General features: G+C 34.6%; 2 long non-coding RNA genes across 2 annotated transcripts in view; both read right to left on the bottom strand.

Moving 5' to 3' along the window:
* The window catches only part of LOC105466624 (uncharacterized), a 49,700-nt gene extending 73 nt beyond the window's left edge, over nt 1-49,627 (bottom strand). The window contains exons 1-3 of the long non-coding RNA XR_978330.2: nt 49,505-49,627; nt 46,019-46,178; nt 1-107 (exon numbers count right to left, since the gene is read on the bottom strand). The exon at nt 1-107 is cut by the window's left edge and continues 73 nt beyond it. This is a non-coding gene — a long non-coding RNA (uncharacterized lncRNA). The remainder of the gene's footprint in view (nt 108-46,018; nt 46,179-49,504) is intronic.
* Nucleotides 49,628-64,387: 14,760 nt separating this feature from the next.
* LOC105466623 (uncharacterized) lies at nt 64,388-136,033 on the bottom strand. Its single transcript, XR_011620480.1, has 3 exons — nt 135,904-136,033; nt 120,698-120,864; nt 64,388-64,503 (listed from the first exon to the last, which is right to left on the bottom strand). It is a non-coding gene; the product is annotated as an uncharacterized lncRNA (long non-coding RNA).
* Between the last annotated feature and the right edge of the window lie 8,146 nt (nt 136,034-144,179).

The following is a 144,179-nucleotide window of genomic DNA, read 5'->3' as shown; positions in this document are numbered from 1 at the left end:
CATTTAATAGAATACTTTACCTGAATCTTCACTTTATGATACTGTCCTTTTACCAAGTTATTAGCACTTTGGAAGAATGGTGTTGTTAATTTTGCTTTCTGAATCTCCTACAATTAGAGAACATAGAAGAACTCTTTTTACAGGTTAATCTACCAAAATGTTATCTAGGTAAGATCAGTTATGAAATGAGGACTATACATTCATGAATTCAAATCCAATGAATATCCCACCATATTTCTACCATGATTCTTAGCAATAATAACATAAGGACTTCATTAAAACACATAAAAAGACAAATGAAAAAACAAACCAAAAAACCCCAACACCATCAAAAGGAGGTTGGTTAATTTTGATAGGTTCAAACAGCCTTTGCACACAATTTTCCCATATAAAAAAGTCCAAAGTCTGTAAGACTTGCAAAGTCCGTGATTGCTTCTCTGGTTTCATTGTCATTAACGCCTTCCCTTCCACCATCTGCACTAACATTTTACTCTGTAGTTATTAGTTGTTTTTAGGTTTCAAAAGTTTAATGTTTGTTCTCTCTTTCTATTGGTTTTCCCAATATTACTCTTCTCTTACCCATAAAGTAGCAATAAACTCACTGTATTTTGTGTTTTTCATTTTCTTCATAACTCCTACAAACTACATACTGAGTGAAGGAGAAACCATGTCGCTTTTGCTTGTCATTGTAGCTCCAATGTTCGGAACAGTAATGAGTACATGTTTGTTGAATAAATAGCATAAACATACTGCTAGTGAGTCAGATATTTCCAATCTAGAGCATTAATATAGCTATGTAAATAAGTTTCCCTGATTAATTTCAGTGCCTTTATATTAGAAACTACAACGATTCTGCTAGAGAGAAAAAAATATTACTTGTACTAAAACACATATTTTCATAGAAATTCTCTAGGATCCTCTCTCAGAAAAACATCTACTGAACATTGGATGCTATTTTCCATTAATGCTATTTTAGGAATGATAGACTAAAAAATTTCTAGAGTAAGAGAACATATTATTATATGTAGTAGCCTCTACATTATTTAAGTGTTTGATACAACCAATAGAACTATTTGAATATCATGTTTAAGAGGGTTTAAATGTCTATTAATATAACGTTCTAATGCTAAAGGCTAAGAAGATCTGGTTGCTAAACCAACTGAGAGCAGTATTATCTTGAAATATATATCAGTTTTATAGCAACATAAGGTTAGACTGTAGCTATGATAACTTTATCTCTAGTGATCCACTGAGGGCAGTGTAGGGGTTTTATGATGATATCTTCATTCTGTCAATCACGCCATTTTAATCTTAGATCTTGGGATATTTGTTAACAAGATTTCTTTACAATTGGAATCATACTTTAAGATTCTGTTGTGACAAATATCTTAACTATAAATATTCGTAGAACAGTAGTCTTGTAATCTAATGTGGTTTGGTACCCGAAGTCTTCTAAATAACTTAATTTTTTATGTAACCATAGTATTCATATAACAACTCTGTACTACAGTAATAGCCTTTTTAAAATATTCAAAATATTTCATGCCTGTAGAGGCAACAAATAAAATATATTCAAATTAATATCCTGTTGTGATCATTGTAATGAACAAACAAATTTTGCTTCATGACTCAGGTTCATCATTCTGCTTAGTGATTTTACTTTTCTCTAGAGTATGGGTAAGTGCTGTGAACTCAGCATAATCTCAGGTTTATTCATTCCTAAATAAATTCTACCTACCGCCATGATTTAATTAATAAGCCACCATTTTTATTGTGTGTGTGTGTGGGGGGGTGTGTGGGTGTGGGTGTATGTCTGGGGGAACTGCCTTTTCTAAAGACATTCTTTCACTCTAACAAAACTGTGGTCTCCATATATAAATACACCATCAGTGGTATTCTGAAGAAAGACTAGAGCAGTATAGTCAAAATACAATGCAGAATACATTGAAGTGTCCAAAGAATAAGGCAGGTGGGGCATCTTTATGAAACTATTACCAATCAGAAGATGAGCAGAGTGGAGTCTGTGTCAGAGAGGTAGTCCTGAAACAGGGCTTTGAATGTTGTGGTTAAGAAAATAACACGTACCTCAACATTTCAAAATCAGGTTTACATAAGCTACTAAATATTCACCAGGGACAGTTTATTCTTAAACCATAAAGCTAGGCCAAGTATAGTTCATAAAACTGCTATGGGGAAATTCTCATTTGTGTCTACAATGTGTTCTGAGAAACCTTACTGTAGAGCAGATTGTTATAAACATTTTATATTTTCTCATAGGAACAATGTTATAATTTGATGTTATATGGTAGACCAAGCATTTAATAAATCATAGACATGATTGAAAATGTGTCCGAAAGTAACATACAACTACAAATTTGTGCAATAATTTTAAATGATAAAATTATGCTCGGTGTTCTATTCAATGAGCATAAATGTACCATATACTCTGATAATTCACAGTCCCCCAGTGAATCATAAAATGAAAGCAGAATATATAAAAATACAATTCTGCTGCATTATCACTTGACCTATCATAAGATTAATTTAATTTTCCTCTATTATTTTGTATATTCCTTTCTCTAGGGACCTCCTCATTCTATTACTACACCCCCATACACAATTGAAATAGTTCCTATATTCAACGTAAATTTCAATACTCAAATCCATCCCACTAACAGTATAATTAAATGTTGAAACTGAGATGCATCTCAGACCAAAGTGTGGAAAAGATCAGATGGCTATTTGGAAACCCTATTTCTAAATGGTAGAGGGTATGCCTGAGTTACTATTGACATACATCTGTATGCAGGTTTTGTTTGTTTTTGTTTTGTTGTATTTTTGGAAGTCAATTGTATAAAGGAAAAAAAATACTCTTTGAATACTTAAAAAACACATGAAAGAATCTCCTTAATTCTTTCTATCTGTTATGTTCAAAGAGGTGTCATTGCAGATACTGTGCAAATGTATTTATTCCAGGCCTTAAGTGTATTTCTTTAAAATTTTGGTCAATATGCTCTTATTGTTTTTTAGCTGTTCTTATCTATAGTATCTTCAGTATTTTCTGACATCAGCTATTCCCAGTCTCTTATATCTTTTTTAATCTCACTGAGGCAATTTGGCTAATAAGCATGTTCAAATTTCACCTGTGTCCCAATGTAAACACACACACACACCAAAAAACTAAAAAAAAAAAAAAAAAAAATTTAAGAACTGTTACCTTTTCCCAGACATCAGTTTGTGTGTTTAAAACAAACCCTCAAAGGATGACTGTACATGCTGCCTCTACCTCTGCTTCCCGTTCTCATGAGAGTGAAGCTTCATCCCCTCTGCTTTCTGGCTTTCTCAAATGTTTTTTTAAAGTAAATAGTTGACAAAGTCAATCAGCCTTTGCCATTCCTCCACTTTTTCTCCTCTGGAACTTGTAACACTGTCAACACTTCTTGGAAATTCTGTAATCTCTCACAACCCGCTCTTGTACTCCTCCTGCTTTTACTGCTGTCTTCTCAGCTTTATCTTACTCCCTAACACAGTTATTGCTCTAATATTCTGAGCTTGTTTATCTTTTTCAGCACAGTTACCCTTACCAATCTAATCTATGCACCGTGTTTTTCATTTCTTCACAGAGAAAGTTTCCCAATTGTCCATCCATGTGCTGACTTCTCCAGGACTCATGTTCTGTAACACCCGCTGGGAATTCCGAGCTGGTTATTTCCCCAGAAGTTTCTGTCCTAGATAAGCTACTTGCTTCCTTCCCGTTTTATCAGTCTCAAACCTAACTGCTCTCTAAAACTCAGGTGCGATATCAACCGGGCTATGAAACACTCCAGTCTCAATAAATGCTCCTTCACTTGTGCTATTTTGTACCTACATTTCGAATATATCACATCTATTTTTACATTTGTTTACCAAATGTGTTTGTATCACTACAACAGTATTTTCAAATTTACCAAAGGAAAATAAACAATTCCAAAACAGCAAAGTTATTAAATAGTCAGTTAGAAACTAATTCGGGAATATTCATATATATGTGTGTTAAAAGTTAGACTTATTTCCAGGATTTTTTTTTTATCAGTATTTGTGAAAATGCTAATAGCATTAAAATACAGTGACCTTAAAAGCTAACAAAGTGACAAACTTGGCTTCCTTTTTAGAAGTAGGTATACTGTCTCCAAAGGGTTTACTACAGATACTTGGTCTATATATTTAGTGCTGAATTATATGATTCTAAACATTAAAATGTAAGCAGCACATTTAACATAAAAAGAAAACTAGTTCTAGATGAGATACATATGTTTCACAGAGATTCTCAGTTATTAATGTTGCTACAAAATTTCCATTTCAATAGCACCACAAGAATCCAGGTATGTGTAAGATAGTCTCCATTAAGAATCAGTAGCAAGGCCGGGCGTGGTGGCTCAAGCCTGTAATCCCAGCACTTTGGGAGGCCGAGGCGGGCGGATCACGAGGTCAGGAGATCGAGACCATCCTGGCTAACACAATGAAACCCCGTCTCCACTAAAAATACAAAAAAAACTAGCCGGGCGTGGTGGCGGCGCCTGTAGTCCCAGCTACTCGGGAGGCTGAGGCAGGAGAATGGCGGGAACCCGGGAGGCGGAGCTTGCAGTGAGCCGAGATCGCGCCACTCACTCCAGCCTGGGCGACAGAGCGAGACTCCGCCTCAAAAAAAAAAAAAAAAAAAAAAAGAATCAGTAGCAATCTTATGTTGCAAAATATGGGGTGTCTTCAGTTCTTAATATGTTAATTTTTATCTTAATTCTGTGATACCACTTCAGTATGGAGAAAACTGAAAAAATACACATCATGTTCACTGCTGATTAAAAGCTTTTATTTACATTTTTACCTGATTTTTCATTCCAACCTAATATGCTAATTCATTAAGTAAACTTGATATATTGCAAATTATTATGAGTAGCCCAGACGGAATCTTCATGTGAATTCAAAATAAAGGCATCCTATCTCAATATGCTTTGCTTCCAATTGTAATACTGATTTTGTTGGAACATACATGTCATTGGTATCTATCAAATTATTGTTGCAACCAACATATAAATACATTATATTTGTGAATGAATAGCACCTCCTTAAACTGTGGCCTGCTTGTATAATACATGACCCCCACAGCAATGTGCGCTGTGTGTACAGGCCCTGGACTGTGCTACATTTTGTAGATTAAATGCCCCTGAGCTTCAGTTTCTGAATTTCTTAAAAGAGAATGGCACCTGTCTCATGGAGTTTCTGTAAGCATATGGAGAAGTATTACAACATTAAGTATAAAATCATTATTCAATAAATCTGCTTCTGTGTCTGTGTGTTATTTTTTAACCTATACTTAGGAACTCTCTGAAGATTCACTTAAGAATGTTGTCCTAATGCTCTAGGCCTGGGGTTAGTACATTTCTTTGCAGAAAGTACCACATAGTAAATACATTAGGCTTTGCAGGCCGTATGTTCTCTGTTACGATACTCAACCATTGTATTATAAAAGAAGCTGTGGATAAGACAACATGCAAATGAATGATCATGAGTGTGTTCTAATAAAATTTAATTGACACACACAAAAATAGTGTGTCTGATTTGGTCCACAGGTTATAGTTACTGACTTGTCATCCCAGCCCGTACTGTCTCATTTCTTCCTTAATACCTAGAGGCGTTATATTAGTCTAATTTCAATTTTTAGGCCTTGATTCAGAAAAAAGTTTCAAAGTAAGGAACATTAATTTTCTCTTAAAGCTCAGTTTGTGTCTAGTTTGGCTGAAGTTAGAGAAAGTTTATTTGCTGAAGGCCTCCTTTTCTTAACTGTATGTATCTCTAAAGTTTTTTATTTTCCTTTTCTCTTGTCTAAACTGATGTTTTTCTTCCCTTCTTTTGGGAAGAAAATACTTTTTTTTTTTTTCTATTGACATTCATTATTTAGGCATTCCATTTTTTCACTTTTTTCTCATTTTTATAAATATATTTGTATAAATCTAAGCAACTTTATTTTCTACAGTTATATACTTTTTTTAATTAAATAAACTCCTCAAGGCAGCCTTTCTCATATTCTGGGGTGCCCAGCATCTCTGTCGTAGCTTTTGTGGCCTTTCAAAATTCCTATATTCTGATAGTCTGTCTCCTTATAAATTTTTGCTCAGATGAAATTATCAACCCTATTAATGGTCAGAGCTATTGTTCTACAAGCCACCATTAACTCTAGTTCGAGGCCTGAAGCAATCTGTGAAAGAAGGTGTTGGAACAATGCAGGTGTTCTACCATATATCACAGAAAAGCTAATTTAGCTTTCATAATGAAAACAAGTATCAGTGTCTTGAAGTTTCCCAGCCCTGGGCAGGGATGGGTATTGAACTCCATCAATGTGAAAATAAAAGTTATTTTGCTATTTTTAATAGTGTCTATTACTCAAAGAGTATTTACTGCTTCTTATTCTTCCTTCAATACTGGTTTATTTCTTTATTTCAGTCTTATTCTTAGTATAGAGAATCTAATGTATTTTTTAAAAAAGAAAAGTCAAACCAATAATCTTCAAAGATATATGAAACTACTATATGCCAAGCAGTGTGGCATCAAGTACAATCTATTTTAAAAGTTAAGAGGAAACATAATGAAAGATTTGAATGTACCCACCTACACTGTATTATTGATTACACTAACCCAAAGTACACACTATGTTGTTAGTTAACTATTACAACTTTGTTTTAAAAGAAAAATAGGCAATATATGAAATAAGAATTTAAGTAAAATTCAAAGCAGGGTATTCTTTTATTAGAATTTCCACCAATACACTCAAAGGAATTCAAAGACTCACGGCCACAAAACAAGTTTGCATTAATTATCACGGTGTGATATCAGCATTTTTTGTATATACATGCCCACTTATGATAGGATTATGATCTAGTAAACCCAAGCTAAGTTGAAAATAACAAGAGTTGAAAATTCATTTAATACACCTAGTATACCAAACACCACATTTTAGCCTAGACTCCTTAAACAGGAGATTTTCCTTGTCCTCTTTGCAGCCCTTCCAACAGGGCAGTCTCACTTACTCAGCCTGCAGCTCTCAAGCCCTCAGAGGAGGGTGAGTGCACAGGTGAGTGTGTGCAGGAACCAGGGCAGCTGCTTTTGGGAGCTGGCAGTAGCAAAACTCTGTGGGGGGCCCAACAGCAGCTTCTGAGGGGGAGTTTCCTGCGACCCCCGAAGTCAGAGAGGGTGTGTGTTATAGTGCTCTTTTAACTTTGCCATCCACAGATGGCTTAAGTGTTAAACAGCTCAGTGGGCCCTCTGCCTTTTCACAAGGGCAGAGGGTCAGTTTGGCAGTTTTTAGTGTCTGCACCTGTGTCATCTGAGCTCTTGTTCCGCATTCAGGAAAAATCAGTTCATATGAATGAATTGAAGGGTGGTGAATACGGAGGACTTTATTGCTGATGAAAGTGGCTCTCAGCGGGAAGGGGAGCTAGAAGGGAGGTGGAGCGGGAAGGTGATCTTCCCCTGGAGTCTGGCCATCCAGGCCATACTCCTCTCCGAAGCAATGCCGTTAAGCTGTCCCTCTGAAGTAAAGTTGCTTCTCTCCAACATCAATCCATGGTCTCTGATGTCCAGCTGCTTCTCCTCTTCTCCCCTCCTCTGCTCTCTGACAGTTGGGTCAGGTTTCTTTTTTCTTTCTTTTTTTTTTTTTTTTTTGAGATGGAATGTTGCTCTGTCGTCCAGGCTGGGGTGCAGTGGTGTGGTCTCGGCTCACTGCAACCTCTGGCTCCTGGGTTCAAGCAATTCTCCTGCCTTAGCCTCCTGAGTGACTGGGATTACAGGCCTGCACCACTACACCTGGCTATTATTTTTGTATTTTTAGTAGAGATGGGGTTTCACCATGTTGGCCAAGCTGTCTTTAACTCCTGACCTCAAGTGATCCGCCCGCCTCAGCCTCCCAAAGTGCTGGGATTACAGGTGTGAGCCACTGCACCTGGCTCCTGGGTCAGGGTTTTTATGGGTATAGGTTGAGGGGAAGGGCAGTCCATGGGGTAGTTTTGGAAAAGCCAACATTTTAGCAGGAAAATGTATGTTCTCGCTCTGAGCCACAGGTTGAAGCTTGAGGATAGGGCTCTGCCAGGGACCCCGTGCTTTTCTGCCTAGAATTTCTCTGCCTCCTTTCCCCATCATGACCATAAACATGCTGAGAACACTTACTTTAGTCTACACCTGGGAAACGTCATCTAACACAAAACTATTTTATAACAAAATGTTGAATATCTATCTCGTGTAATTTATTGAAAACTATACTGAAAATGAAAAACAGAATGGTTGTATGAGTACTCAAAATACAGTTTCTACTGAATATGGATCATTTTTGTACCATCTTAAAGTCAAAAACTATTAACCTGAGGACCATCTGTATGGATTAAGATATACATAACCTTGGTTTAGAATCATTTTCATGCTATACTACTCCACTCTTACTTTTTGTTTTCTCTGAGTGGGTATCATTCCAGACCATGCCACAGTCCTGCTCAGCTCAGTGTTTCCTCCTTTCATGGATTTCACTCAATTATAGCAAACATTTGTTCCCATATTTGTAAAAAGTACAGCTATTTGATTAATTCCCAGGTAAATAAAAAATACAAAATACATGAAAAAGAAAAACAGGAATTGAAAAGAGTACCTGGAAAAATTCTAAGTTACCTGCAATTGCTATCTAAATAGAGATAAAATAGAGATAAAAATATAATCAATTTTATTTTATTTTTATATGAACTTTTCTGAAATGAATATTAATCTTAGAAAACATCACAATCTTTTATCATAAAAATTTCTTTCAGCTCTGAGTCTATAAATATCAACTAAATGCATGGAAGTACAGCAGTTTCTAGAAGGAGCTCACAAATGGTGATCCTATTCAGGAAGTTTCGGGTCTTCCCAGGTTCTAGCAGGAAATATTTAGCTGTTGTTACTGTGCCTAGAACTAGTTGAGGACAGTCTGAAACTCAGGCACTTGACTGCAAGAAACTTCTGGCAGCTCTTTCCACAAAGACATTTTATCTTTGGCTTTGGAATTAATTGTTAGAGGGTGATGACAATAGGGATGCAAAAGTAAAGTCACTTTCACTTTCAGGGACTAACTAAAGTTCTGTCACCAAAGAATAAAAAGTTACCCATTTTGCTTATAACCGAAATAATATAACCACATTCAATGTATGTATTCATTGTAGAGGTAAATTATTAGGCACCCAATATGTCTCGGGCATTGTTTAGGCAGTTGAGATACGTCAGTTAAAAAGAAAAAAAAAATGCATAAGAAACCCTTTATTGAAGGCTACACAATCCAAACAAGTTGAGGATTAAATGTTACTTTGCACAATCTTTCCTCATACTGTCCACCTGCTCTATTTCACTAAAGAACAATCAGAATCTCTTGCTTAACTTATCTACTTTCATGTTTTGGGAATAACTCAATTTTTCAGCAATGCAGAGGTCATTGACAAAAACATTTTGACTATGTAATTTATTATCTGTGATGAAATCAAATGCATACATTCACAAAATTGTTGTTCTCATCTCATGAATTTTCAGATTAACTTTTGGGTTTCTTTACTGTTACTGCATATATATTTTCTCTTAGATTTCTATCTATACTAACAAGAAGATTAACTTTTAATTTTCAGAGAAAAACTCTCTATATATTCTCTATAAATATTTTCAAGAGCTCCATTTACCATTAATATGTTGTACTTAATAGCCTAGCCTGGTTATTGAATATATGTGTAATTTTACTGATTAGAATTGCTTTAGGTCAGCAGTTCTTCTTTTCTGAAAGTGCATCAGAGGATTTCTAATTGATGGATTCCAAAATTTGTTTTATATTCCTGCAGAATTTTGCCAACACAGTGAATGGAGCAAAGGGCTGAAACAGCCATAGCTCCATGAAGCTCAGATGACACTTCTGCAAAATGAGCTTCAATTCAGTTACATTTACGAGTAAGAATTAGTTTTCTGGCCTTTGGCTCTAGATGATGGACTCTTATAATTAGACTTTAAAGTTCTGCATGTGATTAAATCTGCAATCCTTTGATTCCCCTCATCAAAGCACATTGTACAAGTTTTTGAACCTCTCTCTATTTGCCTTCAAGCTTTTGTGCTTTTCTCCTTATGTAATCTCAAAACAGTTTAATAGGACATCTATTCTGAGTCCTATAAATATAAATACCTTTGGGAGTTTTTTAAGAAATAAATTAGATAAAAATTAGTATGATGACTACTCTTCTCTCCTTTTTTTAAAATGGGTTAACATACTTTGAAAAACTTTTAAGGTTTATAGAATAGGTATAGAAGAGGAAAAGTTTAGAGAAATCTTACACTGTAAGAGGGAGCTCATTTGGCATCAAAAGATAAAAGCACATAGTCCTGCCAAAATTAGAAAGGGACAGAGCCAATAAAGTAAAATATCTTTTCGTTATGTATAGCCCCTGGCATATTATACTTGCTCAGGAGATGTTCATTTAGTTATAATTATAGTTATATTATAATTATAGATAATTATATAATGATTATATAATTTATTATGATAATGAAAATGCCTCAGAGCTGGTGAACAAGTAATCACTGGGATTCAGATCTTCTTGGAGGTGCCTCCATTTCTATCAAGTCCCTTTATTTTTATGTAATATAAATTATGCAAGAATATGTGCTTAATAAAAGTAAAGGCAAGTCAAATGAAAGGAAAATTTCACATTATATTCTTTGACTATATATATATATATATGTCTTTAAAATTTTATTTTGGTAAGAGAAAACATACCATTTCAACCATTTTTAAGTGTTCTTCTTTGTCTATTGTAACAATTTTTGACTTGAAATCTATTTATGTTTTTGAAATAAATGTAGGCGCCCCTGCTGTCTTTTGGGTATTTGCATGAAATGTCTTTTACCATCCTTTCGCTTTCAACATAGGGTTTTTCTTAGACCTAATGTGAACCTCTCCTATAAGCATGTAGTTGGAGCCTGCTTTTTTATCCATAATAATTCTGTGTGTGTGGTTTATTTATCAATCAGTGGACACTTGGTTTTATTCTACCTTTGGCTACTGTGAATAATGCGACTATGAACATGAGTGTACAAATATCTGTTTGAGTCACTGCCTTCAATCCTTTTAAATTTATACCCAAAAGTGGAATTTCTAGCTAATATGGTAATTTTATTTTCAATGTTTTGAGAAACCACCATACTATTTTCTACAGTGGCTGCATCATTTTACATTCCTACCTGTGGTAGTACACAGAGGTTCTGATTTCTTTACATTAATGCCAACACTTGCTATTTTCCTTTTTTAATAGCTATCCTAATGGGTGTGAAGCTGTATCTCAGTGTTGTTTTGATTACACATTGCTGATGATTAGTAATGTTATTTGTTGGATGTACTGTGGTTCATAGTACTCTCTTATAATCCTTTTTATTTCTGTAAAATCGATATTTTCATTTGTAATTATAGTTGTCTTCTCTTTTTTATTGTTAGTAAACCTAACAATTTTTCAAATGTATTTTTTTTTCCAGAAAACCAACTCTTAGTTTCATAGATTTTCTGTATTGTTTTTCTGCTATTTTCCTATCTCTGGAAATTACCATAAAAGGAATCTTTATTTCCTTCATTATGCTACCTTTACAGTTAATTTCTCTTCTTTTTCTAGTTCCTTCAGGTATAAAGTTAGGTTTTAAATTTAGATCTTTCTCCTTTTATTTTTATTTATTTATTTAAAATTATTTAAGTTTTGGGATACATGTGCAGAATGTGCAGGTTACATAGGTATACACATGCCATGGTGGTTTGCTGCACCCATCATCCTGCCATCTACATTAGGTATTTCTCCCCCACCCCACTGACAGGCCCTGGTGTGTGATGTTCCCCTCCCTGTGTCCATGTGTTCTTATGTTCAACTCCCACTTATGAGTGAAAACATGCAGTGTTTGGTTTTCTGTTCCTGTGTTAGTTTGCTGAGAATTATGGTTTCAAGCTTCATCCATATCCCTGAAAAGCACATGAACTCATCCTTTTTTATGGATGCATAGTATTCCATGGTATATATGTGCCACATTTTCTTTATCCAGTCTATCATTGATGGACATTTGGGTTGGTTCCAAGTCTTTGCTATTGTGAAGAGTGCTGCAATAAACATGTGCGTGCATGTATCTTTATAAATCATTTGTAGTAGAATGATTTATAATCCTTTGGGTATATACGCAGTAATGGTATTGCTGGGTCAAATGGTATTTCTGGTTCTAGATCCTTGAGGAATCACCACACTGTCTTCCACAATAGTTGAACTAATTTACACTCCTACCAACAGTGTAAAAGCATTCCTGTTTCTTCACATCCTCTCAAGCATCTGTTGTTTCCTGACTTCTTAATAATCGCCATTTTAAGTGGCATGAGATGGTATCTCATAGTGGTTTTGATTTGCATTTCTCTAATGATCAGTGATGATGAGGTGTTTTTTATATGTTTGTTGGCCACGTAAATGTCTTCTTTTGAGAAGTGTATGTTCACATCCTTTGCCCACTTTTTGATTGGGGTGTTTGTTTTTTCTTTTAGATTTGTTTAAGTTCCTTGTAGATTCTGGATATTAGCCTTTTGTCAGATGGATAGATTTCTAAAATTTTCTCCCATTCTGTAGGTTGCCTGTTTACTCTGATGATAGTTTCTTTTGCTGTACAGAAGTTCTTTAGTTTAATTAGATCCCATTTGTCAATTTTGGCTTTTGTTACCATTGCTTTTGGTGTTTTAATTATGAAGTCTTTGCCTATGCCTGTGTCCTGAATGGTATTGCCTAGGTTTTCTTCTGGGGTTTTTATGGTTTAGGTCTTATGTTTAAGTCTTCAATCTATATTGAGTTAATTTTTGTATAAGGTGTAAGAAAGGGGTCCGGTTTTAGTTTTCTGCATATGGCTAGTCAGTTTTCCCATCACCATTTATTAAATAGGGGATGCCTTCCCCATTGCTTGTTTTTGTCAGGTTTGTCAAAGATCACATAGTTGTAGATGAGTGGTGTTATTTCTGAGGCCTCTGGTCTGTTCCATTGGTCTATTTATCTGTTTTGGTTCCAGTACCATTCTGTTTTGGTTACTGTAGTCTTGTAGTATAGTTTGAAGTCAGGTAGCATGATGCCTCCAGCTTTGTTCTTTTTTGCTTAGGATTTTCTTGGCTAGACAAGCTCCTTTTTGCTTCCATGTGAAATTTAAAGTAGTTTCTTCTAATTCTGTGAAGTAATAGACACAACAAAAATGATAAAGGGGATATCACCACTGATCCCAAAGAAATACAAACTACCATCAGAGAATAATATAAACACCTCTATGCAAATAACCCAGAAAATCTAGAAGAAATGGATAAATTTCTGGACACACACACCCTCTCAAGACTAAATCAGGAAGAAGCCTAATCCCTGAATATACCAATAACAAGTTCTGAAATTGAGACAGTAATTAATAGCCTACCAACCAAAAAAATCCCAGGACCAGATGGATTCACAGACAAATTCTACCAGAGGTATGAAGAAGAGCTCGTACCATTACTTCTGTAACTGTTCCAAACACTAGAAACAGAGGGACTCCTCCCTAACTCATTTTATGAGGCCAGCATCATCCTGATACCAAAACCTGGCAGAGACAACAAAAAAAGAAAATTTCAGGCCAATTTCTCTGATGAACATCGATGTGAAAATCCTCAATAAAATACTGCCAAACTGAATCTAGCAGCACATCAAAAAGTTTATACAGCATGATCAAGTTGGCTTCATTCCTGTGATGCAAGGCTGGTTTGACATACGCAAATCAATAAATGTAATTCATCACATAAACAGAACCAATGACAAAAACTACATGATTATCTCGATAGATGCAGAAGGCCTTCAATAAAATTCAACACCCCTTCATGCTAAAAACTCTCAATAAAATTGATATTGATAGAACGTATCTCAAAATAATAAGAGCTATTTATGACAAACTCACAGCCAGTATCATACTGAATGGGCAAAGCAGGAAGTATTCCCTTTGAAAATCGGCACAAGACAAGGATACCCTCTCTCACCACTCCTATTCAACATAGTATTGGAAGTTCTGGCCAGGGTAATCAGGCAAGAGAAAGAAATAAAGGGTATTCAAATAGGAAGAGAGGAAGTCAAATTGTTTCTGTTTTCAGATGACATGATTGCATACTTAGAAAACCCCATCGGCTCAGCCCTGAATCTCCTTAAGCTGATAAGCAACTTCAGTAAAATCTCAGGATACAAAGCCAACGTGCAAAAGTCATAAACATTCCTATAAACCAATATTAGACAAGCAGAGAGCCAAATCGTGAGTGAACTCCCATTCACAATTGCTACACAGAGAATAAAATACCTAGGAATACAACTTACAAGGGATGTGAAGGACCTTTTCAAGGAGAACTACAAACCACTGCTCAAGGAAATAAGAGAGGACACAAACAAATGGAAAAACATTCCATGCTCATGCATAGGAAGAATCAATATAGTGAAGATGGCCATACTGCCAAAAGTAATTTATGGATTCAATGCTATCTCCACCTTTCTTCTTTTTAAACACAAGGATTTTACAATTATAAAATCCTGTTATCACTGCTTTCACTAAAATCCCATAAATTTTGATATGTTTTAATTTTCATTTATTTCAAGATACTTTTATACATTCTAGTTTTTCCCATAATTTTTTCTTTGACCCATTAAGACGGGCATGTTTGATTTTAATATATTTGTGGATTTTCCCATTTTCATTCTGCTTTGATTTCTATGTCATTACATTGATTAGAAAAGATACTTTGTATAATTTCAATCTTTTAAAATTTATTGAAAGATTTTTGTGGCCTAATATATGATGTATCCCGGAAAATGTTTCATGTGTGCTTAAGGAAAATGTGTGTGTTTCTGTTGCTGGGTGCAGTGTTCTGTATATGTCTATTAGGTCCAAATGATCTATAGTGTTCACGTTCACTGTTTTCTTACTGATCTTCTGTTAAGTTTTTCATCCATTATTGAATATGGCGATTGAAGTATCCCACTATTATTACAGATATTTATTTCTCCTTTGAATTCTGTCAAAATTTGTTTTTAATATTTAGGGAGCTCTGATGTTTGGTTCATATATGTTGGTGATTATTGTACCTTTTATGAATTCACATTTTTATCATTATTAATTGTCCTTCTTTGGCTAGTATAACAATTTTTGACTTAAAATCTTTTTTTTTTTTTACTTTTTTGGAAATTAAGTGTAGGTGCCCCTGTTCTCTTTTGGGTATTTGCATGAAATATATTTTACCATCCTTTCACTTTCAACATAGGTTTGTTCTTAGACCTAATGTGAACCTGTTGTATAGGTATGTAGTTGGATCCTGCTTTTTTATCCATTCTGCCAATATATGTCTTCTGAGTTTAGATTTTAATCCATTTACATTTACATAATTGCTGATAGGAAAAAAGTTACTATTGCAATTTTATTTGTTTTTGTTATGTCTTACAGCTTCTTCGTACCTTCATTTTCATTCTTATTGTCTTCCTTTTTGCTTATTTTTTTAATGACAGGTTTTTATTCCCTTCTAATATCCTATTGGGTACATTCTATAGATGTTATATGTGGGGTTACCATGGGGGTTACATATTGCATCACAAAGTTATAGCAAGCTATTTTAAAGTGATACCAGCTTAACTTCAATTACATAGAAAACACTACTTCTTTACCACTCTGCACCCCCCAATTTATGTTACTGATGTCACAAATTGCATCTATATAAAATGCATGCTCCTTAACATAGATTTATACTTACTTTTGTGTTTCTTTCTCTTAAAACTGCAGTATTATTATGTGTGTGGTTGAAAAGAATGTATTCTGATGCTATTGGACGGAATGTTTTATGTAGTCTATTTGGTCTAAAGTATATTTAAAATCCAATGTTTTCCTACTGACTTTCATTTGGACGATCTATCCATTGTTGAATGTGAGGTATTAACATTACCTATAATTATTATATTGCTATTTTTTCTCCCTTTAGATATGTTAATGTGTGTGTGTGTGTGTGTGTGTATATATATATATATATATGCTTTGATGTTGGCTGAATATATATTTATAATAGTTATATCTTGTGATAAATTGACCATTTATCATTATATAATGACCTACTTTGTCTGTTGTGATAGTTTTTAATTTTAAGTATTTTGTCCAATGTAAGTGTAGCTACTCCTGCTTTCTTTTGGTTATCATGTTTTTCATCCCTTTACTCGCAGCTTATTTGTATCCTTAAAATGGAGGTGACTCTCTTATAGGCAGCATATGGTTGGATTTTATTTTTTGTTGTTTTGCCCCCCTCCCCCATTTAGTCACTCTGTCATTTCATTGAAGAATTTAGTCCATTTAAAACTAATTATTGATAGGTAATCAGTAAAGACTTACTATTGCTATTTTGTTAATTGTGATTTAATGATTCTCTATAATAGTATGCTTTGAATCTTTTTTCCTTATTTTTTATATATTCACCATAGGTTTTTGCTTTGTGGTTACCATGAAGCTTACAAAAAATATCTTAGAGTTATAACAGTTTATTTTGAGCTGACGGCAACTTAACTTAGATCATATATGTGAACTCTACAATTTTACTACTCTCCATTTTATGTTTTTTGATGTCACAATTTTCATTTTGCAGTTTGTATTAACAAATTATTGTAACTATAGTTATTTTAATACTTTTGTATTTTAACTTTTATACCAGTTGTTATAAATCATTCACATGTTACCATTATAATATTATTCTGAATTTGATTATGTACCTTTACCAATGAGCTTTATGCTTTCATATGTCTTTAAGTTACTAATTAGTATTAATTGACCTCATCTCAAAGAACTCCTTTTAGAATTTCCTGAAAGTTACATCTAATGGTGAAGAACTCCTTCTGCTTTTGTTTGTGTGTAAAAGTTTTTATTTCTCCCTCATTGCTGTATGACCACTTAGCTTGGTAAAGTATTCTTGGTTGGGAGGTGCTTTTTTTCCCCCCTCTCTTTCAACATTTTGTATATATTATCTCACTCTGCCCTAGCCTGTGAGGTTTGTGCAGAGAAACCCACTGATAGCCACATGAGAATTACCTTATATGTGATTAGCTTCTTTCCCCTTGCTGCTTTCAAAATTCACTCTTTTTCTTTTCTTTTCTTTTTGACAGTTTGATTATAACATGTTATGATGAAGTCTTCTTTGGGTTGAAACTTATTGGAGATATGTGATCTTCATGCACTTAGGGGTCCATATCCCTCTTCAGATTTGGAATGTTTTCAGTCACTATTTTAAAAGTTTTTAAAAACTTGTTTATTTCCCTCTACTATAATGCTATGGTTAGCTTCTTGACGTCTTATAAATCTCATAGGCTTTTAAAATTTCTTTTCTTTAAATTATTTTTTCCCTTCTGGGTAATTTCAAACAATATTTCTATGAGTTTTCTTATTCTGTTTGATCAAATCTGCTACTTACGCTGTCTATTGTATTTTTTAATTCAGTCATTGCATTCTTCAGTTCCAAAATTTCTGTTGAGTTCTTTTTTAAAAATGTTTTATTAATGTTAAGTTTCTCATTGTGTTCTTGTATTATTTTTCTGATTTCATTAAGTTGTTTATGTCCTGTTGTAGCTCACTGAGTTTCTTTAGAACAATTACTTTGAATTCTTTGTCATCCAATTTATGTATTTCAATTTATTTTGAAATAATAATTCAAAAGACTGAGGATGTCAGTCTTTTTTCTCTTAAGACATCCAAATGATTGGATAAAGTCCACTCACACTATGGAGGGTAGCGTGTTTTACTCAAAATCTAAGGATTTAAATGTTAATTTCATCTAAAAACTACTTTTACAACAATATCAAGACTAATGTTTGAAGAAATATCTGGGTATCATGGCCTGGCCTAGTTGATGCATAAAATTCACCCTCACAAATCTACCCTTTGTCAACTTGACACCCATACATATTTCCCTAAACCATAGTTAATTTCTAAATACGGATAAGAGATAGGACATGCTTATATTTAACATGAAACAATAAAAAATGCACTAACTCTTTATCCAAAAGGTAATGCAAAATTTATGGGTGTTGTTCACTCTCTTCCTTGGTATCCTATAACTGAAATATTATGATGTAATCTTAAAACACTTAAATACTATGATATACTCAATATAACTTATATAATAAGGAGGTAATAGAGAAAGAAAAAATATATCATATGAACACACACAAACGTATCCATAACAAAATAAGAAAAATATCCTTATGACAATTACAGTCCTTGCTTCTGGAACTGGTCACGTTGTTGTAGTTGGTATTCATAACCATTTTCTTCCATTATCCATTCTATATTCCCTTTGCCTTCAGCAAGTACCTCAGCTGATTGTGGTTCTTTATCTAATGAAGTAAAGGGTTATTCCTGAAGGTTCCAAGTCATTAGTAGTCCTGTCTTCATTGGGTTGTTTTGGTTTGCTCTTGGCTTTAATCACAGGACACAGCAATACTAAGAAATATCTCCCATATTCCAGATATATTCTTTCTTATTGCCAATGTGAAATAGTAGTCCAATTTCCCCTTGGTAAGCAGGATCAAAACATTGTAACTCTTTTCTTTTCCTATTGGTTCAGAGACATGAAGATCCAAAGTGGGTGAGTAACAGTCCTAACTTTCAGTTCAATAGTGTAATTGTTGTGTCTTGTTGTGGAAGCTTTTCTCCCTTTGAAGCTAAGACTCTTAGGCCAGCAGAGCAGAAAGTCATGGGAACAGAACGCAAAATTTTTCTAGCGGGTCACTAGGAGTAATAGTGATGCCACAGCCATTTGCACCCCATGATTCCTGGACCTGTGAATCCTGGATATGGGGATGTAAGCTACCACATTTGGCAGCTGATTGAGCTGAGAGAGTTACAAGTATAGAGAATACTCCAAGACATCCTGTTTTAATTCCCAGTGTCAGCATTACTTTGTATCCCCACTGTCAGTACCCTAATTTAGATCTTTATTGCAGTAGGAATAATTTATTACAGTAGTCCCTAAATTATTTACTTCTTCCATCTCACCTTATAATTTCTTAAACATTTATTCTACATGCTGCTATTTTACATATCATTCCTTCTTAAAATTATGCAATCTTCCTGTATTCACAATACAAAGTTTACATATTTTTTTCAAACTTTCAATTACATGAAAAATAACCTCTATTTGCCTTACAGTTCAAAATATGACATTATACAATGCAAATGACAATTACACAAAATAATTTTGGCTAGATAAACACATTAGCTTAAAAAATATAAAGATGAGTTTAAATCTCAAGTTACAAGAAGCACAAGGACACAGTTTGACCTTAACCATCTTTTGTCTTGGCTGTCTCATACAGATCTCTGCTTCTTTCTGAATGTGAACTCTTTCTCACTGATGATAGCTTTCTCCCCATGGGGGTAATATAATTACCAACCACTCCAGAGCCATACACTTCATAGTTTCTGTCACTAGGCAAGAAAAGACTCTTTTTTCAGCTAATAAAATCCTGGAATGCAATCTCACTGTTATGATCTAGAGTCATGTGCCAACAAAAGATTCAGCTCTTGCAAAGACTTCATATTTGAAACAAACAGAAACAGAGAGAAAGCAGGAGATAGGGAAGGTAATATCAAATGAGACTTAAAACACAAACACAATCTTTCAAACGTCTTTTTACTTTTTCTAAACAAAACCTGATTTCTCGAGATTTTCTGAGACATACAAAATGCATTTTAATCTTTGTTAGTGCCGTGTTTCTCAACTTCAATGGCTAGTACATGTTCCCATTCACACATCCAAGCTTTGAATTTCCTATAATATGGGATTCAAGTCTACTACTTCTACAAAATGTTTTAAAAGCAATCCAGACTTCAGGACTTTTAAGTTATTCTGATGATATTTTTTACTATTTAAAAAGTGGTATATACTAATTTGTGTTCCTATTTAAATTTATTCTAATATTCATTTCTCTGATTATATGAAAATATAGCCTCATCAATGTAGTAATCAAAATTTACAATACCTGGTAACTCTAGTGAAGAATGAATTTCCCAACACTAATTTCTTTTGCTGTTACTGAAGTCATAAAAACCAGGCATTCAAATTTTGAGAACTCTTGAACGTCAAATTTATAACTCTAATATGAAGGTGTTAAAGATTTGTATAATTTTTTCCATGAAAAATCAACAATAATTAAAATTGAAGTGATGCCTTTGGAGGATTAATGTGTCAGTGCTTTTTTGATTAGCTAAAAATCAAAGAAACAAGGCAACAAAAGGCAAAAGATGATTTTATTGCAATTCTATTTTCCTATTTTGATTTTATTCAGTGTGATTCTTCTTATTCAAAAAAAGTTTACCTAACCACAGAATTCAAGACATGATTTAGACTTAAATTAACCATTTTATTTTTATTTTAAAAAATTAAAAATATGAGGGGAATAGAGAGATGTAAGTCAAAGGGTACAAAGTTTCAGTTTTTGTCAGATGAATAAATCTAGAGATCTAAGTACAGCATGAGGAGTATAGTTAATAATATACTGTATACTGGAAATTTTCTAAGAGAATAGATTTTAGATGTCCTTCACACAAAAAAGGTAACCATGTGGATATATTAATTGGCTTGACTGTAGTTATCATTTCACTATGTGAATATATATAAAAAATCATGTTTTGTGCATTAAATATATGCAATAAAAAGAAAAAAATTAAATTATTTACCACTTTTATGAAGGCCAAAAAGCTTCTTTTCCCACTATGGTTGCTCTGTATAGTGACAGTTTTTAGTTCATCAGTTATATGTATATGTATAGTTTCAGTTTTGGTTCTTTATAGTGAAGCAAAAATTCAAGTAAATACTTTTGAAGCAAACCGTGTATCTTCTAAATTTTACAATTTTATAACCTATTATTTTTGAATGATTTACTGCTTATAAGAAGCTGCAAACATAATGCAGAGGGTTTTCATGCACATTTCACCCAACTTCCTCCAATGATAATACCTTATGTAACAATAGCACATTGTTAAAAAATGGAAACTTACATGGATGTAATACTGTTAACTGAGGTACAGATTTTATTTGAATTTAACCAGTTTAGATATGCATTTTTATTTTTAGTGCATAGTTCTATGAAATTTTATCACATATGTAGATTTGTGTAACATCACCACAATCAGGATAAAGAACTGTTCCATCACCAGAGTCTTCTTACTGTGTATAATGGCACTTACAGTTTGTGGCATTGTGTGCATCATACTTTATTTGCATCAAACTTGAAGTTTTCATTTCATTATAGAGAAGCAAAGGCTCAAGTAAACAGTTAAGTAACCAACCTTTATATTTTCAGAATAAAAAATACTTATTATGGTCTTACATCTGCATAGGCTTTCTTTTCATTTTAATTTTTTTTTTGTAGAGATAGGGTCTTGCTATGTTTCCTAGGTTGGTCTTGAAATACTAGTCTCACCTTGGCCTCCCAAAGTGTTGGGATTACAGGTGTGAGCCACCAGGTCTGGCTTGCTTAGACTTTCAAAAACATCCAATTTAGTTTTCACAGGAACACACATTGTATTGATTAAGAGATATTTTGGTAACTTATGTAATACCAAAAACAATTTTGCCTGTTATAAGGTTGGGTGGGAAAAGCACAAGTGGGTCTACACAAGCATTCAACTAACTGGTAGGAGCAGAAGACAGAGGCCTAATCCAGAGAGCAGATTGCTGGCTGCAAGCTTTCAATGAGCTGCGAACATCAGCCATCATGTTTTTTTTTTTTTTTTTTTTTTTTTTTTTTTTTTTTTTTTTTTTTGAGACGGAGTATCGCTCTGTCGCCCAGGCTGGAGTGCAGTGGCCAGATCTCAGCTCGCTGCAAGCTCCGCCTCCCGGGTTCACGCCATTCTCCTGCCTCAGCCTCCCGAGTAGCTGGGACCACAGGCGCCGCCACCTCGCCCGGCTAATTTTTTGTGTTTTTAGTAGAGACGGGGTTTCGCCGTGTTAGCCAGGATGGTCTCGATCTCCTGACCTTGTGATCCGCCCGTCTCGGCCTCCCAAAGTGCTGGGATTACAGGCTTGAGCCACCGCGCCCGGCCAGCCATCATGTTTTACAGACAGACCCTGACTACTTGATTGCCTGACGGTCAAGATTAATTCAAAACATGATTGCTCACAACTGAATTAAAGAATTAGAATTGAAGCCAAGAGAAAATTACAAAGGCTCTCAAAGCAAAACTAGAAACCTCAAAATACACAGGATTAGGGCTACAGGGCAAGAACAAGGAACCTAGAGAACACGTGCTCCAGGCATTAATTGCCATTTGAAAAATGGAGGCCTAGAGTTGCAGATCATTTAGTAAATTATGGAATTAAGTTTGCTTTTTAACAGAAAATCTCAGTTTCTTTTTTATGGTGAAATTTGTTATTATTTTTAAAAATATTGCCTAGGGTTTCTGGAAGAAGGTGATTATGTTGATACTTGAAAACAGGATCAGAGTATGTTCAACCTCCAGTTAAACTTCCTGAACAAGGCCCTGGAATATGGCATATGGAGGCAGCTGGCGTCTTCTTACCCACCCTGCTCAGCACCATGTCCTGAATGTCTAGAAAAGACTGTCTTTTGAAATTTGTTTTTTTGATAGGTCTAATGTAGAGTACGTATAATTTTTTTTCTTTTTTTTTTTAGACAGAGTCTTGCTCTGTCACCTGGACTGGATTGCAGTTGCCCTATCTCGGCTCACTGCAACCTCCGTCTCCCAGGTTCAAGCAATTCTCCTGCCTCAGCCTCCCAAGAAGCTGGGACTACAGGTGCCTGCCACCATGCCTGGCTAATTTTTGTATTTTAGTAGAGATGGGGTTTCATCATATTGGCCAGGCTGGAGAATTTTTTAAACATTATTTTCACCAAACTTTTTTCATGCTTTGATCCTGAAGACATTACCTTTTCAGATGGCTTTATACATAGATTTTGCTTTATTTGGAACTTTTAGATCATGGGCTTGGACTATGCTGTTTCAGATTATTGTGCTAACAATGGGTTTATCTTGACCATGCATATAATTTAAAGGAAAAAAAAGGAAGGAACATGTAGATAAGTTGACTATATGTGGCTTTATATTCTAAAAACTTTAGAATATAATTTTGAAAGGAGTTAGAGCTTGAAAGAGCTTGACTAGTGTATAAAATGCTAATGCATGATGCTTTTTTTATGTACAAATTCAACTGAACTTTATTTTAATTTCAAATTTTAAACTTTAGATTCAATGAGTGCACGTGTACGTTGGTATATGGGTATGTTGTGTGATGCTGAGGGGTGGGGTACAATTGATCCTGTCACCCAGGTAGTGAGCATAGTATCCAATATCAACTGAAGAGTAATACAAAACTTGCCAAGTTGTCTAAAGATTTAAAAGATGATAAAACATGGGAAATGGAACCAGATAAGTCTGTTAGAACACAATCATATACAATTCAAAATCAAGCTCTTAGTTGGATACTTCCACAGAAAAGCCAGTGAAGAAATTCCACCATTTTTGAAATGGTAAAGTAGTTCATACCATAAACAATAACACATTATTTTTCCTGAAACAGGTCTGCCAGGAATTATTCTTGAAAGTGGTCTTACTGATTGGGCACAACTATTACACAGATATTGAAACTATGCTACCAACTCCTGTCATAGCAAATATCTTCCTCTAGAAATTAAAACTAATAAACTGAGGAAATAATAGAATGTTGATGAACCTATGAAACTTATAGCAGTGAAAACGAATAAACTAATTACAAACACTACATTGATCAAATGCAATATGCCTTTGAGTATATATGGCAACCAGACAGATTTATCCTCTGAAAGAGTGATAGACTGATTTTTGTGTGACAAGAGCAAGAGAGAAAGGGTGAGGAGGGAGAGAGAAAAGGATAGTCTCGGGGTGATATTGATTTGGGGATAAGAAAATTATTGCTCAGACACATGGACCTGAAAGTAAAAAATGATGTCCAAGTAAAAATATAAATAGAACGAAAGTTACAAAAATAAGAATGAGCTGTTTGAAATCAAGGACAAAGGATGTTTTAATAGCAAGTGTTAGAAATAATTGATTATCTACACTATGTTTATTTATTTATTTACTTTTTGAGACAGAGTCTCCCTCTGTGGCCCAGGCTGGAGTGCAGTGGTGTGATCTCAGCTCACTGCAACCTTCGCCTCCCGGGTTCAAGCGATTCTCCTGCCTCAGCCTCCACAGTTGCTGGGATTACAGGTGTGTGCCACCATGCTGGGCTAAGTTTTGTATTTTTAGTAGAGATGGGGTTTCACCATGTTGGCCAGGCTGGTCTCAAACACCTGACCTCATGATCTGCCCTCTTCCACCTCCCAAAGTGCTGGGATTAAGGGAGTGAGTCACCACACCCAGCCTATCTACACTAATTTTACCAGGCAACTCTTTCAAATGATATTAAGTATAAATAGACAAACTGAGCTTTATGGTTTAAGAAATTAATATGTTGCGAACTTTAAACATTATGAATTCATACATTCTTTTTTAAAATAAGTCTTCTAATACCTAATAATGTTACTTATCTTTGGCTTAATAATAAAATAAATTGACTAAGATGGATTGAGCATTTATTCCATTTTAAAAACTGAACACTACTTAGTAGATACAGATTTTATTCTTACTTTACTCAGGAGAATAATCTACCTAAGATAGAAAGTTGATAAGTAGTAAAGATAGGACTCAACTTTGGTCACTAGTAAGAGAGTCACATATTTACCAAGGTATAACTATCGCAAAATCCTCAGAGGATGTTGATACATTCATTTGTGCTTAATGTTTTTGAGAACAGTAATTTGTTTGACTATATAAACAAGAATGCGGCCATGAAAAACAAAAGACCTTCTGGCATTAAAAAACAATACAAAAGAAAACAAAAAACGAAAAAAAAAAAAAATGCTACTTAGGAAAAAATAGCCAAGCGTTTTCTACCTCTGTTTTCAGTATAAGAATTTTCAAGTGTGCACTTCTGCTCATATGGTCCTTTTATTCTCTCATGTCTCCAACATTTTGGCAGAAATCACTGTAAAAATATTGGGCTGTGCAGAATTCTATGAGGCTGGAATAGATTTTGAAGTACAAGTTCCAGGTAACGTGCCTGCAGTATGCAAAGTTCAAACAACCTACCTGGTTAGAACAAAACAAGGGTTTATGGCACTGTTAGAAAACATTTCCCTGACAGCGTCATGGTGGGAGAATAAAAGCCTCTTAAAACCTTCAAGAAAGAAATATTTTACAATAGTTTTGCTTTTTCTGTTTGGGTTTCATGATGCGGAATCATGCTGTAAGGATCAGAGTAAGCTTTTACTGATATGATTGTTTCTGCAATATTTTTGATAATTTCCTTAAAGATATAATACACACACCTTTTACCATAAACTCATATAAAAATAGCTGTTATCATGGGTTATAATAATAATAAAAACGTGCTGAAGCATTTTCATTTTTGTTTCTTTATTTAAAGTTATATGTATGTATATATATTTAGGTAAACCATAATTTTTTGTAAAGACAAATAACTACCCAAGACTAACACTTTAAAAATTGTGAAGAAATTAAGGGCAAACAATTTGCCTTTGATATCAGAAGTGAGTACTCCAAAGGACAAACATCGAAGAAAACTATTCGCCTGTAGTCCCAGCTACTCGGGCGGCTGAGGCAGGAGAATGGCGTGAACCCGGGAGGCGGAGCTTGCAATGAGCCCAGATCGCGCCACTGCACTCCAGCCTGGGCGAGAGGGAGACTCTGTCTTTGCTACTTTTAGAGAGTTAAAATTAAGTAGTCTTTGCATATTTTTCCTTCAGTATCACAGGTAGAGAGTTTAACCACAATCTCTACACGATTTAAAGTTATCTGAGCCTCCTTTTACACTAGGTGTAAAAAGTTCTTAACAAACTGAATTTGATAAATATGAAATGAAAACCATTAATTCAATGCTGTCACATCGATGTATTTAAATGGGGCAGTGGAGAGAAAGACCAATAATTAGGCAGAGAACTCAAAGATGTAAAGCAAGGTGGACCACAGGTCATGGTACTGGAGCAAGAAAGGCGCTGTGCCTGCAGAAACAAACCCAGGGTCAACAGGAAAGCAGGCAACGTACCTGGTGTCCCGGTTGCTATTGGTAATTAACAAGCCACCCCCAAATGTGGTGGGAAAATAGCCATTAAGCTCACAGACTGCGTGGTTCTGAAATTCAAGCAGGGTACAGGGCAAGAAACTCGTTTGGAGTCCACAGTCAGGCTTCAAGAATGTGTGACTTTCAGTCTCAAAACCATGTAAACCCCACATAAACAAGAACCAGTTGCATTGTAGAAGATCATGTGCATTAGAAGAGTTTGCTATCACCAGCATTATAAAAGAAAAGCTATCACGATTGGAGACATGGACAAAGAGACTGCTTGATTACCTGGCTAGTGGAGTACCATTGCCCTGGCTGACAGCAACATATTTTAATAGACTTTACTACGTCTTTATTACTTTGTAATCAAGGTGTATCATACAATACCTTACATATGTTTGGTTAATATTTATGACATATTCAATTACGGGTTAAATTTTTTTAAATGATGATAAAAACAAGCCCAACACTAAAGCTGGACCAACTTTTTAAAAATTGGGATATAACTCATACCATAAAATTCACCTGTGTAAAGTGTACAAAGGTTTTTAATATATCTACAAATGTGTGCAAACATCTCTATCTAATTGCAGAATATTTTTATCACCCTCCAAAGTAACCTCATACCCAATAGCATCTACTACTCAATTCACTCCCTCCAGTCCCTGAAAACCACTAATCCACTTTCTGTCTTTATGGATTTGCCTAGTTGAGACTTTTAAATGAAATCACAAAGCATGTGGCCTCTACGTCTGGCCTCTTTCATGTAACAGAATGTTTACAACGTTCATCCATGTTGCAGTATGTAATAGTATCTCATTAGTTTTTATGGCTGAATAGTACAGATATACCATTCTTTTTGCCATTTAATGGTTAAAAATTTATTTTTTCTCAACTTTTTAAGTCTTTTATGCATATTGTTGCTGTAAACAGTCTTCCATAATTTTGTATGGACATGTTTTCAGTTATTTCAATACTTAAGAGTGGAATCCTGGGTTCTGTGATAAGTATGTTTAACATTTTGAGGAAATGCCAAATTGTTTATCAAAGTGGCTGAAACATAACACATCGCCACCAGCCCTGCATAAGGGTTCCAATTTTTCCATACACTCACTCAAACTTGTTAGTGTCCGTCTTTTGGATTATAATCATCCTAGTAGTTGCTTAATGGTTATAATTTTGATTTGAATATCTCTAATTACTAATGATGTTGAATACCTTTTTGTCACAAGTTACTGGCCATTCGAGCATCTTTTTAAGGAAAAGTCTATTCATGATTTTTTTGCCCATTTTTAAATAGGGTTCTGTTAATTGGGTTTTCACTCAGTTCCCATTCTGTGAGTTATTTCACTTTCTTGACAAAGCCTTTGAAGGAAAAATATTTAATTTAAATGAAGTCCAATTTATCCATTTTTTTCCTTCTGGTTTTGGTGTCACAGTTAAGAAATCATTGTCAAATCTAAAGTCACAGAGATTTATGTGTATATTTCCTAAAAGTCTTAGAGGTTTTAGCTCTTACAGTGACGTCTTTGATCTATTTTGAGTTAGTTTGTAAGTCGTGTGCTACATAGAGGTCCAGTTTTCCTCTTTTGCATGTGGTTATCCAATTGTTGCCACAATAGGATATCTTTCCGCATTTCATTATCTTGGCAACCTTGTCAAAATCCAACCGATAGTAATGTAAGAATTTATATCTTCTTAATTCTACTCCTTTGATATTTGTCTCTCTTTATGCCAGTACTATACTGTCTCAATTACTCTAGCTGTATACTAAGTTATGAATTGGAAAGTTTGAGTCTTTCAATTTAGTTCTTTCTTTTAGTTTCTGGCTATTTTTTTATTCCATTTCCATGTAAATTTTAAGATCTGCTTTATTTTCTACAAGAAAATAAAATAGCCAGTCGAGATCTTGTTAGAGATAACGTTGAGTCTGTTGATTTAAGTTGTATTGCCACCTTTACAATATCACATCTTCTAATCCATTAACATGGGCTGTCTTTCCATTTAGTTCTTTGTTTTTGAAAAGAGTTTTATAGTATAACTGTATAAGATGTGCACTTCTTTTGATAAATATATTCCTAAGTATTTATTCTTTTTGATGTCATGCATAAATTTGTTTACTCAATTTTTTGATCATCCATTGTTAATATAAACACTCTACACTAATATGAATAAACAAACATTTTTATTCTTGTATTCTGTAATCTTGATAAACTGATATATTCTAAGAGTTTTCTCTCTATTTTGGTATATTCCTTTGGATTTCGTATTCAAGATTATATCATCTATTAAAAGCGATAGTTTCTCTTTCTTCCTTTCTATGTGACTAAATGCTCTGGCTAGAACCACCCACGTTACGATGAATAGCAGTGACAAGCGTGTACATGCTCACCTTGTTTATATTCTTAAGGGGAGACTATCAGTATTTTACCATTTTTTTTTTGTATTATTTGTAATGCCACCTGCAGTTTTTGTTTTGTTTTTAAAATAGATGCCCTTTATTGGGTGAGAAATTTCTCTTTTATTTCTACTTTAAGTGTTTTTTTTTAAAAAAAAAAACATGAAAGGGTATTGAATTTTATTAGAAGGTTTTTTTTTTTTTTTTTTTAAATCATGAAACTGTATTGAACTTTGTTTGCAGCTAGGTGACAATTAGGTTTTTTTCCTTATTCTATAAATATTGTGTATTATATTGAATGATTTTCATAGGTTGAATGAACCTTGAAGTGCTGGGATGACTTGCAGGTAGTTGTGGTGCACAATCGTTTAAAATGCTACTCAATTTGGCTTGCTAGTGTTTTGTTGAAGGCTTTTGAGTCTATATTCGTAAGAGATATTGATGTGTAGTTCTTGCTCATTTGTCTTTTTCCTTATAATGTCTTTGAGTGGTTTTGAATTTTGTTTGCCATTATTTTGTTGAAGGCTTTTCAGTTTATATACAGAAAAGATACTGGTCGCAGTTTTTGTTATAAGGATAATATTGAACTCTTAAAATGAATTGGGAAAATGTTTCCTTCTATTCTATTTTCGAAATAGTTTGTGAAGGATTGGTGTTAATTTTTGTTTAGCTGTTTGCTAGATTTCACCAGAGAAGACATTTAATTCTTGGCCTTTTATGGAAAGGTTCTTGATAACTAGTACAATACATCTTCTGGTATGAATCTAATCAGAATTTATTTCTTCTTGAGTCAGTTCCAGCCACTTCTTGTAGGCAATCTAATTTATTAGCACACAATTGTTCACATTTTTCTCTGATAATCCTTTTTCTCTCTTTGATTCCTGACTTTAGTAATTTGAGCCTTCTCTTTTTTTAAGCTCAGTCTAGCTAAATATTTCTAAATGTTATTGATCTATTCAAAGGAATAACATTTAGTTTATTTTTCTTTATTTCTGTTATTTTCACTCTAATCTTTATTATTTCCTTCTTCTTGCTTTTTGTTTAGGTTGTTGTTATTTTGTAATTTCATAAGTTAGAAAACTAGCTTATTTATTTGAAATCTTTTCTATTTTTTTTTTTTTTTTTTTTTTGAGATGGAGTCTTGCTCATCGCCCAGGCTGGAGTGCAGTGGCGCGATCTCGGCTCACTGCAAGCTCTGCCTCCCGGGTTCACGCCATTCTCCTGTCTTAGCCTCCCGAGCAGCTGGGACTACAGGCACCCGCTACCATGCCTGGCTGATTTTTTGGATTTTTAGCAGAGACGGATTTTCACTGTGTTAGCCACCTATTTTTTAATGTAGACATTTACAGCTATAAATTTGTTCTGAGTCTTGCTTTAGCTGTATTCCATAAGTTTTGGTATGTTGTTTTCATTTTCTTTGACTTGTAAATGTTTCTGTTTTTTCTTATGAATTGTATCTTGACCCATTAGAACTGTTTTCTATAATTTCCACATATTTCTAAATTTCCCAGTGTCTTTCCATTATTAATTTTTACTTCATTCCATTATGTTAGAAAATATATATTGTATGATTTCAATCCTTGTGAGTTTATTAGATTTGTTTTATGGCTTAGCATATGGTCGATCCTGGAGAATGTGCCATGTCCACTTGAGAATAGTGTGTATTCTTCTGTTGGCAGAGTGCTCCATAGCTGTGTGTTAGGTGAAGTTGGTTTATAGCATGGGTCAGGCTTCCTATATCCTTGCTGATCTTCTAGTTGTTTTTTTTCTTTATTGAAATTGGGTAATTGAAGGCTTCAAATGTTCTTACTGAATCTTTCCTTCCTTTCTCTTTTCTTTCCTTCTTTCCATAAGCAATATAAACTGTATTTTGCAGGCTGGACGAGGTGGCTCACACCTGTAATCCCAGCACTTTGGGAGGCCAAGGCGGGTGGATCACCTGAGGTTGGGAGTTCGAGACCAGCCTGACCAACATGGAGAAATCCTGTCTCTACTAATAATACAAAATTAGTTGGACGTGGTGGTGCATGCCTGTAATCCCAGCTACGTGGGAGGCTGAGTCAGGAGAATCGCTTGAACCCCGGGAGTCAGAGGTTGCCGTGAGCCGAGATCACGCCACTGAACTCCAGCCTGGGCAACAAGAGTGAAACTCCATCTCAAAAAAAAAAAAAAAGTGTTTTGCCTCTAGTAACAATTTTGGCTTCAAAGTCTATTTTGTCAAATATTAGTTTGTATGTTATACCTTTATTATTTTCAACTTTTTTTTTTTTTTTTTGGTCTCAAGTCTAAAGTGTATCTGCTGTAGACACCACAGAGTTTAATTTAACAAAAAACAACATTCTGTTAATCTGTGCTTTTAATTGAAGTGTAGATACCTTTGCATTTAGTATGTTTACTGATAGGGCAGGACTTACCTCTTCTACCTTGTTATTTGTACTGTGTATGTCTCATTTCTTTGTATGTTTATTCCTCTGTTTCTCAATTATCATCTTTTTGTATGTGTGCTAAGCAGATATTTTCTTGTGTAAAAGTTTAATTTCCTTGTCAGTTCTTTTATTATATATTTTTGAGTTATTTTCTTACTGGTTGCCCTATGCATTACAATTAACAGCTTAATATATAATCATCTAGTTCAGATTAACAACAATTTAATAATCTATGGATCTTCACTGCTATATACTTTTATTTCCTCTTCGTTTTCATTTTATTTCCTCCTCCATGTTTTCATTGTAAAATTGCATCTTTATGTGTTACTTGTACATCAATACAGTTCAATAATTTTTTCTTTATGTAACTATCTCTTAAATTACATAGGTATAAACAAATTACACACACACACATATATATTTGAGTTTATCCTATTTGGAGTTGAATTTTTTGAATGTGTTGGTTAATGAATGTTTTTCTTGAAATTTAGAGAGCTTTTGTACATCATTTATCCAAGTATTCATTGTGCCTCTTTTTTGTTTTCCTTATATCTGGGGCTCCAATTAACTGTATGTTAGTCTACTTGATCGTTTTCCACAGGTATCTGAATCTCTGTCTATTCTTCGTTCTTTTATTGTTTGTTTCTCAGACATTTGCTGTTGACTGTTTTTGGCAGATGCCCCAAGGAAAAATCTGGTTGTTGTGAGAAAAGCTTTGAGTTAGGTCAAATAAAGACAAGCCCTGTTTGTGGATGATTTGAGGAACTGTCAGACAGTTCAGATGATCATAATGCACTGCAAATGGGGTGTCTGGATAGTTTCCAATGAGTGTTTGCTCCCCCTCTGGTAGCTACTAGGCTGTTGGTTTTATTAGTACAGTAATTGCAGGGCTGTTGATTTTCATGGCTACCACGTAGCTGGGGATAGGAAGATGGAAATAGAGCGTGTTAAAACACCACAATCTTCGTTGTTTAGCCATTTTTCTTGAATAAACACTTCTAAGTTTATTGAAAGCCTTGGTTAACCTTCAGAGTTGTGATAAAATAGATTTTGACAATTTTTTCAGTGTTCTCATTGCTTTCATGGAGAAATAGATTTTTGGAAGTCCTTCCTCTGCTGCCCCTGCTAATGTCATGGCACTAATCAATTTTAGCTGTTTTTTTTTTTCTTTTAATGATTTAGTTGGTGCACACATCTTGTGAAGCCTTAGGATCTTCATTAACAAGAGAAACTCAGTTTCTGATTCAATTTTAGAATGCTAAATAATGCAATTCTGGTTGTTGTTAAGTTATATAAAATAACATTTCAAACAAAATCTCCTTTTAATTTGAAATTTTAAAAAAGGACAGTTTTAGTAATAGTAACAAACACAAAATTAATTCCTTTTATGGACATTGTAAGGACTCACCACTCCTTAAATAAAACGTTATTGTAATTGTTATTTTCATCATTGAAACCAGTAATAACAATGCACATTAACATTTACATAAACAAAAAATATTCAATTTGTGGTATTTTTTAGCAAACAGAAGCAATGTAAACTTTCATTACTGGATAAGGATTTTTAACATTGGTAATAACAAGCATATTATGATCATTGTTGCACTTGAAGTGTTTTTCATAAAGATAGTCTGGGGACTAAAAATGGAAACATTAAGCAGTTTAGGTAATTTGATTTAAATGTATTTATAATGGTATTATATCAAACAGATTCTTTACTCAGCACAGTGCTAAAGTTGTTTCTTCTTTCAGATACAAAGAATTTACTCATAGTTAAGAACTATACTCCCTAATTTAGACAAAAAAAAAAAATAATAGGGACAAGAACACTCAGAAACGATCTTAATAGCCTGGATGTAATCAGGGACCAAAATTTAATTTGACTGGCCACAATGCCTAATTTTCTGATAAGTTTCTGCTTTCTGATACATGTTGTTTCATCCCAGAGTGAAAATTCAAGAATAAGCTTAAGAAACCCTCAAAATTTGTAACTATCTTATGCTAGAAAAAGAAAGGGGTGAGAGGTTGTGGAATGGAGGTAAGAAAAGGCCATATAAAACTTAACCACTGCCCTTAACACAAAAGATCAGAATTTGGCTCACAGCTCTTCCATAATTATCTATGAAATCATGAAATCAGAGGTTTCAACTCTCAAAATTGGATAACAGTAATAAAATGGCTATTACGTAAATGAGATGAGAGTATATGAGAAGGTTGAAATACGCCTTTATACAAGTTGTCAGACGTTCTTATGACTCCCCAAATAATGTTTTCTCAAGGAAGCTTATAACAACTGTGTGTTTGATTTTGCTTTTCCACTTTTCTCACCCCTCTGATGATGATTATATATGACAGTCTGCACACACAGGAAACTCCCACCATAATGACAATTTAGCACATTAAAATACATGTCTTCGTATGTCTTTTTGCTTTGTATTTATACTGCCACAGGAAGCTCCGTTCAGAAAGTCTCTTCTGTGCTGGATGGTGCCTGTGTAGAATATTGTGGATGCTCATAGGGTAATTGGACTCTTTTTGAGAGAACTCAGGTAAATGGTTTTTCACTATAAAGAAAATACTCTCTTTCAGTGTCATCAGCTGCCTGTGTGTGGCTTGGTGGGAAGAAAGAGGGTGTTAGGAAAGATCGCAATAAGTTAACTTGCAACCTGCTGTTATGCACCTGACGGCTGAATAGATGCTTTTTCTCTGTGGGAGCCTGTTAACCTGTTACCAGCAAGTCTGATTCTTGCTGAACTTGGTACAATATTAATGAAAAGCCGCAGGAAGCAGAGGAGAGGTGTGTTCCAGGCCAGGCTAGGCGGCCGCAACTGCAGTTAATCACCTCCCAGTTCTTCTTAGAGGTTTCCTTTTCCTGCCTCTTTGAATTAAACAATATTGGGTTTATTCAGGATGTAACTACAGAGAAACATTTTGAGCTTAGAATCAGAAGGTTGGACCAAAAAAGAAGCAATCTGTTCAACTTCAAAAGATTAATGGGTAGAAAATTTGAACAATAATCTTTTTTTTTTTTTTTTTAAGTTTATTTATAATTATTATACTTTAAGTTGTAGGGTACATGTGCATAACGTGCAGGTTTGTTACATATGTATACTTGTGCCATATTGGTGTGCTGCACCCATCAACTCGTCATTTACATCAGGTATAACTCCCAATGCAATCCCTCCCCCCTCCCCCCTCCCCATGATAGGCCCCTGTGTGTGATGTTCCCCTTCCTGAGTCCAAGTGATCTCATTGTTCAGTTCCCACCTATGAGTGAGAACATGCGGTGTTTGGTTTTCTGTTCTTGTGATAGTTTGCTAAGAATGATGGTTTCCAGCTGCATCCATGTCCCTACAAAGGACACAAACTCATCCTTTTTGATGGCTGCATAGTATTCCATGGTGTATATGTGCCACATTTTCTTAATCCAATCTGTCACTGATGGACATTTGGGTTGATTCCAAGTCTTTGCTATTGTGAATAGTGCTGCAATAAACATACGTGTGCATGTGTCTTTATAGCAGCATAATTTATAATCCTTTGGGTATATACCCAGTAATGGGATGGCTGGGTCATATGGTACATCTAGTTCTAGATCCTTGAGGAATCGCCATACTGTTTTCCATAATGGTTGAACTAGTTTACAATCCCACCAACAGTGTAAAAGTGTTCCTATTTCTCCACATCCTCTCCAGCACCTGTTGTTTCCTGACTTTTTAATGATCGCCATTCTAACTGGTGTGAGATGGTATCTCATTGTGGTTTTGATCTGCATTTCTCTGATGGCCAGTGATGATGAGCATTTTTTCATGTGTCTGTTGGCTGTATGAATGTCTTCTTTTGAGAAATGTCTGTTCATATCCTTTGCCCACTTTTTGATGGGGTTGTTTGCTTTTTTCTTGTAAATTTGTTTGAGTTCTTTGTAGGTTCTGGATATTAGCCCTTTGTCAGATGAGTAGATTGCAAAAATTTTCTCCCATTCTGTAGGTTGCCTGTTCACTCTGATGGTAGTTTCTTTTGCTGTGCAGAAGCTCTTTAGTTTAATGAGATCCCATTTGTCAAGTTTGGCTTTTGCTGCCGTTGCTTTTGGTGTTTTAGACATGAAGTCTTTGCCCATGCCTATGTCCTGAATGGTACTACCTAGGTTTTCCTCTAGGATTTTTATGGTATTAGGTCTAACATTTAAGTCTCTAATCCATCTTGAATTAATTTTCGTATAAGGAGTAAGGAAAGGATCCAGTTTCAGCTTTCTACTTATGGCTAGCCAATTTTCCCAGCACCATTTATTAAATAGGGAATCCTTTCCCCATTTCTTGTTTCTCTCAGGTTTGTCAAAGATCAGATGGCTGTAGATGTGTGGTATTATTTCTGAGGACTCTGTTCTGTTCCATTGGTCTATATCTCTGTTTTGGTACCAGTACCATGCTGTTTTGGTTACTGTAGCCTTGTAGTATAGTTTGAAGTCAGGTAGCGTGATGCCTCCAGCTTTGTTCTTTTGACTTAGGATTGTCTTGGAGATGCGGGCTCTTTTTTGGTTCCATATGAACAATAATCTTAAATGATTGAGAGGAAGTTCTGAAGGCAGGGTATTTGATAAAAATATATTTATTTCATTTAAAGCATTTTCTGAGGAAAATTAAGTTTTAAGTTAAAATTATCATAAGATTTAAATGTATTTAAAATTGTACTAGAGAACTAAGAAATATAAGACATTAAGCTTACTGTTTCTCTTTAGTGAAGGTCTCATAAAACTCATATAAATCTTTGCTTGTAAAAATTTTCACTGTTAAAATTTATAAACTATTACCATTAAAGTTGATTTTTTTCCCCTCTTTTTCAGGCTTGTTTTTCTGATTTCTTCATCTCTCTTGTCTCTCTGCTGCTACTCCTCCCTCTCATGTGGGTCCCTAGAGATGTGATAGTGAACAACAAAATGTGGACCCCCCTTTCTGCTCTCGGGGAACTTATTCTATAGCTATATATTATATATTATTCTATCGTAGAGAACACAAGCATGAATCAATTGTAAGAGAAAAATGTAAAACTGGAACATTGGCTATCCTTGGACCCATGGATAAACATGAAGTAAATTTTTCTCTTGATGGTGATATTTTATATATATATATATGTGTGTGTGTGTGTGTGTGTATGTATATATGTATATATGTATATGTGTGTGTATATATATAGTGTGGTACAGAGTGATAGATATATACTGTGATATGTATATATAGTGATATATATATCTATATATAGTGATATATATATATAGTGTGGTACAGATAGTGATATATATATATAGTGTGAGATATATATATACACACACATACAAACACACTCACACACATATATATATATATGTAGTGTGGTATGGATAGTGTGGTACAGAAAGCATCCAATGATGCATCTTTTGTCATCTCATAGCTTGTGACCTGTGACTGAGAGTACTGTTGTTGGAGACGAAGTTCTGGCTATGATCCCAGTTTTATTATTAATTGACAGGGTTGAGTCAGAACAGTCAGCAGATCATGCCAATTGCTTTGTGTCAACAGCCTGTTGAGGAAGCTGTAGCTGTCTTTGGTAGCAGTGGTCAGTGTTCTAGTTTTACATTTTCTCATACAATTGATTCATGCTTGTGCCCTCTACTGTAGAATAAGCTTCCTGAGAGCAGGAAGCCGGGTTCACATATATGGTGATGATATATATATATATATATATCGATTGAAGCACATATTATAGATATATGCTTAAATATATATGTGCATTTATGTATGTGCTTAAATCAACATGTCCCTTTCATGTCAGCAAAATGATAGCTTATGAAAATGTATTCACTGTTACGGTGTAAAACTGTCCCTAATGCCACTTCCCCTTTATTTTATTTGGGTTTGTGTATTTTGAAGTAGTGGTAGAAGAAAAGAATTGTACAATTTTCTTAAAGTTTATATTATGGGAATAATAATGGAAGTTCCAACTTTTCTTATTGTTAGAAGACAGCCATGGTTTTTACTTTTCAACACCAATTCCTCAGGTAGGGGACTGTACATAATTTATATAAAAGTCTTCAATAAATGATTTTTTATAAACAGCTATTGGAACACTCACTGGAACATGGTGATCCACTTCCCGTTCCAAGAATACAAGAGAATCAAATGTTAGATTTTTTTTCTTTCATGATTTACCTGAATTCCATGCTGTCAGTTCGGTAAACTTCTTTTTTTTATTATACAGATCTACTTAGCTACTGTGGTCATTGATAAGAGTGTTTTCTACAGAAGCAGAGATAAAAAAATCAATGTAAAAATGCTCATATTGGGAAATGGGCTGCAGTAGGAAATGACAGCAGGCTTTATTTAAGCTGTGGATCAAAACAAACGTATATTCTCTTTGCCTGGAAGACTGATGAAAGTTGGCAGCAATTTTTCTCTATATTCACAACTATATAATTGATGTTCAACTTCTGCAGATTCTGTCTGTTCTCTCATTGATTATTCAAGTACTTTTAAAAAAATTCCTGCCATCTTACTCATAATGCATCTTCATAACAGGGCACGGTGTTCAATTTTCTTTGTGTGATATAGTAAGCAACAGTGCAGTAGTATAAGGTGAGTATTCAACCTTGAAAAGTAACTTTTTTTGTTTGTTTGTTTGAGACAGAGTCTCTCTCTGTAGCCCAGGCTGGACTGCAGTGGCGTGATCTCACTCACTGCTACCTCTGGTTCAAGCAGTTCTCCTGCCTCAGCCTCCTGAGTAGCTGGGATTACAGGCACGTGCTACCACACCCAGCTAATTTTTGTATTTTTAGTAGAGACAGGGGATTCACCATGTTGGCCAGGCTGGTCTTGAACTCCTGACCTCATGATCCACCTGCCTCGCCTCCCAAATTGTTGAGATTACAGGCGTGAGCCACCGCCCCTGGCCCGCAACTTGTTTTATTAAAGGCTGTCATATATAAAAGCATATATTTCAAAAAACTTTCTTGATATTGAGAACTATATATGACACCTAAAGACGGTACATTTACATGATTAAACTGTTTATGTGGATAAAACAAAACATATCATCTAAAAGACAATTTTTGAATTTTTTGGTGGGATTGTTATTTGGTGGTGCTTTATAAAATTTTACTTAAAAATTTTGCTTTTCAACTTATTTTAATATACTCTTGTCTGTATGTAAGAAGTGAATAAATATTTTCAGATATTTTTATATTTTAGTCATGCTCATTGCAAGTTGCACAGAGAACGTCATCAACTTCCATGTGACATATTCGGTGGGAAAGTTATTTCAGATTAATCCATACAATTTAGTTCTGCATTTATATGAATAGTTTTTAGTCATTTTGAGTTCACAGAACCTTTGAAATTTTCCACCTTTTTGCTATGACTATTATCTGGTGATGGGTCATCCAATTTTACTTAAAAGTAAGTTATTTTGCTTCTCTATTGTAGTGTTTCCTCTTCTCTTCTGTATTATATGAGAAGAAATTGAAATATTATGTTTTTTTCTATTTTATTTTTATATTTTGCATTGTAGGTCATGGGAAGAATGTCTTGAATCTTTAAATGATATGTGTAAAAGTCATTGTACATTAATTCAGACAACTTAGCTATGCTCCTTTTATATACATATTTTAAACTTCCTGGGGTCACAGACATGTTTTGAAAAGTAATGAAACTATCAAATGCACATACAATTTTGCATTTACTATTAGAGGGATCATTGACATCCTTAAGACATTCTGAAGACTTGTGGATATGCATACTCACACATGTAGAGACTGCTGGGCCATTTAAGAATATATTCAAGATATACAACTACATTAGAAACAAAAAAAGAGGCTATCTAGCAGGAATATTTTTTTCCAAGGAAAAATGTTTTCCAAGGAAAAATAGGGTGTTTTGGAGAGGATGGTATGGAGGATGGTAGTTTGGGGATAGATTATTGAAGAGTTTGGGAAGAAGATTATAGGTGGTTAAGAGACGTAAAGAACACACAAAACAGTATTTCATCTTACACCAAGCTTATGTTTTACAGAGAAGTATCTACTATGGCAAGACTAACATTACTCATTTTTGAATTATCATGAGGCAGATTTCTGGATTCCATTTAGGATGAAGTTCAAAAGTTCTAAGATTTGATAGCTGAAATACCATACCTGTTTTTATAAATATTTGAATTTTATATTGAAAGTATGTTTGTTAAAAATGAAAACAATGAAAGAATTTACGAGTTTACATAAAAGCCATTTCCTAAAAACTTATCTGGGTTTCCTTACCTATTGGCAATGGGAATTGGTGATTGTACTTTTGTCATTTCCAAGGCACATGTCTTAGAACGCAGAGCAGTTTATTAAATGGCAGTCTCTGCAGTAATATAAACCAGGTGTTAATTTTAAATCCCCAAACTGGGAAGATAAGTATTATTTAAATGTTTAATGGTTCTGTTACTAGAAAAAGTCCTTCCAGATTTGAAAACTAATTGTAATCTCTATTTCAAGATTCTAGAAAACGGTGCGACTCGGGTGGGGACTCATTTAGTTATTCCATGTGCTTTTGGACTTTTTCGTTTGGCAAATCTATAGTTAGATATCATTATCTCCCTTTAAAACTCCTTTACCAATTTAGCTGCTTAGATCCACTACTAGGAGAGACAGAAGACAGCCCTTAAGTCTAATAAATATTATTAAAATCTATAAAATATATAAAAATAGGCAGAGAGAAAATAATATATTTTTACCTGTTTTATACTCTAAATGCATTTTAAACTTTTTAGCTGACATTTTCAAACAGAAATGATCACAGAGCTTTAACAATTTTTAATACTTTGCCATATTTAGCATATTTATTGTTGAAACATTTTTAATGTTTTTGAGTGTTACAAGCATTCTTAATTGCTTGAACACATACAGATGATTGAATAAAAAAAAAACATATTGTTCAGTGGGTTAGCGCACGCAAAGACCTGTGTAATGTCTTTCGAGGTTGGGATCTAGAACATTGTCAAAACTCAAAGATCTCATGCTGCTTCCTCATCACTACACGCTACCTCCCAAACTTAAACAGTATCCTAAGTTCCACGGGAATTACTTTGGTTTGGCTTGCACTTTTACTTAGGAGAACACGCATTTTTAAATACGACAGTTTATTTCATAAATTTTAGTGGAATCATAAACTAGGTATTCGTTTGTACCTGACATATTTCAAATTTTGAATATTCTTTTCAAATATTCATACATATTATTGTGTGTAACACTTTTTCATTAACTTTCAGGGTCATATAGTATGGATGTACCATACTTTATTTCACTGATGATCAACATTTGGAATGAGTTCTCTCTTTGCAATATTATAGATAATGCTGTATAAAATTCTTGTGTATACCCTGTTACACACATATGCATCCATTTCTCATGTCGACAGAGACAAATTATAGGGTCATTAGATATACAGATACATGTTTACTAGGCAATGACTATTAGGTCGACTTAAGTCAAATTTTTAAATCATGTTATTTACAGGTCTGTATTCTTATGATTTTTTTCTTTTTGTTACTGAGAGAAATGAGAAAATTCTCCCGCCATGACTTCAGACCTATTTCTCATTTAATTTTTCCCAATTTCTGGCTGTTCCGATCTCTTGCCCTGCTCCTAATTTTTCTTATGAGTTCTGATTGAAGATCTCTGAAGAAGAACATGTGTGTGGATGTAAACTTCCCATGGGTTTACAGTCTCAGGCGTTCCTGGCCTTTAACAACGTAATCAAAAATTTAACGATTTTTACCTGTTTACCAGACAGCTGTGGTTTCCTCCCAAGCTCTACAACAGTTGAACCAATAATTATCTCCTGGCTTTCTTTGGAGGTATTCTTTCCTAAACTCATGTCTACTTTTCCTTTTCTTTTTTTTTTTTCTTTTATTTTTAGAGATGGGATCTCCGTGTGTCACTTAGGCTGGAGCATAGTGGTGTAATCAATCATAGTTCACTGCAGCCTTGAACTCCTGGTCTCAAGGGATCCTCCCACCTCAGCTTCCTGAGTAGCTGGAACTAAAGGTATGCACACCCATGTTCCATGTTCTGCCTTTTTTATCTTTTTTTTTTTGAGAGCCAGGGTCTCACTTTATAGCCCTGGCTGGTCTCAAACTCCTGCCTTCAAGAAATTCTCCCACCTCGGCCTCCCAGAGTGTTAGTATTACAGACGTGAGCCACCTTATTTTTTATTGAAAAAAATATGATGTACACATGTTTTGATATATGTATACATTGTGGAATGGATAAATCAAGTTAAATAACATTGCTGGCCCTCATTCTTTTTCTTTAAATTCCCAAAAGTTTCTCTCTCCCATACACATGCATTTGGTGTTTTTGTTTCTGTTTTCAATGTTTTCTGAATTAATTTATATAATCCTTTTCCTGTCTTTTATTTTGTTGTCTATTGAGATTTTTATTAGTATTTACCTCTTATTTTAGTATGCATTTTCCCATTCTTAATGTGATTCTAAATTCTTCTTTATAATTTTTCCTTCTATAATAAAAATATTCAAAAGTAAATGCTTCTTTTAAGGTAAAGATTTCACTGATGCGTTGGTTTTTATCTAAAGGCTACTTTAGATGTGAAAATTTAAGTTCCATTAGATTAAATATGTAGGACATCATTTATTCATATGTATTTAAATTATAATATCAGAGATTGTATATAAATACATAATTAGCTTTTGTTTCATGGACATGTAAATATATTCTAAATTTGAAGAATTAATCTATTAAAAGAATTCACTGGTTGTAGTCCTTAAATTCTTCATTATCTTACTTATTTAATTCTTAATCATATAATTAAAAAAAAATCTATTGAGATTTCCCAGTATAATTTTGTCAATGTAGATTTACACTTTGAATAGTTTTTTTATAGTTGTTATTTGACACATAAAGGGTTTTGACTCAATTTCTTTCCTAAATTGTGAATTTTAACACTATATAATACCCTTCTTAGCACTCTAAATAATGAAAACATGTAAGGTTAAAAAATTTCCCTTGGCTATAACTTCCATAGTGACCCATTTGCATCGATCCAGAGGTTAGTTTTAGAGTGTTCTTTTGCTTAATGGCTTTAATATTAAATCCCACTGTGACTGATGATATTTCCAATCTTGATTTGTTTTCTTATTGAATTGAACTGAGGAACATAACTTAGAATTTTCATGCTTTATTTAGTGTTCTTTCTTTCTTGTAATAGTGTTTCTTTCTGGTAACAGAATAACTGTTTTCATGTAGCATAACAATATTAGATATTTTCATCATATTTTTGTTTACTGTTTATTGTTTATTGTAGTTTTTTTCTTTCAATTTTCCATGATTTCCTTGTTTTTCAGGTATAGAGTTGTCCTTTTTTAATTTGAAATTTCTCAATAATTCTTTCATTATACTAGAGGTAACTTCTTTTTCATAGTACTTACAAATGAACATATATTTCTCTATTATCATATAAAATTCCCTAACCCCCACTTTTTCTCTTTCTATCCCTCTTAATAAGATAGGACATGCCAGATGCTTCTATTCCCCTACTCTCTGTCTTCTCCAGTGAGACTTTTAAGACATCTTTGCTATGACTTCTATAATCTGAAAGCCACTTAAGATTCTACGTCTTAGATGGCTTTTACTTTTACTTCTATGCAATTATTACATTTTTAACAGATTATATTTCTTCATAAATCTCTATGTAATATTGAAGCTATACATTGTCATTTATTCTATATATCCATAAACAACTCAAGGTTTAATAATCTACCACTCTTCACTATCTTCTCATTCTCCTGTATAGGTTGGGATTTACTGGTTTGTTTATAATTATTCCTGGAATATTTTTCTTACATTTGGCATATGAGTTGATATATTTCAAATCCTTGTATTTCCAAAAGCATCTTTTTTTCACCCTGATAACAATGATATTTGACTTGAAGCTCTACTTGTAACCTAGAGTCCTTACCTCTTCTTAGTGTGTAGACATTATATCGTTCTAACATTTTCGTTTTACTCGGTATGAATAGGCCATGGTTATTTTGATTTGTAGGCCTTTTTGTAGCTTAGGTTTTTTTTTCTTTTTTTAAAAAATCTTTCTGATACTTTGTAAAATTAAGTTCATAAATACTATTAAGAATTAGAAAAAAAATAGAGGGATAGAGAAAATATGTGTGTGTGTGTGTGTGTATGTGTGTGTGTGTGCCGTGTGTATTGAGCTTGAAATTCCTTCTGAGGCCTCTTTGTGTTGTTATTGCAGTGGTGTTAAAATAATGCCTGTCTATTCTAATTATTTTTCATTAGATTCTGTCTGCTCTGTGTGTTTCACTTGCTTCTCCTGTCCAGGTTATGTTCATTTAGGTCTGTCAGTCTTCTTGAACTCCTCACTTTTCTCTAGTTCTGCTACTGGGATTTATTGAGTGGCTGAAATCCTGTGAGAGGCAGCGGGCACAGTACTTTCTGTTCTTTTTGATCAGTGATCCTCTAGCCATCAGGTTACCATTCTCCATTTAGGCACTGGGTTGAAGTTCCCTGCTCTTTATCTGCATGCTTTGGCGCTTCTCTCACCTAGAGGAACCAGGGAGTCCTCCAGGGAACACCTGCCTGATCAGATGTTGTCTTTCTTTAAGAAAGAAAAAGGGAGGTTAGGGGCACAGCAGAGTTCTCTGCACATTCTCCCATTTTATTTATATTATGGTTCAATTTGAAAAAGATGTGATTTATATACAACTTTTTAGGCATCTATTGAGTAAAATGAAATATATCTGTAATCTTCTTAGTACATTATATTTATCAATATATCATACTTTTATTACTTGGTGGAAACACTATTAAGTAAGAAGTTCATTCTCATTTCATGTTCTTAAATATTTACAAGATGCACTGCTTCCTATGCCAATCTATGATTAAATGTAAAAGGGAGTTCCTAGCACAAGTAATTTAATAAAATTTAGACCTATGGACAAAGGAAGTTGAAAAATATCAAATCAGATTACTAAAAGTCTCATTTCTTAGGGCTAGAATTGGAGAATTAAAATAAGACCTAAGCTGTAGTCTATGTTGTAAAGACTTGTATTATGTAAAGTATTCTTGCTTTTTACTATACAGTGAAAAATGTATTTACTACATAATGCCACCCAATACACGGCTGGACAAGCAGTTGAAAAGATCTAATTATTAACAATATTTTTTGTAGATTGCATTTAATGATATTATTTTATGTCTGTGTTTTGATTGGAATAATTCTTAGGTTCCCTTTCTGAGTTTTTTTAAGCATAAGGTCCTATTTGCAAATAAAAGACATTATATAAATGTCAGATTAACATTCATTCAAAATATAACATTTTGAAAAACATTGTTAGTGGAGTTATGGAAGCTACTGTTGGTAATCTTTGATGGAAAATCACATTTTGAATAAGAATTACTTGAAATAACAATCTATTAAATAGAATCATTCTCATGAGGGATTTTATAGGTACTTTTGCAGTTTCTTAAGTAAATTCCAAAGTACTATCTCTTGGTTTAAAAACAACAACAACAACAAATAGGCTTTCTTTGTTAGGTATCTTTATAGTTGATGGCCTGTCAGGTTCAAGCATTAAAATCATTTTTTAAAAAATTATTTTCATGAGTTATGTTGACCGTTTCTCAACTGAGCTCCATTTTACCAAAGATTTACCAATTTTGTACATTGCATAATTTTCCAAATTGCTTCCTATACATATTTCATGGATGACACATCTAACAGAAACAAACCACTCTAGGAAGCTAGTAATGGGATAGTGTTGTTAGATACAACGGAAAATCTCGTTTTGAAAAGTTAGACCTTTTATTTATTTACCAAACGCTCTGTATTGTAGTGTCTTAGCAATATTAACACATTTAATACCCATAACCAAACTTTGAGGTTATTACCTCAATTTACTGAAGAGGAAATTGAGACACATGTAGGTTAACACATTTATCAGAAAAGTCATACAGGTGGCAGATGGCACAAAAGATCCCATCCTGAGCTTCTTCCTCTAAGGCCCTACTTTGAGCCTCCGCAAAGCTGACTTCCTTGTGATGACTGCCCCCAATTTACTGGTTGTGGGAACTAATGCAAACTGCTTAACCTTTCCATGCTACAGTTACTCTCCCCAGAAAGTAGAGATGATAATACTTACTCTGTGTTTGTTTGTTTGTTTTTGGTAAGATTAAAGGAAATGATAGATGTAAATCATTTAGTAGGGTACCTGACTTCTATTATTATCTAATAGTTTATTTTGTTAAATTACAAGTTAAAAAGAAGTAAAATTTTTGAAAACATTGCGTTAGGTTTAATCACAGTAGATGTTTTACTGATGTGAGGAAGTGTTTTGGAAAAATAGACACAGAGTACATCCTATGACATTTCATTTTCCACTCCATCATTAATATTAGCTTTCCCCCAAAAGGCAAGAATAAGTCCTGGAAATTATACTAGACCACTGTACATCTTAATGTTCTTCATGAAATCCATTGTTGGATTTTTCTTTTTTAAATCGAGAGATAGATATTGATTTCAATATTTATACGAGAAATACATTTAAAAGCTTTTCAGCTATTTGTAACAAACATGCTCTCCTACTTGTGTCACTGTACAATATTGGATGGGAGGCTATTTAATTGTATATAATCCATTAGCCCCTTTGATTCTTTTTGTAGTAACTAAAGCTAGTAGTAAAAAAAAAAAAAAGTAAAATCTGCTTTGATCTGCAGTTATTAACTAGAGGATACTCCAAATTTGGATTTAAAGCCATATATTGTATAAAGCTACTACTCAATGAAAAATCCTCAATTATCTTAAGAGCTTGTCTTACCATGCTTTTACATTTACAGTGCTTTCCCCTTCTCCCTTTACAAAATTTCTGCTTCCATAGTGCCGAGATGATTTAAGCAATTATTTATGATGGCATTACCTCATACTCGTTTTCTTCTCAGCAAAGTTGCATCTATGTCAAGACTAAGTAGTGAGAGCCAATTGAACTTACTCCCCCTTCTTTGCTATAATCAATAAAATGCATTCCCTTGAGATCACACTTATTTTTCTCCTTGGATTAGCTGCAGTATCCTTTTACCCTGCAAATAGGAAAAAAAAAAAAAAAAAATCAAAAGCCCAAACAACATTCCAGGATTCTGTTCTTGTCTTACTAAATTTCCTATTGGATTATGGTAAGATTATAGACTAAGTACAATTAAAGACACATGCATGTTTAGAAAAAGGCTTGGTCAGTTGATTTTGACAATGGGATATTCGAAACTCAGTATGAATCTAGCCTGTATGAAAACACAATATGTGAATGATCTGAAAAGCATTTCTGTTTTGACATTAAGACATTTATTGTTTAGTTTTCAGCTACATTTGTGAGAAGTTACCAATCACTTCATTCTGTCATGTATTTAGTCAGAGGCCACCAGATTAATTTTCTTGGTGACATGAGTAGGATGGAAGCAAAAGCTAAAACCCAAACCAATCCTTCTATATGTTTTAAAATTCTATGGCTTTTGGATAATAAAAGTCTACTAATACAGCCAAAAGATCTTTTTCCATTGTAAAGTTTGTAGGAATTAAAAATGATGCAAACAATTTAATAACATACTTTAGAAATGTTTTTTAATATTCCACTTACACTATTTTAATAGAATCTTGCAGTTGACAATTAAGCTTCATGTATTAACATTTATGACAGGGAATGATAGACATGTTAATTCTGTCCATTATGGCATTTAGTACAATTGTTACTATGTGACAAATTCTGGTTTTCTAAAAAGAAAGCTAACTTTAAAAAATTTCTGGTACAAGTTGTCTAGCTCTTATTCTTTTTTCCTAATATAAAATTATAGGCTTGGAAGAGGGGTCAGAAAACACTGAAGGAGAAATAAAACCAAGAATCTAAAAGTTTTATGGGAGTTCTCTGGGTATACAATATTATTAAGGCAAGGGTAACTACCAGTTGACCTGAATACCTCTAATATGTCCATCCCCCCAGACTGCAGAGTCACGTTCTCAAAAGGAAAACTGATTAGATGTCAAAACTCTCTGAAGCTGCTGAAGAAACCTTGAAAAGACTATAAATTAAGTTTAGGGAGGCCATAAAAATAGTGGAAATGTATAGCTAAAAGTTACAGTTGGATTAGAGGCTGTAAAGTTGAATAGCTACCTGATGTACTCCACTTTATAATATGTGATGCTTAGAAATCTTTGATATTAAAATGATAACTTGGCAACTCAGAAGGGCAAATGTTTACTCAGAGCATTTCTATATGGAGGGCAAAGTGAAAATAATCAGAGTTTGAGATCTGAACACATTCTCAATACTTACTTTTCTCCCTGTCTACAAGGTGGTAACTTCTAAAGACCACCTTAGTATAATCTAAGATACAGACGTAGAGATACTATTGAGTCTCTCCAATAAAGACTGTTGGACATTTATGAATAAAATTCATTAAAAATGAAATGTAGAATTTTGTAGATTGCTCTTTTTTTTAATTCATCAAATGTACTGAATAACTGTTTAACTCTGTACTTCATTATGCCTGTCTGGGTACAAAGAAGTACATCTTTATGTATACTCCAAAACTCTAAAAAAGTGTAGAATTTTTTTCGATTGCTTTTTTTAGTCCATCAAATTTACTGGATAACTGTTTAACTCTGCACTTCATTATGCCTGTCTGGGTAGAGAGGTACAGCTTTATGGATACTCCAAAACTGAAATTGGGTACTTGTCTACATATAATATCTGATAGTTATACCTGGGTCACCTTGTTTTTCCGTGACACGTTAATAAACATTTGGACATTGAATACCCCCACTTTTCCAGATTGTTGACCAAGGAGATTAATGATTGCTTGATTTTTATTAGCAATATAAATGAGTAAATGAATCAAGTAAACAATGGCTCTATTTTGCCTTCCACATGATTAATTTATAAGATTATTTTTACTTTCGAAAATTTCTTTTTGTTTTACTTGCTCTCATAATTTCTAGAAGAAAGCAAATTATGAGGGTTTACCTTTTCCAAAAGTCTACCAAAAGGGCTTTGGTAACAAGATGATGTTTATTCCTGGTAGACATCAAGCATGTAATCATTATTTTAAGAACAGCATTGATAATCCTTTGCTAAAAGACCTTTGGTGTCTATATTTATTTCCTTCTTTTCTCTCTCCCTTTCTCTCTTCATCCCTCCTCCTTTCCTTCCCTCTCCCTTCCCTTCACTACTACTTGCCTTTTTTTCCCTTCCCTTCTTTTCCCTTCCTTTATTTTTTTTTTTTTTTAACATTGCATTCCTTTCCCCGCTTTTCAGATGGTTATACTAATACTCCCTTTAAAGTCTGGCCTCACAGGTAGAAAATCAAATGGATTTGAAGAAACAAATGGATCTGAATCCATGTTCCTGAGGCACTACGCTCTATCAAAAACAAACAAATAATAGGATCAGGTATTCAAACTGGTGTTCCCATCACACTTTGTATATTTATATTACAAGTCTAATCCTTTTCATTCTAATAATATACTATCAATATTTGCCTATCTTTCCTATTAGAAAGTAATATCTGGAGTTTTTTCATTCACATTGGTATTTTTATTACTTAGCACGATACCTACTTGACTAAGCAGATTAATCACTGCTTAATTTTATTAGCAATATAAATAAAAGAATCAATCAATAAATAATCATTTTGCCTTCAGACAGAGAAGGAGTCAATGAGTACATTCAGAAAGAGCCCACCATAGAATTTGTAATTGCTCTTTCTAGGACTCATGGTTAGCTAGATGTAAACATAGGGCCCTGCAAGCTTGATGAAATATAAAAGTATATTGAGAAGATTTGCTCCAGGAAACCACTTTGTCTAATTGATACATTGGTTTCCTTAGGGTCAGCATAAAATTAGTCCTTTAATTTGTTATAGACTGTGATGACCAGAAATGTTCACTCTTTGTAGGTCTGTCTTCTGATGTAATTACTAGAGTCTTGAGTTCCTTAAACAAACAAACAAACAAAATCAATGATCCTCAAACAAATCTTGAGCAATGTTCAGGTGATTATTTCTGCTCCCATCATCTGTCTTGCCTTTCCTAATACCTTTTCCCTAAATACAGCCTTTCCCTAACACAACTTTTATCGAACTGGTTTTTAAGCAATTGAATTTTAGCTCTACTGTCAGGTCATATTCAGTTGCAACTTTGATGCAGTAGTCTTCTCAAGGACTAGTAATGAAACTGAATGTAGCATCAATGAATACTGAATGAAAACATTATCAGTTTTCTCCCAGTTTACATTGATGGGGGAGCAAAGATAAAATGGTGATGAGTCACTAATGTGAGAATTGCGATGTGTTAAAATTAATTCACAAAAATGTTATGTTTGTTTTCAAATGATATAAATATATTCAGTCTTCCTTACCTATTTCTCTTGTCTTCTTTTCCACCTGATAATTTTCTGGTAAATATGTATTGCTTTTCAATTAAAAGTGCTGTAAATCTTCAAGATAAAAGTGTTACACACATGTTCCTTCTGTTCTTACCTGAGAATTTATTGAAAACAATGAGCATGAATTGGTGTGGCTGATTAATCTTTTATATCCCTGCTTATTACAGTTATGTAATTTTACAATAATAAAAACAACCTTGATATATATATATATATATATATATATATATATATATATATATATATATATTTGCCTTCATGAGGAGTTATTCACCAATTGCCCTGGCTTACATGTGCACCCCCAACCACACCACCACCCGCCACTCACACACACGGATTTACTCTGTAGATCTATGGACTGCATTCTGCTATCCTTGGATCTTCTAAATCTTTATAAATTCTGGCTAGAGATTGTCTCAACATAGGAATTCACATGTTTTTTGCTCATATCATTTTTCTTTTCACTTTTGCATACATTGTTAGAAATATATTGGTTAAAAATTTTAAGTGCCCTTAATTTAAAAAAAAAACAGCAATTTTTCCAATGAAGAATAAATTTGTATTCTTCCTTGAAATATGGCATACAAAATTAAAAAAGAAATGCTATAAAATAATTAACATGGGCCTAGCTGAGGACCAAACCATGAAGTAAAAGTGAAAGAATTAGCTCACAGTCCTACAAAATTCAGAATTGAATTAGTTATAATATAAATCTAGTAAATCTATTCTATAGATTTTAAGGCATTCTAGATATTTGTATTTAATGTATTATATATTATTAAGGAAATTGTGTTTACTAGCATTACATGTGTACCATTGCACATGCTATATTTCACAAGAAATATTGTTCAGCACCCGCACTCACTTTGTGTGTTAATATTCTCTAAAGAGCCCAATTACACTATCCAACTGAAAACTCACTTTCTTCTGTCTGTTTCATAGTGAGGATGAGGATAATTTCACTCTAGAGGATTCTTTTCACTTGACTAATAGACGGAGCCTCAGATCTCAACCCGCGCTTTGAAAAAGCATTTTTAGGAACCCACGCCAACTGGACCACTGATGGGATACTTCACTATTTTGTTGGAGGAGAATAAGAGGATGAACGTCCCCCAACCATAATGTGTCTACTAAATGAAAATACATGTTTTATTAGAATGAAAATCCACAGAGAAAGATTATATGAGGGCAGCAGTTTTCCCTTTCTGTTGTGCACACAAAGTAAACTGGAGCATGCTTAAGCGTGGAGTCTAAAACGAGATACTCTAGACTTGCTTTCTTCAAAGTAAAGTATTTTTCCCTCATCTACATTATCATTACGTAAAATTAAGGTCAATTATAAAGATTAAAAGAGAGTGGAGATAGTACACAAATGCAAATATTTATACTTTAAGGATTCATGATATAAATAAAATTTTAGCCTATGTTTTCAAAGATCAATGCCAGCCCACTCAATACTTCTACTGAGTTTAACTTTTTGATGTAGTACTTACTGCTATGCAATTTTAATATATTTACCCATTCTCTTGTTTATTGTCTGCCTTTCCCCACTGGAATGTTGGCCCTCATGGACAGGAAGTTGGTCTGTTTTGTTCATTGCTCTATGCACAGTAACTAAAAGAGCACCTGTACCTTATGGGAACTCAATAAACATTTGCTGAATTCAGCCAGGGAGTCAGCCTCAGAATGGTCATTGGAACAAGACGAGTTTGAGTATGGGAGCTCAGGAAGACGGTTTACAAAGATCTCCATTCTCCTCCTCACAGAGCTTCATCATCTGTCATAAATATTCTAAGTGCCCAGATCTTTAGAAGTTATCTCTAATGAAAGATGTTTACAGTAAGATAGATATTTTTCAAAGACAAAAATCTAATATTATTAGAAATTTCATGCCCGGGGCCCACATGTTGTGCAGTTTGTCATCAACTCTTTAACTCTGCTCGTCTTCGCTCCTCATAGTGTACACATGTACGTTCATTGTGCTTGTTTTATGGAGAATTTCATGCTTGGAAACATTTCCATGAATTTTGGAGACACTGCAAGAAATCATGTTCTTTATGCTGCAGGCTCTCCTTTTACACCAAACAAGTTATAAGGTAATGTTAACTTAGTATATTTAGGAAGAAAGAATAGTGCTGAAATTTGCTATTGTATTTCTAAGATGTACAATTTCAGGATAGAGTAGCACGAATTTATTGAATATCAATGATATAAGGCAATTTAAGAGCATTATCTTAATGCTCAATCTTATTCAACTAGAATGTTTTAATATTATATGCTGAGGACAAATGATACTGAAGTATTATAAGCTTCATTTGTATTTAGCATAAAAATTTTAAACTAATTAACCTTAAGGTGTCCAATGGGTTTTATTTCTGTCTTTGAACGTGTAGGTTAACATATACTGATGTTAAAACATAATTATATTTACTTTTGCCTAGAAAAGTCACACCGCTAGGGGAAAATATTCTGAAAGATAAGAAATGCCCTTTTATAATATTTTCATATGCTCACCAAATCATTCTAATAGTTTGGCAAAATCAACAGACCTTTATTTCCCACTGGCACTGACTATACTGAATGTTTACCAAATTCATTTCATTTTTAATGCGATTCTTTTGGCCTTGCTGTTTAAGTGCCAGAGGGTAAAGCTATGCAATAGGTTGAATAGTGTCTGACTCTGTCCAAAGAGCCAGTTAGGAGAGTTTAGTCAGGGAAAATTTTTGTCCTAGATTAGGTGTTAATGTCCATCTAAAATCATAGAGTAATTGCGCATTTTAAAATTTACTTTGCTATGAGGCTCTTGGTTTAAAATGTTATTGGGAGTCTGTCTTTATATGTCTAATAATGAAATAACAAAAATCGAGATATCATCTGGCCTAAACCTACATTTAGGTTGAATGTGAAATAATCTAAGACAGATGGTGATCTGTGTTATTTTGGTAGAGTTTACTTCTTTGGCTTTAATTTTCACTGGCAGGTGGATTCAAAATTCAATCACAATTTATTAATGTTAGATGTATTTTAAATAGAATGAATGCCACTATTATCTCCTAGCATAATTTATGTTTTATATTCATTATCATGGTTTATACATTTGGGCAAATCTCAATTTTCTGAATCTTGGTTTCATCTTTTATAAAAAGATGGAGATTTGTTGGGGAAGCTTAAGGGTCAAAGTTGTGGATATAATAATAAACCAGATATAGGTGTAATTATGATTATTTTTGTTTATGGAAATTGAAACAATTTTGGACCAACACTCCAAAATCATGAGATTTTAGGTCAAAAATCTGAATTTCCACGTTCATCTGGAAAATTGGAAAAGCTACGATTAGATGGCAACATTCTCACACAGTAAGAATCATCTAGAGCCGATCATTGGCTGCTTCCTGGTTGGTCAGTTTCTATGACTTCCTCTAGCCTCCTCTCTGATACTGAAACTAAAAATTTCTTTTGTCATTGTGCTTGAATTTTTTTTCAAGTAGATAATATTTTTCTGTGTGTGTCTAATAACAGTAAGCTTATAAAAGTTAAACCAAGAAGGATAAGTGTTCATGGAAAATTAAAAGACCATATTATTTAGTAGAACTTAATAATATTCTTATGTTTAATATGCAAACATAGTGTATCTATGTAAAAAGGCTGCAATTTAAAGCACCAATTCAAAATGAACCATAGTAATGAAGATGAACTAAATCAAAAAAGGATCTATCATGAAAAACTTAATGAACTCGGGGGGCGGAGCAAGATGGCCGAATAGGAACAGCTCCAGTCTCCAACTCCCAGCGCGAGCGACACAGAAGACCGGTGATTTCTGCATTTTCAACTGAGGTACTGGGTTCATCTCATTGGGGAGTGCCGGACGATCGGTGCTGGTCAGCTGCTGCAGCCCGACCAGCAAGAGCTGAAGCAGGGCGAGGCATCGCCTCACCTGGGAAGCACAAGGGGGAAGGGAATCCCTTTTCCTAGCCAGGGGAACTGAGACACACAACACCTGGAAAATCGGGTAACTCCCACCCCAATACTGCGCTTTAAGCAATCAGGCACACCAGGAGATCATATCCCACACCTGGCCGGGAGGGTCCCACACCCACGGAGCCTCCCTCATTGCTAGCACAGCAGTCTGTGATCTACCTGCAAGGCAGCAACGAGGCTGGGGGAGGGGCGCCCGCCATTGCTGAGGCTTAAGTAGGTAAACAAAGCTGCTGGGAAGCTCGAACTGGGTGGAGCTCACAGCAGCTCAAGGAAACCTGCCTGTCTCTGTAGACTCCACCTCTGGGGACAGGGCAATAAGAAACACAGCCGAAACCTCTGCAGAGGCAAAGGACTCTGTCTGACAGCTTTGAAGAGAGCAGTGGATCTCCCAACACGGAGGTTGAGATCTGAGAAGGGACAGACTCCCTGCTCAAGTGGGTCCCTGACCCCTGAGTAGCCTAACTGGGAGACATCCCCCACTAGGGGCAATCTGACACCCCACACCTCACAGGGTGGAGTACACCCCTGAGAGGAAGCTTCCAAAGCAAGAATCAGACAGGTACACTCGCTGTTCAGAAATATTCTATCTTCTGCAGCCTCTGCTTCTGATACCCAGGCAAACAGGGTCTGGAGTGGACCTCAAGCAATCTCCAACAGACCTATAGCTGAGGGTCCTGACTGTTAGAAGGAAAACTATCAAACAGGAAGGACACCTACACCAAAACCCCATCAGTACATCACCATCATCAAAGACCAGAGGCAGATAAAACCACAAAGATGGGGAAAAAGCAGGGCAGAAAAGCTGGAAATTCAAAAAATAAGAGTGCATCTCCCCCGGCAAAGGAGCGCAGCTCATCGCCAGCAACGGATCAAAGCTGGATGGAGAATGACTTTGACGAGATGAGAGAAGAAGGCTTCAGTCCATCAAACTTCTCAGAGCTAAAGGAGGAATTACGTACCCAGCGCAAAGAAACTAAAAATCTTGAAAAAAAAGTGGAAGAATTGATGGCTAGAGTAATTAATGCAGAGAAGGTCCTAAACGAAATGAAAGAGATGAAAACCATGACACGAGAAATACGTGACAAATGCACAAGCTTCAGTAACCGACTCGATCAACTGGAAGAAAGAGTATCTGCGATTGAGGATCAAATGAATGAAATGAAGCGAGAAGAGAAACCAAAAGGAAAAAGAAGAAAAAGAAATGAACAAAGCCTGCAAGAAGTATGGGATTATGTAAAAAGACCAAATCTACGTCTGATTGGGGTGCCTGAAAGTGAGGGGGAAGATGGAACCAAGTTGGAAAACACTCTTCAGGATATCATCCAGGAGAACTTCCCCAACCTAGTAGGGCAGGCCAACATTCAAATAAAGGAAATACAGAGAACGCCACAAAGATGCTCCTCGAGAAGAGCAACTCCAAGACACATAATTGCCAGATTCACCAAAGTTGAAATGAAGGAAAAAATCTTAAGGGCAGCCAGAGAGAAAGGTCGGGTTACCCACAAAGGGAAGCCCATCAGACTAACAGCAGATCTCTCGGCAGAAACTCTCCAAGCCAGAAGAGAGTGGGGGCCAATATTCAACATTCTTAAAGAAAAGAATTTTCAACCCAGAATTTCATATCCAGCCAAACTAAGTTTCATAAGTGAAGGAGAAATAAAATCCTTTACAGATAAGCAAATGCTTAGAGATTTTGTCACCACTAGGCCTGCCTTACAAGAGACCCTGAAGGAAGCACTAAACATGGAAAGGAACAACCGGTACCAGCCATTGCAAAAACATGCCAAAATGTAAAGACCATCGAGGCTAGGAAGAAACTGCATCAACTAACAAGCAAAATAACCAGTAAATATCATAATGGCAGGATCAAGTTCACACATAACAATCTTAACCTTAAATGTAAATGGACTAAATGCTCCAATTAAAAGACATAGACTGGCAAACTGGATAAAGAGTCAAGACCCATCAGTCTGCTGTATTCAGGAGACCCATCTCACACGCAGAGACATACATAGGCTCAAAATAAAGGGATGGAGGAAGATTTACCCAGCAAATGGAGAACAAACAAAAGCGGGGGTTGCAATAATAGTCTCTGATAAAACAGACTTTAAACCATCAAAGATCAAAAGAGACAAAGAAGGCCATTATATAATGGTAAAGGGATCAATTCAACAGGAAGAGCTAACTATCCTAAATATATATGCACCCAATACAGGAGCACCCAGATTCATCAAGCAAGTCCTTAGAGACTTACAAAGAGACTTAGACTCCCATACAATAATAATGGGAGACTTCAACACTCCACTGTCAACATTAGACAGATCAACGAGACAGAAAGTTAACAAGGATATCCAGGAATTGAACTCATCACTGCAGCAAGCAGACCTAATAGACATCTAGAGAACTCTCCACCCCAAATCAACAGAATATACATTCTTCTCAGCACCACATCGTACTTACTCCAAAATCGACCACGTAATTGGAAGTAAAGCACTCCTCAGCAAATGTACAAGAACAGAAATTATAACAAACTGTCTCTCAGACCACAGTGCAATCAAACTAGAACTCAGGACTAAGAAACTCAATCAAAACCGCTCAACTACATGGAAACTGAACAACCTGCTCCTGAATGACTACTGGGTACATAACGAAATGAAGGCAGAAATAAAGATGTTCTTTGAAACCAATGAGAACAAAGATACAACATACCAGAATCTCTGGGACACATTTAAAGCAGTGTGTAGAGGGAAATTTATAGCACTAAATGCCCACAAGAGAAAGCAGGAAAGATCTAAAATTGACACTCTAACATTGCAATTAAAAGAACTAGAGAAGCAAGAGCAAACACATTCGAAAGCTAGCAGAAGGCAAGAAACAACTAAGATCAGAGCAGAACTGAAGGAGATAGAGACACAAAAAACCCTCCAAAAAATCAATGAATCCAGGAGTTGGTTTTTTGAAAAGATCAACAAAATTGACAGACCACTAGCAAGACTAATAAAGAAAAGAGAGAAGAATCAAATAGACGCAATAAAAAATGATAAAGGGGATATCACCACCGACCCCACAGAAATACAAAGTACCATCAGAGAATACTATAAACACCTCTACGCAAATAAACTGGAAAATCTAGAAGAAATGGATAATTTCCTGGACACTTACACTCTTCCAAGACTAAACCAGGAAGAAGTTGAATCCCTGAATAGACCAATAGTAGGCTCTGAAATTGAGGCAATAATTAATAGCCTACCAACCAAAAAAAGTCCAGGACCAGATGGATTCACAGCTGAATTCTACCAGAGGTACAAGGAGGAGTTGGTACCATTCCTTCTGAAACTATTCCAATCAATAGAAAAAGAGGGAATCCTCCCTAACTCATTTTATGAGGCCAACATCATCCTGATACCAAAGCCTGGCAGAGACACAACAAAAAAAGAGAATTTTAGACCAATATCCCTGATGAACATCGATGCAAAAATCCTCAATAAAATACTGGCAAACCGGATTCAGCAACACATCAAAAAGCTTATCCACCATGATCAAGTGGGCTTCATCCCTGGGATGCAAGGCTGGTTCAACATTCGCAAATCAATAAACATAATCCAGCATATAAACAGAACCAAAGACAAGAACCACATGATTATCTCAATAGATGCAGAAAAGGCTTTTGACAAAATTCAACAGCCCTTCATGCTAAAAACGCTCAATAAATTCGGTATTGATGGAACGTACCTCAAAATAATAAGAGCTATTTATGACAAACCCACAGCCAATATCATACTGAATGGGCAAAAACTGGAAAAATTCCCTTTGAAAACTGGCGCAAGACAGGGATGCCCTCTCTCACCACTCCTATTCAACATAGTGTTGGAAGTTCTGGCTAGGGCAATTAGGCAAGAGAAAGAAATCAAGGGTATTCAGTTAGGAAAAGAAGAAGTCCAACTGTCCCTGTTTGCAGATGACATGATTGTATATTTAGAAAACCCCATTGTCTCAGCCCAAAATCTCCTTAAGCTGATAAGCAACTTCAGCAAAGTCTCAGGATACAAAATTAATGTGCAAAAATCACAAGCATTCTTATACACCAGTAACAGACAAACAGAGAGCCAAATGAGGAATTAACTTCCATTCACAATTGCTTCAAAGAGAATAAAATACCTAGGAATCCAACTGACAAGGGATGTAAAGGACCTCTTCAAGGAGAACTACAAACCACTGCTCAGTGAAATCAAAGAGGACACAAACAAATGGAAGAACATACCATGCTCATGGATAGGAAGAATCAATATCGTGAAAATGGCCATACTGCCCAAGGTAATTTATAGATTCAATGCCATCCCCATCAAGCTACCAATGAGTTTCTTCACAGAATTGGAAAAAACTGCTTTAAAGTTCATATGGAACCAAAAAAGAGCCCGCATCTCCAAGACAATCCTAAGTCAAAAGAACAAAGCTGGAGGCATCACACTACCTGACTTCAAACTATACTACAAGGCTACAGTAACCAAAACAGCATGGTACTGGTACCAAAACAGAGATATAGACCAATGGAACAGAACAGAGTCCTCAGAAATAATACCACACATCTACAGCCATCTGATCTTTGACAAACCTGAGAGAAACAAGAAATGGGGAAAGGATTCCCTATTTAATAAATGGTGCTGGGAAAATTGGCTAGCCATAAGTAGAAAGCTGAAACTGGATCCTTTCCTTACTCCTTATACGAAAATTAATTCAAGATGGATTAGAGACTTAAATGTTAGACCTAATACCATAAAAATCCTAGAGGAAAACCTAGGTAGTACCATTCAGGACATAGGCATGGGCAAAGACTTCATGTCTAAAACACCAAAAGCAACGGCAGCAAAAGCCAAACTTGACAAATGGGATCTCATTAAACTAAAGAGCTTCTGCACAGCAAAAGAAACTACCATCAGAGTGAACAGGCAACCTACAGAATGGGAGAAAATTTTTGCAATCTACTCATCTGACAAAGGGCTAATATCCAGAACCTACAAAGAACTCAAACAAATTTACAAGAAAAAAACAAACAACCCCATCAAAAAGTGGGCAAAGGATATGAACAGACATTTCTCAAAAGAAGACATTCATACAGCCAACAGACACATGAAAAAATGCTCATCATCACTGGCCATCAGAGAAATGCAAATCAAAACCACAATGAGATACCATCTCACACCAGTTAGAATGGCGATCATTAAAAAGTCAGGAAACAACAGGTGCTGGAGAGGATGTGGAGAAATAGGAACACTTTTACACTGTTGGTGGGATTGTAAACTAGTTCAACCATTATGGAAAACAGTATGGCGATTCCTCAAGGATCTAGAACTAGATGTACCATATGACCCAGCCATCCCATTACTGGGTATATACCCAAAGGATTATAAATTATGCTGCTACAAAGACACATGCACACGTATGTTTATTGCGGCACTATTCACAATAGCAAAGACTTGGAATCAACCCAAATGTCCATCAGTGACAGATTGGATTAAGAAAATGTGGCACATATACACCATGGAATACTATGCAGCCATCAAAAAGGATGAGTTTGTGTCCTTTGTAGGGACATGGATGCAGCTGGAAACCATCATTCTTAGCAAACTATCACAAGAACAGAAAACCAAACACCGCATGTTCTCACTCATAGGTGGGAACTGAACAATGAGATCACTTGGACTCGGGAAGGGGAACATCACACACCGGGGCCTATCATGGGGAGGGGGGAGGGGGGAGGGATTGCATTAGGAGTTATACCTGATGTAAATGACGGGTTGATGGGTGCTGACGAGTTGATGGGTGCAGCACACCAACATGGCACAAGTATACATATGTAACAAACCTGCACGTTATGCACATGTACCATAGAACTTAAAGTATAATAATAATAAATTTAAAAAAAAAACTTAATGAACTCAAAGGAAAAGACTAACATTTCAGGAGGGTTTATTTTTAAATGCAAATAAGCACAAGCACGGCTGCTCTGAAAAGCAATTATATCAGAAATGAATAATTGTCATACATCAATACTTTTTTAAATGGTAATTTTTAGAGCTATTCTTATTAAATGAAGATAAATTGCATATAGAAGAGTAACACATGGTAAATACAAGGGTAACCGAAATAACTGTTGCCCAGAAATTTGGAAACATGGATGAATATACCAAGTTCATATTAAGTAAAAAAAAAAAGTAACTGATTTTTACTGGTTTCTCTGCTGATGTCTTACATATTTATGATACATCATCAATGGAATTATGGTGTCTCAAGATACTTGTGAACATGAGGTGTATGACTAAGACAAATTCATAAAATGATTTTATTGTGTGCATGCATGTGTTATATAATTGCCAGAATGTTTGACATAAAATTGTCAAGATTAATGACTAAAGGCAATGTTTTGAAGATGTTCAGTTAATTTTGGACTTAATATTATTCTTAAATCCTATTTGGAAATGTTTAGCAATGACAGAATAGCTACTCTCCTTCAGCTCATCATTCGCCATGAATTACTTTACTTAAGAAGTTAAGTTGGAAACCATGCTGGTGTCAGTGATTAAGCCAGCCATTTGTGCACTTTCCCACAGCATCAACGATCATCTTCTGAACTCTCTGGAAGAAGGATGATTTGTCACTTGATATTGAACAGATTCTTTGAAATGTAAAATGCAATTAAGTTTATTTCATCTAAGATAAAAAATTAATCTTAGCTCACAAGCAAAGACGGAATCGATAGTCTTTTCATCATCTAAATGCCTTCTAGAATGCTATGTAGAATAAAAGTAGTAACTGGAAAGTATGACTTGGTTACTTGATTTCTTATGAAATTATGCCTTTGGGAAGCTCCTTTGTCAAGGATTTACCTGGCAAATACTTCTTGGCAGAAATCACCCTGTGGAACTTAACAGGATTGCATGAATGACATGTCTAATATTGTGGAGTTAAGAAATAAAATGTTAAGAAAAGTCTCAGGATTAAAACTTTCTGGCAGTGACCTCACACTGTTAAATCACATAATATGACTAGGTAAGTCAAGAACCAGAAACAAAAGATACTTTATGCTGGCACAGTCCAATTCCAAAACTTAAATGTAACTTTTAATTAACTTAAATGTAAATGTAGCTTTGTGACTATTTTTTCCAGTTATAAACTGAATAAAAGTAAGCAATGCTGCTAGTTAAGAGATTGAAAATAGAATTCTGCATCCTGTGAAAGCACACCATAATGCAATGTATAAAACCTGGCATCTTGGTGTAGAACATGTCAGTTTTATTTTTCCAAATCAAAGATATTAACAATGTTGGAAGATATTTCTATTTTCATATTTTGAGTTTTTAATTTTAACTTTTAAATAGCTTCAATAACACACTTAGTCTTGTTGTAATATATTTATATTTCAGTACTAATAGTTTATATATCTTTCTGATAGTTGAAAATTTTTACAACAAATCAATTTCATTCATTTATGTTACATGCTTTATCCATTAACCCAGTATTTGTCTTTAGCTCTAAAGATGTCTGAGTCAATATCACTTAGGCTAATGACAAGAGAAAAATTTGGAGAAAATCTAACTCATCCTAGACATAAGATGTCTATACTGTATTTTGAAATCACCAGAAATGGGCTTTTATGGTGCTGTCAGAAACTTATTAATTTTGATGTTCAAATGTGTTTATGTGCATTTTGACTATGTACATATATAGGTATATCATATATATCTTAGCTTGTTGAACATCTATATCTTTAATAATTTATGCCGCATCGAAATGATATAGATATGATACTGTATGCTATACTAAAACCATAGTCTAAGAGAAATGTATGTAAAAGACAAGGGCCTTTCCAAGAAAATATCATAGTCAAATAAGACATCAACTTTCCACTAAAATCGCCATTTACTAGGTCAGGATATGTATACTTATTTGGAAGAAGACACAGCCATGTGGATAGAAAGGTTATGAAGTTCTATTTCTTATAATTATTTTAAAGAGTCTGAGATTATAATATTTCTCATATGTAGAAATGATTTAATATTCACTTAAACATTTCTTAATGTATGGAACACATTTGAATATGACATTCATTTAATTAAACTATATATTTAGAGTTTCCTTGAATGACTTTCTCTACAACCTGACTTCAACAGATAATTGCCAATTCTGTGCATCCTTTTATAAAACTGACTCCTAAATACAATTAATTAGTAAGTTTTGAAAAACTCCCACATCTCAAGGATGTTTTATAAAAAGGCAAAGTTAATGATTTCAAATCTTAATTTATATTAAATCAAACTATTCCCATCATGTGCTGAAAGAATTACCTTGCTTTAAAAATTGGAGAAACAGAAAATATAGCCACTCGATAACCACTGCATCACTAACCTTTATAGTATATGACCTATTGTGCCATTTAGGGTCATGATCCCTTTATTCATTCTTATATAATATATCCATTGCTCCCATATCTAGAAGGATCTATTTAGAGGAAAATGCTATTCAAGTACTGTTCTACAGAAATAGAAAAACACAATGTCATGGTGTTTGGAAGTGAACTGATGATGCATTGCACTAGCATATAGAGACATCGTTCCCATAAAACTTGTAACATTATAGTTCAGGGACTATTTAACCTTTAATACAAATCATTTTTATTGTCCCAATAGAACTCGAAACACTTTATTCTTTACATTTCTCTTTGGCACTGTGTACCAACTACATTATTATTTTGTCAGGGTGCAAAGAAAAGTCATGTTAAGTCTAATCCATGTGCAAACACTTCTGAAGAGCTATGTAGGAATGTACACATCTCCATCAAATATAGAACATGAAGACTCAAAATTTGTCACTGATGACAGAATATTTATGAAATAAAATGATCTTCTAGACTCTCCTTTATTTTCAGAATTACATAGTTTTCTGCTTTCTCTTTACATGCTATCAGTGATGTGCTTTCAAATAATTCTAATAATTCCGCAACATTGAATAGGGAAAATGCCAGAATAAAACTTACTGCTGCCAATGTGTTTATTTTTCATACTGTCTATTTGTTAGTATTTACTTCTAGGTTTATCTGGCATAACTCATCAGAAAAAACATAAAGTCAATTTATTTCTAACTTTAAAAAGTATTTTTTGGTAGGGACTTAAGTTCATTTACATTAAAATGTATCTTCTGAGGAAATTGGTTCTTCATCTTGTGCTAGTTTGTTTTGTCTTGCTATCATGTTCCTTATTCTTTTCTTTTTACAGTTTGCCAAAGACAAAATTATCAAGGGACATAGTACAGGGAAAAGGGGAAACAAAAGAAATACAATATAAATTAAGTGCTTTAAATTCCAGCGAGAAAATAAAAATGATTTGTGTTAAAGGTTAAATAGTCCCTAAACCATAATGTTACAAGTGTTATAGGAATGATGTTTCTATACTCCTGTGCAATGCATCATCAATCTACCACCAAATACCACTGACATTGTATTTTTTTTTTTTAATCTCTTAAGAAAAACATTTTGGTACCACTTACCTCAGAGACAGTTCTTTTGGAAATTATAAATATATTTCTTTCTGGGATCAAAAGAATCCACATCAAAATGAAAGATGAAGTGTTGAATCTGAATTCACAGCTGCTTTATGCAATCTAGAAAGAGTACGGGATTTCTCATTTTAGTTCACTTCTCAAAGCTTTGTAGATAGAAGCCTGAAATGATATATTTGAATTTTTAAAAATATTCTTCTTGTCTGGCTGTGTAAATGATTGCAATCAATCAGATTTTCTTTGTTCAAGAAAAAAACATGAAATTACAATATGAATATTTTTCACATGTAATTTTAGTTATACAGTGGGCAATGACTGACAGCTTAACAACGTCCCACTGTGGCAAGAATAATGCGTTATTTTCGGAAAAATATTTTTACTTAAGAAAAGTTAAAAAAGTCTCCTTGGAAAACAGTTTTGAAGGTCACAAACGTATATTTGGAGTATATTATTTTTCAATTTCATAAACTAACTTTTAAAAATGTATTAAGATCTTATCTGTTACAAAAACAAAAATCTGCAGCAAATTCGTGGCTGTTCATAATACGCAAACATTTCAGAGAAGTATCATTGCCTATTTCAAAAGTGTTACATTAATTACAAAACCAATTTTAAATATTGGAAAAATAATTATATTAAAAAAATAAATTCCAATGGCAGAATAGATTATTATAATCAAACGGATCCTTTTTCTGCCATTTTGAAAGAAAAGCTATGTTCACTGGACGTTTTATAATTACACTGTTTCTATAAATCAAAAACTATATTGTGATTTTGCTTGAAGATTCCAAAATGAGTTCAATTTTCAACTGTAAATGTACAATATTTGATAGAATTTCCCCCTTTGAGTTGGAGATTTCACTGTAAAACTTTATCCATAAAAATTTAGTATAAATATTATTGTAATCAAATATTATACAGAGTTTGAGAGTGATGTCCACAAAATGGTAAAACAGAAGGTCTCCTGGCATCACTCCTTTCAAAAGAGTACAACAGGAAACTATTCAAACCAAAAATCAAGGAAGTAGTGGAGAAATCCCTGGGTCCCTGGGGAGTTTAGACTTTATCTTACATCCAATGGGAAGCTATTTACAGGTTTTAAGCAAATGATTATGTCTGTGTTTTAAAGGTATTATAGTCTAGAGGCTTCATGGAATTACATAATTTATAATTTATAAATTTATCATACATAACTGATTAAAAGCAAGCTTAGAAGCATAAACTCAAGTTGGAAAAGATGGGTTTGACATAAAAGCTTAAATGTGTTTCATTTGTTTGCTTGTTTGTTTCTAACACAAGTTTAACCTATATGTGAGTCACCTTTGGATTGGTGAATCTAGAGTTTGATGCAGACAATCTGGGCACAGACATTTAGAGAAGGTCAGTCCACAAATGATGCTTAATGATCTCTGGGTGATGATCACTTTCTCTCCAAGGAGAAACTGCATGGAAAGAAAGGTCCACATACACTCTGCAAAACTTAAAAATGGTCATATAAGAGGAGCAAGACTAAGACTCACATTTTCTCTATCTTGAAAGGGACAGAAATAGCCATATACATAGGAATAAATCATGTTTCTTATACTTATTTAAGGAGTCCAAGGATAGAAATGATTTGCCAGGTAACCATTTAGTGCTTGCTGCATTTATAATGTGTGAATTTGACAGAGAAGCCTGAGATGTAGGGGAAAACCTGGAGAGTGAGAAGAAGGTTCTCAAGAAGTAGTGGTTGACTTGGTCAATGCTGAAAGATCAAGAAAGTGAGAACTCTTGGTCATTTGGATTTGGCTACGTAGTCACTAGTGACTTCTGTAAAGAGCAGTTTCAGTGGAGCGTGGGGACAGGAGACCTATTGAAAATGCATCAGAGCGTGAAGAGGAGGTAGGGGAAGGGAAATAGCCTGTGTGGGAACAAACAAAACAAACAAAAATGTTTTCAACAACCCTCCTTGTTTGATCCTTCACCCTTGCAAACGTCTTACCTCAGATCACTGCGCTCATACAAAATGTAAATCAAAGGCAATTATGAATGACTCAAAGCCAGAAGTTCTAGCAAACACATTATTTAGGTGGCAGGATCGTGATGTAAAATGATCCCCACAGGTTGGAAAGATACAAATATAGGTTAGCTTTTTTTTTCATGTCAGTTTTCCAAATTCACCAATGACACTCCCTGCTATTATTTTTGATATTTCAAGGATTCTACATAAAAATATTCAAAAATCTACCTTCATAATTCTTGGTCTTCTGAACTCTGATAATTTATCTTTATTCCAGTTAACATACTTTCATAGCATCAACAATAGTAATAATGGTTGCCAGTTCTAGATTTCTACCATTTACCAACAATAACCCAATTAGTTTATTAATTTAATCCTCATGGCATAAATTGAGGTTTAGATCATTTGTGCAGATAAGGAAGTTGGCATTCACAAAATTAATTAAATTGCTTAAGCAATTTATTTGTTTTTACATCAAATTAAATTATTTAATTGTTTTTACCTAGAATGTTTCACCTCTAAAACCCACAAATTCTTAAATTTGGATCAATTCTCAATACTGCTTCTTCATATGCCAGGCTGCTGAGTACAACAGAGAAAATCACACAGCTGGCTAGATGAATATCTAATTTATCCTATGTATTCATACTACAAAGCACTATCAGAAATTTCATCTGGGTTCTTTCTTTTTTTTTGGTCACTTTCTCGTTTCTGCTCTGCCATGACTCAAACACTTCTCTGTTCAAACATCTTACCCAATATCCATTATAATCTTCATTGTCAACAACTTCGTATCCTATTTTACAGAGATATTTGAGACCAGCAGATTTAAACTTGCTTTAATATCTATCTTTATCTTTATAAACAAATGTATTATTTTCCCACGTTCATTTTTCTCTCCTTTGTTCCAGGCTGAAAGAGAAAATTGCCCCATTCAGAGTTTAAGGTTATTCTTTCTGTGATTTCCATCTGAAATATACTTCTTTAGATCCATTCTTCACTGAGAAACTACAATTTGTGCTTCAAAGCCCTGCTTACATTTTCCTTTTGTGAAATATTCTCTGACACAGGAATTTTCGGCACGTTCCCCAAACACAGTAATTTTTCTATAATGCTAAGGCTATACCTGTACGCACATTCATCGTACTTACAACTGCATGGTTCATGAGGTGGGAGGCAAACATGGTTGCATATTAGGAAAAAAAGTTTCCCAACCCCTTTTGCCACATACTGTGATTCCATAGGATTGAGACAGGACTTAGAAATTGATGATTCATAAATGTTGCTATGTGATGATAATGATCACCCTGGGTTGGAAACCGCTGAATAGTGGAAGGAACATAGGTCTCAGGTCTGAGGGAAACAGCTTTAATTTCAGCTCCGAAACTTAATAGAAGAATGGTTTTCCACAAACTTCTCAAATATCTGACTCCCGGCAATAAATCTTGTCCTGTTTTCCAACTATGTTGGGATTTCTACCACGTCTGTCTTCCCATTTCTATCAGTAGCCCCAGTCATCATCATCTCTCTCACCTGGCCTATTGCAACCCCCTGATCTGATTCACACTTGCTTCCTCTATTATATTTTCTCCTTCTAGAACTGAGAGACTCTTTTATGGAAGAGTTATATAATGCCACTTCTCTCCTTAAAAATCTTCCAGGAACTTCCTCCGACATGCAGAGTATAATCCAAATTCTTCACAATAGCCTATATGACTGTATAACTTGCTGTTACAAATTTCCCTTATCCTATTCCTGTTATTCCTTTGATTTCTCCTACTTCCTTTTCAATTGTTTATTTCAACGCAGCCATGCTGGACTCCTTAATGTTCCTTGCTACACTAGACAAGCTCAGGCCTCAGAGTCCTTGGATTTAATACTGTTTCTGTGTAGACCGTTTCCCTGCAGATATTCATACAACTCTCTTCTTTCCTTTATTCAGATTTCTTATCAAAATCATCTCCCCTAAGAAGTCTTCCTGGCAAAAGAGTATGCACACGTTCTACTCACGCTTACTCATCACCACAAATCACTGACTAATTTTTTAAAAAATTTGTTTTTGTCAATTTCCCTGACAAGACAGGAAAACATGATGTGAATTGAAGACAGGGAATTCTGGACAAGGAGTGCATGAATGGTTCTCGTTGCTGGATGAGGAAACATTGGGGAAAGATAGCAAGTGATTATATTCCATCCTGACCAACAGGGTCACTCGCGGTGGTGCTGAGACCTTAGCAGCCAAAAGCCCAGAAATAGGATCTGATTTCTTAGTGCCTGTGGAAGGCATCAAACCAGGAAAAGTGATGCAACCTTCTCAGTAAGGAGACTGCAATATTTGTACTTCCCTGATTTGATTTGCAAAATGTTCAATCACAGTTTTCCTTCTGTGAGAACAACTCTTACTGGGACTAATACAAACAAAACTTTTTTCTTTTGTCCTTTATTTCCTTTTTTTTTTTTTTTAGATGGAGTCTCACTCTTTCGCCCATGGTTCTTGGCTCACTGTAACCTCCACCTCCGGGGTTCAAGCAATTCTCGTGCCTCAGCCTCCCGCGTAGCTGGGATTACAAGTGCCTGCCACCACGCCTGGCTAATTTAAAACTTTTTTCTATATTTAATTTTTTTTTCTGTATAGTCTGCTTTCTATATTAACAAGCACTGTAATTAGATGGAGCAAAATTTGTTTAGTGTGATCTGGCCATAGCTAACTGGTGGTATTATGGTGAAAAGCTGTATCATATTTTTCCAATTCCATTTCTAGTCTCTAAAACCATTTCTTTCTCACACAGTGTGTTTTCAAGACAGAAGTTAAGTGTTTTTGAGTCTGGTTCTAGTAAGCCTAAAATAACATACCAATTATTTTGATTAAAGAAAAAGGCCATGGGTCATTTTCCTCATTAGATTATGTCAGTTATGGAATTGCTGAACATCTATTATATTTTCTCCCAAATAAACATGGACTCTCTCTCGTTTTATCTTAGTGTTGAATAGAAAAAGTGCGGTCTAGAAGCTGTTATTAGTTTTCCTTTGTAAAATGTCTCTCAGTTAATTAGAATTGTATCCGTTTATAAATATTTCATTGCAAATTTATTAAATAAGCTTTAAGGCTTGTCACAGAGGTGAATGGTGATTGTCTAATTTAAGCCTGAATTTTTGTCTGTAACACTGCCTTTGTCTGGTGACACAATTTTGTACGAGCTTAATGAAAGTGAGTTTAGCTTGTTCTTTTGTCCTTTTGTTGCATTGCCATGACAATGTTTCATACAGAACTATATTGTCTTTTACTTCACCCTTTACCACTTTATTATCTGTTCTACCTTTAAATGACTTCTCTATTAATTTACACAGTAATCCATTGTGTGTTGGTGTATGCCACCAAAAAACAAAAGCATCTAAAAATATGATTACTGCATATTCATTGGTCATTCATTTACTTTCCATGTGGAATATTTAGGTGAGGTTCATAAGAACTGGAAGACTTATCAGCTGTTTCAAAAAAAGTATATAATAAGTGTGCCAAGAGACATTACCTCATAGAAATAAACCGTGAATGTTTGATGTCCCCTCCAGTTTACTCCTGTACTTTAGTACACATCATAATGCACGTTTTCAAGTTTTTTAAATTAAAGTGACTGAGCATTTTTCTGTCATTTCAAAATACCATATTCAGCATAGTGATTATAGGGAAATCATTTGGAGAAGGCAAATGATTCTGAATTCTTTCTAGTCCTGGCTAAAACGGACTTTAATAACCTTATTAAAGTCAGTTTAACTCAAAGGGTCTCAGTAAATTATTATTTTCTTTTTCTTTCTTTCTCCAGGTTCAAGCTGGAGTGCATGGCACAATCCTGGCTCACTGCAACCTCTGCCTCCTGGGCTCAAGGCATCCTTCCACCTCAGCCTCCCAAGTAATTGAGACTACAGGTATAAGCCACCACGCCTGGCTATTTTTTTGTCTTTTTAGTAGAAAAAGGGTTTTTCCATATTGCCCACGGCATTCTCAAACTCCTGAGCTCAAGCAATCCACCCACCTTGGCTTCCCAAAGTGCCAGGATTACAGGTGTGAGCCGCCACGCCTGGCCAGTATTCATTTTTTGTGGGGGAGTGAGGGGTCAGTTTTCTGACCCATGAAAGCAGATATTGAGAGTTTGAACATTTTTAATTTAAAATAAAGTTTTATATAAGATCACTTTTTGTTAATAACTTAATTGTTCCTTGGATGCTGTAGATTAAAATTTTAAAGACCATCAAGATACAACTTTATATACACCATGTGCCTTATTAGGTGATTTGGTCAACGACAGCCTACCTATACAACAATGATCCCATAAGATTGTAATACTATATGTTTTCTGTACCTTTACTATGTTTAGTTACATAAGTATTTACCACTGTGTTACAATTGCCTACAGGATTCAGTAGAGTTCATGCTGTATAGGCTTGTAGACTAGAAGCAATAAGCTATACCATATAGCCTAGGTGTGTAGTAGTCTATACCATCTAGGTTTGTGTAAGTACATTCTATGATGTTTCCACATTGACAAAATCGCCTAACAATGCATTTTTCAGAATATATCTCCATCATGGAGAGACATGACTGTCCTGCCTTTTGTTTGTACCACTGTGTTCTTATTCAAAGAAAAATATACACATTACACACTTTAAACTCTTCTTCACACTCACGTTAGCAATTAAGAATGCGGGAATGTACAGTACATGCACTAACTGTGCCTTGACCATTTGCTGACCTGATACATGACTTAATATCTTAATATATTTGATCTCACTTGAGGAAATCGAGTCTGGAAAAGAAAATGTGCACTTAATGTAAATAAAATTATATTAAATGTTTCTTCCTAGTTTAAAATAATTTTTCAATAAACCAGGATCCCTTAAAATTTTCTCATTAAACATTGAGCTATTTTTCTTTTATTAGAAATTACCTATAAAAATAGTGGCTGTCTCTCTTGATTAAAAATGGATTGGTATAATGATATACTATTAGATCTATACCCTTTCTATTCTGTTTTTTCCTTCTAATTTATAGAATAATCATGACTATGATATCAGGAACAAAAATGACCTCAAGAACAGGTGCCTAATTGGGAGAAAACTTGACACTTCCCATTTCCACTTTAGGAGTTAAAAAAATCTACACATTCAGTTATTTTTATAGTTAAAAAGTTTAATTTTGTTTAAAATACCACAAAGTATAAAACATGATCTGAATATTGTTAAAATGTCATGCAAATTAGAACCATGCTTATTCAATTTGAATCAAGGTATATTTAAATCATTTTTTCATAAAATTATTGAGATTATTAATATGTAGTAACCTAAATCATTTTTATAAAGTGATAATAAAACAGATTGTCCCAAGAGATTGATTTTGTTATAGCTGCATCTAAAGAAACTAAAATGCATTGTGGCAGGAAGGACTGGTGTCATTTATAGTGACATTCAAGTAATCTGGGGGTGATAGATGCTTGACTCTGCTAAATTTGTGCTAGGATTAGCACCATTTATCTGCTTTTAGTGTGTTAAATACTCAATGAAATATGTGTTTATAAAAGTAATTCTGTGTTTTTCAAATTTCATGACACTTTTAATAAAACTGTTAAATTAACAGCTTTTTGGGGTTATAACTGATATACAAAGAACTACACATATTCAATATGTAAAATTTGATGAGTTTGAACATACACAAACACCCATCATATCATCACCACAATCAAGGTAATCAATGTATCCAGCACATTTTAATAGTACGATAAAGACTACTCCGCCTTTTAAGAGTCCTGGTAGTCTCAGTGAAACAAAATCTCTTGATTTTCAACATTCCTCTAATGTATCAGTTCTTTCCAACTGAGATTTACCAAGCAATGTCATTTTGTGTTGAATTACCATGAGTTTTTAAAAGATGCTAAATGAAGTAAAGTATGTTAGAATTTGATTGCCAATCAAGACTTTGATATGCGATCTGAATTTTTAGACCAGTGGTTCTTAGGTTGGTGAGGGAGAGGGGCAGCTGTACTGTGTGGGAGACGATTGGCAATGTCTGGCAATATTTTAGTTATCACAATTGCAGGCTGGTGCCAGAATCTAGTATATAAAGGCCAGGGATGCTGCTACATGCCCTACAAGGCACAGGGCAGTCTTGTAGTATCTGGCTCACAATGTCAACAGTGCTGAGGTACAGAAACACTAATTTAGATTAATCATTGTGCTCAAAAGTGAAGAGTGAGCAAAATGTGTTGTTTGCCTTGCGAATTTTGGAGGAAAAAAAAACAAAGCTCCATCCAACCATTCTACATTTCTGACATCTGTGTTACATATGATTGGAGATTCTCTTTCTTCTAAATACTCATTGTGTGCTTCAATGACTGCTGGGATAAGAGCCACTTGTTCCTACAGTAATTGTCACAGGATAGCTGCCAGATGGTAATACTGAGAAGGACAACATGAAAAAAAATTCTATGTGTTTTTTTTTTTTCTTTCTCGTTTCATTCTATCTTCATAGGCTATATAAGTTGTTCTAATGTTTGAAATTTGTTCTACCTTGCTTTAACCAGAAGACATAATTCCTTCATGCAAATGGCACCTAAATGGTGAGCAAACATGTCATGTGAAATTCCCTTAATATATCTGCTCATTATTGGTCCCTATGGACCATTTAATATTATTCAAAGAGGAAAGATTTTTCTTTTCCTTTTTCTTTTTTTTTTTTTTTTTGCCACTAAAAGAAAATCTGGGTAGGCCTATGACTCTTCTGTTCACTCTTGGAGAGTGCTGTGTCATAAATACTATTAGAATGCCCTGACTTTATGATATGTAGAGCTATGCATTTGATTTAACTCTTCACTGTGACATGTAAGACTGACTTCAGGCAGGCTGTTGCCTGTGAATAGGCATGACCAGCTTGTTCTCTCTTTTCCATTTGACTTTTTGCAAAGCCTCTCAAATTGAAATACAGAAAGGGGCATAGTCAGAGGGTAGACTTTTACATAGAGGTGCTGCTCTAGAATGAATCTGCGTTCACTACTTCTGGCAGGATTTTAGCATGGACTTTTACTAGTTACTAGCTTATTTTAACGTTTCGTGGTGTCACTGAGGCGCCTCTGCTTGGACTCTCTGCTATGACGTGGGATACAGTCACCCTTCCCCTGAGTACTACTCCCTGTATGCGTCTGATTTTTCAGGGGCCCCATTCATGGAAAACTCTTTGAGTCTCACTGTATACACACATGATACTCTTGAGCAGGACTCACACTGACTACAGGCTGACACTTCCCTGAATGACAAATTATCTGGTCTATAAGAAACATTTACCTATCATTTATCTTGACAGATTCTAGCAGTGAATTTCCTACCAAAGAATTTTGGCAGAATTTCTTTCTTCTTGATGGCTTACCTTCAAACTCCATGAATCACAGATCAAGGTGACCTTTGTGAGTCACCTTTCTCTGGGCTTAAGCAGGTAGCCTCTTTCCGGTCATCCACATTTGGAGAGAATGTCGGAACTCAGCACACACAGCAACAACACTCTCCAAGGTAATCTCTCAGTCTCCATTCTCTCAAACTGATATGCCCAGCTACGCTGAAAACCTGAACCTTTGTAGGCTCAGAACTTACTTGGATAACTGACATTCATTGTCAACTGGGGCCTGAGTCTAAATATCTAAGATACCATTTGTGATTACTAGAAGAATTCACATCACAATTTGCTCATAAATCAAAATTTCATATTTGGAAAGATGATAGAATGAAATCATATTGATACCATTGTTCTCATGCCTCATTCTAATGATTAAAAACTGTAAACAACATATGTGCATAAAATACTCTGGAAATTACAAATGCACATATATAGTCTATATACATATGTTTATACACATATTACATGTATATGTATATGTACACATATTACACGTATATGTGTATATTACACATATACATATGTATATGGATATATATGCATGTGTGCACAAAATACACATATATGTGCATAAAAGATATATGTATATATGTGTATACATATGTGTGTGTGCATATATATATATATTGTTTTTCTGTTAAATCTTTTACAATAGTGCAATTTTCAATTTTGGTGTGAAGTCTTAAGTAACTGATGTTAAGACAGAAATCTAAGAAAGTTATTTTAAACAGTAATATTTTGGCAATGCAAAGCTATCTAGTAATATTGCTCAGACAATACAAAGCTAGTTCTATTCATATTTGTCCTGCTGATCTGGAAGATAAAACTGATCTCTCCCTGCAAGGGCTGCACTAACTGGAATGAGACATTGTGTTTGTTGGACCTATGACCTTCTTTACAGAGAAAAGCAATTCATAAAGTTAGAAAAGGGCACCATGTAAAATCCAACGCACATTTTGTAGAAATAGCATGAGGATTGCCGAGAGGGGTGAGAAAGACTAAATAATAGCAACAATCAAACCAAAAACAACAAGAAAAAAATCCCTATTCTCCATTGTTTATTCTTGAGAATATGACATAGAAAAAATATGCCTAAGAAAATGTATCGTAAGGGAGAATGTTATTTGTGTATTTTTTCCAAAGGGACATGTTCTTAATTTTTTTTTTGCACTGCATTTATGTATTGTTAATATCTTTTTATAACTTGAATATATTTTAATTCTACAGCTCTGGATCAAGGCATGCAAATATGCTATTTTGATCTTGTATTTTAGTTTTGTCTTTTTCTTAATTCCATGTAGCACACATGATTATTATGAGAAAATGTTTTAGATTTACCTGTATGTTAAACAATTTTATTTTTGTTAACTCTTCTTCCATCTCAGCTTCTTTATAAGATTATTTTCCTTTTTCCTGAAGTATGCCTTTGTAGGTTCCTTCACTGAAATTGTTTTGCCATGTTGATGGATCAGTTTTTATTTTTCTGAAAGTGCATTTATTTCTCCTTTAGTCTTGAATACTTGCTTTGCTGGATGAAAAAACTTACTTGATCCTAATTCGCAGGCATAAGGGGCTTAATTTAGAGAGATTTTCTTGTGGAGGAAATGTGTCTCCTGCTTCATCCGAGGACCATGAATTCCTAACAACGCGGTACCACTTTGTCTTCCTTTGAGAGGCCTGGTTAGTGCGAGAACCTCAGAGTCGGCTCTCCACCAAGGATATAAACAACGTTATTAGTGGCGTCTTCCATTTCAGGAAGATAATTACAATCGTTTTTACAAGGAGTATTTCACAAAGGAGTATATTTAAATTTTATTTGATCTGGGATAGAAGGGTATACCTAAAGGTGTTCATGGTATATTGTGAAAAATTTTCTAAATTGTAATTTAAAAATAATAATGTTAACATACTAAAAATAAATCTAATAATCGTAGTAAAGTTTTTAAAGGTTGTCAAAACCTTTTTCCCCTGCCTTCTTTGTACAAGGCTCAGGTGGTAGACTTGTTAAGTAGTGAAATGAGATATTCAAGGGTAATGCCTAAAGCACAGTGGATTAATGACTATTATAACAGATAATACTCTTTAGATTGTTGTTTGATCATACATGGGATGACTAGGTTCATGTTAATAATGCACAATGGTCTTCAGTGGGGGAAGCAAGGGTGAAATTGAGATTTAACACAGAAATTACAGATTTAATAATTAACATCACTTTACTACTCAAAAATTAATTTTCAGATCACAAATTTTTTATCTATTTTGTTCCAATTTTAATTATTGCCTCCAGATTTCTTATGTAAATAAATTCTTATAGATGGTTAGATAATGTACCTCTCATTATTATTGTTTGTCTTAAAATGGAATCAGTTTACAGCTAGAATGACATCATTACCACACTGGATCTTATAGAAGGATCCGCCAGACCTCAGTAGTTGTTCAGAGCTCCAGGGTCTGTCAGTCAGGATGCAGGGTCTAGACAGCCCTCTACCATGTGGATGTAGCAAATTCTGTAACCACTTCTTGCTCAGATTACATGATACTTAAAACTCATCAAGCCAAACTTGAGAGGAAGTGGCTCTTCTGGCAAGATTTCTAGTGATCCCAGAATCTTTGTGAAGAGAAACTCATATTTGTTTACAAAGCTATTATAATATGTATAAAACACTAAGATTTAATTTTATATTAATATTTGTAAGTATATTTTTGTTCTGGCATTTGATTTAAAAATATAATTCCAGAAAGTAAATCTTATAAATAATACATAACAATAGTCATATAAACTTTTATTTTTTTTTTGAGACGGAGTCTCACTCTGTTGCCCAGGCTGGAGTGCAGTGGCCGGATCTCAGTTCACTACAAGTTCTGATTCCTGGGTTCACGCCATTCTCCTGACTCAGCCTCCCGAGTAGCTGGGATTATAGGCGCCCGCCACCATGCCCGGCTAATTTTTTTTATTTTTAGTAGAGACGGGGTTTCACCATGTTAGCCAGCATGGTCTCGATCTCCTGACCTAGTGGTCTACCCGCCTTGGCCTCCCAAAGTGCTGGGATTACAGACGTGAGCCACCGCACCCGGCCTAAACATTTTTTAAAAAATTTAATTCTACTCTTTATGGCTGTTGGTCAGAATTGTTAAAATATAAATGTAATAAAAGCCCTAGTACCATCTTATGTCTTATAAAGAAAAATTACTTTTAGCTTTTATAGTGAAGCCCACCAAAATGATTCAGTTTGCCAGTATTTTTCAAAAACAATGTTAACCTATATGGCCCATAAAAAAAGTAAACTAACAAAATTTCTTTCTTAAAATCTTGGTAACTTCATGGATACATAGTAAGGTAGGTAGGCATTGAGTCTCCAACTTAACCAATTATTTGAAACTTTCCAAAATAGTTTTTTATTTTGCTTTGAGAGATGTGCAAGTTCACCAACATAGAGAAATTCTTCAGTTTTCAATCATTTTAGTCCTTTGTAATAGTACATGGGCATAAATCAGAGCACTTGTATAATAATAGCCTACAGTAAAGAATAGATGTTTCAGCCAGGCATGGTGGCTCACACCTGTAATCCCAGCACTTTGGAGGCTGAGGTGGGCGGATCACCTGAGGTAAGGAGTTCAAGATCGGCCTGGCCAACATGTTGAAACCCTGTCTCTACTAAAAATACAAAAATTACCCAGGCGTGATGGTATGTGCCTGTACTCCCAGCTACTTGGGAGGCTGAGGCAGGAGAATTGCTTGAACTCAGGTGGCGGAGGTTGCAGTGAACCGAGATCGCGCCATTGCACTCCAGCCTGGGCAAAAGAGTGAGACTCCGTCTCAAAAACAAACAAACAAACAAAAAATGTTGCAAAGTGTTTTAAAGAATTATTTACAATGCATAATCTGGCTTCTTACATTAATTTTCTTATTTTTAAATCTAGCCCTTTGAAATTCATCAACTGTCATGTATTATTTTCAGATGAAAATAATCAGTGATTATTGAAAATGGAATTTAAAGTTCTGTGAATTAGATGGGAAACAAAAATTTGCCTTCAGTTTTTACAGATTCCACCAGACTATGAAATCTGTGATGTCATAGATTTTCTCTATTTTGTTTGCTGCTCTCTCTCTAGCACCTACAAGAGTGACCCACACAGTGAACACTCCGTTTCTGCTTACTGAATAAATAAGAATCTCACATGTGGCCACTGCTCACTTATTCAGCTCAAAACCATGACTCTTTGTGTCACATTATTTTATCAGTTCTCTTCTTCTAACACCTAGCTTTTATAATGATTTTCCTAGCATTATAGTTACATTTACACAGATGATTTTATTTTAAAAATGCAAACCATTCTTTACAAATGCCACTCGAAGCCAATAAAGAATTAATTCCTTTAAGATATATACTTGCACATATTGAGATTTTCAAGCAGAGTCAGACTTTAAAGCCACCAAATGAAAGCGCTCTTATGTGTGTCTTATCACGGAGGCTGAGTACCAGGATTTTACTTTTAAAATTTTTATGTTGTCTCTCTCCCCTGCTCTTCTAAATAGAAGGGAAAAAAACAGTATGTTGGCTATACAGTCTTTATGTTACATTTTCTCAGAGAAATGTTTAGCAATTATAAATAGGAAGAATAAGAACCCAAAAGCATGACCTGAGTCATCCCTTGCTTGTATTTTTGTGGGAAAGTTGAGTCTCATCCTTTTCAGTTCTGTTGCTAGCCTGGGAAGCTGAAACCACAGTCCCTTCCAAACGATAACCATAATTTTCTCCCTTCTACTTTATTTTCTTATATTTTTCATCTTATAATTAGCAGTTACAAAAACTTTTGGGTCCAAATGTTTTACCAAGTCAGTTAACTTACTTCCTAACCTTTTTGAATAGCCCATTTGAAGTCCGTTAACACTGTGACTCTAAAAAGACTAAATATAAAGTTTTACTAAGATAAGTCATCATGCTGAATAAGTACACAAATATGACCTTTGGTATGGATGTGCACGTAAGCAGTGGGGTAAATGCCTCCTTGTATTTAAAAGTAAAGAATTCTGTACTACAAGTAGAAATCTACCTGCAAAAACACACACAGTCTGGCCGTAGCTACAGGTAGCATGCATGTTCCTTTTACATGCGAGTCAGAAAACCTGATTTTATTATGCTCTGTGTTAATCATCAAGGTAGTGAGGGCAAACCTATTGGGATATTGTGCATTCCTTGCAGAGAAAGCAAAACAAGCAGTTGAATTTTCTTTTCTTAGGAGAGAAAACAATGCGGTCATCTAGAATGACAGATTGTCATCACTGGGGCACGGGAGAGGGGTTGAGCAAGTCAATGGATGTTTCCTAGAGCCTAGAGAATATGTGTGATACTCTGAAGTATATTTTTTCTAAATCCCAGGTGAGTATGCAATGCTAATGTGAGGTAGAGATAATTATTATTGTCATAAGCATTATTACTTAACATGCTTTTCCTCTTATATGCTACACATTATGATATATGCTTTAAAATATTGGTTTGATTCTCACAACAAGCCTGTGGGTTTGGTATTGCTGCCAATAGTTAACATATTTGAAAAAGCTGGAAGAGATATAACTCGTTTCCATAGAATCAATCAACCATTGATATATAAAAGGAGACTAGTTCTTTTAAACAAAGGGAAAGTGTGACTAAATAAAACTTTAAATGAAAACAAGTGCAAAAACGCTATCGGGATTGGAGATACATTTTTAAAAATTTGCTATGTATTTACAATTAAAAAATATATTAATGAAGTATTTTGAATAGAGTTTCCTAAGTCTAATAAGGTTTGCCAGGGCATGAGTGACTAAAATACAAACAAACAGGCTTCTAAACATATTCTCCCTCACTGTTTCATCAATGCCATACATACTTATTAATGGTTTAGAAAAATACACCCTGCTATGGTTTATTGCCAAATAGCAAAGATATAAATTACATCTCCAACACTGACATGCCACTACATTATTAACAGGGCCACGGAGGCCATTGAAACTACACTGTATGCACATCTACAGTAAAGGGCATATTGAATGGTAAGCTTTAGTATTTTAGTGTATTTAATTTGGCACACTTGGTGCTGTTCTTTGTGAATGTTAATCTTTTCAACCAATACAGCAGCATGTCAGTATCTTCATTTGCAGGGTATAATAGGCTTATATCCTGAAACAATAAACTTATAATAGCTTGTCTGTTGCTTGGTGGAGATATGCACATTCAGCATGAACAAGGTGTTGCATGCCCTATTTTTGCTCAAGGTTCTTTATACATGCCCTTCCTTTCCTGTCAGGAACACAAGCCACATTTATAAGTTTTTGCTATAATACCAACTGCATAGTTTGGAAATTTTCCAGTGTAGTACAATTCACTTTCTTTTTCCATTATTGATAAAATTATAACTAGGTACATCTATATTTGAAATGTGAAGTGAGCATTAGACTGATTTTTAATGTTACATTGAGACTGATTTCTTTTTTTAGGACAGAAGATTTGGAAAAGGTGCATGCTTGTAGTATAAAACAGAAATAAATGTACATAAAGGATCTTAATACAGATTACTTCTTTTTACCAATGGTAATATTCAACTTGGTATTCATCAGTGGGTAGGTTTGAATCCATTCTATTTAACTACTTTCTTTTCTGACTAATTTCATTTCTGCAATACAGTAGATATATTATTAGGAACCAAAAAATGAAACAAAACACTTATAGGTCATTTAATAAAATATTTCTCTTCCAAATATTCTAAAATGGTATTAACACATATTCTATTTAGAACTCTTACTTCCTGTTATTATCTGTTATATTAAAACAATTGAGGTATAAATTTCTAGATAAAAGGGCGTTACTCTAAAATCCCTTTCAAAAGATTGCAGCCTCAGTTGTATACTTCTATTGAATGACCCCAGTGATTGTGCTGCTTCATTGCATTTTACTTCTAACATTTCTGTCCTATGCACAAGATTGAAAAAGATTAAATTTGATTTGTGGCAGTCACTACTTGTTATCTTCAAATAAGTATTTGCAGATTAAACAAAGCATGATTCTAGAAGTAAGCATTATTGAACCTATTTTAGAAAGACTTTTGTAAAATTAACCCATTTTTTACTATCAAACCTATGTTGTAGGAAACAGAATGCCTGTCCCATGTATTTCCAAATGAAGCGTGACTTTAGAATGTGCTCCTCTTTATGCAGGTCCAACTCATCACTTTAAAGCTTTTCAAATCAAGTGCACTGGCACCACATACTTAACTGAATTTCTCGAAGATTTTATGGTTATTATCTAAAATACTGTACTAGCCTATCTATTATTCTTTAAATTATTTTCTCAGATTGTATTTCAGTTTTAGTGATTAAGTTTCTGTTTTGCAAATTAATACAATCTTGGGGATTGCATATATTTTAAACACACATACAGATAACACACACACATTACATTATTAATCTAGAACACATTATTAAATCTAGAACTTACTGACTAGTGTAAGTTTTTCCTCTACCTTTGGGAACCTTGAGCATAATAGCTTTGTTCATTAGATTGTACTATTAACTACAGATAATTAAATGTTGCTTTAGAAATTGCTGTAATAAAGTGATTTAGGCTTACCAATTTCAGTCATACAAGCCTTATTAAAATAGTAGTAAAAGTCCATTTATCTCTTAAACAACTTTAAGGACTTTTCAGAAAAACAATAATGTATTTAGTATACTCCCCTATAAAGGAGTTTCTGATTTTTTTTCTCAGCAGTCTAAAATCAGCATAGAGAATTCTGTATATTAATTTCAAGACAGATTTATGTTTCATATTAAATAGAAGATGACATATTTCAACTATTTTGTAGTGGAGAATAAGGCATGGAAATTTATCAGCCTGGGTATTCTATTGCAATCTTTTTTCTAAGTTGAAATGCTTCCAATGACATGCCCAAAAGAACAATTTTTACATGAATTATTCCACATATATGTATGCATGAATATGTGTGTACATATATATGTAATTTCTTTGGTAATTTTTTGGATTTTTAAAAATTTTATTTTTTACTTTTGTAGAAATAGGGTCTTGCTATGTTGTCCAGACTGACCTCAAATTCCTGGTCTCAAGCAGTCCTCCTACCTTGGCCTCCTAAAGTGCTGGGATTACAGGTGTGAGCCACTGCACCCAGGTAACTTTTGGTGCTTTTGCACACTCCTCAGCTTTCCAAGAGGGATTCATGATGGGCATGACACCTCCAAAAAATAGAGTGACTTGGGACAAAGATGGTAAACAATATTTGCTTGTGTTAAGGAGTTCTGCCTCTCTGAGGTGCAAGCGTTTTTATAAAACATATAAAAAAGGGAATAATTTTACTTTATAGGATTGATGTGTTAGATTTAAAATCTATGAAATGCCATTCACTATTCATGTCACATGGTAGATGCTCAATGAATGATAGCTTTCACTAATATTACTAATAAGAAAGTAGTTGTTAAATACAGGGATTTTATAGCCAAATTATTTCTCTATTACTTCTTAGTTATTTATCCTTTCCAAGTCAACTAACTTCTCAGAGCTGCAGGGTCCTCTTCTATAAAATAGAGATAAAACTTGCCTCTCAGTAATTAACAAATACAGCATAAAGTGCACAATAAAACTATGAAAAATGTTTCTCCTATTTTCTTGTCTCATAGAAGATGCAGTCTTTAGTTATTGAAGGTTAACCAAGTAATTAGTAGTGTTTTATGCAGAACCAGTTGGAAGGGAGTCTGGAAAGACAACTAAGAAACAGGTAAACATTATAAAAGTTACCAGAAATATTACAAATGTTATTACTTCATGCTACTAATAATGCATTTTAGAACTGAAGGAGCTGCACAACTTAGCCAAAATGTAACAGGAGGAGGGAATGTGGAAAGAACTGGATTCTGAGAGTGCTTAGTCAAGATGGGTGGAGATTATGTCAGAAGTCAAGAAAGTTCCTGGTACGGAAGCACCCACCTGTTAGATAGGAGTTCCATCCTACCATGCACCTCGGATGGCTCTTAAAGCTGAGAGAGAGACAACTATGAGTGAGGGAGCAATGTTATTGTATGGCAGGGGGTTGAATAAAGGATCTAGACTGTGGGCTGCAGTGGATGCTATGATATGTTGCCAAACCCCCACTTAAGACTGAAGCACTCGTTCTGCAGCTGCTGGGAGTGTTGCTGGCTGATTATGTAAGCGAGGCCCACCACCTTGGAATTGAAATCATCCTCCGAAGAATAGAGGGGCCTCATCAAGGTGTGTGGAAAGCAGCCTCTACCCAATGTCTGCTTGATGTGAGTGGTATAAAGATTTCTGCTCTTGTCTTCAAGGTGGGTGAGTTCTGAATGGACACTGGGGTCTGGCACTCCCTGTGGAGTCTGCCGAGGTCCTGGTTGTGACCGCATTGCAGTTCAACACCTTCTACCATTTCTACTTTATTCTACTCCCTAGCCGACTTTCTTTTTCCTTTTTTGTAAGGTATACATAACATAAAGTTTACATTGTAACAATTTTTACATGTACAGTTTGGTGGCATTAAGTACACTTATACTATTATTTTTCAACCATCACCACAATCCATCTCCAGGTCTTTTTAATTATCCCAAATTGAAATTTGTAACCTTTAAACAATACCTACCCATTCTCCCTACCCTCAACTCTGGCAACCACCATTTTACTTTGTGTCTTTATATATATAACCCCAAGCCAATTTCCATCTTTTAATATTCATATTTAATATTTAATGATCAACTAAAAGAAATCAAAATCAAATTATTGTATCAAATATATTTCAAAATAAAAAATTTTACCTGGGAATACAAAAATATATATTTTTATGAAGAACCCACAGTTTAGTTAAGAGGTCATAGCATAACAAACATCCAAGAATCTCATTATCTCCCTCCTGTTTTTTTCTTAAACTTTTCTATTGATGCTCACTTGATGTCTCATAATTTTAAGCCAAATAATCTTTTTGCATCTTTCTTTTACAGTCTCTTCATTATTTTGTTGGTGAGTAACACTCTTATAATTCATTTTTCAAAATACTTTCTGATTCTTGCATGCATTTACAGTTACAATTATTTTGCACTCTCATTGATCTGTTTCTTGGCTCCTGTTACAGATTCCCAGGAACCAGTCCTGCTACTTTTATCTGACTGATTCCTGCTTTTCATGACCAGGTATGAAGCACACTCTCTTCCAGTTGTACAGTTGGAAAGACTGAACTCAAAGTCTGAACCACCATGTTCGGAAATACTAACTGTGCAAACTCGAATCAGCTTTTTCCTTCCAACTTTTATTTTAGGTTCAAGGGGTGTATGTGCTGGTTTGTTACATGGGTAAATTGCAGGTCACAGGGGTTTGGTGTACAGATAATTTTGTCACCCATGAAATCAGCATAATACCTGATTGGTAGTTTTTTAGTCCTCACCCTCCTCCCACCCTCCACCCTCATGTAGGCCCCAGTGCCTATTGTTCCCTTCTTTGTATTGTTCCCATGTATACTCAATGTTTAGCTCCCACTTATAAGTGAGAAATGCGGTATCTGGTTTTCTGTTCCTGCGGAACCAATTCTTTAATGTATTTTAGCCTCATTTTCTACATATGTTAACTGGAAATCATCATTACTTCTCACTAAATACTATAGGAGACATAATACAGCCTACTTTTTAAAAAATTATTAAAAAAATATTTTTAAGTTCCAGGGCAGGATGTGCAGATTTGAAAAATTTTTAAAAATATATTTTGTGTAAACAATGTAAGAAGAGTATAGAAGCCAGGATGTTTGCTGATACACATGACAGGTGATTGGAATCTTTTGAATGTTCATATGTGTGGCTGCCCATTGAACAGCCTGGTTGCAAGAAGTTTAAGGCACTAGAGGAAATACACAGAGAGATTAGACAATGCAATTGTTAGTAAAGCTCTGTGGTAGGCCTAGTGACCTCACAGCAAATAAGTAGGAATTAGTGGTCTTTTCTGGGCTCAGAGGCCTATTTAAAATTTTAGATTTTAATTTACTATGAGCTTTACACCTTCTAAGGTCTTTTGCAGTGCAATTTTGCCAATATTAATTATTCTGAACTTATCCTGATAATTTGTATTTTTACATCTGCTATATCCTTTTGATTTATTGCTTTGATCTTATTTTAGGTTCAGCAATACATTTTGGTTGAGGTCCTGATCACTCCCGTTAATTTAGCGAACTACAAGATATAAAATTATTTTAAGTAAAATCTCCTCACATTTTCACAGTGGTCGGGGTCAGGGAGAGTTCTCACATGAAATATTTAAGAAACATCTGACTATAACCCAACCAGCATGTGGGGAAATTACATTATTTCTTAGACTATTTTAACATCAAAGCTCTGAAGTGAAGGATCGTCATTAAAAGCCGAATTACTGAAAGTATATCTGGTTAGTGCACTTAAACACATTTCGGCAGACTAAAATAATTTAAAGTCTGAAGTGTGATCCAGAATCACATATGTCAATTACTATGTTGTCTGTGGTATTAAAAATGCATGCAGCTGGAGGCTTTAATTATATGAGATTTCTGACTTAGAAATGCTTTGGCTTTTACTTTTTGAAAAAGTCACCTTTTCAGAAATCCAAGGGAAAACATTTGTAAAATGCATAGTGCCTTTTTCAATTACCTCTTATTGAAAGACAGAACAACAAGAGAGGGTTATAAAAGTGAACTGAAAATATGGTTTTGTATGAAATTTGATTAGTGTTTGTTGAAACGTTATCTACGAAAAGTAAATTTTTGCGGAGGACTTTTCTTCCTCACGTCCCGACCTCATTGAAACAAATGTGATCCAGTATTTTTTGTATTCTCTAATTATAATAAATTTAGAGTTCTAAATTATATTTTTCAAGTACATTTTGGACTTCTATTTCACAAATATGTAATATTTATCTTCTTCCCATTAAGATAAAGGCACACAAAATTAAAATATGATATATCATATATAAATATTGCAGGCTTTCTATCATGTATTTCCTACATGTCACCAGATACTTTTTAAAAATTATATAAAGCTACATGAGTTGCTTCTAAATATGTGACTAATAGTTACATTATTAGAATGATGTCACTAAAACATAGACTGCTATGGTTTAAATGTGTCCCTTCCTAAATCCAGATGTTGAAACTTAGTGGACTCTGGGTACAGTGGCTTATACCTGTAATCTCAGCACTTTGGGAGGCCAAGGGTGGATCACCTGAGGTCAGGAGTTTGAGACCAGCCTGGCCAACATGGCAAAACCCTGTCTCTACTAAAAATACAAAAATTAGCCAAGTCTGGTGGTGTGCGCCTGTAGTCGCAGCTACTAGGAAGGCGGAGGCATGAGAATTGCTTGAACCCCGGAGGTGGAGGTTGCAGTGAGCCGAGATGGTGCCACTGCACTCCAGCCTGGGCAACAGTAAGATTTCATGTCACAAAAAAAGAAAGAAAAGAAAAAACTTAATGGCCATAGTGATGGCATTAGGAGGTGGGGTCCTCAGGAGGTGATTAAGTCGTGAGGGTAGAGCCTACCTGAGTGGAACTAGATACCTTTATAAAAGGGCACGCTGGAAAGAGTTTATCCCTTTTCCTTTTGCACCTTCTGCCCTATGAGAACACAGCATCCTTCCCGTACTGAGGATGCAATGTTCAAGGCAGCACCTGGAAAGCAGAGACTGGACTCTCACCAGACACCCAACCTGCCGGCACCTTGATCTTAGACTTCTGAACTTCCAGAACTATGAGAAATAAGTTTCTGTTCTTTATATTACCCGATATGTGGCATTGTATTATAGTAGCACAAAACAAACTAAGAAATGGACCTTGAGAAATCATTAAATCATCCCTTAAAACAAACAAACAAAAAAATCCCAGTAACATATATTTTTATTTTTTAGGGAACAGATATTTTTAAAAACCATGTTGTCTTCAGATTTCAAGTCAGTTTAGGTCTCATATATAGATAAGGAACATGACATTTCTGAAGTACATATTTTTTTCTTAAAAAATCTGTTTTATTTGCAAAAGATCTAGTCCCTCTGATTTCTATTTGCTGGAATGTCCTTCCTTTTTTCCATCTCCAAATTCCCAGGCACAATGCAGCTCTTCACACTTCCTGGGGAAGCAAGCTGCACGGTGACCCAAACCACACTCATGTGTATTGGAGTGGTTCACTGATTTGATGGTTTGCTCTCTTATAAATGATATTTTTTATCTCTAAAAATGAGCCTGGGCTGACTTTTGTTCAGAATCAAAGAGAGTGTTGGAATAAATCTCCTCTTCAAGTAGCAGGAGAAAATCAAATGTAGCTCTCATTAAATAAAAAGTCAGTGTGAGTTTTGGAACTCTTCCTATTATCTACAAAACATGTCTTATAGGATCCAGAATGAGGATGTGAAAGAAAAAATGACCTAATTTTCTAAAGGGATTTTCAAATAATAGTTGTTCGGTAAAGTGCCATTGAAAAGGTCTATCAAGTAGAGAAGATATTGATATTCTTTAAGTGATGAGGAAAAGTGACATTCTTTTTACAGCTATAAATTCAGTCTTTGGCCAACATTCTTCTTATTCGTTTCAGGTCTTTTTTTTTTTTTTTCTTATAAAAATGTGAGAACATGGCATAGTTTTTATATTGGATATTTTACCTTACGTGGCATGGATTATCACTTTCCTCACTGAACGGCATGTGCATTGCTGTTTCTTGGATTGCACATATATTTGTGGTTTTCATTTAAGGTGAGGAATTCAAGGCCCCAAGCATGGGATGAGATTCCTCTTAGGCAGCGCTGTGATACCAGCATCTCCCACCCTGTACACTGCCACTGCCTTCTCCCCCAAAATATACTTCATTTTTCCTGAAAGGGTTAAGTAAAATGGCCATTCGCCAGATAATTTTAAACCAATCTGAAAGCAAACAATTTAGTCATTTTCTTTCTTTTCTCCACCTGTGCTATAGAAGTTACCAGTATTTGAAACTGTGGCCTTAAGCCTCAGCGGTTTTAGTGCTCCCTTTTCAGTGGAATCATTATACCAAGGAAAAAGCTGAGGATGTTTAGAATGGAAGTGTGCCTGCTACTGTAAAAGCAGGCCAGGGGATTCTGGTCACTCTGTATGCCTTCACCCAAGAGCATTTTTATCATGTTAATTCTAATCATGGGTGTAGTAATGTAAAGTACAATGTTTGAGTTTTGCAGTGCCCCCAAGAAGACTGAAGACTGGTATCATGAAATCCTTCTAAAGTTAAAAATAATTTTAATGAATTTTGGCATTTACCTTAATGTTTTGGGTTTTTTTTATTTTAGAAGATTTTGACAGGGGAGTAATTCCTATATGTTTTTAATTACACTACTTCATAGTCAAATGGTATCTTGGAGCTTGCCTTTTTCTAAACCTATTTAGCTGAAGCTAAATCAATTGAGGAATGTCCCAAGAATATTTAGCATGTTATTGGTCCAGCTAGAGTTGTCTTCAATTCTATTCTAACATTGTTTTCTGCTGTACTAGGTTGTACATTTTACAAACAAAACTGGGTATACAAAGGATATTAGGAGATTCTCTAAAATGTTAATAATTTGTTACTCTCTTCACAAATCTTAATTCCTATATAGATCAATTAAAGTCATGCTGTTATCTGATCAATGGACAACAGCTGAAGCAGAGAATGCCTGGGACTCCATACTCCCTGTTAGAACAGGGTGCTCTGTGGTGTCATGCTGACAGGGCCTGAGAACAGAAGAAATGTCTATCTGTAAACCACATAGTGGTTGTTGGATCTGAAGTCAAACACTTAACCTCTTTGAGATCAGATTACTCACATATGTAAAATGAAGGAAATATCTACCTGCTTCACAGAATGGTAGTTTGATAATACTTATAAAACATTGTATAAAGGTATGGTTTTGAAATTTAAAAATTGTGTAATGTCAAATTATTGAGGATAATTATCAGCATGATCTGCTCAGCAGAAATATGGCACTTGCCTGTTACTCCACCTTGTACTATATATAAGATCCTAGATTTCTATTCCCTGATTGAAATATCTAAAGCAAGCAGATATATAATCCTTAGGAGAGCCATTTTTTTTTTTTTCAATATCCAGGTTTAGGTAAGTGATATAGCACTGTGCAAGCATTTTCGAGCCAAAGTCAACTAACTAAATCATTAAGAGACTCTCTAAAAACAAATTTACCTCTGTTTTGTAATCAGCTTTTTATGTTATGGTGACAGAAAACTCATGGAACCTGAGCTTCTACCTAAACATTTTCAGTTCCAACATGTCACATCATAGAAGTGTGTTTTTTAAACCTCTGGTGTGATTTTTATCATTTACTGATTTCAATACAGTAGTATCTCCTTAGAACAGATAAAACCTTCATGCATTTTAATATATTCTACTGAAAGTATTAGACCTTTATCACTATGTCTAGAAAGAAATGTGTATTTGGAGGAATATTTCTTCTTTTTAATAAATCTGCCCCTATTCATGTTGCAGTGCCATTCCTCTAAATTTATATAGCATATTTTTCTATCCTGTCCTAATGGCATTTGTTTTGTGATTGGCCTGTAATTTCCCAGGTAGTAATTACTTTACATACTAATTTGCTTCACAGACACACACACACACGCACACACACACGCATTCACATATACACATAATTTGCTTGCTTATATATTTATTCTGTATAAACATCCTGATATAGGCTACTTTTTCCTAACAAGTATTTTTACCACCCGTTTGTTAAAATCATGCAGGCATTCATTTCATTCATGCAGCTGGTGATAAACCAGCACTATTTGCAGGCCTCACGCATGCATTTGGCTATGTCAAGAGACATGGTTCAGTTACAAGTGCATTGAAGCACACATTTACTTCTGAATCCCTGAGTGTTCTTGAGGCAAGCCACAGAGCTGTACTACACTGCTTCATAGATGAAACTCTACATCAATATTTTTCAGAGGTATGAATACATATAATTATTGGGTGATATTATATCCTGTTTCAAAGGCTATAAAAAGTAGATTTCTCAGATCAGAAAATGTGACACATTTACACATTAAGGATACTTTCTAATTCTCTTATTCTCTCTGAAAATCTATGTAAATCATAACTGCTAACAAGAACATTGATATTCACATATAATATAGCCTTACATGAGAATTTCATGTTTATATACAGAAGCAATGGATTCATGTATGTACTCAATGCATTCTGCATATTATGGTTTGAGATAAACACATACAAGCTAAAAGAAGACAAAGACTGTAGTATTGAAACAAATAACTTTTAAAGTTAATAAATAATTTTAGTTATAAAGATAATTACAACTTACTGTTATTTGGAAATAGAGGCTAGTAGCTACCACTTCTTTTACTTTCATTTTTTTCTTTCATTTTTTTTACTTTTGTGGATACCTAGTAGTTGTACATATTTATGGGATACATGTGATATTTTGATACAAGCAATGTGTCACACTCGAATCAGGGTAATTGGGATATTCATGACCTCAAGTATTTATCATTTATCTTTTATTTTATTTTTATTATACTACTTATCACTACTTGACATTTTCTTATTTACTATTTTTCGTATTGTCTATATCCTTCTAGAATATAAGTGCCATGAGGGTATGGACATTTTTTGCCCTGTTCAGTGCTTTATCTAAAATGTTCAGAAAAATTCCTGGCATGCCGTACTAATATTAAATTATGAAGAAAATAGAACGGGGTTCACAATTTTAGTTTCTGGAATTTTCCAATAGTATATGTCATTATTATTATTATGCTGTTTTTTAAAGCTATAATAACTATTTTACTTGGTTTTTGTTATTTTTAAACTTTATATATATGCGTGTATATTTATGTAGCATTATGTTCACATTCTTGTATTTTGAAGGAACAATAGAAAACTTAAAGATGCCTCAAAGAGATATAATATATAATACATTCTATTCCCCAAAGAGGTAAGAATAAAGATGGAGTAGGCAATACCAATACTAAAGAAAAGTCAGCAGGGAGTAGAGCATTTTTACTCCTGGGAAAGAGAACTACAGAAGAAATACTGCCTAGTCACTTAGTCAGTTGTTTTCCTGCATAAATCTGTCAGAAGAAGGAATCAAAGATAATGTGTGAAAAAGTCCCACGTATATTACAGAAACATTTGAAAAGTTACTACTAGAAGTAGTGAGTAGGGTGAATTATAAGCTTATTTCAAGACCCTAATCTGGTAATGCAATCTCCCTGAACTGTAATTTTAAGGCTTTGATGGTTTTACTCCTACAATTTAAAAAAGAGAAGAGTATATCCAAAATATACAAAGAACTCTTAAAATTCAACAGTAAGAAAACAAACTAATTTAAAATGGTCAAAAGATCTGTTTTACCAAGAAAGATATTTGAATGTCAAATAAGCATATGAAAAGATGCACAACATTTATCCGTAGGAATTCGCAAATTATAACAACAATAAGATGCCACTATACAACTATGAGAATGGCTAAAACAAAGCAGAACAAATAAACAAAAAAACCCCTGACAATACCAAAATCTGGCTATGGTGCAGAGCAACAAGAACTCTCATTCATTACTGGTAGGAATGTAAAATGGCATAGTCACTTTGGAAGAATTTGAGTTTCTTACAAAACCAGAAATAGTATTTTCATGTGATTTAGCAATTGCATGCCTGCATATCTTTTGTGCATTTACACAGTGATGAAATATTCCATGTTAAAAAGAAATGAGTAATCAGGTCACCAAAGGATAAGAATAAATCTTAAATGCATATTGGTAAGTGAAAGAAGCCAGTCTGGAAAATGTCACATAGTGGATGATCCAACTAGATGGTATTCTGGAAAAGGCAAACTATAGAAACCATAAAAAGACCAGTTGTTTGCCAAGAGACCAAGGAGACGGGGGAGGTAAAAAGTAGAGCATAGGGGGACTTTAGGGTAGTAAATCTATACTCAATGATGCTTTAATAGCAGATACATGGCATTTTGCATGTGTCAAAACCCTCAGAGCTTTACGGTACAAAGAGTGAACATTAATAAAGAAAACAACCATTTAGACAACCATTTAGAAGGTCAAGGAATCCCAGGAGAGATGCAGCTTGAGACATTAGAATCTAAGTGTATTGCAAATGTATGAAACAGCCTCATTGAAGAGGGTCAGGCTGGGGAGATACTGATGTAAATAACTTCGAAAAGAATGAAATCTATAAAGGCAAAAGGAAATTCACATAAACCTGTATCACCGTTGGCAAAATTACTTTTCATAGGAGTAGAGCTTCATTCTGATACTGCTTTTTGGGGATAATAGAATTGATCAATTAAGTAAATGGATGATACATGGTGGGAGGTGGGATTCTCACTGCTGAAGTAAATTTACAGATAAGCAAGGAAAGGAGGCTAAAATAATCCATGTGGTAATGAAATCAATTTGAAGCCATAAGTACATGTGTTTAACCTAATACAGGTGGTTGCATAGAGAAATACTTTAGATAATCATGCATACACAGGTTAGTATACACATAGGGATTTCTCTGTCCATTTAAATGAGAGGACCTGTAAGAAATGACACACCAGTAGCAACGAGCATGCCTAGTGCTCAGATCTTAGTTTCTCCAAACGTTCTTTAATATAAAATGAGCCATGGGACCTAAGAATGGCTGATTATAGAGCTGTGATAGTCAATATACAAAATGTGTCTGTAGTACTTTGTGCTTCTAAAAAATTCTAAACACACACATACACACACACACACACACACACAACTTTGATTGGGAGTATGTCAAAGGAGCGCAAGAGGAAACTAAAGAGCTCCTTATGTCCAAAGTGCAATGCTAGAATAATTTGAGCAACTAAATAAATAAAATAGTATTAGATTATAAGTCAACATATAAAATGGATATTCCTGAGTGTATATATTTACAGTAAATTATTGAACAAATTGAAAGAGGGAATTCAAAATCTCCCATGCAGAATAATATTTCTAAATAACTTATGTAGGCCCTCCGTCCTCACGGAGGGGAAGCACAACTCCTCACTTGTTAAATGTGTGCTGCACAAAGTAACTTCCTTCCAGAGCTCAGCACAGAAACAGGATAGAAAAGGGGTCATTTTATGGTGCAGAAAAATGACAAACACCTTCTCAGCCAGGTGATAAAGGTCAACATTAACAGTTATAAATCACGTTGTTAGTTTGCACTCTTCACATAATGCGATGAATATGGCACTTTATTTCTCTGACCTTTTCCCCCAAACCCATAACCCCAATCCAATCATGAGAAAAACAAATTCCAATAGAGGACCATCCTACAAAATTCTTGACCACTACTCCTCAAAGCTGTCAAGGTCATCAAAATAAAGTCTGAAAAACTGTCATAGCTAACAGAAGCCTAAGGACAGATGGCAATTAAATTTAATGTGGTGTCCTGGATGGGATCTCTTAACAGCAAAAAAGGACATTAGGGGGAAAACTAATGATATGAGAATAAAGTCTAGACCAAAGTTAATAATAATGTATCAACATTGGCTGACTAATTGTGACAAATATCTCGTACTAATGTAATATGTTACTATTACGAGAAACTGGGTACAGGGTAAATGGGAACTCTCTGTACTACTTCTCCATTTTTCTGTAAACATAAAATTTCTAAAAAATCCAGTGTATTTGTAAATAGTAGGTAGAAGATAAATGTCACTCAGGTTACTAGGATGCTATTTTTGAAGCTGAATAACTTATTTTCTAAAATACTGAGTAACGTTAATCAAAAGATTATGATGCATCATTGTTTACCCTGTGAGCCCCATATAACTCTATTCCTGAGTTGATCACCAACTCAATAATTTTTCTTATGTTGAAACTTGCAGAGCCTAATAACGTACATATTTTCTTTCAGATTCCAGCATTAAGCACTGTGCAGTTTTGAGAGAAGAAGTTATAAAGCAAAACTGACTTGAGTAACCACCAGCCCAACCTTCGGGACTTTGTGGGGATTGCTATGGCTCCCCTGGACTTACAAGCAATAGTGATGCAGAACCTGCCATCAATATGTGTAATGCTTGTCAAAAAATAATCACCCAAGTAATGTTTTAAATTTTACTGGTCAGTGCACTACCAATACTAGTTTTGGCATAGCAGATACTAAATAACAAAGCTTTGTTTCGAATAAATGTTTGTTCAGTTTCTACTTTTTGCTAAATCCCGTGATGATGTGCTCCCACTTGATAGCATGTTATACTGTACTAGTAAATTTTACTTGCTGTTTAACAAAGGAGGATTAAATGAATGGTGTGCCACAGTGGGTATACTGACAGGAAAGGCATGAGAAAAAAACTATCTAAATACAACTGAGGGAAGAAGTAAGTGTTGAAGGGAAGGTGAAAATGTGCACTGAGATTGGATGGGTGAGTAGGACTTCAGAGAGTGGAGAAGGCTCTATGGCTTTTTAATGGAAACAATAGCATGAGATAAATATCAGGGCTATGGAAACGCATACTGCACCGGGGCAATGTTTGTAAGTCTGAGATGGTTGAAGAATACGGTTTAGGAAGAGATACAGTGAAAAATAAAGCTTAGAACTGAGACAAACTGTCTCCAGCCCTGGATTCTCAGTTATTCCATTTGAAACCTAGTAATATAAACAACTTGAATGCATTACAAAGGTTTTGATCTGACTTGGGCTTTGGAAAGAGATTTCTGACTTTCTGTAGCTCAAAACTATAAGCAGCTTATATTTCTTCTTTACTCCTTTTTTTCTAAAATAAGGATAATGATACCCATCTGACAGAAATTTTATGAGCATAATGTAAAATTAAACATGGAATCCATGGCGCTTTACAAAATAATGTGTATTGTCTCTCCACAGAATGAAGGCGTATTTGATACTATTAACATAGAAGTCTTGAAAATAGAAAAAAACACTTCTTGGGTGGTGAAAACTTTCCAGTATGGTAAAAGTTAATTAGAATTTGTGTGAATTATACTGTATAATTACCAAGGCAAGCACAGTAATATGAATTTAAAATAGTAAGAGTAAGATTAAAGGCATATAATTTAGTTCAAATGTGACATCTTGACAACCTGCAAAAATTGCTAGAAATCAATGGTTCTTAATATTAAGAAATATAATAAGGATTGATTATTTAATAATTTAGATAATTTACATAAGAGTTATTGCAATGTGGGAACAGTGTTCTTGTTAACTGGTTATATTGTGTAGTTATGTTACTGACTACAAAAATTTAAACTAAGGGGAAAGAATCACTTTACTCTCTTTTCATGTGAACTGACATCACTGTCACTGTATTGTTATAGTTGTAAAGCCTAATATTTTGTAAAGTAGAAAACATAATCTCTAGGTGTTATGTGGTTCCCTGACTTAATCTAGTCCTGCTGTACTATCCCTTATTATTATGATTTTTAACCCTGTTTATTTTCCTTGTGTCTACAATCTTATATTTAACATTTTTAAAAACTTAAAGTTTTTAATATATATTTTATATAAAATACATATTATATATAGAACTCATCAAATGAGTTTTGTTATATATAAGTTATAAATATATATGTTTTTATATATATAAAATATGTTATATATATAAAATATATATATAAATATATATGTGTGTTATATATATATAAAATATATATATATATTTATATATAAACTCATTTGATGACCTGAAAGCATATACTGTATGTTCTGGACTTGAGTTTATGGAATAAAAATGTACAATTTTTAGGAAAATGTTATTTTTCTGGTCCAGCTGTATTCTGTTCACTCATTCCTCAAGTTAAATAAAATAATTTGTGTTCATTTTGTTTCTGAGTTAGTTTTCATCATATAAAACTGGAATAATCCTAATTTTGACTCCTTAAACAGTGTTAAAGAAATAAACCACGCTATTTTTTAGAAAAAGAAAAGCTACTTCAAATTCCTATGCTTTGCAAGATACAGTGGATCAATATAAATGAGCGAGGAAGTATAGACCAATTTATTTAATGTGTCCAAGGAAACAGTATATTCCACATTTCTGCTATTTTCAAAGTGATCCTGGTTAATTAAAAAACAACCACAACGACAAAAATTCAAAGACTATAAGCCTAACTTGATCCTTCAAAGCTGTAAAAAAAAGTGTGATTAAATATCTAAACAGAGTTTCTATGTTTTGTTACTGTGGCTGTCTCTTTGATAGAGGTGTTACTGAAGTATGTGAAACAATAGAAATTCTTAAATGCATTTAAGGTCGTCTGTGAATTTATAAGGTCTATGAATTTAGGCTAAACACATAACAAATCTGCAGTGGTAAGCAACAATAAAACATACACTTATTCAAGTAAATACAAAGAAACAATGACAGCTCTTAGGAAGACAAAGAAAAGATGATTGGATAAATTTTAAAAATGATACCACCAATTTTATTTTTGCTCATTCTTTTATAGTGTGATACGTTTTTTAGAAATCATATATTGATATTTCTTTAAGATCTCAAATTGGCTCTTTCTTGTGATTTTCTATTTCTGTAAATGTTTAGTTGTGATAGAGTTCCCTACATTCATATATATTTATATACGTGTGTATGTGCATGCATATATATACATGTGTATATCACCAACATCTAGTTTTTTGTTGGTAACCATAACATAAAAATATAGTTTTATATACTTTATATATTTACAATATTAAAGTCTTAAAATACGTTCTATATAATAGGTAATATATGCCAAGTCATATATAATGTGGGATATATTTAATGTATAATATATAGATATGAAATGATAGAAAGTGTATAATAATAATATAGAATATATTAGGAGTCCTATATTGTCTATCCTGAATTACATATACAATCCTGTCTTATTTATTTATAATAAACCAAAATAAATGATAATTAAAGCAGAAAGCCCCCTTTGCTTAGATAAAATTCACACGATTTTTTAGGTAAAATTTTATGTTGTTATAAAGAGATGATTTAAAAGCTATGGAGTGAGTTAAAGGTCTAATGTCACTCTTCTGCATGGGGATATTCAGTTTTCTCAATACCACGTATTGAAGAGATATTCTTTTCCCTATTGTGTGTTCTTGGCATTTTTGTTGAAAATCATTGGATTAAAGACTTAAATGTAAGACCTGAAACTGAAATTACTAGAAGAAAACACAGAAGAAACCGAAACAACATGTGTCTGAGCAGTAATTTTTTTGTTTGACCCCAAAAGCCAGAAAACAAAAGCAAAAATTAACAAATGACATTTTATCAAACTGAAAAGATTTTGTACCGCAAAAGAAACAATCAATAAAGAGGCAACCTACAAAACAGGATAAAATATGTGTACATTGTATATTTGGATAAGGGGTTAATATCCAAAATATATCAGGAACTCAAAAACATGATAGCAAGAAAATAAATAACCCATTTAAAAAAACGAGCAAAGGACCTGAATAAAGATTTTTTTAAAAGAAGACATACAGTGGCCAAAAGATATATTAAAAATGCTCATTATCACTAATCATGAGGGAAATGCAAATGGAAAGCACGATGAGAATCACCTCATATCTATTAGAATAGCTATTTTCTGAAAGATGAAAGAGAAGTGTTGGTGAGGATGTGGAGAAAAGGAAATCCTTAAACACTGTTGGTGAGAATGCAAATTAACTCAGCCATTATGGGAAAAATACGGAAATTCCTAAAAAAATTAAAAACAAAACCAGCATATGATCCAGCAATCCCAATGCTTGATATATATCTAAAAGAAAAGGTGATCAGTATATCCAAGAGACATCTGTACTGCTGTGTTCCCTGCAGCATTATTCACAATAGTTAAGTTATGGAGTCAACCTAAGTATCCGTCAATGGATAAATGGATAAAGAAAATGTGATATACAGGCTGGGTACAGTGACTCATGCCTGTGATCCAAGCACTTTGGGAGAGTGAAGCGCAAGGTTGCTTGAGGCCAGGAGTCCGAGACCAGCCTAGGCAACACAGTGAGAACCCATTTATACAAAATTTGTAAAAAATTAGCTGAGCATGGTGGTATACACGTGTATACTACTCATTTTTTTTCAGCTAAAAAAAATTAGCTGAGCATGGTGGTATGCACCTACAGTTTCAAGAACTACTGTACAAATTCTAAAATTTGTATGTAGAAAATACCAGTTACATGACTCAGGAGGATCCCTTGAGCCTAGGAAGTTGAGGCTGCAGTGAACCATGATGTTACCACTGCACTCCAGCCTGGGTGACAGAGCAAGACCCACCCCCACCTTAAAAAAAAAAAAAAAAGAAAAGAAAGAAAAAAATGTCATATACATACACAATGGAATACTATTCTGCCTTAAATTGTCACTTGTGACTACATGAATGAATTCGAAGGGCATTATATTAAGTGAAATAATCTAGGCACAGAAAGACAAATACAGCACGTTCTCACTCATATGTGGGAACAAAAACAATGAAACGCACAGAAGCAGAGGGTAGAATGGTGAAATACCAGGGGATGGCAGGTGGGGATGTGGGGGAGATGTTAGTTTAAGGGTATAAAATTTCAGGAACACGAGATGAATAAGTTCAAGAAATCTATTGTACCGCATAGTGACTATAGTTAATAACAATGTATTGTATCCTGGAAAATTGTTGAGAGTAGATTTTAAGTATTTTCACTACAAAAAATTATGTAAGGTAATTCATATTAACTAGCCATTTTGTAATGTATACATCTACAAAAAATAATGTTTCTTATCTCTCTCTCTCTTTCTGTCTCTCTTATTTGTTGATTAAAATGTTTACTTAAAATTTGTATGTAGAAAATACCAGTTATATTAAAAACCATGAATTTATAAGGATTGGAAAACATGCACATTTATATTTTACGACGAAATGAAATAAGGCAAGCATGTATATTTTTGTTTGAATTAAAACTAGTTTATCATGAATTTTGAATGTGTTGAATGCAAAGAGGAATTGGAACAAATTGTTTAAACTATTGTCTTCCAGTATGCTGTTTAGGATCTCTTGTCTCAATTTCTTTTTGGAATCTCATGTATAGCTCACAGATTTCCAGCCCCTTTGAGTCAAAAGAAGTCTCACTTCGAGAATTAAAGCAAGTATCAAAGATAAATAACGAAAAATCTTAATATGGAATTTAAAACTTAAGTATCATATAAAATTATGATTTGTCCTCTCCTCTCAGTTCAGGTGCCTGCGGTAGGGACAAGGGTTGTGGTCTTTTCTTCACTTTTTCTTTTATGTCTTCCATGTCATGCTGGTAGAATCTTCAGGAGGGAGGTCAGGTAAATTGGAACAGAGAAAAGGAAACAAAGTGCTTTCTAACTGGGGCTATTATTACTCTGCTTTCAATAACCTTTTCGAGGCAGACATTCAGATGCTCTGTCTCCTTTAGGATTCATTTCTTTCTCTTTAATTTGAACTCTTGCGACTCTCCTGCAAATCCTGCATAGAGAACCTAATTACTAAGATTTTATTGCTTGAAAAGTTTGTCCCCTTGGCTGGTTATTTTCAGGACAGCTCCATCTTGTCTGTCTTCCATAGTGTCCATTTGACCCACTCATCCTTCATGTGTCCACAAAGGGCATTCCGTCTGTCTGACTGCTGCCCTCTGCCTCTTCTGGCTACTGTTCTGCCCTCAGCATTCTACAGGAAAGGATCAGCACTGGTTTCTATGTCCATACATGCCCGTTTCAATGTCCTGGGGGAAAATAAAATGCTCCATTCTTTGAAAACACCTTTCACAGCATTCCCACTGCTGCTCCAGGCTGTACCTAGTTTATGCAACTTGGCGCACATCCACCCAAAAAGCTGGGCTCCAAGTCTTTCCTTTTGTAGAGGTCTCTGAGCATTTCCTTTGAATATCACCTTCTTTTGTCTGAAGAAGCCACCTCATCCCAAATTCTCCCCAGGAGCACTAGGCTAAAACCTCAGTGCTCTGTCCAACGCTTTTCAATTTTATTCAAGAACTTGCACAAACTCTAGATTTCTAGTCTTTAAAATATAGACTGGGAGAATGCGAGTGTCCACCATAGAAATGATTTTTTCTTTTCTTTTCCCCTTTAAGAAGCCTTGGAAGAAGTGTTTAGCAACAACTTATCTGTCTAGTGTAGGGTGCGTATCTCTTTCTAATGTCTAAAGTGTAATCATCTCTTGCTTTCAGTTTGGGGCCTTTTACCAAATTATAATAAAGTGGGGATACAAAAACAATTTGATAAAGAGTCACAGCATTGCAATTAGGAGACCAATAGAAAGAAGTCGGCCATTGATCTTTTTCTGTTGATTCATCTACTTTCTATTCAGAACCAAATAACCAAACAGAAGTTTAGACATACTGCCCATGTGTGCAGGTACTCATGTATAATACAAAAACAAGCCATGTCGTCAGGGTTCCCTAGAGACAGAGATCTAACAGGATGTGTGTGTGTGTGTGTGTTTGTGTGTGTGTGTGTGTACAGACAGATAGACGATGTATAGGATTTATACATATATAAAGGGGAGTTTATTAAGTATTAATTTACGGGATCACAAGGCCATGATGCAAGCTTGAGGAGCAAGAAGAGCCAGTGTGAGTCTCAAAATTGAAGAACTTGGAGTCCAATGTTTGAAGGCAGGAAGCATCCAGCGCTGGAGAAAGATGAAGTCTGTGAGGCTAGGTCAGTCTTGCCTTTTTACGTTTTTCTGTCTGTTTATATTCACTGGCAGCTGATTAGATGGTGATCCCAGGTTAAGGGTGGGTCTGCCTTCCCCAGCCCACTGACTGAAATGTGAATCTCCTTTGGCAACACCCCCTTAGACACACTCAGGATTAATACTTTGCATCCTTCAATCCAATCAAGGCGACACTCACTATGAACCACCCACAGTCACTGACCTACCACAGGCACAGATTGTGTTATTTCTTTTAAGATTATTGTTTCTCATGTGGCTTATTTAGCTTGTCTTTCTCATTTTAGAAATTCATTCTTTTTCTCTTTATTGTAAATATTTACTTTTATTTCTTCTCCCCCTTCTTTAGCAGTCATTCTATTATTATTATTATTATTATTATTATTATAGTTGGTTAAATCTGAATGATTAAAAGGTAGGAAACATTGATATCTTAGTATTTTTTACTGTGCTCAAATTGTATTGAAAGTAATCAGATATGCCTATTCCCTAGGAAGACTTAAGATGCTGTTCATTGTCTGTAATGTAGAAAAAGTAGCATGTTATATTTAAATTTTGATTAATTGGTGACAAGCTGAATGGCTTTGCAGACTCTCAACAACATTCGGGTTTGAATTCAAATGAGCATATTTTCAAATCACTTCAAGCACTATACTTTTCCTCCCATAAGCATTAGAATAAGGTATTCTGAAAATAAAAATGAGAGGTTGTATTGTAATTAAAGATTTCAATGTAATTTAGTAGAGATAGGCAATATTCTAATAGTGAAATATAATGACATTTCAAAGCTCCCAGTGCAGTTTTGTAAAAATTTATATTTCTTCACAAATTACCAAAAAATAGGTTACTGCAGAAAAAACCTTTTGCAAAGCCCTGGTAAAAGAAAACAGTTTTCCACAAGATTATGAAGGACAGGGGTGAAAAAGAATTATAGTAAAATAAAGAGAATCAATTGCCCCACTGATAGGTCTTCACTTCACAAACGAAGTTTGTGAATTGCATATGGATGCATTTTTGATCCACATATAAAATGTTTTGGAATGTTTGTCCATTATTAGATTGACAGAAAGTTACAGTAAAATTGTGTTTTCTGTGTACTGTCATTATTTTGATATAGCCCATAGCACTTTAAAAATAAAGCATAAATAGGTTAAATGGAAATCACTGAAAATATTTATCTGGAAATATTAATTTCACTAAAGCTGGTAGGTACCTATTACCGTCAGACAAAGCTAACTTAAGATAAAGGAATATTTTCAGAGAGAAACAGAACTTTTGAACCATGAAAATATTTGTAAGTCAAGACAAACCTTGTACCACAAATAAGGAAAAAGAAAACCTTAAAATTAAATACCAGAAACAATTTAACTCAACTGGTAATTAATATTTTATATAATTATACATGAATAATTAATTCATAAAACCTTTGAATTCAGTAACCTGAAATGTAGACCTTTAGTGAGTAAAGTCTCCAAGGAAATATGTGTTTGATGCAATGTTTCCTTTAGTTTAGAAATATTTGTAATTCTGAAACATTTTGTATGGATTCAGGATAAGACAAATGAGTAAATATGTTCTCATTGTTGATATCTAAAGTTCTCACTCTGAAAGAAAGCCAGAAAACGTATGGAATGAGAGGAAATAAGAATATGTCCTTGACCTTGTTTTGAAATAGAGATATAAAAGTATGATTCATATTTTTAGTAGAAAACAGAACCTAATTCTGCAGTAGCGATGAGCACACCTATTACTCAAGTTTAGTCTTATAAATAATATTCCCCACTATACCTAACCATTGTTTCTAAGAGAAATGCGGGCCTCTAGACTAGTGTAGGGAAATTATAAGTTGAACCGAGGCAAGAGTGCTAATACATTAGAGAAGTTATGGAAAAGCACAGCAACCAGCTGGAAGGAATTCTCATTGGCCACATTTGGGACACTTGGAGGGTTAAAAAAACATAACAGTGTTGAATTATTACCCATTGAATTAGAAAAATAATTCATGAATCTATAATAGCACTCACAAAAATAGAAAGAGAAAAAGAACGTTCTCTTGAAGGCAGTACCAGCTAAGGAATGTAGAGAGGTAAACAGAATTAACAAATCAACAATGCAATATTCGATTCAGGCAGCATCCTCTGAGAGAAAACACACTGAGAAAAAGGATAGTCACACAATCGCAGAGTATCTTCTACAGATTGCTTAGAGAAAATAGGTTCATTCACTGATTTAGTATCATCAATAATGATAAATAACAGACACTGCTTATTACTTGATGTGATGTGATAGTAATAGCGCTACACACCTATAGAGTATTCTTGCTCAAAATCTTTACCCTGAATCTAATTATGAGAAGAAAAAATCAGAAATATACACATTGTGTGATAAAGTACAACTGTGAACCTTACAACTGATTTGGACTGTAAAAAATATTAATAACATGTCAAGATCATAGACATTTAAAAAAAAAGCCTCAGATTTTGAGATTAAAAGAGATTTATGAGATATTGTAATTAATTGCATGACCTTTCATTGGAACCCAGATTGAGAAATAAAACCTGCAGAGGACATTTTTGGAAACAATGGTAAATTTGGATATGGACTATTTAGTTGATACTTTAAATGAAACAAAGCATGTGGTTTTTACTATTACTGTAGTTCTGAGAGCAATGTATTTGTAATTGGGACGTAAGTGTAATAAAATTTAGGTGTGAAGTATTAGGATATCTGCAGTTACTTTCTTTTAGACAAAAAAAAAAGTATTGTATGGAGAGAAAGATAAACAAATGTGTAAATTATTTTTAAATCACTTGTGAATCCAGGTGAGTTGTTTAGAGTTTTTCATTATTCTATAATTTTACTTCATGTCTCTATTATTTTTCAAAATAAAAAGTGGAGAAATGATTCACTGTGTATAATTTAAGGGATCAATTTTTAAAAGAGCCATGAGATCTCAATGAAAAGAGAAGCCTACCCATTTTTCATCCCAAGAAAAATTATATCAAAATTCATTTTAAAAGACAGGTTCCAGAAAATATCCTCATATTTAAAAAACGCACTATTATACAATGTTAATTCAGATATTTCTCTTTCTACTTATTATTTCATTTATAAGTAAGAAAAGCAAATACCTCGTTTGTTAGAGATAAATGTTTATTTTTTAAAGAGTGTAAATCTGAAGAGAAACATATTCTATTGACTATTCTTTAATATGTCCCACTGGAAATAATAATGTGAGTTACAGAGTGTTGCAACATTTAGTTTACTTTTAAATCAAGAGGAAGCTTGCTACATTTCAAGAAAGTTACCAATAGAATAGTATACTTGGACATAATGTTTGTAATTAACTGTTGTGCACTGTTCAGGTTTATTACTAAAATTTAGTTTCATTTCTTCTGTGTTTTTAAAAAATCTAAGGACTATTTTTTAATGATTTATGCATCTTTGACTGCTGACCATGTTGTTATGTTACATTCTACCAATGGATAAGCTAGCCTATAATTTAAATTCATTTTTGATTAGTTATTACACCTGAATAAAATAGTGTAGACCATACTATGTGATTCTTAAAACTTATATAATCAATTTTGGCCAATTCCTTGCCTATCCAAACTTAAAATACTAACAAGATAGTGTTTCCCTTAGTGGAATTTTATTTAAGTATAGAATACCTACAAAATTGTGCACAAATCATGTGTATGTGTGTGTGTGTGCACAGTTCAGTACATTTTAACCAACTCTGCACACTCAATAAGCTCCCACGTCAGGAAATATTAGCAGAAACAGGACACTTGTCAATTAGCATCCTTTTCTAGTATTGGTCATCACTGATCTCATTTCTAACAAAGATGAGTCACTTCCAAGATGGTGATCAAATTAACAATTATACCACACATTTTGTGTCCATTATAGTGTTAATGGACCTTTGGATTGTGTCCAGGTTTTAAGTGTTACAAATGATGCTTCTATAAAAATTCTAGAACATGTCTTTTGGCTCTCATACAAACATGCTCTTGTTGACACACGCCAATGAGTAGAATTGCTGGATTAGAGGATATTAATATTCTCAGTTTGATAAAGTGCTCTCACAGTTACCACAGTGATTTAAAAAATTTATATTCCTTTTATCAATAGATGAGAGTGTGGACTGCTTCTCTTTCTCACCAACATTATTTTTTACATCTTTCTATTTTAGACATTCTGGTTGGGATATAACGGTATTAGCTTATAATATGAATTTGCATTTTCCAATAAATAGTGTAATGGTATTGGCTTATAATATGAATTTGAATTTCCAATAAGTAATAATTCCAGCAGAATAGTATATTTTGACATAATGTTTGTAATTAACTGTTGTGCACTGTTCTGGTTTATTACTAAAATTTAGTTTCATTTCTTCTGTGTTTTTAAAAAATCTAGGGACTATTTTTTAATGATTTATGCATCTTTGACTGCTGAACATGTTGTGTTACACTCTACCAATGTATTTTGAACTTTGTATTTGAGTGAAGGTTTTTCATGTTACAACTTGAAAGATTTCACTTTTGTTTAACTTATAAAATACTGTGTAAAAACCCCCTTTATCACTGCTTCTTACGTTATCCCTGAATCTTACATTTTCCAAGCCTCCAGTAAGATCTGCTCCTTTCAAATATTTACTGAAAACAAATAGCCTATGTTTCCAGAGTTTTAAAAAATGTGTAAGATGATATAGTTGAGTAGCCTATTTCATGTGTTAGTCATTAGAATATATTCATTAGGGAAGTTACTATCACATCTTTCTCTTATAAACTCTTATTAGATATTTGTACTGTGGTTAGTTGGAATCATAAAATATGCCACAATTTCACATTGGTTTCTTTCACTTTATAATATGCATTTAAGGTTTCTTCATGTCGGTTCATGGATTGACAGCTTAAATTTCTTTTTTGTACTGAATAATATTCCATTGTCTGCTGTTGTATCTAGTTTCTTTATTCATTCACCTACTAAAGAGCATCTTGGTTGCTTTCAAGTTTTGGCAATTATGAACAAAGCAGCTACTTGACCATCTGGACTTCATAGACGTCTACAGGATACTCCACCGAACAACCACAAAATAAACATTCTTCTCACCCACACCCAGAACGTATTCTAAGATTGACTACATGCTTGGCTATAAAGCAACTTTCAATACGTTCAAAAAACTCAAAATCATACCAAGTGTATGTTCAGATTACAGGGCAATAAAAGTAAAATCAAAACCAATGAAAACTGAACAACTTGCTTCTGAATAACTCGTGGGTAAACAATGAAATTAAGGCAAAAATCAAAAACATTATTTGAAACTAATGAAAATAGAGACACAACTTACCAAAATCTTTGGGATGCAGTTAAAGCAATGTTAAGAGAAAAGATTATAGTGTTAAACATATTTATCAAGAAGTTAGAAAGACCTCCAATTAATGATCTAACATCACACCGTATTAGTTCGCTCTCCCATTGCTATAAAGAACTATCTTCAACGTTTTTTAAAGAAAAGAGGTTTAGTTGACTTACAGTTCTGCAGGCTATACAAGAAGCAAGGCTGGGAGGCCTCAGGAAACAATCATGGTGGAAGGTCAAAGGGGAAGCAAGCAAGTCTTCGCATTGTGGCAGGAGAGGGTGAAGAAAGGGGAAGGTGCTACACACTTTTAAACAACCAGATCTCATGAGAACTCACTATCATGAGAACATCAAGGGAGAAATTTGACCCTATGATCCAATCACCTTCCACCTAACTCCAATACTCAGGATCACAATTTAACATGAGATTTGGGTGGGAACACAGAGCCAAACCATATCACACACCAACAGGAAGTAGAACAACAACAACAACAACAACATAAAACCAACCCCTAAGCTAGCAGAAGAAAAGCAATAACTAAAACCAGAAAAGAACTGAATGAACTTGAGATGCAAAAGTCCATACAAGAGATCAGTGAAAACAAGAGTTGTTTCTTCCAAAGAATAAACAAGGTTGATAGAACACTAGTTAGATTAACAAAGAAAAATGAGAAGACCCAAATAAGCTTAAGTGCAATAAGAGGTAACAAAGATGACATTATAACTGATCCCACAGAAATACCAAAAGATTCTCAGAGATTATTAAGAACAACTCTATACATACAAATTAGAAACTCTAGAGGAAATGGATCAATTTCTGGAAACATACAATCTCCCAAAATTGGACCAGGAAGAAAACAAAATCCTGTATAGACAAATGGCAAGCTCTGAAGTTGAATCAGTAATTAAACTACCAACCAAAAAAAGCCCTAGACCGCATGGATGCAGCCAATATCTATGAGTCATACAAAGAAGAGCTGGAAACAATACTATTAAAACTATTCCAATAAAAATTGAGGAGGGGCTCCTCCCTAACTCATTCTAAAATTCAGCCTCATCCTGATACCAAAATCTGGCAGAGACACAACAACAACAACAAAAACTTCAGGCCAATATCCTTGATGAACACAGATGCAAAAATTCTTAGCAAATTACTAGCAAATTGAACCCAGTAGCACACCAAGAAGTTCATTCCCCATGATCAAGTAGGTTTTACTCCTGGAATACAAGGTTGGTTCAACATATACCAGTCAACAAATGTGATTCACCACATAAACAGAGGTAAAGTTAAAAAACAAACAAACAAACAAAAAACATAATCATCTCAATGGATGCAGGAAAACTTTCGATAAAATGAAACATCCCTTCTTGATAAAAACCCTCAATAGAACAGGCATCAAAAGGACATGCCTCAAAATAATAAGAGCCATCTATGACAAACCTACCACCAATATCATACTGAATGGGCAAAAGCTGGAAACATTCTTCCTAAGAGCTGTAATAAGACAAGGATGCCCACTCTCACTTCTCCTATTCAATACAGTATTTTATGTCTAAGCCAGAGCGATCAGGCAAGAAAAATAAATAAAAGGCATTCACATGGGAAAATAAGTCAACCTATCTCTCTTATGATATAATTTTGTACTTTGAAAACCTTAAAGTCTCTGCCCATAGGCTACTGGAACCAATAAATGATTTTAATAATATTTCAGGATACAAAAGAAAATTACAAAAATCAATAGCATTTCTCTCCACCAGTAACTTCCAGGCTGAGAGTCAATTCAAGAATACAATCCCATTTACAATAGCCATAAAGAAAATGATACACAAGGAGAACTACAAGACACTCCTAAAAGAAATCAGAAATGACAAAAATAAATGGAAAAACATTCCATGCTCATCTATTGAAAGAACTAATGTCATTAAAATGGCCATACTGCCTATAGCAATTTACATATTCAATGTTATTTCTAGGAAACTCCAGATGTCATTCTTCACAGAATTTAAGAGAAAAAAAAAAAAACTACTCTAAAATTTATCTGGAGCCAGAAAAGTGCCTGAATATCAAAGCAGTCCTCAGCAAAAAGTGCAAAGTTGGAGACATCATACTATCTAACTTCATATTATATTATAAGGACACTGTAAGCAAAACAGCATGGTACCGGTATAAAAACAGACACCTAGACCAATGAAACAGAAGACAGAACCCAGAATAAAACCACAGTGAGCCAAGATTATGCCATTGCACTCCAGCCTGGAGACAGGGTAAGACTTCATCTCCAAAAAACAAACAAACAAAAAACTAGATTGCTACCTTTTACCATATACAAAAATTGACTCACAATGGATTAAAGATTTAAAAGTAAGACCTCAAAGTGCAAAAATCTCAGAAGTAAACTTTCTTGACATCGGCCTTGGGAAAGAATTTATGATTAAGTCCCCAAAAGCAATTGCAACAAAAATAAAAATTGACAATTGAGAATTAAAGAGCTTCTGTACAGCAAAATAAACTATCAACAAACAGACAACCTACAGAATGAGAGAAAATATTAGCAAACTATACATTAAAGATCTAATATCCAGAATAGGATCATAAACAAATCAACAAATAAAAAACAAACAATCCCATTTAAAAATGAGCAAAGGACATGTATAGACACTTTTCAAAATAATACGTACATGTGGCCAAACATATGAAATCACTAATCATCTGAGAAATGCAAATTAAAACCACAATGAGATACCATCACACACCAGTCACTTTTATTAAAATGTCAAAAGACAACAGATGCTAGCAAGGCTGCAGAGAAAAGGGAAAGTGTACACCATGTTGATGGGAATGTAAGTTAGTCCAGCTACTATGGAAAGCAGTTTGGATTTTCTCAAAGAACTTCAAACAGAGCTATCATTTGACCCAGCAATCCTATTACTGGGTATATACCCAAAGGAAAACAGATTACTATATCAAAAAAAGTATGCACTTGTGTGTTCATTACCATGCTATTCACAATAGCAAAGACATAGAGTCAAACTAGGTGCCCATCAACGGTGGCCCGGACAAAGGAAATGTGGTATATATACAACATGCAACACTATGCAGCCATAAAAAAGAATAAAATGTTCTTTGCAGCAACATGGATAAAGCTGGAGGTCATAATCCTAAGCAAACTAATGCAGGAACAGAAAATGAAATACTGAATAGCTCACATGGACATACACATGTGAATGACAGGTACTGTGGACTAATAGAGGGGGGAGGGAAGAAAGGGGACGTGGGTTAAAAAACTACCTACTGGGTATATTATGCTCACTACTTGGATACAATATACCCTTGTAACAAACCTGCACATGTACCCCCTGTATCTAAAATAAAAGTTGAATTTTTTTAAAAAAATGTGCTATAAGCATCCCTTTTCAGGTTTTTGTGAAGACATAAATTCCAGTTCCTCTGGATAATCACCAAGGAATGTCATTGCTGGATCATTTGGTAAGAGTATGTCTAGTTTTGTAAGAAGCTATCAAACTTCCAAAGTGACTTTACTATTTTGCATGACCACTAGCAGTGAATGAGTTCTGTTGTTTCACATCCTCACTAGCATTTGGTGTTGTCAGTGTTTTGGATTTTCACCATTTTAATAGGTGTGTAGGAGTATCTCATTGTTGTTTTAATTTGCCATTGCCCAAGACCTGATATCAAGCACCTTTTCACAGGCTTATATGCCATTTGTGTATTTTCTTTGATAAAGTGTTTGTTTGGGTCTATTGCCCATTTTTAATTGGGTTGTTCCCTTATTGCTGGGTTTTAATTATTTTTGTATTAGTTAACAGTCCTTTATCAAATATGTCTTTAGCACATATTTTCTTCTAGTCTGTGGCTTGTAGTCTCATTCTCTTGACACTGTTTTTTATAGGACAGAAATTTTTAATTTTCATGAAGTCCAGCTTATCAATTCTTTTATTTATAGATCATACCTTTGGTGCTAAATCTGAAAAGTTATCACCATACCTAAAGTTATCTAGATTTTCTCCTATATTATCTTCTAGAAGATGTATGGTTGTACCTTTTACATTTAGATTATTTTGACTTGGTTTTGGGGAAGGATGTAAGAACTATGTCTAGATTCATTTTGTTTTGCATGTGGATGTTTGGTTGTTCAAGCACTACTTGCTGAAAAGATTATCTTTTCTCCACTGAACTGCTTTTGCTTCTTTGTCAGAAGTCGGTTGACTTCATTTGAGTGGGTCTTTTCATGGATTCTCTATTCTGTTCCGTTAATCTGTTTGTTTGTATTCTTTCACCAATATCACACTATCTTGATTACTGTAGCTTTATAGTAGGTTGGAAGTTGGGTAGGGTCAGTCCTCTAACTTTATTCTTTTCCATCAATATTGTGTTGGCTATTTGGGGATCTTTTAACTCTCTATATGAAGTTTAGAATTATTTTTTAATATCCACACAATAACTTTCATTGAGATTTTGATTGGGATTACACTGATTCTATAGTAAAATTGGGAAGAACTGACATCTTAACAATACTGAATATTCTTATCCATGAACATAGAATCTCTCCATTTATTGAGTTCTTTTCTGATGACTTTCACCAGTGTTTGGTAGTTTTTCCTCACATAGACACATGTACATATTTTGTCAGATTTATACTTAAGTATTTCATCTTTTGGGGTGTTAGTGTAAATGGCATTGTGTTTTTAATTTTAAATTTCAGTTGTTCATTACGGGTATAGTAAGTCAAGAAAGCAATTGAATTTTGTATAATAACTTTGTATCTTGCAACCTTGCTATAAATTCTTACTGACTCCAGTTTTTTTTTTTTTTTTGGAAGTTCATTTAGATCTTCTACATAGACAGTCCTATCATCTGCAAACAAAAGCAGTTTCATTTTTTCCTTCTCAATATCTATAATTTAATTTCCTTTTCATGTCTTACTGCATAGCACTTTCAGTATGATGTTGGAAAGGAATGATGTGAGGGGACATTCTTGTCTTTTACCTGATCTAAGTGGAAATACTTGTTTTTAAAAAACTAAGTCTGATGTTAGCTGTAGGTTTTTTTGTAGATACTCTTTATCAAACTGAAGAGATTCCCCAGTACTCTAATTTGCTGAGAGTTGTGTTTCTTTAAAAAATCAGGAGTAAGTATTGTTTTGTCAAATGACTTTTCTCTGTCTATTGATGTAATCATGTGATTTTTCTTTGTATGTTTATTGATGTGATGGATTATATTAATTTTGAACTTTGAACCAATCTTACCTACATGGGATGAAGTCCACTTAGTTCTGGTGTATAATTCTTTTCATAAATTATTCATTTCAATTTGTTAATTTTTTCTGAGGATTTTTGCATCTATGTTCATGAGAGATATTGTTTTATTTTCTTATAATCTCCTTAATTTTTATATGAAGCTAACTCTGGTCTCATGGAATTAATTAGAAAGCACTCCCTCTGATTTTGTCTTTTAGAGGAGATTACAGAGAATTTGTATACATTTTTTATTAAATGTATGGTAGAATTCACTAGTGAACACCTGTGGGCCTAAGGCTTTCTGTTTTGGAAGGTTATTCATTATTGATTCAATTTTTTTAAGTGGGCATGCCTATTCAGATTGTCTGTCTGCAGGTTGCTTTTTCATTCTCTTAAAGCTGCCTTTTGAAAAATAGAAATTCTTAATTTTAATCTAACGCAATTCATCAATATATTGTTGCAGGATTAATGCCTTTGGATCCTCTTCAAGACACCTTTGCCTACACTAACATCACAAAGATGCTCCTCTAAGTTTTGGCATTTGTTGGATTTCAAATTTAAAAGGCAAGAAAAACTTTAATGCATTTAGAATAGAATTTTGTGCACAATATCAAGTAGGCATTACTTTAGGACATTCCATTGAATTAGCACCCTTAGTTGAAAGTTCATATTTCGGAAGGGGCGGAGCAAGATGGCCGAATAGGAACAGCTCCAGTCTCCAACTCCCAGCGCGAGCGACACAGAAGACCGGTGATTTCTGCATTTTCAACTGAGGTACTGGGTTCATCTCACTGGGGAGTGCCGGACGATCGGTGCTGGTCTGGTGCTGCAGCCCGACCAGCGAGAGCTGAAGCAGGGCGAGGCATCGCCTCACCTGGGAAGCGCAAGGGGGAAGGGAATCCCTTTTCCTAGCCAGGGGAACTGAGACACACAACACCTGGAAAATCGGGTAACTCCCACCCCAATACTGAGTTTTAAGCAAACAGGCACACCAGGAGATCATATCCCACGGCTGGCCGGGAGGGTCCCACACCCACGGAGCCTCCCTCATTGCTAGCACAGCAGTCTGTGATCTACCGGCAAGGCAGCAGTGAGACTGGGGGAGGGGCGCCCGCCATTGCTGAGGCTTAAGTAGGTAAACAAAGCTGCTGGGAAGCTCGAACTGGGTGGAGCTCACAGCAGCTCAAGGAAACCTGCCTGTCTCTGTAGACTCCACCTCTGGGGACAGGGCAATAAGAAACGCAGCCGAAACCTCTGCAGAGGCAAACGACTCTGTCTGACAGCTTTGAAGAGAGCAGTGGATCTCCCAACACGGAGGTTGAGATCTGAGAAGGGACAGACTCCCTGCTCAAGTGGGTCCTTGACCCCTGAGTAGCCTAACTGGGAGACATCCCCCACTAGGGGCAGTCTGACACCCCACACCTCACAGGGTGGAGTACACCCCTGAGAGGAAGCTTCCAAAGCAAGAATCAGACAGGTACACTCGCTGTTCAGTGATATTCTATCTTCTGCAGCCTCTGCTGCTGATACCCAGGCAAACAGGGTCTGGAGTGGACCTCAAGCAATCTCCAACAGACCTATATCTGAGGGTCCTGACTGTTAGAAGGAAAACTATCAAACAGGAAGGACACCTACACCAAAACCCCATCAGTACATCACCATCATCAAAGACCAGAGGCAGATAAAACCACAAAGATGGGGAAAAAGCAGGGCAGAAAAGCTGGAAATTCCAAAAATAAGAGCGCATCTCCCCCGGCAAAGGAGCGCAGCTCATCGCCAGCAACGGATCAAAGCTGGATGGAGAATGACTTTGACGAGATGAGAGAAGAAGGCTTCAGTCCATCAAATTTCTCAGAGCTAAAGGAGGAATTACGTACCCAGCGCAAAGAAACTAAAAATCTTGAAAAAAAAGTGGAAGAATTGATGGCTAGAGTAATTAATGCAGAGAAGGTCATAAACGAAATGAAAGAGATGAAAACCATGACACGAGAAATACGTGAGAAATGCACAAGCTTCAGTAACCGACTCGATCAACTGGAAGAAAGAGTATCTGCGATTGAGGATCAAATGAATGAAATGAAGCGAGAAGAGAAACCAAAAGAAAAAAGAAGAAAAAGAAATGAACAAAGCCTGCAAGAAGTATGGGATTATGTAAAAAGACCAAATCTACGTCTCATTGGGGTGCCTGAAAGTGAGCGGGAAAATGGAACCAAGTTGGAAAACACTCTTCAGGATATCATCCAGGAGAACTTCCCCAACCTAGTAGGGCAGGCCAACATTCAAATCCAGGAAATACAGAGAACGCCACAAAGATACTCCTCGAGAAGAGCAACTCCAAGACACATAATTGCCAGATTCACCAAAGTTGAAATGAAGGAAAAAATCTTAAGGGCAGCCAGAGAGAAAGGTCGGGTTACCCACAAAGGGAAGCCCATCAGACTAACAGCAGATCTCTCAGCAGAAACTCTCCAAGCCAGAAGAGAGTGGGGGCCAATATTCAACATTCTTAAAGAAAAGAATTTTCAACCCAGAATTTCATATCCAGCCAAACTAAGTTTCGTAAGTGAAGGAGAAATAAAATCCTTTACAGATAGGCAAATGCTTAGAGATTTTGTCACCACTAGGCCTGCCTTACAAGAGACCCTGAAGGAAGCACTCAACATGGAAAGGAACAACTGGTACCAGCCATCGCACAAACATGCCAAAATGTAAAGACCATCGAGGCTAGGAAGAAACTGCATCAACTAACGAGCAAAATAACCAGTTAATATCATAATGGCAGGATCAAGTTCACACATAACAATCTTAACCTTAAATGTAAATGGACTAAATGCTCCAATTAAAAGACACAGACTGACAAACTGGATAAAGAGTCAAGACCCATCAGTCTGCTGTATTCAGGAGACCCATCTCACACGCAGAGACATACATAGGCTCAAAATAAAGGGATGGAGGAAGATTTACCAAGCAAATGGAGAACAAACAAAAGCGGGGGTTGCAATACTAGTCTCTGATAAAACAGACTTTAAACCATCAAAGATCAAAAGAGACAAAGAAGGCCATTACATAATGGTAAAGGGATCAATTCAACAGGAAGAGCTAACTATCCTAAATATATATGCACCCAATACAGGAGCACCCAGATTCATCAAGCAAGTCCTTAGAGACTTACAAAGAGACTTAGACTCCCATACAATAATAATGGGAGACTTCAACACTCCACTGTCAACATTAGACAGATCAACGAGACAGAAAGTTAACAAGGATATCCAGGAATTGAACTCATCTCTGCAGCAAGCAGACCTAATAGACATCTAGAGAACTCTCCACCCCAAATCAACAGAATATACATTCTTCTCAGCACCACATTGTACTTACTCCAAAATCGACCACGTAATTGGAAGTAAAGCACTCCTCAGCAAATGTACAAGAACAGAAATTATAACAAACTGTCTCTCAGACCACAGTGCAATCAAACTAGAACTCACGACTAAGAAACTCAATCAAAACCGCTCAACTACATGGAAAGTGAACAACCTGCTCCTGAATGACTACTGGGTACATAACGAAATGAAGGCAGAAATAAAGATGTTCTTTGAAACCAATGAGAACAAAGATACAACATACCAGAATCTCTGGGACACATTTAAAGCAGTGTGTAGAGGGAAATTTATAGCACTAAATGCCCACAAGAGAAAACAGGAAAGATCTAAAATTGACACTCTAACATCGCAATTAAAAGAACTAGAGAAGCAAGAGCAAACACATTCGAAAGCTAGCAGAAGGCAAGAAATAACTAAGATCAGAGCAGAACTGAAGGAGATAGAGACACAAAAAACCCTCCAAAAAATCAATGAATCCAGGAGTTGGTTTTTTGAAAAGATCAACAAAATTGACAGACCACTAGCAAGACTAATAAAGAAGAAAAGAGAGAAGAATCAAATCGACGCAATAAAAAATGATAAAGGGGATATCACCACCGACCCCACAGAAATACAAACTACCATCAGAGAATACTATAAACACCTCTACGCAAATAAACTGGAAAATCTAGAAGAAATGGATAATTTCCTGGACACTTACACTCTTCCAAGACTAAACCAGGAAGAAGTTGAATCCCTGAATAGACCAATAGTAGGCTCTGAAATTGAGGCAATAATTAATAGCCTACCAACCAAAAAAAGTCCAGGACCAGATGGATTCACAGCTGAATTCTACCAGAGGTACAAGGAGGAGTTGGTACCATTCCTTCTGAAACTATTCCAATCAATAGAAAAAGAAGGAATCCTCCTTAACTCATTTTATGAGGCCAACATCATCCTGATACCAAAGCCTGGCAGAGACACAACAAAAAAAGAGAATTTTAGACCAATATCCCTGATGAACATCGATGCAAAAATCCTCAATAAAATACTGGAAAACCGGATTCAGCAACACATCAAAAAGCTTATCCACCATGATCAAGTGGGCTTCATCCCTGGGATGCAAGGCTGGTTCAACATTCGCAAATCAATAAACATAATCCAGCATATAAACAGAACCAAAGACAAGAACCACATGATTATCTCAATTGATGCAGAAAAGGCTTTTGACAAAATTCAACAGCCCTTCATGCTAAAAACGCTCAATAAATTCGGTATTGATGGAACGTACCTCAAAATAATAAGAGCTATTTATGACAAACCCACAGCCAATATCATACTGAATGGGCAAAAACTGGAAAAATGCCCTTTGAAAACTGGCACAAGACAGGGATGCCCTCTCTCACCACTCCTATTCAACATAGTGTTGGAAGTTCTGGCTAGGGCAATTAGGCAAGAGAAAGAAATCAAGGGTATTCAGTTAGGAAAAGAAGAAGTCCAACTGTCCCTGTTTGCAGATGACATGATTGTATATTTAGAAAACCCCATTGTCTCAGCCCAAAATCTCCTTAAGCTGATAAGCAACTTCAGCAAAGTCTCAGGATACAAAATTAATGTGCAAAAATCACAAGCATTCTTATACACCAGTAACAGACAAACAGAGAGCCAAATGAGGAATTAACTTCCATTCACAATTGCTTCAAAGAGAATCAAATACCTAGGAATCCAACTGACAAGGGATGTAAAGGACCTCTTCAAGGAGAACTACAAACCACTGCTCAGTGAAATCAAAGAGGACACAAACAAATGGAAGAACATACCATGCTCATGGATAGGAAGAATCAATATCGTGAAAATGGCCATACTGTCCAAGGTTATTTATAGATTCAATGCCATCCCCATCAAGCTACCAATGAGTTTCTTCACAGAATTGGAAAAAACTGCTTTAAAGTTCATATGGAACCAAAAAAGAGCCCGCATCTCCAAGACAATCCTAAGTCAAAAGAACAAAGCTGGAGGCATCACGCTACCTGACTTCAAACTATACTACAAGGCTACAGTCACCAAAACAGCATGGTACTGGTACCAAAACAGAGATATAGACCAATGGAACAGAACAGAGTCCTCAGAAATAATACCACACATCTACAGCCATCTGATCTTTGACAAACCTGAGAGAAACAAGAAATGGGGAAAGGATTCCCTATTTAATAAATGGTGCTGGGAAAATTGGCTAGCCATAAGTAGAAAGCTGAAACTGGATCCTTTCCTTACTCCTTATACGAAAATTAATTCAAGATGGATTAGAGACTTAAATGTTAGACCTAATACCATAAAAATCCTAGAGGAAAACCTAGGTAGTACCATTCAGGACATAGGCATGGGCAAAGACTTCATGTCTAAAACACCAAAAGCAACGGCAGCAAAAGCCAAAATTGACAAATGGGATCTCATTAAACTAAAGAGCTTCTGCACAGCAAAAGAAACTACCATCAGAGTGAACAGGCAACCTACAGAATGGGAGAATATTTTTGCAATCTACTCATCTGACAAAGGGCTAATATCCAGAACCTACAAAGAACTCAAACAAATTTACAAGAAAAAAACAACCCCATCAAAAAGTGGGCAAAGGATATGAACAGACATTTCTCAAAAGAAGACATTCATACAGCCAACAGACACATGAAAAAATGCTCATCATCACTGGCCATCAGAGAAATGCAAATCAAAACCACAATGAGATACCATCTCACACCCGTTAGAATGGCAATCATTAAAAAGTCAGGAAACAACAGGTGCTGGAGAGGATGTGGAGAAATAGGAACACTTTTACACTGTTGGTGGGATTGTAAACTAGTTCAACCATTATGGAAAACAGTATGGCGATTCCTCAAGGATCTAGAACTAGATGTACCATATGACCCAGCCATCCCATTACTGGGTATATAACCAAAGGATTATAAATCATGCTGCTATAAAGACACATGCACACGTATGTTCATTGCGGCACTATTCACAATAGCAAAGACTTGGAATCAACCCAAATGTCCATCAGTGACAGATTGGATTAAGAAAATGTGGCACATATACACCATGGAATACTATGCAGCCATCAAAAAGGATGAGTTTGTGTCCTTTGTAGGGACATGGATGCAGCTGGAAACTATCATTCTTAGCAAACTATCACAAGAACAGAAAACCAAATACCGCATGTTCTCACTCATAGGTGGGAACTGAACAATGAGATCACTTGGACTCGGGAAGGGGAACATCACACACCGGGGCCTATCATGGGGAGGGGTGAGGGGGGAGGGATTGCCTTGGGAGTTATACCTGATGTAAATGACGAGTTGATGGGTGCAGCACACCAACATGGCACAAGTATACATATGTAACAAACCTGCACGTTATGCACATGTACCCTACAACTTAAAGTATAATAATAATAAATAAATTTAAACAAAAAAAAAATAAAAATAAAATAAAAAATTCAGTGAAAATAAAAAAAAAAAAAAGAAAGTTCATATTTCCCCTTTAAACTGCAGTGCCACTGTTGCCATAAACCAGGTGACTCTATTTGTGTTGAAGTATTTCAGGACTGTTTTTCTGGTCATTTAATATAATTTTCAGACAACAAATTTAATTAAACTAGCATTATAATAGATCCTAAGTCTTCCAGTGTTGTACTTTTTCCACAATAGAATCTTGTTTGTTTTTGGTCATATGTAGTTCCATATGCATTTGAGTTAGCTTGTTGATTTCAACATGACATCTCTCTCTATATATATATATATAAAATTATTATTGTAATAATTATAATTATTTATAATTATTACAATTATAATTTTAATAATTGTAATAATCCATGGAATGAATTTTTATCACCCAGATAAAAAATACATTTAATAATCTTTTCATATGTTCATTGCCCTTTATTTTGTAAATGATTGCAGTTTTTTATGTCATGCTATCTAGATTCTTTTATATTTTCTGTGTTTATGTCAAATAGTGCCTTTTTTCCTTCCTTTTCAAATTGTATCCACATTTAAAATATTTATTCTGCATTTCATTTTGGCTAGAATGACAAGTGCAACGTTGAATAGAAAGGCATGATTTTAAATATCCTTGTCTTTTCCCAAATTTTAGAGGCAAGGCTTTAAAAATTCACCATGGAGTATGGTATTTAGTGGAGATTTTACATATGTTTTTATTAGACACAGATACTATGAATTTTAATATCTAAATGACTGACAAATTTTATCAGATGTCTTTTCTGTATCTATTGAAGACAAGTATTTTTCTCCATCTTTTGAGATAGTCACATTGATTTCTCCTGTTTTGTTATTGTGGCAGAACATATTAAAGCATTCATACATTAATATATCACATGCTAAATGACCCCTGTCTTCCTACAAATAGCTGGGGTAGATTATCTTGTACATAATCCCAGATTGATTTATGTTCTTTTTTTTCCATCTATTTTTACAAGAGAGAGTATTCTGGAAATTTATTTCCAGAAATTATTTTGGAAATTTCATTTTTTAAATTATCTTCAAATTTAATGCCAAGATTATGCTAGCTTTATTAAAAGACTGGGTAAATATTTTCTTTTTTTTTTTTTTACCATGTCTTCAAGACTTTGTATACAACTGATGTTATTCCTTGAGTGTTTTGTGAAATTTGTAGGTGGAGTCATATGAACTAGTGATTTTCCTTTTGTGATGGTTTTTAATAATGCATTCAAATTTCTTCAATAGATAGAACATGCAAATCTTTTATTATTCTGTCAGCTTTAGCATGTTTATCCTAATTTTCAAATATATTGACATACTTTATTATGATAATATTAATGGTGTTGTAATGTCCCCTTTTAAATGTTGCCATATAGTTATTTTTATTTTCTTATTTTTAATCAATAAGTGATATGAGGTGTTTATCAGGTTTATCAATCTTTTCAAAAAATCAACTTTTGGCTTTGTCTAACTTTTCTATTATATATTTTTTATTTTTTAGATTTCTACCCATATCTTTATTACAACATTTTACATACTAAGTTTAATTTGCATTTTCCCGTAATTTGAATTAGAAAACATTTCAAATCTTTTGTTACTCATATTCTTTTGATCTATTCATCTAAGCCGGTACATTTTATTCCAACCATGCTTTAATTATACCCTGCAAGAATTTATATGTTTAGTATTCAGCTAAATATTTTCTAGTTTTCATTGTTTCTCTTTTGAATTCTGGGATTTTCTGAGATATGTGGTTTGATGTTTTCACACTTAGGAATTTTCCAGTTATCATTTGTTAGAGAAATAAAAACATTTAAATATTTTAAACATCTTGAGGATTTCCCTTGACTCAGCTATAAAATTTGGCAAATGTTTCATGGCAACTGAGAATAAAACTTATTTTTTGTTGTTTTTATGATGCCAGGTTCTTCCTATAGGAATAAAAATATTTAAATTATATTTGAATTAAAGAGGCTGAGAAGAGAAGGGAAGGAGGATGAGAAAAAGGTAATCAAGGGTCAAAGATACAGTTAGATAAAAAAAGAATAAGTTCTGTTATTCAATAGTACAGCAGGCAAATTATAGTTAACAATAATTTATTATATCTCTCAAAATATATTTGTAATGTTTCTAACAGAAGGAAAAGATAAATGTTTGAGGTAGTAAATACTCAATTGCCCTGACTTCATTATTTCACATTGCATACACGTATCAAAATATCACATACCTTCAAAATACGTACGACTCTCATATATCAACGAAAAAGAAAAGAAAGTGATTCCTTGCTCACTTTTCCATTCCTTCTATCAGCTACTGGAAGAGGTGTTAAAGTAGTTTTTAATATTGAAGGTTACTTTTTCCCATCAATTTGATTAATTTTTGCTATATCTATGTAATAGCTATGTTACTAAGTACATAGAAGTTTGAGATTACAAAATAATTATAATTCATTATTACAAAATTTTTATCTTTTAGCTAGTAAACTGCTTTAAGTCAATTTATTTAGGATTTCCACGGCATATCATTTTCCAAGATTTTCTTTCAACCCTATTGTATCTTTTATCTTTGCAACAAAACTTTTGATAGATTTAGGTTGAGAATAAAATCCAGCTCTACAATATTAGTGTCTAATTTTGAGAATTTACCACATATTCCATATAACTGAAATTGCTGAGTTTTACCTATAATTTTATTATGTGTTTTCTATTTGACTCACTTGTTTTAAGATCCTACCTTCCCTCCTATGTTGTCTTCTTTTAAATTAATACTTTTAATTGTTCCATAATTCCATTTAATAATGTGATGTTATTCCATTTCTAAAAATTTAATTATGTTACAGATTACATTACATATTCTTACATCTTTCAGTGTAATAAAAATATTTCCATAGTAAATCTACATGGGAACTTCAGAACACATTGCTCCTTCAGATGCTTCTGCCGTCTGCAAAATTTCCTCTCTCAATACATTTAAAACTCCACAAAACACTAATGTTTTAAGTAGTCAATATTTATATATATTTACAAATTTAACTCCCTTTCCAGTATTCATTATTGCCTCTTGCCATCAAATATATAGATAACTATATAGTTTTTTTGTGTGTATATATATACACACACATATATACACACACATATATATACACATATATACATATATATATATATATAACACATAACTATAAATTAAATGAAAACTTTTTTGGCTGCATAGACCAATTTCTGATATCTGAATCAAATTAAGATGTTAAATATTCATAGAAACCAAGTTATAGATACAAAATTAAGTTTTAAAACACTTTAATTAATTCAGTAGTGATTGCTAGCAATTTTAGGGCAAACAATAGAATAATAAATTAGCACATTTTCCAAACTGCTTGGCAATTAGGAAAATTGTTAAAAAGAATGCATTTTTTTAAGAATAGAAATTTTTATGATTTTAAGATAGTGCTATATAAATTATCTGTAAAATACACTACAAAAGGCCAGGCGTGGTGGCTCACACCTGTAATCCTAGCACTTTGGGAGGCCGAGGCGGGCGGATCACGAGGTCAGGAGATCGAGACCATCCTGGCTAACACGGTGAAACCGTGTCTCTACCAAAAATACAAAAATTAGCTGGGTGCGGTGGCCCTGGCCTGTACTCCCAGCTACTCAGGAGGCTGAAGCAGGAGAATGGCATGAACCCAGGAGGCAGAGCTTGCAGTGAGCCGAGATTGCACCACTGCACTCCAGCCTGGGCGACAGAGCAAGACTCCTCAAACAAAACAAAACAAAACAAAACAAAACAAAAAAAACACTTCACTACAAAAACAGTGACTTTAAAAAAAAGACACATCTTTATTCTCTCACCTATTTCTGTTGAACAAACACCTCATCACGGTTTATTTCATTCTTCCACTCAGGGTCTAGGAAGGGTGCCTTCTGGAATCAGCCAGGCCACATTTGTATCTGGAGGCTTACCTGGAGAAGAATCCACTTGCAGACTTGGTCAGGTTGTCGGCAAAATTTATTTCCTTACCTCGGTAGTACGACTCAGAGCTCTAGATTTTTCCTGACTGTCACCTGGAAGCTGCACTCAGCTCCTGGAGGCTATGCACAGTTCCTCCACGTGTGATCCTCTCCATGAGCAGTGTGCAACGTGGCGGCTTGCTTCCTCAAGGCCAGCTGGAGAGCACCATCGTGAATCTGCTAGAAAGACAGTATGTCAGATGAAGTCATATAATGATGGGAGTGACATCTCACCACTTTTACCATATTTAGTGGTTAGAAGCAAATCCTATCTTTCCAACACTCAAGGAAAGGGATTATAAAAAGGCATAAGCACCAATGGGTAGGAAAAATGTTTGCCACAGGATCCTATCCATTAACGTGGCTCTTCTAAATACATAGTTTCAAAAATAAACTTGAGTCTATTAAGAAAAGGAAAAGTAAGTCAAATCAGAGATTTATACATTATATAAATAATACCTCCATCTTCAAAAATATATTTCAAGTTTTGTATATGTGTATAGAAACGTTTCAAAATTTAGAATTCTATTTCTTTACGAAAGTTTAATTGTTAACTTCAACATTTAATCTTTGTGTGTGTCTTTGCTAAAGAGAAAAGAACATCATTCAGTTTAAAACTTGATTACTTACTGATAAATATTTTATAATAGTTTATTTTGAATATTTTTTCTGGAATTTTGGGGAATACATTAGAAAAAAAGTTGAAAGAAATGTTCAAAGAGAAAAGTTGAAAGAAAATGCTTATCTATGTGGTATTAAAATTAAAATTCACTTTCTGAACCCTGCTTCAAAATGTGTAACCAAGTGAGAGCTCCTTTTGAAATCATTCCAGTCTTCACTCAGATCCCAAACTCAGCTATTTCAAGAAAAGCTACTTGCCTAGAGTAATATTTTTTTTTCCTTTTAGTCAACACTGGAGAGTTCTCTCTTACCACTTCTGAAATGCTTTACTTTTTTTTTTATTATAAATGAGACATAGATGAGAGCCTTTGATTTATGTAACATTTCCAGTCACTGTCTTATCACATGCCATGTAATAATTGTAGATATATTATTAACATTGATACAAATGTAAGTAAAAAGCAATCACAGAATACAGAAGTAAAGTACACGGGTTTTTGAGTCAGACTGATTTGGTTTCAAAGGCTGTATCTTAGAAGCGGCATGACCTTGGGTAAGTTACCAGAATAATATTTAACTTACCACATTAATGTGAGGATTAAGTGAAAGAGTGTATGAACAACATTTAGCACAGTGCCTTTCCCAAAGATTATATGATCACTACTTTATGATTACTGATATTACTGCTGTTGCTACTATAATTACTATAATATTTCTAATCCTCCTTCTCTAATTATTACTCTAAAACTACAATCCACATGGTAAACTTTTAGGAATCCTCACATGCCTAACGGTCACTAATGTGAAGAAATGGCTGTATAGTATAACAAGAACAATCAGACAGGACTTTTGCTTTAGGTAATGGTGGATCAAAACACTGCTGGATGGCCCACACACAACTATAAACTCTATAATTATTAATTTAAAAAGCAAATACTTGAAGGCAACGGAGAGTGGACAAAAGGAATAGATTTTGGTAGGACATTCATACTCAGAGGAGGGCATAACAGAGTGATTGCACCCATTTTTGCCATGTTTAGACTAGAGGCAGGAACAGTTAGCACCAAACAGTGAATATCAGTGGGCAACTCAGTATTGTTAGCCTGAGAAACCAAGAAATTGAGCGTCAGGCAACTATGACCACTGAACAGAAAATGCCAAGTCCAGGCAACTAAAGAGCCAGAAAAGGGATGGGTATCGACTTCTTGCATAACTGGCTGACACCTCAACCATTCACTTACAGACCAGAATGAATGCATTCAGCTAAAATTAAAAGATCAAAACAAAAATCACGAGTGGTTACCCAAAAAAAGAGTGCACATTTTGCATCCAAACAACTTGTTTGCTAGAACAAAAGAAATGACACATCAGAAAGTTAATGAGTAAATGCATATTCTCCACAATGTAACATGAATAATGTCTGTGATACACTGCAACAATTATCTAATATGCAAATAATTTATAATGTGGGATCCATTTTCAATAATAAAAAATTAACTAAGACAAAACTCCAGAGATAAACCAGATAACATTAGCAGATGAGGATTTAAAAACTGCTAATAAGAAGATTCTCATGTTAAAAAAAAAAAAATGTTTCCGAAGATCAAAAATATAGGAAACATTAATAGAGGGATAGAAAGAATAAAAATTAACAAATGGAAATTACAGAGATAAAGATAAACAATAACTGAAAATTTAAACATATAACTGTTACCTCAAGGAATGCCCATAAAGGAGGCAGTGAACTAGAAGATACAGCAATTACAACTATTACTTAGAAAACAACTTAGTAAGTGAATAGAGGCTCAGATAACTATCAGATAATATCAAATAGTTTAATACACACATGATTTGATTTCTGGATGGAGAGTTTTATGAGTTGAATTTTGTCCCTTCAAAACCTGTATGCTGAAGTCCTAACGCCTAGTACCTCAGAATGTGACCCTATTTGGAGATAGTATTGTTGCAAATGTAATTAGTTAAGAAGAGGTAGTGTTATAATAGGATGAACTCTTAATTCCATACGGCTGGTGTCCTTATCAGAAGGGGAAAGTTGGACACTCACACCACAAAGGAAGATTGTATGTGAAGATAAAGGCTGAGATACGGTGATGCTTCTACTATTCAACGAATATCAAAGATTAACAGAAATCACCAAAAGCTAAAGTAGTGACATGGAACAGATTATTTGTCAAAGTCTTGAGAAGAAACCAGTTCTGCTCATCTCATAATCACAGATTTCTAGCCTTCAAAACTATGAGAAACTAAATTTCTGTTATTTATGATCCTCATATCCTTTTTGTGATATTTTGCTATGGCGGCCTAGCAAATGCATACAGACAGAAAAGAGAAAATGACAGCAAAAGTATTTGAAAACCTAAAGGCCTATTATTTAAAAAAAAATTAAAGAGAGATGTGAAATTACTGATTTTTACCAGGATATAAAACATGAGGGTGAAGATAAGTTTACCTTTCTGATTTAAAACTTTCTACATTTTATGAAAAGTGGCATAGAATAAACTCAAAATTGGCTATGGAATCACTTGAACAACTGCTAAGTGACAAAATAAAAATAAGCTTACATGAACATCAAAATGTGTCAATAAATAAGAGGAAACATCAGATAGAGTAATATATACTAACATGCTACCATACTAATTGTTACATGAAGCTATAATAGACTCTCATAAAAAGCCACCGATTATCGTAATGGATAAAAAGAAGACATGTCTTAAGTACAATGATAGACATAAGTTGAAAACAAATGTCTCAGAAATATATGCTATACAATCAAAGAAATCTTAAGAAAAGTAGTGTAACTTTTGTTAAATAGATTTTAGTATAAAAATAGTTATTACCTTAAGTGAGACATTTCCTAATGAAAAAATTGTCAATTCACCCTAAAATGGCATCAATTGTAAATGTGTATGTGATCTAATAAGAGAGTTTTAAAATACATGTAAAAAAACGGACACAATTAAAGGATAAATTACACAAGCCCACAAAATAGCTGGAACGTCTTAACCCCCCTGTTTTGGAAATTCATATAACAACCAGATTTAAAATATCAGCAAAAACATGTAACAGCTGAACAGCACTATTAATCACATGACCTATTTAATATTTTGGGGCACTCCACAGGCCCACATTCTTTTCAAGTGGGTGGCATATATTCACCATGATAGACAATACACTGAGACATAAGTATTAACAAAACAAGATGCATTAAAACTCTCCACCATAATTACAATGAAAATTAATAAAGCAAGCATATCAAAACTTTTCCAAATACTTTGAAATTAAACAAAAATGATCCCAATAATTCCTAGGTCAAAAAAAAAAATCAGAGCAAATGAGAATACATTTTGAATTAAATGGAAATGTCAACACAACAAATTAAAAGGTACTGGATAAAACTAAACCTAGTTCTTAAAGACATTTTATGACTTTAAATCATTATGTCAGGAAAGATAAAAATATCATAATTCAGTGATCTAAGTTGGGAGTTATACCTGATGTAAATGACGAGTTGATGGGTGCAGCACACCAACATGGCACAAGTATACATATGTAACAAACCTGCACGTTATGCACATGTACCCTACAACTTAAAGTATAATAATAATAAATAAATTTAAAAAAAAAATAAAAAAGACAATAAACCAACAAAAACAAAAAGCAAATCAAAAAACCCAAACAATGAAATAGCAAGTTATCCAAAAAGTAAAAGACACAAAATCCATAAATGGGTCAAAATGTTTAACAAATACTTTACCGAAGAAGATATATGGATGGCCAATAAGCTCAAAATCACTAGTCATCAGAGAGATACAAAATAACACTACAATATCATAACACTATATACCCACTTTAGCTAAAATTAAAAAGGCATCTGTTCATGAGGATATAGAGTAACTGAAACTCTCATACTTTCCTCAGTGGCGTGCAAAATTGTACAGTCATTTTGGAAAACAGATTAGCAGTCACCTGTAAAATTAAAGCTAAAGTTCCTTATGACCTAACAAGTCCAATTTTAGAGGTTTACTTAAGAGCGATGAAAATACATATCTACAAAAAGCCCTGTATAAAAAAGTTGCTACTACCATTATTCACAGTAGCCAGAAATGGAAAAGAATCCAAATGTCTATCAACAGATGAATGGCTAATAAAATGTTGATATAAGCATAATATGGACTTCACACACAATTAAAAGAAGCAAACAACTGACACAGGTAACAATCTGGACCAACTGCAAAACATCATGCTAAGTGAAAGAACTCAGATAACACATACTACCTGGTTTTATTTAGATGACATTCTGGAAAAAGCAAATGATATCAAAGCAGATCGATTACAGCTAGAGTTCTGGGAAAGAAGCTTGAGGGAAAAGTTCAAGATATTGGTAAAATTCTCTATCTTCATTGTGGTCATTGTTACACGAACATATAACATATGATCATACCTCATATGAAGAATGGGACGTCACCGGTTCAAAACCACTGTGTTAACAGACATCATATTGCTGTCACTTGTGACAACATTTTACATACCTCAACACTTTTCAGATTGTTCATTTAAAGTAAGTGACATTTATTGGACGTAACATATACCTCAATAAAGCTGTTGAAAAACAAAGCAGAAGAAAAAACAAACCCAGCAAGCTGTAGATTTAGGAAGAGACCCAGTTTATATAGTAAATTAGCCACTAATTGTGCCTGGTTTTTAATAAGATGTGTCATGTCAATAAAAAAGAAAAAGAAAACATTTGTCACTTGTTTTTAAATGACCTTTTGAGAGAGATAAAGAGGGCTAAGAATAGGCTTTAATTTTCAAGCATTTTATGCTATAACATAATAAAGAAATCAAGATGGTGGCAGTAGGGGTGTAGTGGTTAGAAGCACAGACTCCGGTTGTACAGCAGGTGCTCATTTTGCTGTCACATCGATGAGAGAAAAACATCACTCTCCAGGAGCTATTGTCTGTCTCGAGTCTGCATGTTCTCCCCACATCTGTGTGGGTTTTCTTTGGGGACTCTGGGTTCCTCCCATGGCCCAAAGCTGTGTCTGTTAGTGAACTAGCAAGTCTCCATGATCCCCATGTGAGTGAGTTAGGATGTGTGTGAGCTGTCCTGCTATGCTTTGGCGTCCTGGTAGTGTGGGTCCTGCCTGGTTCCCTAAGGGCCTGAACTGCAATAAGCAGTTAAATACTTATTTTATGTGTTTTGATTTATCTTTCTTAAATGTATGTATAGCTAACATTTATTTTAATGTTTATTATGACAACTATTTTAGGTCATTATTATTTGGTGATATTTTTGTGACCACAAATACACCTTATGGATTTAACTCTGGTTTATGTCAATTAGCCTAAAGGAAAATTGGTTTCTTATAGTTGTTTCGCTTTTAGTTGCAGTTTCCAATAACCTATTGTATAGAGCACCTTTGAGATAAGTAAATATAATACATCTTCAAAAAAGACTCCGTCTTACATTTCTAAAGGCATCATGTCAACAGCGACAAGATGGTTCACCTAATCAATAAAGACTGCATCCAGCCAGATAAGGATGCAACCAGGTACACTCCTCCACTATCAGTCCTCACCAGAAGACTCTGCAACCTTCAAAAGAGTGGGACGTCACCAGTTCAAAACCACTGGTGTTAACAGACACCATATTGCTGTCACTTGTGATAAGCACCTAGCGTCTGCTGCTGAAGGCTCTGCCTACGTCACAGACTCTTGATGGACTGATGGATGCGCCGGACCCAGGACAGGATACTCTTTTTGTCCATGTCTCTCCTGGAACTGGTTGATTAACTGTTCTTCTGTCCCCTTTTGCTTAATGTTAAATGTTACTTCGTTTGTTGTGATATGTTTAGTCTATGACATCTACATATTGATTAAGTATACTATTTATTTATGGTTTGCAATGTTGACTGACTTGTGGAGTGGCTTGAGCCTGTGTGCCTGTCGCTCTGACTACTGAGTGAACAGGATGGATTAAGGAGAATTGCTTCCTTGGTAACTCCATGGAACTTGTAGCTTTTGTGATTTAAACAGCATTAATAAAATCTGACCATTGTGGAAAGACACAAACATGCATGGGCCTAGTTATCTCTGACCTTCTGTCACTCACAATAATAGTTATAGTCAGTGCTTTTGCTCCACAGACAAATTTTCGAAACTAAACTTAATTGGCATTTATAATCACATAACTATAAAAATCAAATTAAGAAAATTCCTAAGGCCAAAACCTCTACTAAGACTTAAATTAGAAACCAAGCTGTTTTGCAAAACAACTTGCCACTCTCTCTAAAAAGATACATAATCTTGCTTCACCTTGAAAGCCCGGCTCCTTAGTGAAATCTTAGGTGATAGGATTTCTGTACCCATGCCATGTAGATTGAAGGCTGCCAAGGTCTTGGGTGGTGCCAAGCTAAGAGACTGGTGGAGCCAGAAAGGCAGATACTAAGCAGGGTCTCAACAACGAGATGGTGGCTGTCAAAACAAATTTTTCATTTGGCTGAAAGAAAGGAAAGTGAATTATCGCATAACCTCCACTCGTACAGTTGGTTAAGGTGGGAAATTGAAATATTTATTATTAAGAAACTAAACAGAGTAGCCACTAATATTGCATAATGTGTCGGCCCTAGGAAAGAATGGTATGCTAGAGGGCTCACTGTCCAAATACAGTACGTAGTGTTGAGGCACCCAACAGAATTGGAAGTCAAAAAAGGCTTCCTGTATGATGAATGCCATGAGGATATATGGTCATACTTGAGGGACCCCAAAAATATTAAGCCCTTAATTACCAGAGTCCCTAAAGAAGAAATGTCTGTACTCATAATGTAAAGTATCTCATAGATAGACAGGGATCCAAAGAAAGGCAAATAGATAGCTCATAAAATTTTAAGGAAAAGAAAATCCTTTTCAGATGTAACTTTAAGGGAGGACCCTTGGGGCCAAATGGGGACCTGGGTCCCAGTTGAGAGGATCTAGTATATTATGATGACCGTGGAGTGGAGGTATATGTGTCAAGACCTATAGCAACTAGAAACAGTCATAGATTATAACCGTGGAAATGGCAGACCTCAGAACATCAGTGAGGATGCAGAATATGCCAGAGCACAATTACAAAACGTAAGAACAGATTTTTGCTAAAGACAGACTACATATGTAGACTGGCTCCTCCACCTATGGGATTATGGAGCAAACATCATAGAACTATCAGGCACAGAAAGGCATCAGATCCCCACATTAGTAGAAAACACATTACCAGATCATCGACTATTAGAACTAAAAACAAATTACCCAAGAAGCATCCTATCCCTCTGGGATTAAATCAATTAGCCTGGAAATCTGCCCACTAGTATTTAGACCCAACAAAATTAGGAGACAGATTCCAGTGGAATGATCTAACACAGGCACAGAAGAATACAACGACAAAAAAAAAAAAAAAATCAGCTATCCTAGGGATGGTATATGATAGACATGACCAATATGTGACTCCACTTGAAATTCCAGCTACAAATGAAATTAAAAGAGCACTTCTATTAGGAGCACCACAAACCTGAAGGTCTCCTACATGAATGCTCTCTCAAGCACACACAACCCTACAAGATATATTATACCAGAAACTTTTAAACTTTCTGTAGAATTAGGAACCCATAAGGTAATATCTATGACAATCCTGATATAAACACCAAAAGATAAATTCAGGAAGTCACCATTATATTTATATATATATATATATATATATATATATTTCAAGCAAGTCCCAAAGTTCACTCAAAATGGACCTAAGCCATTTTGGCAAAATAAACCAAGGCAGATGAATCAGCAACCCAGATAAAACAATTAGCAATCTAAGCAAAATAATTAGCAACCAAGGACAAAAGGACAAAACTGACAACAAGGCTGTCCCAGGCCACCAACTAGATACTAAAATGTATGGGTGGAGACATTCTTGAGGTCCAGGACCAAACCCACAATTTCAAAAACAGTAACAGCAACAATAAGGAAATTTTACAAGAAAATTTTTGTCAGAAAAACTGGAAACCCCTTGGGTACAAGCTATAGCAATCAAATCTAGGGATAACCAACCATATATGCAATTAGCTATACAAATTGACAAATATGTACACACATTTCTTTTAGAAACCATATCACAAGTAAGCCTTCTTAGATATACTTCCTGACATTCTGGCACAAATGTCCACATAGAAGGACTTGGAGGAAAATTAACTAAAGGCTTCCCAATCTCTGCTTTTATACTTCTCTGTAACTCTAAACCTATACCTAGAAATCAGTGGTGGCCTATTAAAAAACTTAAAGGAACTAAAATTCTCTAATCTCGCACAAATTAAAGTGAAACCCATAACACTGCTTATACCCTACTGAACATTAATTATTAAAGGGAGGGCATAAAGAAACAACAGCAAAAATCTAGAATTTCTCAAGGAAGATATTAAAATTGGAATTTCAAATAACTTTAATAGTTTAGTATGGCCTGTTCTAAAACCAAATGGGGCTATCAATTAATGATTGGCTATAGAAATTTAAAAGTCTCACCTAAAATGCCATGTATTACCAGATGTAGACGTCATTAATAAGATCATGAACTATAATGGCAAATACTATGTATTTATAAACCTGTTGGAAATGTTCTTTGCGTACCAATAGACCAAGTCAAGAATATACCACCTTTACTTGGGAAGGCAAACAATATCAATTGAAAAGTTTACATCACGGATATCTGAATAGTTCAGGAATAGCTCTTCCTTTTTTTTTTTTTTTTTTTTTTTGAGAGGGAGTCTCGCTCTGTTGCTCAGGCTGGAGTGCAGTGGCATGATCTCAGCTCACTGCAACCTCCGCTTGCTGGGTTCAAGCGATTCTCCCGCCTCATCCTCCCAAGTAGTTGGGACTACAGGCGTGTGCCTGGCTAATTTTTTGTATTTTTAGTAGAGACAGGATTTCACCATGTTAGCCAGGATGGTCTCGATCTCCTGATCTCATGATCCGCCTGCCTCAGCCTCCCAAGTGCTGGGATTACAGGTGTGAGCCACGCACCTGGTCAGCTCTTCCATTTTATTATCAAACATAGACCACTCCAAATATACGTCTTTAATAGTATCATTACATAGATGACATTATAATGATAAACAAGAACCAAGAAAAACATTTTTAAAAACCTCCCTTAATAACACACTTAAGATCACTGGGATGAACTATTAATATAGATAAAACCTATAGGCCCGGACACCAACTGTAAACTTTCAGGAGTAGAATGTTCATGAGAAGGGAAAAATCCCAACCACAGTGATAGATAAAAGAAAAACCCTTAAAGCATCAAAAAACAGGAAGCACAAAGACTAGTAGGTTTATCTGGATACTGGAGACAGCATATGCCTTAAACATCATCCTGAAACCAATAGATAACATAACTTCACATTTGGACAAGAACAAAAACAAGCACTTCAAATACTCAAAGGTACATCACTATGTCCTAGATAGTGCATTATCCATCTCCAGATTCACAAATTAGGTGCAAATTCTAATGAATGATAAATATGGAACATGGTCAATATGGACAGATAAACCAGATACTAAATGCATCCACCTTGTAGAATTTTCAACAATAAAATTTCCATACTCTAATAACAAATACAACCCATTTGAGAAACACATATGGCTTACATAGGAAGCCTTGAAAATACTGAGCCTCTGACTGGCAGCAACATTACAATAAGATGCCATAAGCCTCGTCTTCACAGGATAAAATTGAGTTCTGAAGAACTGACAGGTATCCAAATTGATCCAAAGCTGCTCACATGGTAATGGTACATCCAGGGTCAAGACACAGGCTTTAAGGGTCAACCAGGCCTCCTCACCAAGGAGATTCACAAGGCTGAAATAGACTTGCCGGAATTTATTCTGAGGATATGAACAATCCATGCCAATCCAGGCAAATAGGCCCAGTCTGGTCTAATGTCTAGAATAATACCTTGTTTACAGATGGATCAGCTGCCATGACCCAAGGCCGGACCCAACAGATGGCAGCAGCACTCAGACCCAAGGACCAAAAAATCCTGAAGACATCAGGCAAATCACCCTCTGCACAGCATACAGAACTGATTGCAGTTGTTCCAGGTCACACACTCAGTATCAGAAAATCAAAAGAAAATTTACATTTTATAGATTCATGGGTAGTTGCAAGTGGCTTAGCCCTATGGTCACATAAATGGAAACAAAACAATTTCAAATTAATACTAAAGATATATGGTACAAATATTACTGGGAGGAAATATCTGAATTATCAAACAGAATTAAGATATTTGTGAAACATGTATCAGCACACCAAAAAGATTATTCAGAGATGACAAAATATAATAGGTAGATGCATTAATAAGGAACGTAACCACTGACAAACAAAACATACCCGAATTAAAACTACAGGGAAATTCAGACAACTCATGGAGACATTCATTACCATCTCTACAATTCAGGAGAAGATCAGACAATAAATGGGAGATACTAGAAGTACCCCCAGTAGCTTTAATAAAACAGGGAGATGACTTTAAACAGATCCCAGAAGCAGCTTGTATTCAAATACTCCTACAATTATGTAAGCAAAAAGAACAATTGGGCATATACTCACTGTTCAGGTGGCTATCAGACAGAAATCAACATGTGACATGGCACCAAGTTAAAAAACCTATAGCTAATTGTGAGCAATGTAAAACTATCTAGATGAATATAGAAATACTAAACAAAAAGATACATAAAAATCCAATGCCTTTTGCCAACAGAATTTATAGGATCATTAAAGCACCGCTACCAATAAAAATACGCAGTAACAATTGTGAATGTATATGTACACAGATTGTCATAGCAATAGTAGCTAGACATCTATCTGCCAAATATACCATCTCAGCCATAGAAATTGGGTGGTTCACTACAAAACACCTAAAATAATTGAAAGTGATCAGGGAAATTATTTTGCATCAAAGGCTACATAAGCTTTGACAGATCAATGAGATATAATACAGTGCAATTTCCACCTACCTATAATCCCATGGCAGGAAATCTAGAGAGACTTAATGGACTATAAAAAGAGGATTAAAAACCTTAGACAAAATGAGTATATTCCAACAAACTCTTAACCTGGTATGCTTTCATTTAAATCAAAGGGACAGACTCTATAAGAGCAACCCCTGGTCTTATCTTAATCAACCGACTTTAATGGTCATAAAAGATAAGGAAGAATATTATGCAAATATTATACCTTACAAGGTGAGTACTAGACTAATTTACAACACTATCCCTCAATAGTACATTCTGGCCAACAGACACAAAATACATATTGGACTACAGGAAAAAGAGAAGAGTCACAATTACACAAAATCCCTATTAAATCTATTGATTGCTGGATTTCAACATCTTCCAGAAACCCATTATGGTCCTGGATACCACTGGAGATAAGTATTTTTGATAAAGGACAACAAATAAAATGGGATAATATTTACATGTACTCACAGACCAGATACCTACAATCTGCTATTATCTAACTCACCACTAGTACTTGGACCATTCACACCAACATACAAAACAGATTATTAGCACATTCTTTACACAAGATGATCCAAGAAACATGATCATACTAGACAAATTTACCTATAAAACCAAATACGTACGAGATCAAGTTATTTTTCTATTGTGCCCACTGAAAATCAGGATGATCTAACCTTTTACTTTGAAGATGTAGATAGAGACAACATACAGTTTCAATTAATTGACTGGTGAGAAACAGTAGGAACCAAAATAAATGTGGGAAAATTCACAAAAACAGATTCAGGTATGTCAAATTACATTTTCTCTATTATCCAGCTATCCCATGAATCATAGAATAACGTTACATGGTCGGCCCAACACCCTATTTACAAAAATATAACCAGACTAGACTCCCGTTTATGTAAATTTATATCTAAAGTTAGCTCTTTTGGAAAAGCTATGGTAAACCTTGGGACACTGAACCATGCATAATTGAGACATGATGCTGGAATGACATGTGTTGCTAAAAGACACATCACTAGAAACCATAGTGGACCAAAGGGACAATAAACCCTCCACCTAAATTACTAAAATGAAATTTATTTGAACCCGTCCTAATTAACCCCTAAGATTAATTTACAAATCAATACGTACGAGAGTGAAAATATTTTTCAAAATTTTTTTTGTTTTGTTTTTTTTGGAGACAGAGTCTCACTGTGTTACCCAGGCTGGAGTGCAATGAGTGTAATGGTGTGATCTCAACTCACTGCAACCTCCACCTCCTGGGTTCACGCAATTCTCCTGCTGCAGCCTCCCAAGTAGCTGGGATTACAGGTGCACACCACCACGCAGCTAATTTTGTATTTTTAGTAGAGATGGGGTTTCATCATGTTAGCCAGGCTAGTTTCAAAATCCTGACCTCAGGTGATCCACCTGCCTTGGCCTCCGAAAGTGCTGGGATTACAGGCATGAGCCACTGTGCCTGGCCGAAAACTAACAATTTAAAGTCACAAATATCTAACCACAGTGTATACAATTTGAGGGACAAGGATATAACATACAGTTCATTTTACCAAACTTACACTAGAAAAATGTACTTTAGAAAACTGCTATAAATATTTGCAACAATTGGAATTATTTCAAACTTAGTCATTGCAGAAACACAAAAAGCAGAGATTCAGGAAGTTAAAACAGACTTATTTAATTTTAAACATAAACTTAATTCCGATATGTCAACTACCACATCTACACTGTCATCAATTTCACAAGCACTCAATGAAATAAATCAATGATAACTCATATCAATGTTCTTACAGAATATCAAAAGGAATTCAATTACAATACTGATCACAAGGTAGACATCTAAAAGTCAACGTATTTACATTAAGAAACCTTCTGGTGAAAAACTAGGGCAAACACAGTGGACTAGGATAAGTACTTTAGTAACTCAGACTTGAAACAATATAAGAAACATAATACAATCGGAAAATCATTCACAGAAAATTGGGACAAAGCAGCTGTAGTTCAACTGAACACATCCAAACCATTAGGATGTGACTATTCAGGGCAATGTATATTAAACCTTTGTGAATTAAGAGAAGACTCACTATCGGCATATTGGCACAATGGCAAATCCATAGACAAATAAAAGACATAATTTCAAACTAACTTCCTTAGAAAAGCCACTATTTATTGATGGCTTTTTAATATAAAGATAATTACTATTCCAACAGTCAAACACTATATACTATATCTTTCAGGACTTAGTACCTAAACTAGATTACTTAACCTATCAGCATTACGAAAATACCCACAATGGCTCTAGTCTTAGGAAACTTCACTTGGATAGTGTGCTCAGAGAAAAATCATAACCTGATTATAACCACACAAGTCGAAAACATCACAACATACACTTGCAATTAGAATGTATCAAATTGATGTATGTCATAAACACCACCCTCACAAACACTTCAAAACTTACAACTATATGGAAGAAATAAAAAGTAGAGATTTTTTTTCATTCTCACGGCACTCCAACATAAGAAGAAGCGCCTTGGGAAGACACTGCACAGACAAAGACAAACAAGAAAATTCAAAGGAACTTAACAGGCTCATGATAAATTCCACATAGAATTAGCACAATTAAAATGCACCACTGAGACAATAACACATAGAATAGCAATACTAAACACATAAAATCACATTTGAAAAATACCTAGATGGCTTACACAGAAGATGTACCTTCTTGCAAACGATCAAAAAGACCTTTAGCCACACTTTTTGTAATAGGTCATGGTTAGCTTGAAATCTAATAAATATATTAAAAACTGGATTCCAGAACTGGTCTAAAATCTTTGAGACCATTTATAGAACTTTGTTATCTTCATTGCAGTCATCTTCTTTGCCAACTATAAACTGAAAACCTGCATTGCCAGCCTTTGTAAAACAGTTTGTAAACAAGCTGCCAAGAGAAAATTAATTACCAAGGTCACTTGTAATTTTTTATTTTTGTAACCCCTTCCTCAAATATTGTTTGCATTGTGATTACTAAAATCATGAGGTGGATTGTTTAGAGCACCCTAGACATAAGTAACTCCATCTTAGAATATGACACCATCTTACATTTCAAAAGGCATCATGCCAACAGGGACAAGATGGGTCACCGTGCTGATAAAGACTGCATCCAACCAGATAAGGACATAACCGGGCATACTCCTCCACTATCAGTCCTCACCAGAGGGCTCTGTGGCCATAAAAATAGCAGGACTTCATCAGCTTGAGCCTCTGTCTTAACAGACAATGTCTCACTGTCATTTGTGATAAGCACCCAGCATCTGCTGCTGAAGGCTGTGCCCACATCAAAGACTTTTGACTGATGGACCATCCAGACCAGCACAGGCCATTCATTTTGTCCACGTCTCTCCCTGAACAGATAACCCTTTTTCTTATTCTCTCTCAATGTTAATTGTTACTTTGTTGTGAAATGTTTAACCTATAACATTTTTATATTGAGTACACTAGTACGTATGGTGTGCTATATTGACTGACTTGTGGAGTGGTTTCAGCCTGTGTGCCTGTGGCTCCCACTACAGAGTGAACGGAAGTACGATGGAGAACAGCCCGACTGCAGGCGGAAGCGGAAGTACGACGGGGAACCGCCCCCTTGGGAGTTCCGCGTAGCTTGGGACTTTCGTGATTGAAATAGCATCATTAAAAGTCTGACATTGTGGAAAAACATAAAGGTGCATGAACTTCGTTATGTCTGACCTCATGCCACTCATGATACAATGTTTTATATTAAAAGTGTTTAGGGTCATCATTTAGAATTTTGAGGATGCTTTTGTGACCGGAAATAGACCCTAAGAATTTAACTCTAGTTTGTATCAACTAGCCTAAGGGAAAATTGGTTTCATTATAGTCCTTTTGCTGTTTAAAGTCACAGTTTGCAAGAACTATCTACCTCTTAAGTTACTATATAGACCCTGAGGTCAAATCAAGCCTGTGCCACTTACCGTGTGAATTCCGGCGACTGCATATCCCCCTGTGTTTCAGTTTTCTCATTTTATAAACGGAGGTAAAAATACGGTTTCTCAATAAGTTTGTTGTGATGATTAAGTAGTTGCCTTAGTCCATTTGGTGTTTGGTGAAAGGTACCACATGCAAGACAACCCAGGAGAGAGAGCAAGAGGAGCCAAACTCGCTTTTATAACTCACCTGCTCTCGTGAAAACAGCATCACTCACGGGGGCAGAGTCTGCATGACCTCATCATCTCTTAAAGGACCTACCTCTCAACACCGTTACAGTGGGGATTCAGTTTCCAGCACATTAACTTTGGAAGAAATCCTCAGGTCATAATCTCGGTTTTTCCACATAAAGCACTTAGAAGGGCACCTGTTATAGTCTAAGTACACAATAAACACAATTATCATTAGAAATCGCACATGCCTTGCTTAAAGAACAGCAATGCATGAGGGAAGCACACATTTAATCAATTTAAATCCATTTGATTTTAGCGTAGGCTACTGATTTAGTTAATTCAGGCCAGCAAAGATTCCGGTTTCTCCCTCCAGAATTTCATTTTACTCCAAGCCTTAGGAATTCTGTCAGGGGGTTGTGAATGACTTCTTCCATGATATTGGTTAAATCTCTATTTTAAAGTTACTGAATACATTAAAAACCGAGAACGTACCTTATAATGAAACTGAAAAAAATGAAAATCAAGAGAAAAGGCATTGTATAAATAATTGAGAATGTTTGTACTGTATTTGAGCATTAATCTTGATATGGCTGTGAATAAATTTGCCTGCAGGAAAATATGCTGCTTACTAAATAAGCCTTTAATATGTACTTAAAGCAATTATTAATAATATATTATAATAATACCTTTCGAGTACTTATAATGATGTTAAACACTGGAATTGTGACTGAAGACAGAATTTTAAAAATTAGCTTCTAAATTACTCAAAATAGATCCTTTATATTCACAGTCAAAAAAGGCAAAATGATTATAAATAGCAAAAACCTGATCCCCAGATGGGATGCATTTTATAGAATAGTCCTTATTTGTATAAAAACCACTGATTTCAAAAGTCGGCTACTTTACAGCAAAAAATTGTATCTCTTTAAAATCAATGGGCATTTGATAATGCAGAAAAGGGATTTCATTAGGCCCTGAGTAATTAATTAAAATGACAAATGTGTGTAAGTGATGAATATAGACTATTGTAATTAGAGACTCACCAGGTGTAGTAAATATGCTCGACTTTCCATTTTCAAAATTGCTTACAGGCTAATGATAAAATGATTTTCCAGGGCTCATCTGAAATCCCAGCTCTCTGCAGACAATAGATTATCTGATTAAAGTATCCCTTGCAAGAGCGAGTATGCATCTAAAGACATACAGAGGTGATAAAATAAATGTTTAGAATAGTTCCAGAGAATGAAGAATCTCCTTAGGAGGTAAAGAGTTGAATGACATAATTAACTTGGGGTTGGGAGGAAAGATATTTGTTCGTATTTTGCCTTTAAAACAAGGTTAGCTAAAATGTTTGTTACTTTTAATAAAATTTCCCAAATGTTGCCAAGAATCTACCCAGATCTTTCCTCTTTTAAAAACTTGATATTTGTCCAAATGTGGTTAATCTGATAACTTATCCTCCCCACATTTACAAATGGAAAATTCACAGCTGTTACTAATTACAAGTCTACACACCATAAAGTAATTAAATAAAAATCCAAATTTACTAGAAGGCTAAATTTAGATTCACTAGCTTGAATTAACAAACTTTTTTTGTAAACTCATTTTATTTAAATGAATTGCTTTAACTAATTTGGAATGTATTTTTGAAATAATTGATGGAGAGATTTAGAGAACAGAGAAAAAGGTAGCTGTAATATTATGAATTATTGATAGGAAAAATAAATGAAAGTCAAATATCTAAAATTCCAACAACCAATGTACTCCTCTTCTTGAAATATTACAATGTCAAAGTGGTTGTTGCCTTCATCTTCTGTAGATTGACAGGAGCAGTTCTACTTAGAACCATTCTTAGTTAATTTATACTATCTCCAAAGCTACCCCAGGGGGGTTGCACTGCATACCTAATTTAAAAGTAAGAATTCTTGAACTGTTAATTACCATATTAGGTTTCATACAGTCAATAAGTACTATTGCCAAGATTTAGAAAAAGATGTGTCTAATTCCAGATTCTATGCTTCTTCCTCAGGTGGACTTCACCTTTAGATATCCCCATTTTTCTTCGTGATCCTTTGATATACTCTTCAGGGCTGCTGTGTGTGACCATATTGGATTTACACTGCACAAGTGGTGGGTGTGTTATACCTAGACAACAATGTGACTGCTTTGTAGAATTACTCAGTGCAACTGCTCCCACTCTTACTAAAACATTTCTAGTCCTTCTTCTTATTTGCTATCTTAGCCACATTGTTGAGGAGATTACGTTAGCACCCACAAAAAAGCCTTTTCCCTCACAGACATAATACCTATTCATTGAAATGCACTTTCTTTCAGGTGAGAAATTTATAAATTTTATTTTTATCAACTTCTGACATTATGGCTTGCATACATAAAGGACTAAAATATTTAGTCAATAAGTAAATAAATTTTTAAATTCTACAGAACTAGCCTCCAAATATTGTTTCATTTATTAACATATAAATGTATACATGCATGTATTTGTATATGTACGGATGGATTATGTATGGGGACTTAAAGTGAGCATGTGGTCACTGTATATCTCATTGTTTTATGGACAAGAGGCCAGTTACAAACAGCGGACCAATAAATAATTGTTTAAATGAGGTCTGTTCTTGAACTGGGAGGTTAATGAATTCTAGGAATATATTGTACAGTAAATTATGATTTGTTTGAAAAAGAATTTGAGTATTCAAGGCAAAGCAAATGCTGGTTGGAAGAAGTTCCACGAACATAAAATTTAACACAGCATTAAGATATTTGTAAGTGAGACTTGTCCAGAATTTGTATGGGTTTCTTGAAAGGAATCTACTCCACTCCAGGGGCATGGAGATAGAGATGAGAGATCACCTTTCTGGTGTCTGTCTAGAAAATTCTTATAGATGAGATATTAGGCCTTTGTTGGAAGCGTAGTTTGCAAATGTTTCCTCTCATTCTGTAGATTGTCTGTTTACTCTGTTGATACTGTCTTGGGCTCTGCAGAAACTGTTTAGTGGAAGGCTAATTACTGGGTGCTCTGCTCACTGCCTTGGTGATGGGATCATTCATATACCAAGCCTGAACAACACAGTTTCCTCATGTAACAAACCTGTACACATACTCCCTGAATCTAAAATAAAAGTGGGAAAAAATTAAAATAATTTATTCAACAATAGCAACAACAAAATCTTGCTACAGCAATGGGTTGGCAGATTAAATATACTAAGACATTCACTCCAGTTGTAAAGTTTTGTCATTCTGTGAATCCCTATGTTTTTCATGAATATCATGTCAGGTTGTATATTCTTTAAGTTATTTATTAGAGAGAGTTTTGAAGAAATCTCATATTTTAAAAGTAATCTTTGACCATATGATTTTCTAAAAATGAAAAAGTTCTTATTATATACCTTGTTATAATTTTTGTTTCCTTTTATTAACATTCAATTTTGTTCCTTTGCTTGAAAATGATTCCAAATGAACCAATAATAGATCTTTCAATTTCTCTATAATTAACACTCTACTTTTCCAGAGGTCTACTGGAATATTATTAGATTCTCTAGTGGTAAGATATCCTGACATTTTTTAACTTTGTAGATAGGATTTCTGCCACTTAGATAACCACATGGAAATGAATATATATTGTAACCTCTTGGTATCATTTTACTATCATAACTCTGATTCTTTGAAAGTCAGTGAAGCAAAGATTCGAGATATAGAGTAGAACTGTACAATTGGCTTTTCAATGTTCTGGGAAGAGTGCAATGTAATTAAATTCTTGCCAGTTCATGTTGAGTCAAAAGGCAAAATCTAGAAAGCTATAGTTTTCCATTTCTTTTAAATATTCTTGATTTTAAATCCTTTGACCCTTGAAGCTAGGCATTCTGTCTTCTTTGGTTTCTTTAATAGTTTAGTTTCTTCAATTGCAAGGCAATGTTAAGCACAAGCTGCAAAACTCAGAGAAAATTGGTAATTGCTACATATTAATAGTCATGCTAGCTTGGGGTTTTATGGTAAATCAGCTGGTAATTAGCTAAGACATTTTTATTAGTCTCTTCTCACGCTGCTATGAAGAAATACCTGAGTCTGGGGAATTTATAAAGAAAAGAGGTTTAATTGACTCACAGTTTTACATGTCTGGGGAGGCCTCAGGGAACTTACAATCATGGCAAAAGGCATATCTTTACAGGGTGGCAGGAGAGAGAATGAGAACCAAGCCAAGTCGGAAGCCCCTTATAAAAACCATCAGATGTCGTGAGATCTTACTCAGTAGCACGAGAACAGCATGGAGGAAACCACCCCCATGATTCAGTTACCTCCCACGGGGGTCCCTACCACCACACTTGGGGATTATGGGAACTACAATTCAAGATGAGATTTGGGTGAGGACACAGGGAAACCATATCAAGATTTTTGTTTTCTTTATATGAATGTTGAAGTTTGATTGAATGTCAAACTCCAATATTGTACATAGGGTTTAGTAGTTATATTCAGATTCAAAACTTTCAATCCAATAGCATTAACAAAAGGTAATGTAACTGTTTAGATATATATTTGATATATCTTTTATTTTGTACAAATTACATATATATATATAAAAAACACACACATAACTAATCTGACTATTCTGTAAACTTGCACTTAGGGAAAAATAAACTACTATAAAGTAGTATGGATGTAATTTTTCAATGTTGTCAGAATGTGTCTGTGAGATTAAATACTAAATTTTCACTAATGGTATTTTAGGAAAATAATTAGCTGCTGTTCATCAAAAATGCTTCTTATAAGTAACATTTGCCTTTTCTATGGGTATACATGAGTATTTGTGGAGTATATTTTAATCTTGATTTACATTTAATTAAACCAAAATGTAAAGAAAATAATTATTTGTTATTTAATTAAATTATCAGTTAATAATCTGAACCTACATACTTGGATATTTTCTTGACTCAAATTAGTGTTTTGCAATTGACTGAACTGCCTTTTATCTATGTTTTACCTCATTTCTGTCTCTTGGAGTTTCACTAGCTTCCTTTACCAAGATGACTAAATTTTTCAGATATGTGAACATATTTAATTTTAATAGATTGAGTCAATTTAGAAGTCTACACAATAAGTTTCAAAGTTCATTGTAGTTAGCTGTTTATGTTTTCAGAATAGAGCTCTATTTGTCTGCAATGGCTGTGGTCAACTTGTCGTTATTTACCTGAGAGTTTGAATTTTTAAATATGACAGTAATTTTCACTGTCTTGGGAGATATTAAAATAAATGTCATATTCACATAAGTGAAGACTGTGGACAAAATCACCCTTTGCAGTTATCACCAAACTTGAATGATGGACCCTGGAGAACTGAGCCCAAGTATAAATGAGTCACAAGTGCTGATTTTCCTAGAATACACAGGTAAAAATGACCTAGATGAGAACCCATTTCCTAAACTGAAGCTGCTTTCCAAGTGGGAGGTAGCTACAGGCGCGGTTTTCTGAACCAACTGCCAAGAAAGAAAGGAATCCAAGAGAAATTTTAAAATGATTCTCCCAAGAAACATGCTAAAGAACACTACATAAAAACAACTTTAAATAGCCTCTGTTATCAAGCTAAAATAGTCATCACTCCCTAATATATCACTCCATAATTGTCCTGGTCTGTGAATTTCTTCTAAGGTTTAAAGATATATCCAGTGGTCCCCAAATTTTATTGCAGCTTATCCAAGGTACACATTTTTATTTTGGAGGAGAATTTGTTGCGATTTGAGTTGATAGTCCTGCTGAGACCTCTACTTTTCTGGGCTTAGGATCCATTCCTTAGTGTTATACCTTATTTTAGACATTTTTGAATCATCTTTTAGTCTTCTACATTTAGTAAATTACAAGCTTTCAAGGATAGGGAATATGACATTTATTTTAATATCTCCCAAGACAGTGAAAATTACTGTCATATTTAAAAATTCAAACTCTCAGGTAAATAATGACACATTGTCAGAACCCCTTGCTGTGATCTTTTAAAACATGGCTTAGTTCAATGATTGAGTAAGATTGAATTTAGAGGAAAAAAGGTCACAGAAATGAGAAGCAGAGATCCTAAAAGCAACTCATTAATTTGTTCTAGGCAGAGGACCTCTTGATCCTTAAATATATTTTCCCTGTGTCACGCACAATAAGAGGAATGTACGGGACAAAATGAACACAAATTATGTGAACACACTCTTATCCAGTGTGCTCACTCTTTTCTTGTTCTTTTTTTACCCCTAACATCAATTTGGATATGTGTGTTATCACCTACTAACCTTCTATCTTTCTCTTTTCCTCCTTCTCTTTCTAACTCTTTTACTCTATCCATCTTTCCCCCTCCTTTCTACATATTATCTCTAAGCCTACTTATTCAGAGATTTCTTCTAAAAATTTTCTATTTATGATTTCCAAAGTATAATTTTCTAATGTGTACTGCAATATTATTGGAACAGGAAGCTTGTTTTGAAATCTTGTAAATTGCCTTATAAACACTTGTACTATAGTAACTTATACTGTAATAAGTATCCTATTTTTAGATATTTTAATAATTGTTTTAACTGTTAATACTTCCAACATATTATATAAAAATGTTGTATAGGTTACAAATCACATAGATACATATTTTTCTTTTAGTACTGTATGTTCATACATTTGCAGTTTTTTAATATGATTCTTAATGAAATAAAGAAAGACTACTTAGGTGAGAAGTATTAAATTTTGGATTATAAGAATTAATAAATTATAGTGCTTGTTGAATAACTATCGATGTCTAATACAATTTATTGTTTTTGTTGTGGTGTGTAATAGAACAAAAGCATATTAACATTAAGTAAAAATGTAGTCACACAAAACATATGTTTCAACAAGTAGAGGAAATCAGTGACAAAAGGGAGTTACAAAATAAAACTAATTGTATTTTATAAATTATTAAGGGAAAATATCATAAAATAAATAGCTATGTGAAGAGAGATAAACTAGGTGACCTGATAGAGGCCTCTTTAAATCAACAAATTCTCAGATTCACTGAGAAACTATCCATCAAAAACAGAGGCGCAGGTGGCTTTAATACATTTCTGCTCAAGAAATTGAAAGTAATGAAGAAGAGTGTGTACTCAAATGACAAAGATGGAGAGGAGTTCTGTAGAGAGGTTTTCTTCCCAAATGATGAGGCAAAGGAAAGGGTGACACTGATGATGAAGGACTTTTTAAAAATAGGTCATAGAGCCTACATAAAAGAACAGAATTTTAGCTTTTACTTTTGATTCCTTAAATATTACTAATGATTTTTTATGGTATGCAATGTTATAGGTTTAGTGTAGTCATTTTGCTCTTTTTTATTATTTGAGAGGAAACACGAATGTAATTCAATAAACGCTTCCATTGACATATGTGCTTCAGAATACCAAGATGTTTCAAAATTTACACACGCTGTAGTTCTGTAATACATATTTCATCTTATCTGAAAATAATTTGCTACACTATTATGTATGTATCCTTACTATATTTCCATCCTCATAGTATAACTGAGATCAATTTTTCTTATTTTTAAACTATACTGACCCTGTAATCACCTGATGGGTTCTTCTTGCTCACTGCCCAGATAGAGCTGATTTAACAAGAC

The sequence above is a fragment of the Macaca nemestrina genome, chromosome 3 (genome assembly GCF_043159975.1).
Source record: "Macaca nemestrina isolate mMacNem1 chromosome 3, mMacNem.hap1, whole genome shotgun sequence".
Taxonomy (NCBI): domain Eukaryota; kingdom Metazoa; phylum Chordata; class Mammalia; order Primates; family Cercopithecidae; genus Macaca; species Macaca nemestrina.
This window is presented reverse-complemented; position numbering and strand designations above follow the sequence as displayed.